At 50.8% G+C, this 133893-nt stretch overlaps 7 protein-coding genes and 1 long non-coding RNA gene across 12 annotated transcripts; 4 read left to right on the forward strand and 4 right to left on the reverse strand.

Annotated features, from left to right (window-relative positions):
• Positions 1-13664: 13664 nt before the first annotated feature.
• Positions 13665-20493, forward strand: CCDC86 (coiled-coil domain containing 86). The gene is made up of 4 exons (XM_010384962.2): positions 13665-14552; positions 17028-17157; positions 19347-19421; positions 19614-20493. Exons 1-4 carry the CDS (start codon positions 13795-13797, stop codon positions 19731-19733), a joined length of 1083 nt encoding a protein of 360 aa, XP_010383264.1. The 5' UTR covers positions 13665-13794; the 3' UTR covers positions 19734-20493.
• Positions 20350-25365, reverse strand: PTGDR2 (prostaglandin D2 receptor 2). 2 transcript variants are annotated; one of them, XM_010384964.2, is made up of 2 exons: positions 25249-25365; positions 20350-23137 (listed from the first exon to the last, which is right to left on the reverse strand). In XM_010384964.2, exon 2 carries the CDS (start codon positions 23126-23128, stop codon positions 21938-21940), a length of 1191 nt encoding a protein of 396 aa, XP_010383266.1. In that variant the 5' UTR covers positions 23129-23137; positions 25249-25365; the 3' UTR covers positions 20350-21937. The 2 variants fall into 2 exon arrangements, with proteins under 2 accessions (XP_010383266.1, XP_030773979.1); XM_030918119.1 differs by having other exon boundaries at positions 25172-25338.
• An 11853-nt stretch (positions 25366-37218) lies between these two features.
• ZP1 (zona pellucida glycoprotein 1) lies at positions 37219-46009 on the forward strand. Its single transcript, XM_010384961.2, has 12 exons — positions 37219-37414; positions 38820-38941; positions 39199-39562; positions 39997-40140; positions 40625-40812; positions 40884-40981; positions 43140-43267; positions 43353-43542; positions 43612-43753; positions 45256-45337; positions 45452-45571; positions 45837-46009. Exons 1-12 carry the CDS (start codon positions 37219-37221, stop codon positions 45983-45985), a joined length of 1923 nt encoding a protein of 640 aa, XP_010383263.1. The 3' UTR covers positions 45986-46009.
• A 10547-nt stretch (positions 46010-56556) lies between these two features.
• On the reverse strand, positions 56557-72370 carry PRPF19 (pre-mRNA processing factor 19). Its single transcript, XM_010384960.2, has 16 exons — positions 72128-72370; positions 69524-69673; positions 69297-69373; positions 68579-68720; positions 68422-68495; positions 68242-68304; positions 67342-67383; positions 67138-67212; positions 66697-66772; positions 66425-66534; positions 65011-65166; positions 64690-64759; positions 64372-64457; positions 63931-64101; positions 63674-63779; positions 56557-57078 (listed from the first exon to the last, which is right to left on the reverse strand). The coding sequence occupies exons 1-16, from the start codon at positions 72144-72146 to the stop codon at positions 56981-56983; spliced, it is 1515 nt and encodes a 504-aa protein (XP_010383262.1). The 5' UTR covers positions 72147-72370; the 3' UTR covers positions 56557-56980.
• A 6605-nt stretch (positions 72371-78975) lies between these two features.
• Positions 78976-79840, reverse strand: LOC115893512. Of its 4 annotated transcripts, none has more exons than XR_004053536.1 (2): positions 79702-79840; positions 78976-79265 (listed from the first exon to the last, which is right to left on the reverse strand). It is a non-coding gene; the product is annotated as an uncharacterized LOC115893512 (long non-coding RNA). The 4 variants fall into 4 exon arrangements; XR_004053533.1 differs by having other exon boundaries at positions 78976-79287; positions 79702-79824; XR_004053535.1 differs by lacking the exon at positions 79702-79840 and adding an exon at positions 79578-79693.
• On the forward strand, positions 79778-89542 carry TMEM109 (transmembrane protein 109). Its single transcript, XM_010384959.2, has 4 exons — positions 79778-80073; positions 85791-86035; positions 86991-87093; positions 87876-89542. Exons 2-4 carry the CDS (start codon positions 85799-85801, stop codon positions 88265-88267), a joined length of 732 nt encoding a protein of 243 aa, XP_010383261.1. The 5' UTR covers positions 79778-80073; positions 85791-85798; the 3' UTR covers positions 88268-89542.
• Positions 89543-90312: 770 nt separating this feature from the next.
• TMEM132A (transmembrane protein 132A) lies at positions 90313-103452 on the forward strand. Its single transcript, XM_010384957.2, has 11 exons — positions 90313-90784; positions 93263-93477; positions 93699-93917; positions 94884-95215; positions 96802-96951; positions 97966-98161; positions 98260-98403; positions 99843-100045; positions 100777-101053; positions 101541-101732; positions 102154-103452. Exons 1-11 carry the CDS (start codon positions 90478-90480, stop codon positions 103195-103197), a joined length of 3279 nt encoding a protein of 1092 aa, XP_010383259.2. The 5' UTR covers positions 90313-90477; the 3' UTR covers positions 103198-103452.
• SLC15A3 (solute carrier family 15 member 3) lies at positions 103377-118106 on the reverse strand. The gene is made up of 8 exons (XM_010384958.2): positions 117330-118106; positions 113049-113338; positions 110215-110362; positions 108306-108416; positions 107391-107559; positions 105749-105907; positions 104161-104316; positions 103377-103666 (listed from the first exon to the last, which is right to left on the reverse strand). The coding sequence occupies exons 1-8, from the start codon at positions 117885-117887 to the stop codon at positions 103512-103514; spliced, it is 1746 nt and encodes a 581-aa protein (XP_010383260.1). The 5' UTR covers positions 117888-118106; the 3' UTR covers positions 103377-103511.
• Positions 118107-133893: the final 15787 nt, after the last annotated feature.

The following is a 133893-nucleotide window of genomic DNA, read 5'->3' on the forward strand; positions in this document are numbered from 1 at the left end:
AGAAGGACTCAGCCCAAAGCACAAGGTCTGGGGGCTCAGGTCACCGCTGCCTGGTCTGTGAGGGACTGTGGGCAGAGAGGAAAGCCTGGATCACCAGAGAAAGCAGGGAAGGAAAAACCTAAAAGGATCACGGGGTCACACGGGCTTCTTCTGGGTTGACTAAAGGCGAGTGGCCTTGGCCCTTTCTTCTTCTCCCGACTCTAGTACCTGAACCCAGCTCAGGAAGTTCCCACGGCCACAGCAGCCACTCCCAGGATCCACCCACGCAGGCGTCACAGCCCCCAGCCTCGGCCTGCACTCGAGGCATCTGCTGCTCCTGGGAGCTGAGCTCCTCCCAGCATCTGACCTCTGGGGCTCTGTGATCTTCCCCTTCTGCTGGCTGCAGGGTTGGCCCTCCCTTTGTAACACCCAGCCCCAGAGATCACTATCCCCACCCCTCATACATGCCCCAGCATGCCGGCATGGAGAAGGGTCTGCTCTTTCTGTCTAAGAAACATTCCTCAGTGTCGCTGTTTTGCTATCAATAAAAAGTTGACATGTGGCTCAGGTCACATCCACCTGGATTTCATGACTAAAGTTGCATCGCTTGTCCGTGTGTGTGCACAGCAGGGACCCTAGGTGTCTCACGTCCATATGTGTGGATGGACAAGTGGGCAGGAGTATCCCCCTGTTCCCAAACTTAATGGATTCGTTTACTGGAAACCCTGCTGCTAAATGAGAAGCTATTAAATAAAAATATTTTCATGAATATGGCCGGGCATGGTGGCTCACCCTTGTAATCCCAGCACTTTGGGAGACCGAGGCAGGTAGGTCACTTAAAGTCAGGAATTCAAGACCAGCCTGGCTAACATGGTGAAACCTCGTCTCCACTAAAAATACACAAGTTAGTCAGGCATGGTGGCGTGGCACATGAATTGCTTGAACCTAGAAGGTAGAGGTTGCAGTGAGCCAAGATCGCGCCACTGCACTCCAGGCTGGGTGATAAAGTGAGACTCTGTCTAAAAAGAAATATATTTTCATGACTGCAAATGGGAAACGTTATGTATTCCATCCCAACCCAAGGTACCCAAGCAATTCTCAGAAAAATGTTCAATGCAGACAAGTGTATAGGTAGTAAGCAATCTGAATGTATTCAGAAGTCCCCTCTGACATGAGGTTCCACTTTCTGTGATTTCTGTTATCCGTGGTCCACCACAGCCCAAAAAATAGCTGGCCGGGCGCAGTGGCTCACTCCTGTAATTCCAGCACTTTGGGAGGCCAAAGCAGGTGGATCACCTGGGGTCAGGAGTTCAAGACCAGCCTGGCTAACATGGCGAAACACCATCTTTACTAAAAATATGAAAATTAGCCGGACGTGGTGGCACATGCCTGTAATCCCAGCTACTTGGGAGACTGAGGCATGAGAATCTCTTGAACCTGGGAGGCAGAGGCTGCAGTGAGCCGAGATCGCGCCACTTCACTCCAGCCTGGGTGACAGAGCGAGACTCTGTCTCAAAAAAAAAATGTTGAGTACAGTATATTTGGAGAGACCACATTCATATAACCTTTTTTTTTTTTTTTGAGATGGAGTGTCGCTCTGTCACCCAGGCTGGAGTGCAGTGGTGTGATCTCGGCTCACTGCAACCTCTGCTTCCCAGATTCAGGTGCTTCTCCTGAGTCAGACTCCCAAGGAGCTGGAATTACAGGCTTGTGCCACCACGCCTGGCTATTTTTTTTATTTTTAGTCGAGACGGGGTTTTGCTATGTTGGCCAGGTTGATCTCAAACTCCTGAACTCAAGTGATCCGCCCACCTCGGCCTCCCAAAGTGATATAACTTTTATTACAGTATATTTTAATTCTATTATTTTTCATCTCTTACTGAGCCTAACTTATAAATTAAACTTTACCATAGGTATGTACATGTTGGAAAGAACATAGTCTATGTATAGATGAGAAAACTGAGTCCCAGAAGATATGATGGCTAAGAGTGCCAACTCGGGGGCCAGACCGTCTGCGTTTGACAGTTGGATCTGTCTTTCCTTCCCTAGCTGTGTGATCTTAGGCAAGTTTCTTACCCTTTCTGGACCTCCACTTCCTCAAATGTAAAATGGGGCTAATGCTAATTCCCACCTCACAGGATTGTGGTGAAGACTCTCTGAGTTAATATATGTAAAGCTCTACCTTAGAATAGAGACTGCTTCTAGAAGACACTCTGAAAGTGCTGCCTTATTGAACACCTTGCCCAAGGCCTCACATTAGCAAATTGTATATCACTGATTCAGAAAGAAATAACACAACCCAGACACCTCGCCCTGGAGGAGCAAGAGGATTATCAAGCCACTGACAAACGTTCAGAGAGCAGCACTTCCTGGTTCCCACCTCTGTCACATGACAGCCTGTTGCAGAATGCATATCCCAGTAACTGGGAGACTCCAAAACGGTGACCATATGTCCCTGTGGCATAGACCTAGTTTGTACCCAATTTCTCATCTAGACAGATGTTCCTGTTTGGAGGATAAACCCTGGGAGAGTGGCTCTCTACACACAGGCAGCTCCAGAGACTTGCAACATAAGGCCACCAGGTGGCAGCGAAGCATCGAGCATTGAACTTGAGCACCTGCTCTGCGCAAAGAATTCATGAATGCCCTGGCCAGGCAGATACCAGTCTCAGATATTTGCGGGCACCTGCTGAGGCTACTGGTACCAGCAGGGTCAGCTCCACTCAAGGCTGCATTCGGAAAGATATTTATCTGCAGAATGGAACAGAATTGGTCAAGGGGGGAACAGCCAGGAATGTCATGGTTCAGAGACACTAAGCTGGTACCTTTGGGCTTCCATTGACATCCACTCCTCCAGTTGTGGTTACCCTGAGCTCTCCTCACTCCAGGTGCAAATCATGGCCTTTGGGGCATTTCGAGATTATTCCACATGAATTCTTAGTCTTATGTCACCAACAGGATTGTGTGGCCTGCCACAAGTCCTGCTTGGAGGACAGATCAGAAACACTTGGGCGCCTGGGGGCAGATTAAAAAATTGGCACCCTTCCAGATTGGTAATCAAATGTTTCATTTCAACTGAGTGAGGATAGCAAGAAGTCATTTTCACATTAATAAAAATCATAACCCCCTCTCTTCATGTTCAAAGTGGAGATGTACTACACACACCAACAGGAATTGTCAACAGGAATTTATTTTGGAATTGTCTTTCCCAATTCTTCCCTGACTCATAACTGGAAAGCATTGCTCACCCACTCTCCCTTATTTGTAAATAGCAGAAATTACTGCAGAAGCAATAACAAGTCTTACTCTAGATACATTTATTGCTTGTTTTCAGGCGTTTGTGGTTACATCGACGGTGTCTCACTTGGTTGCCCAGGCTGGTGTGCAGTGATGCAATCATAGCTCACCACAACCTCAAACTTGTAGGCTCAAGCAATCCTCCAATCTCAGCCTCCCCAGTAGCTGGGACTACAGGTGGACAACTTTTTAGGAGATATTTTTTAAGGCTTGCAGATATCTTCTTAGTAAACAGTTATTTGCAGTGCATTAATGGGTTTCAGAATTCAGGCTGCCCAGCCATGTCCACTGCTGGGGCTGCCAGCTGGCTGATCTCACAGCCAGGCTGGCCAGTGGATGCAGCAACTTGCAATGCACATTGCAGAAATACCCCCACAGAGGTAGGCTGGTGCTGGGGAGGAGTCACTTTTCTTTCTACTTAGAGGCATTGTCTATTTTGGCAAAAGGGACATCAGTTTCATTTCCACCAGCTAAGTGAGAACCTGCAGGTGGAAACCTGAGTTAACAGGCAGCAGATTTCTGATGGATCCCTGTGGTTTCAGTGTTCCTCTGATTCGTGTATCAGGAAGCTGCCCACCTGCCCAACCCATTGATTCCCTTTAACTTGCCTCCTCCAGGAAGTCTTCTTTGACATTCTCTCACCTTTGGGGGCCTCAGCTGGTGAAACCCTATCAGTTTTACCACTGGACCTAGCTTGCCTTACTGGACTATCTGTATATAGATTCCAATCTTATCTCTCCCCAGCTGGACTCAACACAGTTTGAGGACAGCCTCTACATCTTCCACTTTTTTGTGGTCCCTATGATAGCCAGCATATGCCAGGCAACAAAGGAAGGTTGACTCGAATCACTCCTTGAACAATCTCCTAAGTATGGACCTGACATGCCCCTAATACTCATCATACCTTTCCTAATGATTCTTTTGTGTTCTCTATTTCAAGAAAAAGTGGGAACGTTTAACTATGATTCTCCAGAAATTCCCACCACAATGTGAACTTGTCCTTATCCAGAAAGTAATTTCACATTATCATAACTAGAACATGGTCATGTTAGCAAAATTCTCTCCAGGAATCATTATCAAAACGTTTGCCCACTTGATGTTTGTTTTGTAACCATTCATCTGACAATTATTTATTGAGCAATTACCAAGCACAAATGATCCTCAACTTAAGATGGTTCAACTTAGGATTTTTCAACTTCATGGTGGGTTTATTGGGAGGTAACTGCATCATAAGTTGAGGAGCACCTGGACTAGTTTGGGTTTTGGGGATATAGGAACAAACAAAATGGGGGGAAAACCTATCATAGGGAACTGATATTCTAGTCAGTAGGAAATGGACTAGTAAAATATATTAACATATTGTGACTAAAGAACACGGAAGGGCTCACTGATCCAAACGGCCTCTGATGAAGCAATGGTGCCATAGTGGGCATCATCCCTACCAACCATATTTGTCCCAGAAAAGGGCGCAAAAATGACCATAAGACTTTCCCCCTTGAGAGAGATGCCTGCATGTTAGCAAATAATTTCTGTACCAGTTGCTATGTCACAAACCACCCCCAAAACTTTCTGGCGTAAAATAATCATGTTATCATGCTCATAGATTTTACAGCCCATAACTTGGACAAAGCAGAGCAGGAAGAGGTGATCTCTGCTCTATGATTTCTGGAGCCTCTGCTGGGAAGAATCCAAGTTGAGAGTGATCTGAGGAGCGGGAGCTAGAATCATCTGGAAGCATCTTCACTCATGCCTGACAGATGATGCAGGCTGTCAGCCAGGACCTCAGCTGGGCTGTAAGCTAGAGCACTTTCATGGGCCTCTCCATGTGGGATGATTGGGACTTCCTCACAACATGGTGGCTGAGTTCCAAGAGTTAGCATCCTGTCCATGAAAGCCAGGTGGAAGCTCATAACATTCTTATAAACTAGCCTCAGATGTCACATGGCATGCTGGATGTGCAGTGCCTCATGCCCATAATCTTGGCACTTTGGGAGGCTGAGGCAGAAGAATGGCTTGAGGCCAGGAGTTCAAGACCAGTTTGGGTAACATAGCAGGATCATAGCAGGACCTCTGCAAACAACAAACAGAAAACAAACAGAAAACAAACAAAAAAACAATAATAATAATTATCCAAGTGTGGCAGTGTCCGCCTGTAGTCCCAGTTACTCAGGAGGCTAAGGCAGGAGGATCACTTGAGCCCAGGATTTTGAGGCTACAGTGAGCTATGATCTAAGTAGGCTGGGCAACAGAGTAAGACTCTGTCTCTGCAAATAACATGAAGAAGTCACATGGCAACAGTCCTGCCGTACTTGGCCAGGGCAATTACAAAGATCCATGCAGGTTTGAAGTGTAGACCCCACTACTGGAGGGAAGGGGGTATCTAGGCCACATGGTAAGACACATGGATAGGAGATACTTTTGAGGCCAACTTGGGAAAACGCAATGTTCTACACAACCTGTGTCTAATTTCCGAACAAGTGGGATATCTTGATCTACCCAGAGTCATCTTGAAAGCAGAGAGCGAAAACCACTCAAGCAGAAGATAATATCTGAGTGTTGTATAATCTTTGGTTTGGAGCAGAGAATAAAACAGCAGCAGAACAACACTTCAGTTGATCAGCCCCTGCCCTGTATAGCAGGTACTCTTAATGATCTGAAATTTCTGCCTTATTTTCAAAGAATAGAAAAATTAGGCCTGGGCTAGAGAGGAGATTCATTCTTGATTTAGGTCAAGTGCCTAAAACACAGAGGCAAAGCAGTGTGGGTGAAACTGTACACACTTTGGAAGCACAGTGCTAGATTTAAACCCTCACTGTGCCACTGACCAGCTGCCCGTCCCCGGGCAATTTCTCCACCTCTGAGAAACAGTGCGGCAATATTAACTTCCTCATGGGGTTGCTGTGAGGATTAAATGGGGTCATATCTGCCAAAGCCTTCATAGCTACCCTGGAAAGAATCTCAGAGAATTAAATGGGGTAATATCTGCCAAAGCCTTCGTAGCTACTCTGGAAAGAATCTCAATCATTTAAACTGCCAATGGAACTGATCCATTTTTATGATGTTTAATTCACTGCAATAAAATGTGTTCTCATCAAGACTGCTGACCATTCTTATGTCCGGAAAGCTTACCCTAAGTGATGTACTTTTCCATCGGTAAACATGGGAGTGGGCCTTTTTGGGGAAATGATCTGCTTGTTTCTATAACTGTCCTTTGAAAGAATTCACCATGGCATCTGAGATGCAGAAGAACGAGCCTTGTTGATCCAGTGGGGTCCAGGAGTTGCTCTGTCCTTGGGGGGCTCACGTTCTGTTTGCTCCATGAGAACAGAGAAGGGAGACTGTTGACTCAGGGGAGGGCTCATCTCACCAACCTGGCATTGTATGAGCCACTGAATCAGATTTGGGGCTGGTTTTGGTCACCACTAGAGTGTCAGAGAAACTCAGTGGTAGAGAAAGCAGAGATTTTCCCTATCACATGGTCAACAGGAACCAAGGAATCAAGAAAGCAGGAACCAAGCTGATCCATGCTTCAGGGAAGGTCTTATAATTTGCTCCTGGTATGCTCCTCCTTGGTCACCAAGGCAGGGTCTCCAGGGGTTACCATTCAGATGAAGCCATCATATTGATTGGAAGGGATGACCATTACTTAGGCAGATCTCACACTGTGCAAGGGTCAGAGCTTTAGAGGAAATGAGAGAATAGGGAGAAGTGAACAGAGAGGAAGCCAAATATTAGAGGAAATGAGAGAATAGGGAGAAGTGAACAGAGAGGAAGGGAGGGGAAGTGACTCACTATGAAACTGTGATTTTTCAGTTCTTAGGAACTGACAGTCCATATGTATGGGATGTAAACATGTGTGCCTACCCATCTGTCTGCCTAAGCTCTTCTTCCACACACGGGAAGGAAGCCCGCAGCTTTCACCCACTGGCAACATAATCACAAGGTCTATAGCTCTCCCATCTAAATGCAGCTCCATGAAGCTGAGATGGCTCATAGCCAGGGAATAGGGGCCAGATTCTGAGTTGAGAAGTCCTGAGTTCAAGTCCTGTGACTTAACATTTGGGTAACACTCAGCAAGTCAGGTAACTTCTCTGAGACACCATCTCCTCACCTGTAAAATAGGGGAACTAATCCTTGCTCAGCCTTCCTCAAAGGATAATTTTCAGATTCCGGTGTTTATTATCTGTGCCTCCAACATGCCGTAAGATCCACTAAGGCAGAGACCATGATTGCCCTCTTCCCTGTTGTACCTCTTCATGACACCTGTCATGAAGTAAATATTCAAAAAAGGCTGGTGAATAAATGAACGATAGTATGATGAACTCAGCCCCTGCCCTAGACAGAAGGCAAAGAAAGAAAGCTCTTCTTGCATTGCTCATTCCTTCCCACCAGATACTGCTCCTTAAAGTGTGGTCTGTGGACCAGCAGCAGCAGCAGCACCTGAGAGCTTGTTAGAAATGCAAATTCAGTCCGGGCGTGGTAGCTCACACCTGTAATCCCAGAACTTTGGGAGGCCAAGGCGGGCGGATCACCTGAGGTCAGGAATTTGAACCCAGCTTGGCCAACATGGTGAAACCCCGTCTCTACCAAAATTACAAAAATTAGAATTAGCTGGCGTGGTGGTGCATGCCTGTAGTGCCAGCTACTTGGGAGGCTAAGGCAGAAGAATCGCTTGAACCCGGGAGGCAGAGGTTGCAGTGAGCCGAGATCATACCACTGCACTCCAGCCTGGGTGACAGAGTGAGACTCCATCACAAAAAAAAAAAAAAAAAAAAAAAAAGAAATGCAAAATCATGAATCTCAATTTGGGGGGGTTCGGAGCCCATGAATCTGTGTTTTAACACACCCCCTCCATGATGCCAACACTCACTGAAGTTTGAAAAGCATTGCTGTTGGACACACTGGGGTGAGGATGGAATGGGGTATGAGATGCCACGCCCCCTTCTTGAGTTAACTACTTTCCATCTGGTTCAGGTGTTCATTATCCAACCCACCCCATCTCTTCTTGGCCTGCCTTGGAAAGGCTGTGGAAGCTGGCAGGTGCCTGAGGAGGGATAGGAGGTCTTGTCTCCTCCTCCCCCTCCCCATGGTGACCTGGGAGTAGCAGGTCTGGCCCCTTCCTGTTTCAGCAGAACCTGCAGATACTGTGAGAGGATAAGGAGATAAGCTCTGCTCTCCTCAGCCCTGAGCAGGGGCAGATACATGAGAGCTTTGCAAAGTGGGCCTCTCCCAGGTCAGGCAGCTTCTCTGCACCCTGGCAATGTCCTGTAGGGGCAGCTGGGAGGTCTCAAGCTGGGGTCCCAAGTACCATTCCATCCTCCCCCATCCCTTGGCCCCTTCTACTGAGATCTCTTCCCACCTCCTCTCAAGGATCTGAAACTGATAGTGAGCTGTTGGAAGCGTGCAGCACAGATGAGCCTCTGAGATAAGCACACACGATAAGAACTCACACAATCACCCTGGTCCTGTTCCATGTTCTCAGTGGCACCTGATTCAAGGTACCTAGAAGCAGCTCTTCACATGTGCAAAAGAGAAAGTAGGGGTAACTACTGAAGGAGGCGAGCTGGACTCCCAGAGAGGTAAAAACAAAATGCAACAGGGACAGATGAAGAATCCTGCACTATCCAAAAAAGCCAACAGTTCATGTCCAAGATCAGAGCAAGGAGGTCCTGGGAGCAAGGGAGCCTGACAACCACGGGAACCAGACTGAGGGTTTCAATCAGATGTCCATGGGGTGGCTTGAATGCAATCTTGGCCACACTGATACAGATTATGGAGTAGGGAGGTAACAAATCCACTCAGCTGTCCATGGGGCAGTTAACCTTAGCGCCAGAAGGAGCTCTGGGCCCCACATTCTGGAAGCATTGTAGAGAACTGGTGTCTTTCCCAAAGACTTATCATGTTATGGGAGGAACAGGAGATGCTTAACCTGGATAAAAGACAATTCTGGAAAAGCTACAAGAAAACTGACTTCAAATATTTGAGAGAGCTCTGAGCGAAAGACAGAGCAGCTTGGATCCTTGGAGCACAATGAAGATTAGCGGAGGCCCAATTGCACCTCCATCCATCTGGGTCCTGCCTTCACTCCTGCCATGCTCAGCAACATCCTGGTTGCCAATGACACCCCAGACTGAGTCAGCCCCATGTCCCAGTCCTGGGCCTGGTGCAGGTGGAGGTTTAGGGCTTAGAGTCAAGAAGCCCTGAGCTCCAGACCTCACCCTGCACCCTCTTCTTGTGTCACCCTGGCCCTGAAGCACAGCCTCTCTGGGAGTGGGATTTCCTGGTCAGTAAAATGAGGACGATCACTCCAGCCCTGTAAGGTCATAATGAGGATCCATTCATTCAACAAACACATATCAAGCACCATGCTCCTGCTGAAAATCACCCTCCCGAACCGGAGGCTGGTCAGTAAAATCAAAAAAACAAAATGTGTTTGTTAAATTGGCCAGGCTGGTCTTGAACTCCCGGCATCCAGTGATCCACCTGCCTCAACCTCCCAAAGTACTAGGATTACAGATGTGAGCCACTGCACCCAGCCTCTCAGTTTCTTTATCTGTAAAATGGGAGTAATAACAACTGCACCTGCCTCACAGGATTATTGGGAGAAGCATGAAGACATGGATTTGTACTTGCAGAGTGCTTGAAACACGCATGGTAAGTGCTCAGTTAACGCTGCCATGACCGCCAGGGGCCCTTTCCCTGTCCTTCTCTCAGAGTTGGCTTCTGGAGAAACCCAGCCTGAAACACTGGGGCAAGCAGTGATTGGTCCAGGCATTGTTTCAAGCACTCTGCAAGTACACCACCACACCAGGCTCTTCTGAACATTTCAGGAGTCTCCTCTGGGCCTCTGCATACCACATATAATGACAATGACAAACTGAGCTCAGGTGGGAGTAGGGGGTTCTGGGCCAGAGTCCACCTGATGCTGACAAAGTGCCTCCAAGTGTCTGGGGACCCACCCAAAGGCCTCTTCTAAAACACATCTCCCTCTCTCTGGTGAAAACCTGAGATCACCCTCTGAAGTATCTCAGGCAAGGCTAGGTGTTGAACAGAGAGCCTTGGGGACCCAGGTTCCTGATATCTGGGAACTGTCAGACCCTCTCAACCGCAGTACCCCTTTAGCTGAGGGGAGGTCAATGACTCAGAGGAGAACACCTGATCCCTATCTTCCGTCCATCTGCCAGCGCTTGGTTTCCGTCAGTCAGCAGATCTCAGGTTACATAAATAGCTGGTATTGCTGATTCGGCACATTCTGCACGATGGTGTGTGCCAGGTGGTACCCAGCACCTCCCAGCACACAGACCAGGATCAGGGTGAGGAATAGGTGAGCAGGGCCCACATGGGGGCAGCTGCAAGGCAGCTAAGCATGCCACCTCTGGAACCACAATCCTGGCTCCTGAATGTGTCGCTGTCTGATTTGGGGCAAGCACCTTAGCCTTCCCACGCCTGTCTCCTTGCCTGGGCAACAGGCAGATTTACTGGTAAGAGTTGTGGCTCTGGAATCAGACAGTCTACGTATGGATTTTGCTTCCACCACTTACTTGTTGTGTGACCTTTACAAGTGTCTCAGCCTCTCTGTGCCTCAGTCTTTTCGTTTCTTTTTTTCTTTCTTTTTTTTTTTTTTTTTTTTTTTTGAGACAGAGTCTTGCTCTGTCGCCCAGGTTGGAGTGCAGTGGCATGATCTCGGTTCACTGCAACCTCTACCTCCCAGGTTCAAGCAATTCTCCTGCCTCAGCCTCCTGAGTAGCTGGGACTAGAGGTGCCTGCCACCACGCCCAGCTAATTTTTGTACTTTCAGTAGAGATGGGGTTTTGGCATGTTGGCCAGGCTGGTCTTGAACTCTTGGCCACCAGTGATCCGCCTGCCTCGGCCTCCCAAAGTACTGGGATTACAGATGTGAGCCACCACACCCAGCCTCTCAGTCTCTTTATCTGTAAAATGGGAGTAATAACAACTGCACCTGCCTCACAGGATTGTTGGGAGAAGTATTAAGAAATGGATTTGTACTTGCAGAGTGCTTGAAACAATGCCTGGACCAGTCATGGCTGGCACCAGTGTTTCAGGCTAGGTTTCTCCAGAAGCCAACTCTGAGAAGAGGATTAAGTACAATATTTATCTCCTCTGAAAATGACCCCAGCAAGCATCTATAAGAAAATGGGGAAATGAGACAGGGATGAAGACAAAAGAGGGTGCATGAGCAGGTTACCTTTGTGGGGAATACGAGTTCAATCCTGCTGGGGGTCTCTGGGGGCTGCAGAGAAGCCCCTCAGTATCCTACCACCCAAAGGCAAGAAAGCTGGGATGTAGAAAGCTGCAATAAAAAAAAAAGCAAAGGAGCGGCCAGACACAGTGGCTCATGCCTGTAATCCCAACACTTTGGGAGGCTGAGGCAGGAGGATCACTTGAGCCCAGGAGTTCAAGACCAGCCTGAGCAACACAGGGAGACCCCCGTCTCCGCAAAAAATAAAAATAGCCCGGCATGGTGGCATGAGCCTGTGGTGCCAGCTACTCAGGAGGCTCAGGAGGATTCCCTGGGGCCTTGGAGGTCAAGGCTGCAGTGAGCTGTGATTGTGCCACTGTACTCCAGCCTGGACAACAGAGCAAGACCCTGTCTCAAAAATAATAATTTTTAAAAGAAAGCAAAGGAGTGTAAGGGGACAGGGTCCCAACAGCGACCACCACACCAGGCTCTTCTGAAAATTTCAGGAGTCTCCTCCAGGCCTGTGCATACCATGTATAATGACAATGACAAACCGAGCTCAGGTGGGAGTAGGGGGTTCTGGGCCAGAGCCCACCTGATGCTGAGGTTGACAAAGTGCCTCCAAATGTCTAGGGGACACCCAAAGGTCTCTGAGAAACATCTCCCTCTATCTGGTGAAAACCTGAGATCACCCTCTGAGGTATTTCAGGCTAGACTAGGATATGATCCAGTCGGCACTGGAGAGTGATCCCTCCAGCTGGGGACAAGAGCTTAGGAGGCAGGGCAAGCCTAGGGGGACTGGAGCAGGGCAGAGGGGCATACAGTCTCCTCCAGCACCCTGGCAATGCCTGCCAGGCTTGGTTCTGAGTGTCGGATCATTGGGATCTCTAGGCAGGTGCAGGGCATTTAAGGAACTGAATGGAACTCACTCCTCTGACAGCTGCGGGGTGGAAGAGCTGGGCGAGGAGGTGTCCCAGCTGCTTCTCCTGTGGACAGCTGCATGGCAGGGGAGGAGTAGCAAGGCAGGCGAAGTCCCCCTGCAGGGGTCTCCTTAGCTCGGGAACATGAGGAAGTTGAGGACACTCTGACCCCTGATATCCTTGGACAATTTCCCAGGCCCTCTCGCAAGCCCCCAGCTGGAGAAACAATGGAATGGTTTCAAAAGAAACCACTGGAATGTTGGACAGGGGCCCTGGGACCTCTAATAGCCAACCCCAGGCAGTCCCAATAATTACGCAACTGGGCCACTTCCAAGATGTTCTTCCTAAGAAGCATGCTGTAAGTAAATCAAAGCCTCACTCCTAGGTCTCACAGGAAGGTCTACACAGCCCGACATTTCCCAATCCCACATCCCGAAAGTCTTTTCTAGGCCCTGGGAGGTCCAGAAGGCAACACCTGCTCACTGTGCTCACTGGTGAGGTCCCAAAGTGCTTAGTAAGCAAAGTACATTTACAGTTGAATAGCAAGGGAAGGGAGGGGAGGAGAGGCAGGTTGACACATGGGCAAAAACCACTGTCTGGGCTGAAAGGAAGATCAGAGATGATCCAACCTGTTTCTAGAACTGGGGCAGAAGAAGAGGGACGTGGGAGCGTACGCAGCTGGCTGAGGGCCCAGGTGAGCCACAGGACAAAGGTGCTGCATCTTATTGGTACCTCAGCTTCACTCATAGACGTTGAAAAGGCTGAAAAGGGAGAGCCATGGATTATATACGGAAGCACAGGACGGGAGAAGCAAGAGTGTGAACAATTAACACAGAAAAGACCGATCTTCCACCTCCACGACCCCCAGGTAGCATTCCCTCAGGCTGCTGGGAGAAGGACTCCGACAGGGTCATTTGGGATGCACGAAGCTAGTGCAAAATGACCCATACCACAAATGAGAAAACAGGCCCAAGGAGGGCAGGACCCTGCCCAATGCACCGGAGTTGGCCACAAAACTTCCATCGGGCCTTGCCTAAGGCTCCTCGGACCTTTTTTCAACTCTGTTCTCTCCCTGAAATGGGTCCTCCCACTTTCCCTTTTCTACTTGCTCGCTCTTCTTTTCCCGGGAAACTTTGCAAGAAAGGCAAAAGCGAATCCTAGAAAAAAGACTGGCTCATCAATCACTTAACGAAGCCCGCGCGAATTGCGCATGCGCTTGCCGAGCCCCATCCCACCCCCCGCCCCAGTCCCGCCTCTGCCCTCCTCACCAACACAGCCGCCTCAGCAACAGCCCTTCCTGCGCGTCACGGACGTGGCGACTCATGACGTCATAGGAAGGCGCCGGTTGTCGGCGGGGTCTGCACGTGTACAGGGGTGTGGAAACTTACCCGCTGAGGCATGGATACACCGCTAAGGCGCAGCCGACGGCTGGGAGGCCTGAGGCCCGAATCCCCCGAGAGCCTCACTTCAGTTTCGCGGGTGAGACGGGCCCTTGTGGAGTTCCAGTCGAACCCAGAAGAAACGAGGGAACCCGGGTCTCCTCCAAGTGTGCAGCAAGCTGGCCTGGGGTCCACGGAAAGACCGCCGGAGACAAGCCCAGGATCACCCCATCTGCAGCAGGGTGCAGGCTTGGAGTCCCCCCAAGTGCAGCCAGAGCCAGGCCCAGGGTCCCCCCAGCGTCAGCAAGACGTACACCTGGAGTCGCCTCAAAGACAGCCGGAGTCCCGTCCTGAATCCCCACGATGTCAGCCGAAGCCAAGTGAGGAGGCATCAAAGTGTTCTCAGGACCAGGGAGTACTGGCCTCGGAATTGGCCCAGAGTAAGGAGGAGCTGACCCCGGGAGCCCCCCAGCATCAGCTACCGCCGGGCCCAGGATCACCAGAGCCTTACCCCGGTCAGCAAGCTCCCGGTCCGGAGCCCTCTCAGCCACTACTGGAGCTGACACCCAAGGCACCTGGCTCCCCGCGGGGTCAGCATGAGCCGAGCAAGCCACCTCCAGCTGGGGAGATGGTGACAGGCGGCTTCGGGGCAAAGAAGCGAAAAGATTCTTCATCCCAGGCCCCAGCGTCCAAGAAGTTGAACAAAGAGGAGCTTCCTGTAATCCCGAAGGGGAAGCCCAAATCGGGGCGAGTTTGGAAGGACCGCTCCAAGAAAAGGTGAAGTAGGGGACAGCTTGGACAGGGGTGGCGTTCTCTATGGTGTTGGGACCCCGCCTTTGCCCTGCTGCAGCCTGGAGAATAGCCCCAGGGTTAGAGAGAGCTCACGTTAGTGAGGGTGTCAGCAAACAGGTAATTACAATCAGAATGTGGTAAAATGACCTGGGATCCCGGAGGGGTGGGGCCAGGCCCTCATAGATCAATTTCTCTGATGCTTTTCCTCTTCGGGGTCCCTATGGGCCTCTCTTGTAGCACCTCAGTTGCGTATTCGTTCAACAGACATTTACCGTTTTCTACCCTCTCTAGTGAGGGAGGCAGAAGCAAGTAAACCAGCCATTACTTGATCAAAGCAGTGAAGTCTTCATCCAACATAGTCTGTTACAGTTACTTGCCTTTAAGATGAAAAGTATTACTGAGCACTGATTATATACAGCCTTTCAAACATGGAACAGCATGTATCATCACACTTAATCTGCACATCAGCCCTGTGAAGCAGATGGTGGTATTCCTGTTTTTTGTGCGAGGAAACCGAGGCTAAATAAGTGGTAGGTACAGGATCTGAGCACAGATCTGATTCCGAAGCTTGTGTGCAAAACCCCTTTGCCCAATCCCTGTAGATCCACCTTGAATTGGATTGCAACCTTCTTAAGGGGCAGGCACGAGATCTTTCTTGTCTTTCTGGCCCAAGAGCATAGTAAATGCTCAATGCTTATTTAAGGAAGGAACGAAGTGGCTCGTCTGAAGAAGGAAGAGTTTAGGCTGCCGTGAAGGAGAGGTGTGGGGTTCAGTTCCAATTCAAGCTAATGGGAACCACAGGGAGAGTCAGGGATACATGCCTGTGAGGGGCCATGAGGAAGGTGGGTGTTTTTAGGGAAGAAGCTGACTCTGTGCCAGGCTTCATGCTAGGCCCTTTGCTTATACCTTTAAAACCCTAGGCTGTGGGTATTATCCCCCCACCCCTGATTAAACAGAAGAAACTGAGGCTTACAGAGTAATTTATTGCAAGTCTCCCATGAGAGAGACTTTGAAGCTAGAGTGACTAGCTGTTGGAGAAGTGGATGATGGCACTACCCCTCTGCCCTGTCCCAGCGGGTCACAGGAGAATGGCTGGGCCATTGATGGCCATGTGGAACTGGAGGAGGCTGGTCCAGGTGGGAAGAGGGTGATGAGCAAGTTGAGCGAGTGAAGCTTGGGTCCTGGTACTCACGCTGCAGGTGGGGAGATGGGCTTGCTAAGCTCGAGGGGGCTGGGCCCATGCACAGGTGAGGAGAAGGGAGGGGCCCGCACAAGACACAGAATCAGCAGCTGGAGCAGAGTAGGAGGCCATAGATCACTTGACCAAGAAGTCTGGAGAGAGAGTTTGTGGTCCCAGCTCCCTGCCCAACTGCAGACCCTTCCTGACTCGCTGTTGCTCACTCAGAGCACGCACTCCAGCCTCCTTAATGAGGCCGGCAGGCCCACCCTCCTCTCCCCTCCATCACTAGAGCTTCCACACCGACGTCCCCTCCATGTTTCCCCTGTGCGTGACGCTTCCTCCTTCCTCAGCGCCTTCACACGTGCTGTTCCCACTGTTTGAAAGGCTCTTCCTTTGGCCAATCCCCCACTCATGTTTCAGGGCTCAGCTCAAATGTCACCTCCTCTGAAAAGCCTCTCTGGCTTATCTAACTAGGGTTAAGTCCCCATGCTTTATGTTATCATCGTGTGCTGTCCTTCTCTTTTGTAACACCTCCATTTGCACAAGTGCTTATTTATTTCCGTGATTCTTATTGACTGCCTGTTATCCTTTAAACCAGAGGCTCCATGAGAGTGTGAGAGTGAGAGTGTGAGAGGTTGGCTTGGTAGGTTTTGCCATATTGGCCAGGCTGGTCTCCAACTCCTGGACTCATGTGATCCGCCCACCTTGGCCTCCCAAAGTGCTGGGATTACAAGCATGAGCCACCACATCCAGTCTTGGCGGGGAAGATTCTGAATCATTACCCAGAACTCTAACCACTCACACTGCTCTGAAATGGAATGGGCCGCCTCCAGAGGGGGTGAGCGCCCGACCTCCAGAGGCATTGACATCCGGGCCAAATGCGCTTGGCGGAAGCAGCAGAACTTTACAGCAGGGGGTGCGTAGCCTGGACTCTGCAGTCGCTGACAGGGTTCGAGTCCTGACTGCCACTTAGGAACAAGGTATCTTTAGTCAGCTATTTAACCTCTCCACACCTTGGCCTGCTCCTCCGTAAGTGGAGAAGATAGGAGTACCCACCTCAGAGGCATGTAGCCAAGACCTGAGAAATGGCAGCCAGCACAATCAGGGTTCCCTCCCACCCCAAGTCTCTGCAGACCTGGAGGGCCGCCTGTCGGGCCATCAAGGAGGTGGTTCTGCCTGGCCTCTGTGGAAGAAGGTCCAGAGCCTGCGGCTGAGAAGAGACAGGGCATGGGTGGCGCTCGCCCCACAGACCCTGTACGCACCCACTCTCCCCCGTTCAGATTCTCCCAGATGCTTCAGGACAAGCCCCTGCGCACATCGTGGCAGCGGAAGATGAAGGAACGGCAGGAGAGGAAGCTGGCCAAGGACTTTGCCCGTCACCTGGAGGAGGAGAAGGAGAGGCGCCGCCAGGTGAGGGGCCAGCCAGGCTGAGCTGGTGTCTGCTGGTACAACCTGAGGCGGGAGCTGAGGGAGGGTGCCTGGGGGAGGCCAGCTTGGTTAAGAAACGTTCTTGAATCTGAAGGCCCCAGGGAGGAAGGGCACCTGGCCAGAAGCAGAATTGCAGTCTGGGACCACAGGGCAGGGAGGCCCAGGGGACCATCCAGTTTAGCCTGGGCTGCTGAAAGAGCCTCAGGGACAGGGATGGAGGGGGAGGACCAGAAGCAGGCCATGGGGAGAGGCCCAGGAGGAAGCCCTGGGTGGTAGGGCAATTAGTGAGTTGGGGTCCAGGGCCTTTTGCTGGAACCTACTCAGTTGGGAAGGGCTTGCAGATTGGAAATCCATGTCCCCGGTATGGCTGCTGTCATTCTCCAAGAAGCAGCCCACACACCAGCAACACAGATGGCCCCCGCACCTTTCCTCCACTTCTGTCCCCTGTCACCCATCCCAGTGCCAGGAAGCCCCTGTAAAGGGTCACAGCCTCACCCACATCTCCCAGGAACTTTTCAGCGGGGGGTGGGGGTGGGGGGAAGAGGCCATGCTTAGCAGGCAGCATGCAGAGAAAGCGGAGTGGCATTGGTCAGCACCTGCCCCCCAGGGCAGAGACATCAGTGAGAGGTTCTTCCTCCACTCCTCTAATGACCCCAGGGGTGTAGGAGGAGTGCTGGACGGGATTCAGACAACTCATCCCTAGCCCGTGGTCCCAGCCTGGCCACTGAGGAAAGCGGTGGGCCAGTCACTCAGTCATCTGTCCCCTGCTTTAAGTCACCCCAGCTCAGCTTACAGCTGACATCCGAGGAACGGTGTGTCTGCCACTGTATGCTGAGGCCTTATCTCTTCCTGTGTGGCCCTGGCTCCCTCTTGGGCAAGACAGAGCTGCCGTCTCACTTCTCATGGTCCTCTGCAAAGGTGCTCCTGCCCAGCCCAGGCCTGCCTTGACCACAAGAGGCCAAGGCTCACTTCTCCTTCCTCCCCCAGGGCCTAGGCCACCCCTGCTACCCCAAGTCACCAAAGCCAGCAGAGACCCCTAACCATGCAGCAACCTTGGAGCTGACATCCCCACCCTGGCCTTGCCGAGGGACACAGTCAGCATGGCCAGAGAGCACTGGGCTTCCCCTCCCAAGACAGACTCCATCGAGAGTCTCAGTGTGCCCAAGGAGCTAGGGGCTGCTCCAAGCCCTGCACGTGCATTCCCTCATTGATTTCTCAAAACTATCTTACAAGGTAGATACTGTGGTCACTGTCACTTTAAAGATGGAGAAGCTGAGGCACAGACTTTGCTAAGGTCATCTGTTTAGGAAATAACGGGATCAGCCAGGTGCGGTGGCTCAAGCCTGTAATCCCAGCACTTTGGGAGGCCGAGACGGGCGGATCACGAGATCAGGAGATCGAGACCATCCTGGCTAACACGGTGAAACCCCATCTCTACTAAAAAATACAAAAAAAAAAAACTAGCCGGGCGAGGTGGCGGGCGTCTGTAGTCCCAGCTACTCGGGAGGCTGAGGCAGGAGAATGGCGTAAACCCGGGAGGTGGAGCTTGCAGTGAGCTGAGATCCATCCACTGCACTCCAGCCCAGGCAACAGAGCGAGACTCCATCTCAAAAAAAAAAAGGAAATAACAGGATCAAGATTTGAACCCAGCCCAGATAGCTCCAAAGCCTTTTCTGTACAGTGCAGCCCCTCCCCAGCCCCACACCTGCAAAAATCTCAGGGACCCAGCCCTCACCCCTGACCTGGCATTCTGCAGCAGCGGGACTCCAGGGGAAGAGGGGGAGACCGTCCAAGAGGGTGGGAATGGGGGAAGGGCCAGCACCCCTTTCTCCCTTGGCAGTTGATGAGAGTGGCCCAAGGGACCACTGTCTCTGCATGTGCGTGAATCTCTAGGTGGGCACCTCCATGTCTCAGCCCCTGTTCTCAGTTGCCTGTCCCGTACCCACCTCCCAACGTGCTGTCAGGAGCTTCCACCACAGTGGGCCCCTGGCACTAGACCGTGGCACAGGATTGCTCCCGCTGGCCCTCCATCCACACATCACCAACCTGGAGCCTGGGTTAGAGGGCCTTTCCCCTTCTGGGAATTCTGCCTGCTCGCACTCTTCTGGGGCCTGAGAGACCAGGGCCACCTCCACTCCCCGACTCAAATCCCCTTCTCCTGCATGTTCTAGGAGAAGAAACAGCGCCGGGCCGAGAACCTGAAACGCCGCCTGGAGAATGAGCAGAAGGCAGAAGTCGTCCAAGTGGTGAGTGTCTCGTTTTCCCCCCCTTGCCTTTCTGCCCCGCTTGGGGGTGCAAACCAGGGCCTCGACCCCTGCCTCATGTGTCACCACTGTCGTGCTGTGATCTCAGGCCCCTGTGGAGTGGCCTTCCTCTCCCCTGGGAATTTGGACCAAGGCTGCAGCCACACTAATGCCCTCCCCTCATACCATCCCCAGATCCGAAACCCCGCCAAGCTCAAGCGGGCAAAGAAGAAGCAGCTGCGCTCCATTGAGAAGCGGGACACCCTGGCCCTGCTGCAGAAGCAGCCGCCCCAGCGGCTGGCAGCCAAGATCTGAGCTCAGGACAGCCCGAGGCCTTCCATGGCCAACAATCATGTCAGACACAGCACCTCAGGCCGCTGCTCAGACGCCTCTGCTGGAGCCAGCACTCCAACCCCGTGGCTGCAGAACAGGGACCCCACCCCGACCGGGGCTCCTCAGCCTTTGAAGGCTTCCAGGCAGGTCTGTGTGGGACAGAAGCCCAGAGGGGACCTGGGACCTGGGACCTGGCAGAGATGGGGGCGGGAAGAGATTCAGCCCCCATCCCTCCTTCCTCTCCTTCTCCAAGTGCCTTCAAACCAAGAACAGCAATTCTTCTGGTTCCTCAGTGAGCTGGTGGCTGGCAGGTGACTCCCCCAGCGGTGTATGCCCTTTCTCAGCATGCTAGGTTCATCCCAGGCCTGGAGGCTGGCAGTTGGGAATCCAGCTTTCCCCACACCTTCCCAAAGACTGCTCTGAGCACCTCCACACCCCACTGGCTCTGTCCCCGGCAAGCTGAATCCGGCTCCTTTCCACTTTTCAACACTGAAAGATTAAAATGGGGGGGTTGCGGGGAGCAGAGTTTTCCCTCAGTACCTCCTTTCCCAAACCAGACTCTGCAGAAGCCCCAGAGAATCTGACTAAGTCATGCCTGTCCAGTCTACAGCAAAATGTTTATTGAGTGCCTGTTGCATACAGGCACAATCCTAGGCACCAGCAAATACAGACAATAGACCAAAGTCCCTGCCCTCAAGGAGCTTTCATTCTAATGGAGAGGAAACATAGTAAACAAAATGCACCACGTGTCCGATGGGGGAAGTGCTATGAGTAAAGGGAGAAGGGATGGGAGGGAGCAGGGGTGAGGTGTCAACACAGGGTGGCTGTGCAGCTAGCTGGGCACCTCACTGTTTCCTTTGCTCAACACCTGCTGTGGACCAGGCCTTCAGTGACCCTGGCTTTGGTGGCAGAAAAAACACAGGACCAAGATCTCAAGAGTTTCTCATCTGCTTCTTCCACTGACATTTCATCCACCAAGTAGAATTCACTGGCACCAGTTTTTCAGTCCCTGGGCTGCAGAGCTCAAACCCAGCAGTCTCTGACCCCAAGTCCATGGCAGATGGAGGAATGAGACGCGGTGCAGTGGAAGTGGTAGGTCAGAAATGCAAGTTACCCCTCCTACCCACAAATGGGAAATGGTAGCTGCCCAGCCCCATGCAGCCTGGAGGCGGGGGCTGCACAGATCTTGGGATTACCAGTGCCCAGAGGATACCCAGTGGTATCCCACAGAATACCACACCTGCAGGGAGGCTGGTCAGCTCAGCTAAGAAATGACATGTGCTGTAGTCTCGGAGTTGCTGTGCCCATTCAAATTCTAAAGACCGAAGACTTTTAGTCATTTCCCCTGTTGGATTTGATTAGCCCCAGGTTTCCTGAGTGCTTGACTATGCCATCCCCTGCTTCTTCTGCCTTGGAAGCACTTTGGGCAGTGCTGGGTCACAGGGTAGCATCTTAAGTCCCTCTAGTAAGTCAGAGAATGTCCTCGCTCACCAGAGTCATTGAGCATGTGATGCTTAGGGTTACAGTGCAGACCCCTGTGGTCCTTAGTCCTGAAACTGAGTAAGTCACTTAACCTCCCTGAGCCAGAATGTGCTCAGCTGTAAAGACTGGCTAATAGAAGCTGCTCCTTAAGATTGTGGGATAAAGCGTCTAGGGCAGTAAGCATTGGCTAAATGAAGAGGGCCGACTGGAACAGTGCTTCTCAAACCTTTCCTCTCTCTTCTCCAAAAATACATAGCTGGTTTAACATAAAACTCCCTCTCCCATCATCTGGTAAAACTGAGCTCCAGGGAGACGCCCGTGTGCCCTTCCGACTCCACTGCCCTAGTGTGAGAAGTCTATTATGACTTTCACTTTGTGTTACTCCAGGCCTCCTCTGTGAACCTGCCGCACTGGCTTCGCGGCCTGGGAGCTTGTTAAATGCAGACTCTCAGCACCCGCCCCGGCCTCCTGAATCAGCCTGCACTTAACAAGACCCCTAGGTTTTTCACAGGCACATAAAGTTTGAGAAGCACTGCTTTAACTCACTGTTTCTGAAAAAGATTAAAGAGTCTCCGGGGCACTTTAAAATGCAGATGCCTGGGTCCCGCCCCTCCGACTTTGATCACTGCGGCTGGAGTCCGGATATCAAGTTGAACCGCGGTGCCCTAGTGAGCGTGTGAGCGCTGCCCTACCTGGGCCGGGTTCTAACTCGAGGTGCTGCTGAGCGCCCGGTTCAGGGGTCCCCTCTGCGGGGACGCTGCGCAGCCGCCCAGCAGCCAGCCGAGGAGGCGCGCGGGGCCCCGCGGTTCCTCGGGGCGGCTGTTGAGAGCTAAGGAGGAGGCCGAGCGGGCGGTGGAGGGGCTGCGGCGGCGGCGGCGGCTGCTTCCCGCGCCACCCAGCTCGCTGTCGTCCACCAGCACGCTCTCCAGCACTGTGCGCAGCGAGCGCCGCAGCTTGCGCAGCATGTCGGGGCAGGTGAGCACGTAGAGCACCGGGTTGGCCACGCTGTTGAAGAAGGCCAGGCTGGTGACGAAGGGCAGCCCGCGCCACACAAGCGGCCGCAGCCCGGGTTTAGCGTGCGCCCGCGCCTCCAGCAGGCTGAACACGTGGTAGGGCCCCCAGCAGAGTGCGAAGGCCGTCACGACGGCCGCCACCAGGCGCACAAACCGGCCGGGCCGCCGACGTCCGCGGTGCTGCAGCCGCAGGCTCACGGCTGCGTGGCTCGAGGCGATGATCGCCAGCGGCACCAGGAAGGCCAGCAGGAACTTGCTGACTGCCAGGGCTGCCTGGCGCGAGTTGCACGTGGCGTCGCGGTCAGGCCCCGGGTTCAGGAGCAGCACGTTGTAGTAGCACATGATGCGCCCGTCCAGCCGTGAGATGGTGTCCCGGAACACGAAATAGGGCACCGTGTTGAGCACCGCTAGCGCCCAGAGCACCAGGCAGACTTTGTGCGCTGCGGCCACGGTGCGGTGATTCTGCGCCCACACCGGCCGCACCACCTGCAGGCAGCGGTCCAGGCTGATGGCGCTGAGCAGGAAGCCGCTGGCGAACATATTGAGAAAGAAGATGGAGGAATGCAGTTTGCAGAAGGTGGTGCCCAGCTCCCACGAGTGGCCCACGGCCAAGAAGTAGGTGAAGAAGGGCAGGGAAGCAGAGGCCAACAGGTCAGACAGTGCCAGGTGCAGCACCCAGGTGGTGACCACGGTCTGGCGCATGCGGCAGCCCACCACGAAGAGGATGACTCCATTCTCCACCAGGCCCAGCAGCGAGGCCAGCCCGTGCAGCAGCACGGCCGCGTGGTCGATGTAGCGGATGCTGGTGTTGCTGTGGCTCCGGAGATGGCTCATCTCCTCTAGGATGGGACAGAGCAGCTTCAGCGTGGCGTTGGCGGACATCGTGGAGTTCTGCAGTGGAGGGAAGGTGGCGCCTAGGTTGGCAGTGCAGGGGACACGGGGGAACCAAGAAAGAGGCCTGGGGTGGGACCGTCCCCAGGAGATGCCCATGTGACTCATGAATATATTGGGCGGTGGGGGCGGGGGGAGTAACATCCCAGCATTGCTGTGCCTGGGCAAGTCATTTAACCTTCCTGAGCCTTTTTCTGAATCTGAAACGTGGATGTCAGTCATAACAGCATCTAGCTCATAGAGTTATTGGGAGCATTAAATGAGTTAATACATAAAAGCATTTAGAACATGGCCTGGCACACAGCAGGTGCTGTATCAGTGTCATTGTGATGACTATGAAGCAAATGGTCTAAGATCACACAGAAATAGGAACAAGGCCAGGCCACACAGGACTCCTTTTTCCAATCCCCAGAGCACTGGCGGGTGAAGGAGTCCCCACAACTAGGGCAAGAGGGTCCTGCTGGCCTGGGGGATGGAGATGCTGCCCCTTCCCCCCCACAGCACCCCCAGACCTTGCCTCTCTAAGATCCTCCGTGCCGCTCCCCGCACTCAGTGGTGGCTGGTTAGATGTGTTGACCGTGAACAGTGGAACCAGCCCCTCCTCTGATAGTTGGAGAGGAAATAAGATAAGAGCCAGGAGAGCTGGGTAGGAGGAACTCCCACATGGGGCTCTGCAGGCCCAATGGGGCCAAAAGATCTCTCCCCTCTCAGGAGCAGCCACAGCAGCAGCCTCTGCCCTGTTCATTCACTTACTCCCTCATGCACTCATCCAAAAATAAGACGTGCATGCTCACATCCTCACTGAAAGCCTGAAAGACCACCTGATGTGAGGCTGGTCAGGATCAGTGAGGGCTGAAGACATTGCATGAGGCTCCATGCAGGAGGCAGGGGGCAAGTAGCCAGGGACAGGGACCCGGGTTGTCCTGGGCACCAGTGACACTCCAGGTACTATGGTAGGTCCTTCAATAGGTGCTGTCTTTCTGGCTCTAGAAGAATGGTGCTAGTACTCCATCCCATTTTACAGATGAGAAAACTGAGCCTCAAGTTGTTAAATAACTGGCCCAGAGCCACCCAGACAGCACACACACGTGGAGGAGCAAGTTGCATGCTCAGCCTGTGCTCTTTCCTCTTCCCCTACTCCAAGGAAGAGAGGATGGAAGAGGAAGAAGGAAAGTGGGAGAGGGGAGCAATGGGCTTTAGTACTCATCTTTCTAGGGAAAGCACTGTTGGCCAGGATGAGAAAACCCACTCCCTTCTAGAGACCACAGTCCTTTATAGGGTGGGGTCCTGGGATATCAAACTAGAATTTTGCTGGCAGATGAGCCCCTTGGAGCTGGGGATCTGCAGGTAGATGGAAGAGGAGCCTGTGCTTCCTGAGAATGGGCACTTCCTAAGCTTTCGGATGTGCAGAGCAGTTACTCTTGCAATGGACCTATGAGACCCCACTTTTCAGAAGAAGAAACGGATGAAGTTCAGAAAAGCACAGCAACTTGCCCAGCATTCCTCAGCTGCAGCGGTGGGGCTGGGTCTTCACTCCCAGCAGACAGCCAAGTGCTACCCACTGTCTGCCCTGAAACATTCCCTGCAGACCAGCTGCTGCTTATCCAAGTCCCATGGGGATGATCAGAGAGCACAGTCCTGCCATCCCTGGGAACCACCAGATCAGTCCTTCTGACTCAATAGAGACAGCCCCCAGCCTCCCAGGATTCTCAGGAGCCCAGCAGCTAAGGTCCAGCTTTGGCAGGTTAAAAAAAAGGCGGACGGAGTGCAAGCTGTGGGAGTCCAAGACCTGGGTTTGAATCCCAGCTCCTCAGCTTCCTGGCTACGTGACCTTGGGCCAGTTACTCTAAGCCTGCTGGTGTCATCTTCCCACCCAGACTGCTTGTGAATACTGACAGACAGTTGAGTGGTTTCCCCTGGTACCTGACATCTAGTTAATGCCTCAAAGAAGCTAGTCCTTCCCTCCTCTGAGCACCAAGTCCCCCTCCAATCTTTGGTAAACTCTGCCATCCTAGCTGGTAACAGCCCTCTCACCTGGTAAAACTTTGCCTTCTCCTGTGGGTCCAGAGAGGGTGCTAGGCCGCTCAGCCCCTGGGCCACTGCCTCCTTACCTGGGTACAGAGGGAGCACAGGATTCCAGCCCCAGAGGCAGTCGGCTCCTGACGGCAGCTATACGAGAGGCAGCAGGCAGAGGTGGGAGAGGGAGGCTGAGAGAGGAAATAGCTGTCAGCCCCAGTGCATGTGTGTTTAAGGGTGGGGTGTGGGGGAGGCGGGGACAGCTGGAGAGTGAGTTGTCATAGGGGAGTTCAAGTATCATCAGTCTCCATCAGTGCCGGCAGCCCCTGCTCCACCCACCCCTGCTTCATGAAGGAGACTGCAGAAGCCCAGAGGGCAATGCAGGTGCACGTGAAAAAATCAATGTGTGCAAGAGAGTGTGAGCCCCAGTGTGCCTAGGGGTGTGCTTTTGAGAGTGACCGGCGTGTAGGATAAGTGCGTGAGAAGGAGAATGTCTCATCCATCTGTCTACTGTTCCTGGGCTGCCATCTCCTGACACCAGAATCCTCAGAGAAGAAACCCCTCCAGCTCTTCTGCGTTTCCCAGGCAGTGTGGGGGCCTCTCCATTACGGACCTGAGGGCCCTAAGGCCAGGAAAGCACGGTGGGGTAGTAGAGGCAGTGGGAAGAACGCAGGCCAAGAGGTCAGTCATTTCTGTTTGCTGAGCCTGGGGTTGTCATCTGTGAGCGGAAGCAGTGACATCTGCCTTACGGTCTGTGGTAAGGGTTGAATGAGGTGGATTCCGCAAAGTTTACGGCACACAGTAAGTGCTTATAAAAATCAGCTCCCTGGCCGGGCGCAGTGGCTCACACCTGTAATCCCAGCACTTTGGGAGGCCGAGGCGGGCGGATCACGAGGTCAGGAGATCAAGACCATCCTGGCTAACACAGTGAAACCCCATCTCTACTAAAAATGCAAAAAATTAGCCCGGCGTGGCGGCGGGCGCCTGTAGTCCCAGCTACTTGGGAGGCTGAGGCAGGAGAATGGCGGGAACCCGGGAGGCGGAGCTTGCAGTGAGCCGAGATCACGCCACTGCACTCCAGACTGGGCGACTGAGCAAGACTCTGTCTCAAAAAAAAAAAAAAAAAAAAAATCAGCTTCCTTCCCCTCTGAGGGAAAAATGAATGTAGGCTCTAAGGCAAAGGTCATATCGCTTTTATTTAAAACAGGCTCAATTTTGGGAGGCCGAGGCGGGTGGATCACTTGAGGTCAGGAGTTCAAGACCAGCCTGACCAACATGGCAAATCCCCCATCTGTACTAAAAATACAAAACTCAGCCGGGCGTGGTGGCATAAACCTGTAACCCCAGCTACTTGGGAGGCTGAGGCATGAGAATCACTTAAACCCAGGAGGTGGAGGTTGCAGTGAGCTGTGATCACGCCACTGCACTCTAGCCCGGGCGACAGAGTAAAACTCCATCTCAAAAAAAATGGAAATTTAAACAACAACAACAACAACAAAAAAAAAAAAAAAAAAAAAAAAAAAACAAAAGCAAACAAAAACAGAGAAAAAAAAAAAAACAGGCTCAAAACCCTAAGATAAGAGAAGTTTACATTTCATTGTTCCCTAACTCCTTATTCTCATTTGCTGACCAAGCTTCCTGGGGTCAGGACCATCCCTTCAGCCTCAGCATCTCAGCACCTAATGGGTACTCATTAAAACATGTTAAGAACTCAATATCCCTGTATCAAGGCAAGGGCACCACCCATGGGATGGACCGCACAAGCATCTTCCACTGAGGCCTAGGCTTAACGCAGAACCTAATGCATAATACACTCTTGCTGAGAGGCTACCATCATGAGTGGAAAATGAGTCAAATGCTATGCCCTTGTGATAGGGATAATACATCTCATTGGAGCCCAGTATGGCAGATCAGTAAGAGCCTTGGTGATCCAAATCATTAGCAATAGGAAAATGTCTCCTCTCCCCCAGTCCGGGAGGTTTGACTTCCAAAGACAAATGCCTGTAGCCCTTCAGAGAAAATAGGTGGGTGATTCCATTCTGCTTGGGAAAAGGGCCCTCTTTTCCACCCACCCCCGATGCCCATCCCACTGAAACACAGACAAGGCCATGTGTGCCGTGTCTGCGCACAAAGAGTGTCAGGCTTTGGTTAAGCCCAGGGACTCTGGGGCCACTGCCAGTGTTTGGATCTGGCACACTCACTCCCCAGCTATGTGATCTTGGGCAAGTAAATTCATCAGTAAAATATGAACTTTAAATGGTGTTCCTTCTGCACAGTCCCACCCTCAAAGGACAGGGGTTGGAGCCCAGATTTCTCTTTGGACTAAGAAAAAGAATCACCTCTTCCCCACCACCCCACCCCACAGACACATCTCAGCACCAGGGCATCAGGCTTGAGATAAGACGCAGCCCTTCCTCTGGATCTCAGCCTACCCTTGCCCCCTTGTGCAGTGAACATTCTGCACAACCTCTCCTGGCAGCCCTGCTGAGGTTCTTCTTTTCTGGCTAAAAAACCCTTACTCCTCTGCCCCTTCTCAGTCCTTGTTTCCAGTCCTGTAGTCACTGTAGTGGCTCACGTCCAGACCTCTCTAAAGAAAACTTATTACTAAGTAAACAAAAAAGCTACTAAGCTTAACAAAGTTACCAAAACAAACCAAAAAAGGTATTCCAGATAAGCAGGCCCCAGAGGAATTTTCTGAAGAAGAGCCGTGTCCTGCCTTATCCCATGCGCTGTGTCCCCCAGGACTGGGAGAATGATGCAAGCTACGCTCAGGCTCAGGCCCTAGTCCCTAAAGCACAGCCTCCTCCAAGGCCTGGAACTTAACATCAGAGCCAGTAAGAGTGGAAGTCGGGTCCCTCGCTGCCTCAGCACCACCTTCTGCCGTGGAGGAGACGAATCTGAGCCTGTCGCTTCCCGCCACACGGACCTCTGCTGCGTCTCTGCTGCCCATGGGAGCTGTCCAGATTCCCAACCTAGCAGGATCCAGTGCACCAACCACCAGTCCCTGCACCCCCTTCCTCATGTCCACAGCTACCCCATCCTTTCTTTCCCCACCTCCATGCCTTGGCACGTGCTGCTGGGAGTGCTTCCTCCCCTCCACGATTCATCCTGCAGGGCCTCTTTCTGAGACCATCAATGTCGCTAGATACTCAGAGGATACTTACAGCATCAATGTTTAACAAATACAGTCAAGGGAGCAAAGGAACGGAGAAGGGGCCAACGGAGCCCTCAGGCATAGGCCCAGCCCAGATGGGCTCTCTTCTCCCTCTAGCCCTGCCTTAGGAGGAGGGTTTTTAATGTTCCCTTCTGGCCACTTTAAAGAAGTCAGTCAAACAGGAAGTGAGATGCAGGGCAGGAAGCAGGGTGAGGCCTGCCCTGGGATCCTCCGGCCGCTTGCTTGGAGGCCCTCAAGCCACCCACACCCAGTAGAGGAACAGCATGGCAGGGCCCCACATGATACCTTGAGGAGGCCCAGGTTGAGTTCCCTGGTGCCACCATCACCTACAGGACTCCTCGCATGGCCAACAAGCCCCTTGGTGATCCGGTCCCACCCAAGCCTCCCCTGGTATTGCTGCCACTCCCTAGTGGCATCCTGTCATCAGCCAGCACCCATCACTGTCCCCTCCTGTCCTGTGCACACCAGGCTGTTTCTGTGCCCTGGCTTGTGCTGTTTGTGCTGTGCTCTGGAATGCCTTTTCTTCCCTTGGACTCTCAGTGAACTCCTATTCATCCTTCAAAACCCTGGTTAGAGGTTGCCTCCTCTGGGAAGACTTTGCTGATTCTGTCAGACAGACCCACATGCTGTCCCTCCCTCCCACATCTCCACTTCACTTGACCCGTAGCCCCCTTGTCCTCCCTGGTAACTCTTGTTCACACAACTGTTCACCACCCTCATGAGCCACCTGAAGACAGAGACTTATTCCGATTTTATCTCCTCACCTCCAAAGGCAAGCAGAGGGCCTGACACATGAGAGGGGGCCCAAAAAATAGTTGCTAAACACAATGAATCTCTAAAATTGGCTTCCATGTGCAGACCCCAAAGGACCCCAGTCCCTCATGATGACCCTTTCTGGGACCTTTACTTTTTTTTTTTTTTTTTTTTTTTTTGAGACTGAGTCTCGCTCTGTTGCACAGGCTGGAGTGCAGTGGTGCTATCTTGGCTCACTGCGACCTCCGCCTCCCAGGTTGAAGCGACTCTCTTGCCTCAGCCTCCCAAGTAGCTGAGACTACAGGTATGCGCCACTGCACCCGGCTAATTTTTGTATTTTTAGTAGAGAAGGGGTTTCACCATGTTAGCCTGGCTTGTCTCGAACTCCTGACCTCAGGTAATCCGCCTGTCTCAGCCTCCCAAAGTGCTAGAATTACAGGCCTGAGCCACTGCGCCTGGCCCCATTCTGGAACCTTTCTTACCCACCGTCTGGTGCAATTCTCCATGGCTCTGTCTTCACCTGCAGTGGGTACAACCTTGGGGACTGATGGCTTTATAGTAGGAAGGAAGACAAGAAGGCAGAGCAGGCAGAGGCAGTCCTGGCCTGGGCTCAGGCCCACACATGTGCCAGGCAATCTTCGCAGAAACAACAGTGGTATATTTGTTTCCTAGGGCTGTCAGAACAAACTACCACAAACGTGGCGGTTGTAAACAACAGAGACTTATTCTCTTACAGTCTGGAAGCCAGAGTCTGTAATCAGATGTCAGCACTTCCTCCAAAAGCTCTAGAAAAGGAGCCTTTCTTGGCCCTTCCAGCTTCTGGTGTCTCCAGGCGTCCCTTGGCTTGCGGCTGCATCACTGCAATCTCTACCTCCTCTTCACCTGGCCTTCCTTCCCCCTCCCTCTTTTTGTGTGTCTCTCACAGAGTACTGGTCACTGGACTTAGGGCTCATCTGGATCATCCAGGGTGCTCTCATCTTGAGATTCTTTTTTTTTTTTTTTTTTTTTTTTGAGACGGAGTCTTGCTCTGTCGCCCAGGCTGGAGTGCAGTGGCCGGATCTCAGCTCACTGCAAGCTCCGCCCCCCGGGTTTACGCCATTCCCCTGCCTCAGCCTCCCAAGTAGCTGGGACTACAGGCGCCCGCCACCTCGCCCGGCTAGTTTTTTGTATTTTTTAGTAGAGACGGGGTTTCACCATATTAGCGAGGATGGTCTCGATCTCCTGACCTTGTGATCCGCCCGTCTCGGCCTCCCAAAGTGCTGGGATTACAGGCTTGAGCCACCACGCCCGGCCCATCTTGAGATTCTTAAATCAATTACATCTGCAAAGTCCTCTTATCCAAATAAGGCCACATTCACAGGTTCCAGGGGTTAGGTTGTGGACATGTCTTTTGGGGGCCACCATTCAACACACTGAAAGCAACAATAGCTGCTGGGTACGGTGGCTCATGCCTGCAATCCCAGCACTTTGGGAGGACGAGGCGGACAGATCACTTGAGGTCAGGAGTTCGAAACCAGCCTGGCCAACAGGCAAAACCCCGTCTCTACTAAAAATACAAAAATTAGCCATGTGTGATGGTGCATGCCTGTAATACCAGCTACTCGGGAGGCCGAGGCAGGAGAATCGCTTGAACCCAGGAGGCGGAGGTTGCAGTAAGCTGAGATCCCCCCACTGCACTCCAGTCTGGGTGACAAAGGGAGACGCCATCTCAAAAAAAAAAAAAAATGAAAACAGTAATAGCTTACACTTATAGGGCACTTACTATGTGCCAGCGTAAGGCTGAGCCTTTCTCATGGATGAGCTCATCAAATATTCATGCCAACCCTCTGAGTTAGGTACCACTGTCATTGTCACTCACCAAGGGGAAAACTGAGGCTCAGACAGCTTAAGCAGCTCTACCAAGGCTGCTAAGCTGGGGAGCAGAGGAGCTGGAGTTCAGAGCCATGTGGTCCAGCAACAGAGCCTAGCTCTTCCCAGCTGACAAGATTCTCTGAGGTCCTTTGTTCCCTCAGGGGAAGCAGGGCTGCCTGTCTTCGGTTAAATGCACTACCACTGGCCTGGGAGCATCTCTGCGGTGAGCATAATCCATACACACACACAGCTGGCGCTGCCCTTGGGTTACTCTGCAGGCCCCAGAGTGAGGCAGCCTGCTCCCTGCCGATTTCCTGGCATGTGTGGATCCCCTGAAAGGGGATCTTGTCTTTCCAGCCTAGAGAGGCTCCATCCTCCTCCAGTGCCCTCCCTGGGCTCTTTTCGCAGAGAAGACAGGGCAAGCAACTGATGCTTACATCTCATGGCGCCCCACTTAGGTAGACTGTATTCTTAGTTCCATTTTACAGATTAAGAAACTGAAGAACCATTTAAAAAAAAAATTCACAGGTCAAAAACAGAAAGAAATGAACAAACAGGTTTACGAAGAGGCCAAGTGGCCAGGCGTGGTGGCTCATGCCTGTAATCCCAGCACTTTGGGAGGCAGAGGCGGGCAGATTTCTTAAGTCCAGGAGTTTGAGACCAGCCTGGGCAATATAGCAAGACCCCATCTCTTAAAAAAAAAAAACACACACACAGAAGCCAAGTGGATAAAGCCAAGATTCCAAGTCAAGTCCCTCCATCTGACCCTCTCTCCTCATCAATAAAAATAATCGTGGTTGTAATGGCTATCGTGTTCAAACAATGATCATGTGCAGACCCTGTTCTGCCTGCTTCACATGGATTATCTCATTTAATCCTCAAAGCAACCCTACAATTTAGGTCCTGTTATAACCCCGTTTTATAGATGAAGAAAGCAAGTCACAGAGCAGGGAAGGGACTTTTCCAGGGTCTCCAGTGGTTGAGCAGAGGAGCTTGGATCCTCCCAGGCCAATGAGCCTTGGTGTCCATGAGTCTTTGCAAGAATGTACAGTCGTAGGACTCAGAGTGCGCTCTCTCTTGCTCTCTCTCTCTCTCTCTCTGGGATAGTCTGGCACCCTTTCCCCAAAGGTGTTCTGCCCTTGGCCCTGAGGAAGCCCGCCTTCTCTTTCCCTGCTCGTTTCCAGCACCTTGGGAGACGCACTCTCCCCATGGGTCCATGACCAGTAGGGAAACACTTCTCTATGTCTTATCTAATTGCATTCCCACCGTAATAATTCTCATCCTTACTCTCCAGACAGAGGAAACAAGCCGGTAAGTGACGTCCCAGGGCCCTTGTGCTCATAAACAGTGAGCACCAGGCAAAATCCAGGCCTCTCAAAGACTCCAGCTGATGCTCTCTCTGGCCCCTAAAAGCCCCCGTTAGAAAAAGTTCTCTCTTTTATGATAGAAAGCAAATAAATGCAGAAGGAAAGGTGGAGTTAGAGAACCACCAACCACTTGGCAACCACCACATAAGCTGGTGAACATTTGAAGAGGAACAGGATTAATTACATAGTCTCAAAGTATCTCCCTGTAAGATACTCATGAATTACAAAGAGAAACATTACTTTATGGTAGAGAAACCTGGCAGACACCACCTTATCCAAGTTATCAAAGTGACATCAGCAGTAACAGGACAAGCCAGCAGGGTGTGCCTCTGGATAGGATGCACTGAGAAGGAAATGACATCACTTCTGGGGTTCTCCTGCTTGTTGGAGCTGAATTGTATCCCCCCAAAATTCATATGCTAAATCCCTAACCCCCCACCCCCATTCCCCAGAATGTGACTGTGTTTGGAGATAGAGCTTTTAAAGATGTGATTTAAGATTGAGGCCCTTAAGGTAGCCCTAATCCAATCTGACTGGTGTCCTTAAAAGAAGAGGAAATTGGTTTTTGTTTTTTGGGACAGAGTTTCACTCTCTCTTCCAGGCTGGAGGGCAGTGGTACCATCTAGCACTGCAACCTTCACCTCCCAGATTCAAGCAATTCTCCCACCTCAGCCTCCTGAGGAGCTGGGATTACAGGTGTGCGCCACCACACCAGGCTAATTATTTTGTATTTTAGTCGAGATGGGGTTTCACCATGTTGGCCAGACTCGTCTCAAACTCCTGACCTCAGGTAATCTGCCTGCCTCAGTCTCCCAAAGTGCTAGGATAACAGGTATGAGCCACCGGGCCAGGCAGAAGAAGAGGAAATTTGACCATTCAAAGAGGCACCAAGGATGCACCAGCACAGGGGAAAGACCACGTGAGGACTCAGTGAGAAGACAGTCGTCTGCAGGCCAAGGAGAGAGGCCTCAGGAGCAACCAGATCTGCCACCACTTTGACCTAGAATATCCAGGCTCCAGAGTTGTGAGAAACAGACTGTTATTTAAACCACTCAGTCTGTATTTTGTTACAGCAGCCAAACTGACTAATACAAGGCCAAGATGCATCAACTAAATCTAATGTAATCAGGAGAAAACACCAGACAAACCGAAACTGAGGGCCATTCTGCAAAGTGATCGGGCTGTACTCAAAAATGTCAAGGGTGTGAAAGACAAAAGAAGATAGAAGGGCGGTCCCAGACGGGAGCAGGCCGAGAGGCACGCCGGCAAGACTCTGAGCCTGGATTGGATCCTGCAGACTTGCAAAACCACTGCACTCCTTTGCCATGAAAGTCACGGTTAGGACAGTCGGCAGATGTTGAATAATTGCCAGCCAGAGCAGGAGCACTGTCATCTCGGACAAATACTGCCACTTCAAGCTCCTGCTCCCTTTCTAGCCTCATACATTTCAAGGAAATCACTTTTCTTCTAACTACAACAGCCAGAAAGAGCAGACAGTAAAATACAGATAAGACAGCTCTGGCACAGAGAGGGGTGGAGGGAAAATCTCTTTGATAACTGCCAAACTTCATCCTCACACAGTGAGCCCCAGTCAAACAGTGGGCCTTAGTAAGCACCTTCCTTTCCCTTCAGGTGCACTGAGACAGGGAAGCAAGAAGCAGACCCGGGGGATATGCCTGCAGCTGCAGAAAGATGTATGGGAACAGGCACACGACTCTCCCTCCCAGATACGCACAGCAAAGAGACACAGAAGCAGTCCCAGCCTCTGATAAACTCTCCCACCCTGAATCCTTAAAAACTCTTAGTCCGTAAGAGAGTGGGGCTCTGACCTACCTCGGCCAGCCGCCCCTCTCAGGTGTATTCAAAATAAACCTGTCCCTGTTGCCTGTCCCTTTCATGTTTCTTTCCACTTTAATTCTTACAATAATGTCTGCAGATTAGATCGTTGTGTTTATACCAGTGTTGGTTTCCTGATTTTGATCATTTGACTATGGGGGTGATTTGGTTTTTTTAGGAAATGTATACTGAAGTAATTAGAGGTAAAGGAGACTCTGTCATTTCTGCAACCGACTCTTGAATGGTATGGAAGAAAGTGCGTGTACATGTGTGTGTGCGTGTGTGTGTGTCTGCACACATGCACAGAGAGAAAGCGGGAGCTATGGCAAATGTAAAAAGTGAACAGTGAACATCTGAGGAATCTGGAGGAGGCTATATGGAAATTCTGCAAATCTGAAATAATTTCAAAATTTAAAATTTAAAACTTCCACATTGTCCCTCAGGAAAAATCCACCCCTCTCCCTGCTCCTGCCTGGCTCCTCTCCCTCCCCTCCTAGTCCTTCCCTCGCCAGCACCCCCGGCCTGCCTGGAGTCCCTATCCTGGACCTTTATGTGACCTGTTTCCTCCCTCCTCCTCCAGCCCTGCTCTCCCCAGATCCCCATCGTACCATCCCTGTCCTCCCCGCCTCCTCCCACCTCTGCTCAGGACCCCTTTCCTCCAAAAACACTTCCATGTCGCCCACCCTCGATGCTGTGTTGAGTGTCTCTTCCCACTGTGCTCCCAGAGAGACCCCCAACCCGCCCCACCAAGCTTTCCCAGCTGAGCTCTAATCACAGTAGAAGTGAATTATTGCCAAGCATTAAATCATTACTACATCTGGTGCCCATGACTTGTCTCTGTGTGTCTTCCTGTCCACCATGCAGGCAAGGAAAGCATTATCACCCCTGTTTACAAACAGGAAACCTGAAGCTCAGAATAGATAAGGCGTCTGAGTCACAGCTAAGAAAGTGGTTGGGGCACCATTAGAACCGACTTTTTTTGTTTAAACTTTTATTTTAGGTTCAGGGTTACTTATGCAGGTTTGTTATACAGGTAAACGCATGTCAAGAGGGATTGTGGTACAGATTATTTCATTATGCAGATACTAAGCCTAGCACCCAATAGTTATTATTTCCGCCTTTCTCCCTCCTCTTACCCTCCAACCTTCAAAAGGCCCCAGTGTGCACCGTTCCCCTCTATGTGTCCATGTGTTCTCATCCTTTAGCCTTCAGTTATATGTGAGTACATGTGTAAGTGGGAATATGTGGTATTTGTTTCTGTACCTGCATTTGTTTGCTAAGGATAATGGCCTCCAGCTCCATCCATGTTCTTGCAAGGGACATGATCTCATTCTTTTTTATGGCTGCATAGTATTCCATGGTGTATGTGTACCACATTTTCTTCTTCTTTTTTTTTTCTTTTTTGAGACAGAGTCTTGCTCTGTTGCCCAGGCTGGAGCGCAATGACGCGATCTTGGCTCACTGCAACCTCTGCCTCCTGAGTTCAAACGATTCTCCTGCCTCAGCCTCCGAGTAACAGGGACTACAGGTGAGTGCCACCACTCCTGGCTAATTTTTGTATTTTTAGTAGAGACGGGGTTTCACCGTGTTAGCCAGGATGATCTCAATCTCCTGACCTTGTGATCCGCCCGCCTCAGCCTCCCAAAGTGCTGGGATTACGGGTGTGAGCCACCGCGCCCGGCATGTTCCACATTTTCTTTATTGAGTCTACCATTGATGGGCATTTGATTCCATGTCTTGGCTATTGTGAATCGTGCTGCGCTGAACATATGCACACATGTTCAGTGTCTTTATGATAGAACCATTTATATTCCTTTGGATATATATCCAGTAATGCAATTGCTGCGTCAAATGGTAGTTCTGTTTTCAGCTCTTTGAGGAATCACCACACTGCCTCCCACAATGGTTGAACCAATTTACACTCCCACCAAGAGCATATAAGCGTTCCTTTCTCTCTGCAACCTCACCAGGACCGGCCTCTTAGCTATCAAGGCTCTCCCCTTCCAGCAGCTGCTAATTATAATAGCCGCGTTTTCTAATGTTTGCTGAGCTCAAACGCTGCTAGGCCCTAGGCTAATCACTTGCAGGAATTAGTGCCGGGACGTGGGGCTGGTGACAGTCCCTCCCTCAGAGGATGGTCAGGCGGTATAAGGAGCGAACACAAGCAAGGCCTGGCACTGTAATCATAGCAGACCGCAGGCTATTCTTGTTGTTTGCAGCCACTTTTATGTCTTAGAACTGTTCTAGATATACAGAACTGAGAAGATAGTACAGAGAGTTCCCATACCGCAGGCCCAGTTTACCTCATAAATGATCTTACATGAGTATGATCCATTTATTGCAATTAATGAACAAACCAATGTGGGCACATTATTATTAACTAAAATCCACTTTCTTCGCTTTTACTTTCTTTTTCTGCTCCATGATCCCATCCAGATGACACATTACATTTAGTTGTCCTTGTTATTTTTTATTAGTCATAGTCATCGTCATACTGACCGGCTGAATCCTGAGGAGAGCCCTTGGAGGTGCTACTCGTCTGTTTACTCACCTGCAGCCCCCATTCCGCTGCCAGCTCTGAGGGCCGTGTCTTCCTGGTCTTGCTCTACTGCCCCTACAGCCCTGCCTGAGGAGCTGTGACTGCACTGACCAGGCCTGCAGCTCCCAGTGGTCCTGAGACCTCAAGGCAGGAAGGAGGCCCTGGAGAGCCTGTTGGAGCAGGGAGGGAACGTGGAAAGGCTGGGGTGGGAGGGAGACAGCAGAGGGCCTGAGGTCTGCAGGGCCGCCTCCCAGCCCTGGATCCCTTCCCACAGCCCATCTGCAGCCTCAGTTTCCTGGGAAGCTCCCTCCTCCCTTCCAAAGCCACAGCTGTGGGACAGAAAGCCAGGGTTGGGGCCACGTGCAGCTTTCTGCCTCCCCCAGCCTTTGGGGCAGGAGTTTCACCACAGTCCCTGGTGGCCAGGTGGGGGCTCCTCCAGGTGGGCCCCCTTTGCCCTTAGAGGCTCCCACTTGCCACCTCCTCCATAAAAGGCCTGGGCCCTGCTCTGGTGGTGAGGGAGTAAGGGGTGTGTCTGTGGTGTCTCATGGCAGGAGGCTCAGCCATTACCTGGGGTTACCGTGTGGCCCTACTGCTGCTGGTCGCCACCCTGGGGCTGGGTAGGCGGCTCCAGCCTGACCCTGGCCTCCCAGGCCTCCGGCACAGCTACGACTGTGGGATCAAGGGAATGCAGCTGCTGGTGTTCCCCAGGCCAGGCCAGACTCTCCGCTTCAAGGTGGTGGGTGAGTGCTGGCAGAGCCCTGGCCCCCGCCTCCCTGGCCACGGGCTGCTACCAGAAGGGAGCTGGGATCCTTCCCCTGGAGAAGGAGCAAGAACAGAGGACTCCCTCCAGCTTGGGGGTGTCCAGCCCCCCACCTCCTCACCACAGAAAAGGGCAAGGAGGAGAATCATCACCCAGGGCAGCTTTTCCCACGTTAGTGTGTGTGGGAAACACCTGGCCACCTTGTTGAGGTGCCGGTTCTGATTCAGTGCGCCTGGGGCAGGGCCAAGCCTCTGCATTTCTTTTCTCTCTCTCTCTCTTTTTTTTTTTTTTTTTTTTTGAGATAGATTCTCACTTCTTTCACTTCTCTGTCCCCCAGGCTAGAGTGCAGTGGCACGATCTCAGCTCACTGCAATCTCCACCACCCGGGTTTAAGCAATTCTCCTGCCTCAGCCTCTTAGTAGCTGGGACCACAGGTGTGTGCCACCACGCCCAGCTAATTTTTGTATTTTCAGTAGAGATGGGATTTCACAATATTGATCAGGCTGGTCTCGAACTCCTGACCTCAGGTGATCCGCCTGCCTCGGCCTCCCAAATGCTTGGGTTATAGACGTGAGCCACTGCATCAGGCCTAGGCTCTGCATCTCTCACCACACTTGGTCAATACTGAGGCTGAGGGTCCATAAACCACTTTCAGCAGCAGGACCTAGTGAGCGTGGCCTGGTGTGGGTTTGGAATTGGGGTTTGGATCTGCAGCTTCTAAACGGTGTGATCTTGGACAACTGACCTGACCCATAAGCCTCTGTTTCCTCATCTGCAAGGTGGGGAAGATGAACCTGGCCGTGCTCATGGAACAAGGGCATGGGGACATGCCCACACCCAGAGTGTGCCCAGGCTGTTCTGGGCCAACAAGCAGGGTGGACACCTAGGGGGTGTCTCCGAGTGACTGCAGCAGCGACAGTTAACCTGGGAAATGGGTTCAGATCTTTCTACAAAGCCCAGGATTCAAATCCTCATTCTGCCCCTCATTGTGTGCACCTGAGAAAGCTTATGTACCCTCCCTCCCTCAGCTGCCTCAGCCACAGGATGCAGATAACTAAGCTTAAAAGAAGTGATATGAAATAGCCCGGTGCCTGAGACCCTGTGTATCCCTTCTCCACCTCACCTTCATGCCTGCCTGCTGCCGTGTGCTATGAGCAGGGAACCCTAGCTAGAAAGATCCTAAGACCCCCCCAATCTGTTTACAGCTGTGGAAGCTGAGAGCAGAGAGGGGAGGGGGCTTGCCTGAAACCACACAACAAACCAACAGTAAAGCTAGGGCGAGTACTCAGGTCTTCTGGCTGCTGAGTGGGAGCTTCTTCCGAGACCCCAGCAGCCTCTCCCTGCACCCTTCAACATCCCTGGCCCCTCCCCTTCCCCCACTGCAGATGAATTTGGGAACCGATTTGATGTCAACAACTGCTCCATCTGCTACCACTGGGTCACCTCCAGGCCGCAGGAGCCTGCAGTCTTCTCGGCTGATTACAGAGGCTGCCACGTGCTGGAGAAGGTAGGGGTCCGTGCTCTGGTGCAGGAGCAAGCTTGTCCTAGTGTCACTTCAGGCTGAAGAGGCCCCTCATGGAACCAGAGCCCAAGATCTGTTGAGCTGGTGGGTGGCGGAAACTAAGTCCTGGAAGGTACTTTCTGGGATCCACTATGAATCCAGCTCCCTGCCTAACGGGCAGCTCAGCTCTCGTGGGCCCGTCCCCTGCCTGGGTATGCTAGGTGGCCTCACCTTGCTGCTCCCTGCTGGCCTCTCACCTGCAGGATGGGCGTTTCCACCTGAGCGTGTTCATGGAGGCTGTGCTGCCCGATGGTCGTGTGGATGTGGCACAAGACACTGCCCTGATCTGTCCCAAACCTGACCACTCCTGGACTCTGGACTCCCAGCTGGCACCATCCACCATGTTCTCTGTCTCGACTCCACAAACCCTTCCCTCCCTCCCCACCTCTGGCCACACCTCACCAGGCTCTGGCCATGCCTTTCCCAGCCCACTGGACCCAGGGCACAGCTCTGTCCACCCAACCCCTGCTTTACCATCCCCTGGACCTGGACCTGCCCTCGCCACCCTGGCTCAACCCCACTGGGGCCCCTTGGAACACTGGGATGTGAACAAACCAGATTACATAGGTACGCAGGACATCTGAGTGTACTTACCCTCTGCCTGGGGCCTTCTAGAGTACAGGGTGGCCTAACAGCCTTTTACTGGGCTCTAAGAAGCCATTTCTTTTTTTGTTTTTTTCTTTTTTTAGAAAAAGATGATTCTTTTATTCCTTTGTAGTATTTGGAAAACAACTTTAAACATGTATAGGTATACTAAAGCTAGAAGAAGTCTTGTAAAATTGTTTCCTAACTTTAGGCAGAAACTCGCTGAAACCATTGCCAGCAACATGTGGTTCTCAGAAAACGTTCTCTAGAAATGTCAGTAATATGCAGTTTTGAGGGAGGACATTTAGTGTGCTGGCTAAGAGCATAAGCTCTGGAGCAGGTTCCCAAGATTCAGTTCCAGGGCCACGATTTGCAAACTGTGTGCCTTCAGCCTCATTGCTCTGTCCCAACCCTAGGTACCCACCTGAGCCAGGAGCAGTGCCAGGTGGCCTCGGGGCACCTCGCCTGCATCGTGAGAAGAACTTCAAAGGAAGCCTGTCAGCAGGCTGGCTGCTGCTATGACAACACCAGAGAGGTTCCCTGTTACTATGGCAACACAGGTACAACCTCCTACCCCAGCACAATCCTGGTCCCCTGGATTCTGAAGCGGAAGGAGAGCTGTCTCCTCCAGCTGGTGGAAACTGCTTCCCATCCTCCTCCTGGAGAGCCCAACTCCCACAGCAGATGGCAGAGGAGACCTTTAGATGGGGCGGTCACAGGTCCCAGCTGGCCTTATAACAACTATCCCAGGAAGTATTAATAGATCTACTTTTACACACATCTGTACTTTCAGATCTAAAGCACCCTGGTTTGGATAACAGATTATATGGCGAGCCTACTTTTAGAGCGTAGTTCAACTCATTTGTCTCATGGATGAGAAAAATCAGTCCATAAAGGGTTTGCTGGGGTCAACACCAGCCTAAGTAGAGAGTAAGCATCCAGACTTCCGGGCCCACACTGAAAGCCTGGCTGCCACCCAGACATCCCCTGTCTCTGTGCTGGATGGACACCAAACCCCAAGGCCCTCATCTGCCTTTGTCCCAGCTACTCTCCAGTGCTTCAGAGATGGCTACTTCATCCTTGTGGTGTCCCAAGAAATGGCCTTGACACACAGGATCACACTGGCCAACGTCCACCTGGCCTACGCCCCCACCAGCTGCTCCCCAGCACAGCACACGGAAGCTTTCATGGTCTTCTACTTTCCTCTCACCCACTGTGGAACCACAGTGCAGGTAAGAGCCGGGACCACAGGCTGGGGCCTGGTCCCTCCGAGAAAGCCTCACCCAGCTGTCTCTTCCCACAGGTGGCTGGCGACCAGCTCATCTATGAGAACTGGCTGGTGTCTGGCATCCACGTCCGAAAGGGGCCACAGGGTTCCATCACACGTGACAGCACCTTCCAGTGAGGGCAGCCCTCCTCCTACAGGCGTGGCTCTGTGCTAGGGTGTCAGGGGGCACAGGAGAGCTCAGGACAGGCTTCGAGCCATCTGGGCTCAAACCCTGGCTCCGCTGTTACCTGGCTATGTGATCTTAGGCAAGGGGCCCACCTCTTCCCAGCCTCCCCTGATAGGCAGGGGAGATATCCCTCTGTCAGGGCAGACGTGTTAAGTGGGGGCCTTCTGTGCCTGGCCTGCAGGGTTTGGCTTAGAAGCCCATGAGCAGTCCTGAGAGGGCTGGAGTCCTAAGAGAGCCCTGTCTTGGTCTCTCTAAGAACCAAGCTCAGAGCAACTGAAAGCATCCCCTTCCAGGTCCCAGGAGGAGGCTGAGGCTACGGCTGTTGCCCCTCCTAATGTCAGGTTAAGAAGCCACAGATGAAGTTGAAGATACCTCTCTGAGGATGTGGTGGGAGAGGAACTGGGTGGGGGAGGAACCCCTCATTGTTAGGGGCCTCCTGGACCTGCTGACTCAAGAGGCAAAACCAACCCAGGTGCCCAGGATGCCAGTAGGGGTGACCCAAGGGAATCTGCCTGTGACACCTGGCTCTGAACCTGTGTGACCAAGGGCAAAGCACCTCACCTCAGCCCGTTCAGCCTGTGGGACAGAGCCAGTGCATTAGCCAATGGGTTGTAGAAATCCTGTGCTTGACGCTGCGTGGACGCCCGCGTATCTCCTTCCTCTTCCTGCCCTGCCATGAGGGTTGGGGAGCAGGGGACTGTGTCACAGTTCAAACATATTTGGCTTTAAAGCTCTAAGTACCACAGAGGTGGTAGCTCACGCCTATGATCCCAGCGCTTTGGGAGGCCTAAGTGGAAGAATTGCCAGAAGTTCAAGACTAGCCTGGGCAACACAGTGAGACCCCATTTCTTTTTTTTTTTTTTTTTTATTTTGATTTAAAAAACCCTTAAGTTCTTATTGGGCCAAATGGTGGCGGACAAGTCTGTGTCATGCCTTAGACTCTCTGATGTAAGAGCTATGGGAGTCAGCCAGAGGTCAACACAGTGACTGGGGATTCCTGAAGGGAGGCAGAAGTCAGGGGAACAGCTGTAGCCGGCAGGACTAGGCCAGAGGGCTCAGACACAAGCCCTTCTGAACAGGGGTGAGCCACTTATACCTACTTAGCATCTCCTTGGTGCCAGGCCTCTGGGGTGCTAGGGGGATGTGGACCCCTCCAGAGTGTGGAGGAGTGGCCACCATGGCCCTTAGGCTAGTGAGGAAGATGCTAGACACTGTGGCCCTTAGGCTAGTGAGGAAGATGCTAGACACTGTGGCCCTTAGGCTAGTGAGGAAGATGCTAGACACTGTGGCCCTTAGGCTAGTGAGGAAGATGCTAGACACTGTGGCCCTTAGGCTAGTGAGGAAGATGCTAGACACTGTGGCCCTTAGGCTAGTGAGGAAGATGCTAGACACTGTGGCCCTTAGGCTAGTGAGGAAGATGCTAGACACTGTGGCCCTTAGGCTAGTGAGGAAGATGCTAGACACTGTGGCCCTTAGGCTAGTGAGGAAGATGCTAGACACTGTGGCCCTTAGGCTGTGGCAGACCAGCTGCAACTACAAGGACAACGAAGACACAGGTGCATCATCTTGTGATCTCACTCAGTCTCAGCGCCCTCAAAGGGAGGCAGTCACAGCCATTTTACAAATGAGGACACTGAGGCTTAGGTTAAAAGACTTGCTTGTGGTCCCAAAGCCTGTAAATGCTAAGAAGACTCAAACCCAGGTCTGTTGGGAAGCAGAGTGCCTAGGCTAGTCTGCCAGCCTCAACTGTCAGGCTCCAGGGGCCTCGAATGGCACAGCAGGCAGTTGTGGGTATCCAGGGCAGACCCAACAAGGTGCCAGCCCCCCGAGGGCCCGTCTGCATCCTGATGTATCCTCCCACCAGGTTCAGGGCCTGGCATAACAGGCTTGAGCCATCCCAGGGAGACCAGGTGGGCAGAGGGTGGGGCTGGGTGAGCTTCCTGAGCCAGCCTTGGAAATGCTGAGTGTTGCTTAAGTAGCATCCATCTGCCCTGCTGGACAGTCCCCTGTTTGTTGCACCCACGGAGTTGGTGCCTAGTTTATCACGTAAACAGGATACTCTGATTCTGTGTCTTCTCCCCCACCCTCTTGCACGTGGACTTCAGGCTTCATGTGCGCTGCGTCTTCAACGCCAGTGACTTCCTGCCCATTCGGGCGTCCATTTTCCCACCCCCGTCGCCTGCCCCTGTGACCCAGCCCGGCCCCCTGCGACTTGAACTGCGGATCGCCAAGGGTATGCTATGCTATCCCTGCTCTCTTCTGGCCCCCACTCCCCCGATGCACAGTCCACCCTGGCTCATGAGTCACCCTCCCTGCAGACAAGACCTTCAGTGCCTACTATGGGGAGGACGACTATCCCATTGTGAGGCTGCTCCGAGAACCAGTCCATGTGGAGGTCCGGCTTCTGCAGAGGACAGACCCCAATCTGGTCCTGCTGCTGCACCAGTGCTGGGGCGCTCCCAGTGCCAACCCCTTCCAGCAGCCCCAGTGGCCCATTCTGTCAGACGGGTAAGTGTCCCCGTGCTCCCCCTACCTGCTCTGCCTCCTGTAAACAGCCTCTCTGACTTCTCTTCTCAGATGCCCTTTCGAGGGCGACAGCTACAGAACCCAAATGGTAGCCTTGGATGGGGCCACACCTTTCCAGTCTCACTACCAGAGATTCACTGTTGCCACCTTCGCCCTCCTGGACTCGGGCTCCCAGAGAGCCCTCAGAGGACCGGTAAGAAGCCCCGGCTGCTGCATGCCTGGCCCCATGTGTTAATTGGGGAGGAGCTGGTTGCCAAATCCCTCTGGCACCCCGTGGACTTATGTGGACAAAGTTCTGGGATGGGGCTTGGCTTCTACCAGGTGTCATGGAAGGCAGCGGGCTTCGGGTCAGCAAGAGGTAGCCCATAACCACGACCAGGCGGAAGGAAAGCGCTGCCTGTGCTGCAATCAGCCCTAAATCTGAACTCTGGTCATGATGTTCTAGGGTAGCCTCGCCTCACTTCTGATTCCAGAAATGATAATGTGTTCCATGTAATTCTGCTTTGAATTTTCTTTAACTTAGCAACGTCTCCAGAAGGTAAACGTAGATAAACTTAGGGTATATTTAGGTTTTCTATGTAATATACAGATGGCCCCACAGGTGACAGACACACTGTAACTCTTGTCCTGTTGAACAGCGTATCTTTCACATACCCAAATCTCTAGATTTTTCAATCACTGCCTGTTATTATGTCAGATGTAGACTGATTTCACTGGTAAGCACTGGTTAGGGTGGCTTCATTCTCATCTCTGCTGTGTGCTGCCTCCTGATCCAAGAGACGCTGACCTACCTGGATGAGGGGTGCCCGTGGGTGAGGCCTGCTGGGTCAGCTCAGCTCCTCCTGCTTCTGCTTCCATAGGGCACTGCCCCTGCCCTTGTGTATCCAGAAGCAGTGGTAATCTGCCCTCCCCTCTTCCCCCAGTCACTGGTCTTGGGGGTCACAAACGGAGGGCAAATATCCATTCTCCTGCTGCCTGGCCAAGCCCCACCTCCTTGGAATTTGCTGTCTCCCTCAGTAGGGCAGGTGGAAGGGAGAGATCCAGCCCTCCTGGGGGCTGTGCAGCCAGAGGCAGCATTGGTAGAGCAGGACTGCCAAGGACTGGGACTCTTTGAAGTGCGGTGGTCCCTGCCTGCAGGGCACTCCACTGCAGACTTGGACCTTGGGGATGGGGGAAGGTGCGGATTTCAAATCAGGAAGGAACACATTCAGCTCTGCACTCCCTCAGCATGGGCAGCAGTCATCTTCCTGGTCAAGAAGTTCAGATTTCAGGCGGGCGCGGTGGCTCACACCTGTAATCCCAGCACTTTGGGAGGCCGAGGCGGGCGGATCATGAGGTCAGGAGATCGAGACCATCCTGGCTAACACGGTGAAACCCCATCTCTACTAAAAACACAAAAAATTAGCCAGGTGTGGTGGTGGGCGCCTGTAGTCTCAGCTGCTTGGGAGACTGAGGCAGGAGAATGGTGTGAACCCGGGAGGCAGAGCTTGCGGTGAGATGAGATCGGGCCACTGCACTCCAGCCTGGGCAACAGAGCAAGACTCTGTCTCAAGAAAAAAAAAAGTTCAGATTTCTCCCTGCCTGAACAGCAGCAGTCTAGACTTGGCCCAGCTTGGGGATCCCATGTCCCTGCCTCTGTGCTTCCTGCCCGGTGGCACCGAGCCAGCCACTTTGATGTTCTTCTCTTCCCACTAGGTTTACTTGTTCTGCAGCGCCTCTGCTTGCCACACCTCAGGGCTGGAGACTTGCTCCAGTGCGTGCAGCGCTGGGACTGCAAGTGAGTCTGGAGTGCGAGTGGGATTTGTTCCTTCATACATCTTCAGGCCTGTGCCTGGCTTTTGGGCCACAGGGGCAGGAGACAAGCCCAAGATTTCATTCTTCCCCTGGGCAGGACAGCGACGATCCTCAGGTCACCGTAATGACACTGCCAGGCCCCAGGACATCGTGAGCTCTCCGGGGCCAGTGGGCTTTGAGGATTCTTATGGGCAGGAGCCCACACTTGGGCCCACAGGTATGAGGGCTTCTGGATGGGCCCCTCAGGACTTACCCACTCCCCGCCCTCAAGACTGTGCTGACAAAATGGGGATGCTCCGGCCATAGCTGAGGGCAAGAGATGGTGTCACTGCAGTCAGTAGGGAACTAAGTGAAGATAGACATAGTCCACCTCATCTGCAGAAAGGCAGCTTCAGCTCTGCCCAGTGTGATACAAAGTTCTGGGGTAGAGGGGAGGGTTGGAGGGGCCTCACCGAGTCCTGCCAATCCCTTCTCTCTGACAGACTCCAATGGGAGCTCCAGCCTGAGGCCTCTCCTTTGGATGGTCCTTTTGCTGCCAGCTGTTGCCCTGGTCCTTGGGTTTGGTGTCTTTGTGGGCCTGAGCCAGACCTGGGTCCAGAAGCTCTGGGAAAACAGTGAATGGGTTCAGTAAACAATCATTTCAAACCTACTGAAACCAGGTGTGGAGAAGTTATTTGTGACCACTAGAACAGAACTATTTCTTATGTGAGAAACGTCCTCCAAGTCAGCTCTGTCCTTCCAGAACTGTGATGTCAATTACAAATACTTCATATATGCCACACCCTGCACAGAGGCCAACGTCCCCCAAGGCTTAACTCGGGAGCCTCTCCCTCTTCAAAAGGAATGGTGGCATTTCAGGCAGAGCAAACAGGACAAAGACACTGGAGGTTAAGATGTTGGCAGTCAAAGAACAGCAACAGCTAGGACCCGGGCCCCTGGCAGGAATGAATGGCTTGTGAAGGCTTGTCACCTCCTCACAGACACAGGGGTTCTAGCAAGGGCATCCCCAAAGCACCCTGAGCAGCTGCTGTCATGGATACGGGGAACTCTAAGGCTGAGTTGAAGGGCCACTTCACAGACCCCAAGCCTGCCAGCCTACTGTAAAAGCTGCATTTCTGACCACAGCCTCCCATACCCTCCCCTGGCCTCCCAAGACTAGTCCATGTGGGAAGGGCTGGTACAGGAGGAATGGCAGCCTGCTGGCCCTGACACTGCCTGCCACGGTGGGCATGGCCACCAGACAGGTCCGTACCAGTGCTGGCTATGCCGCTGAGCCCGGTTTGCCCATACACGGCATGGGCCTTCATCTCTGACTTGGCAGCAAAGCCTTTTCCAGACATGTGGATCTTCTAGGTGGAGAAGGGGGCAGGACGCTAGGGTTTGGCCTCAAGGGGACAGGGAGAAGAATCTGGTAGGGAAGGCTGAACTTGGATTCAGACACCTCTCTGGACTTCAGGTAGAGCACGAGCTTAGAGAGCTGTTACAAGGGGAGCTAACGTGCTCAAGTCATGCCTGTGGTCTTGATACTACATGAACCCTCTACTCACTCGGCTCTGGCCTACTCAGCCTTTCCTGTCTTCAGAATACTGGTCAAGCATGTGGACCCCAGAGCTGGCTTCTTCCTAGCTGTGTGATATTCAGTAAGTTACTCAACTTCCCTGGGCCTCAGATTTCTCATCTGTAAAATGAGGTTAATGTCTATTCCAATAGAAGGATTGGATAAAATGAGTTAATAAGAATGCTTAGAATAGTACATAACAGCCAACAGTAACTGGGTGCTATTAACTACTGACTAGAATTTCATTTCCTCTTGCCCCAAGCCTATGCTTACCTAGTTTTTGTTGTCAATGTTTTGGTTTGGTTTTGTATGTACAAGTTTACAGGCCAGTATGAAGAGGGACTGGGGCAACTGCTGTCTTTTGACTCTTCTAGCTAGAGGGAGAACATGAGAGGCAGGAAGGCCCAAACATTTGTTATGGAAGCTAAGTGACTTCCCTTCTCTGGGCCTGTCTTCTCATCTATGGCTAGCAACGGCCAGTCTTGCCCTGCCCAGCTTCCTGGCGTGTACAGGGGGACATAGGATATATCCTGCAGGGTCAGTGTGGCATAGGTGAGGATTCTTAGCTTGGCTGGTTGGAGGAGCCAGGCTGACTTGGTCTTAGGGGCCTGGGTTCTGGTTCCTTCCACCATTAACTCTTCCTTCTTCCCCTCCCTCCATCATACAAGCTCATGCAACGATTTCAAACTTCCAGACGTACCAATTGGAATAACGCTGTGTAACTGAATTTGCTTTGTTTAACACAAGGGTAGACGTCTTGTATCATTTCCTATCATTTCAAATAGATGTATTTTCTAAACTGTGGTTGAGCTATGACATTTGATCTGTTGATAGAGACCAAGTGGGTTAAGGATGACAAGTGTTGCCGGGCGCGATGGCTCAAGCCTGTAATCCCAGCACTTTGGGAGGCCAAGACGGGCGGATCACGAGGTCAGGAGATCGAGACCATCCTGGCTAACACGGTGAAACCCCGTCTCTACTAAAAAATACAAAAAACTAGCCGGGCGAGGTGGCGGGCGCCTGTAGTCCCAGCTACTCGGGAGGCTGAGGCAGGAGAATGGCGTAGACCCGGGAGGCAGAGCTTGCAGTGAGCGGAGATCCGGCCACGGCACTCCAGCCTGGGTGACAGAGCGAGACTCCGTCTCAAAAAAAAAAAAAAAAAAAAAAAAAAAAAAGGATGACAAGTGTTGAACACAATTACTTAAGCATATAGTTCTTTGCATACTATTTTCTTGAAAGACAGTCTTAGAACTGCTGGGTCAAGACCACACCTCTTATGACCATGGGGCTCGGGACTGTCTGTCTCCCCGCCCAACCCCACTGTGCAGGCTTGCCACCACAGGCCAGTAACACTCTAAATCTTTGCCTATCTGAGCATCATAAGGCAAATGGCATTGGCTGTTTTGAAGGGACTCTCTTTGATTAGAAGTCAAGCATCTTTCTAGCCACTCGTGTCACATAAGTTACCCTTCATGTCTTTTATCTACTCTCCGCTATACCTCTCCTCATCTGTAAAGAACTTTCCCAAATCAAGGAGCCGGCATCCTCATTTTATAAATTTTCCATCTAATTGGCCACTGGCTTTTCTCTGCCAGGTTATCTTAGAAAGGATTATGTAACAATGAATTTTTCCCTCTCATATTTGTAGTTTTGAGTATGGCAAAGACTTTCCCCTATCCTATATAATCATCGAAGTATCCATTTGCTTTGTGATACTCCAGTAACAATGCAATTGTTTATCTCCTACTTCCAAGTGTATATAGGGACATGATTTTGGCAACTGATAAACTGTTCATAGATTTTGTCAACAATTCCATGTCAAAGGAATCTGTTTACTGAAACAAACATACAAACCATATGAACGATGAAGTTCATTGCAGCACTAGCTTTCTCTCTGGGGAAGCAATCTAAACTTTGGCTTTCCTAGATAACAAAATCTAGTCTAAATGTTGCCCAATTTAAAGCTCTCTTCCTCCCTTCTTACCGCCTTCTGATGTGAGCAGGCCCCTGCGGGGCCTTGAGAACAATTCAGCAGACCCGATGGGGACAATAACCACTGTCTCCGACCTGTGGCAGGAAGCACAGCTGCTCAGGGGCTGTCAGGTTTTGTCTCTTCCTGCCTTTTTGGGGAGGTGGGGACCGGGGCAGAGGCTGTGGCTGTATCTATATAAGACCTAAGGGAATCCCCTGCCTTTCTATTCCCCACGCCCCCACCAGCTCCCATAGATTTACATTACACATTGAGAGCAAATTACCTTCATGCTGCTTTGTTTTTAATAAAGGGAACAGAATACTTCACTGCCTGTTAGTTCAGCTGAATTCAACTCCCTGTCTGGACCCTTATGTGAGAGTATTTCATGGAAAAGTGCCACTTCTGTTCCAGCAGTAGGAACACTAGATACTCGGATCAACCTGAAGTAAACAACTAAAATACCAGATGATAAATATTTTAAAATATCCTTAGACTACTGCTGAATTAACATGGGGGAATGAGGCATGCAGATAGGCCAAAAATAAAAAGCCAAAACTCTGGGAAGTAAAATCAGCTTCTATTCTGGGAAGTACTGCAGGACCCTGGAGACCTTGGCCTTCTGCTTTGATGAGTAAAGGGGACTGCAGATCAAGCCCAGAGACTGCAAAGGCAACAAGTCCAGATGCAGGGTCTCCTCTAAAGCTGGAACTCCAGAGGGCCCAGTCCTCAGTGTAATGAAGGAGAAACAAGCCTCTGACATGAGTGGGCAGCAAGGAATCCTGCCTATTTTTATCTTGGGGCTGGATGTATTGAAAAAAAAAAATCAACCTGAGAATGCAAAGTGTAATACCCTCTACTCTGGTGTGTGCAGTCAAATCCTCAGACTGAAGGAGAGAAGAGAAAGGAGAACCCCTCAGGTTCAATCTAGGAACAAACCTCAAGGGCTGAATTTAATTTAAAGTGATCCCAGGTGGGGCGATAAAGAAAGTGATTCCCAGGCTTCAGGAAGAAGCAAACGCAGGTCCTGTCTGAAAGGTGATTTCAGCCAAAGCCTCAGAGAATTCTGACAGATCAAGTTACAAACAAGATGAGCACCTCACAAGAAGTCACAAGATACAATAAATAGCGAAAAGTCAGCGCACAAAGTGAGAAGACAGTTGCAATACATTCTTGACAAAGGATTACTATCCAAAAAGCACGTTTAAAACTGCTACGAATCAAGAAAAAGATAACACAAATGGAAAATTAGGCAAAGGACACTAACAGGCATTTCACAAGAGGAAAACTCAAATGGTCTGTAAGTGGCTGAAAAGATGTTCAACTTCAACAGTCATCACTGGCCGGGCGCGGTGGCTCAAGCCTGTAATCCCAGCACTTTGGGAGGCCGAGACGGGCGGATCACGAGGTCAGGAGATCGAGACCATCCTGGCTAACACGGTGAAACCCCGTCTCTACTAAAAAATACAAAAAAACTAGCCGGGCGAGGTGGCAGGCGCCTGTAGTCCCAGCTACTCCGGAGGCTGAGGCAGGAGAATGGCGTAAACCCGGGGGGCGGAGCTTGCAGTGAGCTGAGATCCGGCCACTGCACTCCAGCCCAGGCGACAGAGCAAGACTCCGTCTCACAAAAAAAACAAAAAACAAAAAAACAGTAATCATTAATGTGAAAAATTAAACTTCAAGATAATATTATACACCCACTAGAGTGGCAAAAATTAAAAAGCCAGAAAATACTAAGCATTGGTGAGGGTATGAAGACAGGAACATTCTACCAATGTTAATTAGAATACAAACTGGTATACCTATGTTGAAAAATTGTCATTCCCTAATACATAAGTCCTCTCCTAACCTAGAAAAATCCTTGCACCAGAATGTCCACAGAAACACTATAATAGCAAAAGAAAAATAAAAAACTAGAAACAACCCATGTCCATCATGAACACTAGAACATATAAATACATTCTGCAATATTCCTACAATCCTATTCTACAATGAATGAGAAGTAAGAGTTAACCTGTTTGTCCCTTGCAGGCTGGCCTCCCAGGAAAGGAGTGGGCCCCTTACAAGGCTCCATGGAATCTAGCCATTGCTAAGTGCCTAAGACACTGATCAGTTACAAGGTTTGGACCCCAGCCCTTTAATCATGTCAGAGGAAGGGCTGATGCTCCTCCAGCCACAAACACACTGCAGTAAATCCTGCTGCTGGCTGACCACATCAAATAACTGCAACAGCAAAACTCAGACCCTAGAGCCCTGATCAGCAAAACTCAGACCCTGATCACAGTACAAGGAGGAGCTGAGCTTCCTAATCATGCAGCTTAACAGCTCCATAGCCCAATGGCCAGGATCCCTCTCCCGGCATGCAGTCCTAGAATGAATGCACCACGCAGGACCGGCATATCTGCAGCTGCTCCTACCTTCAGTAAATGCTGTCACAGTACCCTGGTGTGAGTTCTGCTTGGCCATTTTCCTTTGTTTTCCCAATAGTGAATGAACTAGCGCTACATGTGTAAATACAGGTAATTCTCAAGGACGATGCTGAGAAGATGAAATCAAACTAGATGGAATGACTTCATTTATATAAATTTCAAAAATCAGTTCCCAAAACCCCAATGTAGTAGTCAAATTGTATAGAAAAACAAAGGAATGATTAGCACCAATTTCAGGGTAGTGGTTTTCTCTGCAGGGGCAGGGAGGGATGCATTCATTGAGGAACACACTGATGGCCCCTTATGTTTTCTTCAGCTGGCGGGTGGATACAAAGATGTTTACTATTCTTTAAACTGTACAGGTACACTTTTAGACCCTTTGGGGTGAATATTTCAGAAAACTTTTAATCTCCTGGCCTACCTTACTACAATCTGCTGGGCCTGTCTCCAACCACGGTGCTGCTCCTCCCTCCCCAGCTGCCTGTTCCCTCAAACCTGCTTTCTCACCGAGGCAGCAGTCAGTGGTCCCAGGTGTCCGAAGGGAAATTGTTTGGTGGTGTAATCAGCGCTTACTGCATCCTTTGTGCACTTGACCCTCTGAGGATCAAACCCTGCCTAGGCGTGGGGGTGGGGTTGCTAGCGCCTTTGCTCACACCAGACACCCCTACTGTTCCTCTGTCCTGTGTCCACCTAGGGAACTTCCACTTCAAAATGTGGCTGTGTCACCTCCCCAAGTCCACCTGACGTCCTAAACTGTTGCACACCCTGTCCTCTGTGCTGGCACCTCTATCAGAATTCTAGCGTCATGTCTGTATTGCTCTGTTGACTCCTGTCTCCGTGCCTGGATTATGTTCCAGCCACTCTGTGTCAACAGAGCCTTAGTTTATTAACGCAGCAGAGAAGGCAGTCAGACCATGCCTTTATACGACAGGTGTCAAGTGTCAAGGACCACCATGACCTTGGCTATGTGTGTCAATACAGTTAAATCTCAAGGGTAATGCCAGTGCAGGCAGAGCAGGGAAAATGCACAGTAGTCAACATTTACTGAGTGCCTCGTCTCTACATGAATCAGTTTACTTAATTTTTAAGAGCCCTACGAAGTCTGTCTCTTTCTTGGGTAAGTAAACACAGGGCTTGACAGAATGTTAGTTGTAACAGCCAAAATGAATGAGCCCTTTGTAGGGCTCTTAATTCTCAAGAGCCCTACGAAGAACTTATTTTTCAGATGAAGAGCCTGAGACATAAAGATCCACATCACAGAAAGGTGCACAGCTGGGATTCACACCTGGGCTGCTGGCTCCAGAGCCTGCATTTAACCATGACACTACCTCCCGGAAAGGTGTGCAGTGGGTCATCAGCTGCCCGTGTCTGTCTTCATCAGCTTGGTCTCTGAAGTCACATGGCTTAAAAACCCTAGCTGCATTATTTACTGGGTGGCCTAAACAAGGCACTTCTCTGAGCTTGTCTTCTCATCTGTAGAACGGGGACAGCACCACCTGTCTGGCAGGGTCATTCTGTGGTACTCACTGTGAAGAGCTCCATCACAGCACCAGCGTTACTGGGGAGACGGGTGTGACTACACTGCCCCCAGGTGACCTCCTTGATTAGTGCTCCAAGCTCAGGAACAATACAGATGCTTCCTCACCTTCAACAGTGGAGGCTAGGCAGGGTTTGATCCCCAAAGGCTCAAGTGCACAAAGGATGCAGTAAGCACTGATTACACCACCAATTTCCCTTCGGACACCTGGGACTACTGACTGCTGCTAGGTCCTAAACACAAAACTCACTAGCTAGACAATGTGGGCGAGTCCTTTAGAATCCACCACCCCCCAACCAAGATCTACTTCCAAAAGGTTCACCTACAGGGCAGTTGGGCCAACATCTGGTGAGCTGTGGCAGGAGGTGATAGCTCTTCATTTTGGTTGATAAAACTAACATTCTGTCAAGCCCTCTGTGTTTACTTATCAAAGAAAGAGACAGATGTTGTCTGGGCTTTGGACTGAGCCCCAAGGTTGAACCTCTCAATCTGCTACTTAGCAGCAGTGTGACATGAGCTGAAGAGATAAATGACAGCAACGGATACATGGTCCTGCCCTTAAGATTAAAATCTAGTTAAGAAAGACAAATGCGCAAACACCTTCCAGGTAACACAGCACTATGCTAAAGGCATGAACCATGGGCTCCAAGAAAACTTACTCACCTGGCAGAGCAGCAATGGGCTCCAGAGGCTTCCTGAAGGACTTGGCCTGTCTCTGGGGAGGGCAGACTCCAGGGACAGGGAACAGTAGGGTGGTAATAGTAATAGTAGCAGCAGCAAGTTTAAAAACATACATTATTTATGATGTGCAGTCCCTATTCTAAGCACTTGTCACATTCACTTCATCCTTACTCTATTCTCTAATAAGTACACTACCCCCATCTTCTGGATGAAGAAACTCCCAACAGAAAAAAAGTTAAATAATCTGTCCAAGGTCTTGCAGCTACTAAGTGCCAGAACTGGGATTCAAAGCCACACAGTCCAGTGCCAGGACTATGCTCCCACCTTCTGCTCCATTCTGCAAAGGAAGAGAGGTATGAAGTCCACATGGTATGCAGGGACCAAGAGTCTGCTGAATTGCTGGACAGCAAACGGCAAGGTGGTTTTCTTTTTTTTGAGATGGAGTCTCATTCTGTCGCTAGGCTGGAGTGTAGTGGCGCAATCTCAGCTCACTGCAACCTCCGCCTCCTGGGTTCGATTCTCCTGCCTCAGCCTCCTGAGTAGCTGGGACTACAGGCATGCACCACCACACCCAGCTACTTTTTGTATTTTTAGTAGAGACGGGGTTTCACCACGTTGGCCAGGATGGTCTCCATCTCCTGACCTCGTGATCCGCCTGCCTCGGCCTCCCAAAGTGCTGGGATTACAGGCATGAGCCACCACACCCGGCCAAGGGCAAGGTTAAGAATTAAATGAGTGGCTGGGTGTGGTGGCTCACACCTGTAATCTCAGGACTTTGGGAGGCTGAGGCTGGCAGATCACCTGAGGTCGGGAGTTCGAGACCAGCCTGTAACCCCTGGTGGTGGTGGTCCATGCCTGTAATCCGTGCTACTCGGGAGGCTGAGGCAAAAGACTTGCTTGAACCTGGGAGGCAGAGGTTGCAATGAGCCGAGATCACGCCACTGTACTCCAGCCTGGGCAACAAGAGCAAAACTCAGTCTCAAAAAAAAAGAGAATTAAATGAGCAAACGTAGGTAGTGGGCATGCAGCTCTTCTGCTGATGCGACTGCACAGATGGAAGGCCAGATGAGATGCACTGTGGAGCCTTAGGACCCAGACATTAGGCTCCCGGACGCCAGGACAGCACCAGATGTCAGTTCTAGGGCAATGGTTTGGAACTGGTGAGGGATAGATTAGTCTCTCTGAGATACATACTAGGGCTCCCCTTCTCTAGAAAAATGTACGTATGCATAGACATGCACCATGCTTCACAAAATTCTAGTGTAACTATAGCGTCCCCCCAACCCACAGATCCCCCAAGAACCTTTGTCCTTCAGTATCTCCTGCTTAGTTTTCCTGGAAAGGAAGGCAGGTCTGAAATATGCACATTACAGTTCCTTTGGCTCAGCCTCTCCTAACCAGAAACTGTTGGCCTTAGTGCTGTACCAGCCCTGAGGTCCAACTTAGCCCAGCACGTCCCCCAGTCGTGCCCTCAATCCTCTCCCACTCAAGTAACCCACTCTACCGTAACCTGCAAACCGTAGCTGTTGTTAGCCCACCTTGTACTAGGCAGTTGTCCTAACCTTTTTTTAAGTATGTCATGCCTTGGAAGAAAAGTATGATTGGTCTTTTTTTCCTCCCACCCTAAGATGGCGTCGTGCTCTGTCACCCAGGCAGTACAGTGGCAGAATCTCAGCTCACTGCAACCTCCACTTCCCAGGTTCAAGCAATTCTCCTGCCTTAGCAGGAGTAGCTGGGATTACAGGCACCTGCTACCACACTCGGCTAATTTTTGTATTCTTAGTAGAGATGGGGATTTCACCATGTTGGCCAGGCTGGTCTCAAACTCTTGACCTCATGATCTGCCCACCTTGACCTCCCGAAGTGCTGGGATTACAGGTTTGAGCCAACAGACCTGGCCCAGGTCTTTTCTTAATAATAAACACTTGTGTAAGTTAAATGGTTTATATTCAACTTGTAAAACTTAAGTGGTGTCTTTACTGTGGGGTTTTTCAAGTTTCCCTAGCTAGTAGGCATCCTGACCCTCCCAGGCAGATACGGCATGCCCAAGCTTCCCCGACAACAGAACACTGCCCCAGCAAAACATGCCCAGAGGTCTCCTGTTACGTCCACAATATGGCCTACCATACTTTGCCCCTAAAGCCCCCCACCTGGTAACACCCCATTTCTCAGCTCCCCTTCTCAGCACTATCTTTTGTCTATAATCACTGACTCCCACACTTCCTCACCTCATATCCTCTTACCCTACTCCAGGCAGGTGGCCAGCCCCAACCTTCCATCGGGATGGCCCTTGTCAGGGAACTGTCAATCACCCCAGCGTGCACACCATGGTCTCCCCCTCTTAGCCACCATGACCTCCTTCCTGTTCCTCCATACATCTGGTTCAGTCCAGCCCTAAACCTGCTCTCTGCCTGCAACACTCCTCCCCTCTTAGGTCCCTGTCATTCCAGCTTCAGCTTCATCATCACCATTTCAGAGGCCTTTCCTGACCTGCAATCTACAGCAGTCACATGACCCTACAGGAATTTCCTATAAGGCACATTCATTATTGGATCTTTGTCCCGAAACCAGTACTACCTCAGCTTTTCAATTGCCACAGTCAATAAAATAAAAAAATCTCCTTTTTGACTTATGCCAGCTGAGGACAGGCTTTCTAGCACCCACAACTAAAGAACCCTGACGGAGATGCTCAGACCTCTCCACCAGCAAGATCCAGCTAACCTTCCCTGCAGGTCTCCCTCCCTTCCAGGCTTGTGTAGGAAACCAAGTCCACAAGGCAAGTGGCAGGACTAGTGATTTGAGGCCTTGAAACTCAAAGTCAAGAACCTCAGGGACATGGCAGATTTCAACTGCAGATTTGTTTTTATCTCTGCTGTGCAATTAAAAAAAAAAAAAAAAAAAAAAAGGGTAAGAGCTGTGAAAGGAAAGGAAGATGGGCTTCCCGGAAGTCAGTGCCCCAGTGTGTGCTCCCTCCCCTTGACCTTCCCAGCCCTGGGTGCTCCTGGTGCAGACAGACACAGGGAGGTGGTTATGTTTATTGTTTTCTTTTTTTAATGAAACTAGATCACTGCTTACAAAACCCTGCACGGCCCTCCTGCCCATCCCCTTCACAGTTCCCTTGGCTCAGCCTCTCCTGTCTCACAGGAACTGCAACAAAATGGGTGTGGAACAGCCACCACTGCGTCCATTGGACGACAGGAAGGGAGAGGCCCTGGGCCTTTAGAGGGTGACAGTTCTTCCTTCCACATCCGTTCCCATGGGGCCTGGAGGTGCATGGATGAGGGTGGTCCATGCCACCATGGTTCTCAGGCCACCACTCAGACCAGAGTGAAATGATGTGAATGTCCCACCCCACAGAGCCCCCTCCCCCCACAGATTCCCCCCACCCCCCCACCCCCTAATTCTACCCCTCTACTGAGATGAGGCCCAGCTTCCATCAGAAGGGCCAGGGCCTACAGGCTGTAGAACTTGAGGCTTCTGTCCATGCCTGTTGAAGCGATGAACTTGGCGTGATGCCCGAAGGCCACCCCTGTGGTCAGGCCGCTATGCTCTGAGAAGAAAGAAAGAGGCAACTGTGAGAAGGCTTTTCCTCCTTTATCCTCCTTTAGTCTGAACACTGATCCCTAATAACATGTTCCCAAACAATCAGGCCTTCCCTAATTAGTATTTACCACACCGCAGGCTCCTGCTTGTTTTCCCCAGGCTGACCTGCACGCTACCCCCAGTGCCTCCCTCAGTGCCTATCATTTTTCACTGTAGGACGAATGAATAAAGCAATGCCAGCCCCTTCTCACCTGGGCTTTCTGGGCAACTGCAATTCAGCTAGGTTTAGCTGAAAACCTCAGAGCTCAGCTTGTTTATGCCTAGGGCTCACTCCTTGCTCGTAAGTGGAACAGTCCATCGGCATGTTCTAGCTCATGGGGTTCCAACCCCAGGGTGCTCAGGCCCCTAACACAGAGCAGGATCAGATAAGGGGCAGATGGGGCTGGGCAACATTCCTCATGGGACTCAGGAAATTCATGAACATCTGGCCAAATTCCTTCTAGATTTAGGATCACACCTGGAGTCAAAGAACTCCCCATTAAAAAGTTTACGCTGTATTTTCAGCTACCCAACTCAGCTCCAGATCAAAACACCAGGTACAGTACGGGGTGGAAACTAGTGAGTCATACTGTTAGGATGGACACCTCTGTCACACACACACACCAAGCAGGGCTCGGGAGAATACGGGGCAAGAAGAAGTATCTTGTATCCTGCTCACAACCTGCTACTGAGGACAAGAATGTCATCAACAAACACAGCAGTAGCTCCCATTCATGCAGCATCTTAAGTGAGCATCAGGCACCCTGTTAACCAGCATATTAGCATGCCACCTCCACAACACCAGCTGCCACACTCTAAAAGCTGTGCCAATATTCCCATTTTCTAGATGAAAGAGCTAAAGCTCTGAAGGGGAAAGCCACGTACCCAGGGCCACATAACTGCTACGCTAGAAACCGTTATCCATTCTCTCACCATCTCATACTTTTCTTCTCTAGCACTTTTACTTGCAATTAAATGTGTACGTGTGAAATTAATCTACATTTGCCTTTCTAACCTGACTATAAATTACATCAGTGCCCAAATCGGATCTGTCTTATTCACTGCTCTGTCCCACAACAGACTAAGACCCAATGCTGAGTAAGAACAACTGCAAATCCTGACTATGTGCCAGACACTGTTCTGACCTATGTATTCACAGACAGTTCCCAATTTACCATGGTTCGACTTGCAGTATTGTCAGCTTATGATGGATTTATCAGGATATGGCTCCATCGTATGTCAAGGAGCACCTGTATGTATTTTCATCTAAACCTCAACAACCCCACTGAGTCTGTACTGTTACCATTCCCACTTTTCTGAGGCTCCAGAGAGGTTAAGTAATGTTGGATCTCAGAAAACAATACCCCAAAGTATGGTGGTTTGGCATGCTGAGGGCTCTGAAGCAAGGTCTCTCTGACCATGTCCTGCCCTCCTGTTTCTTGGCCCTCTTTCTCTATCTGACTAAGGGCAGATCATCTGAAAGGAACATCATGAATCCCTTCCCTGGGAATCTCAACCCGGGAAAATGAACTGGTCTCACAAGAGACTAGATGCCAGTCTTTGTCACATACTATCGTGCATTATTTATCTAAGGTCTGCTCTGAGACAACTTTTATTACCTGAGAGACTCTGTAGTGCACTTCCTCCCCATGCCCCTACACAACTTGTGTCACCACCACCCCCTAGAAGCCTTAGGCCCCTACTCCCTTCTGCAGCTCAGGATGCCACCGAGTCATGTGTCACATAATGACATGTCGGCGATGGACCACACAAACAATGGTCCCATAAGATTACAGTGGAGCTGAAAAATTCCTATCACCAAGTGATGTCATAAACATCATCATGTCACCGTGCAATGCATTACTCACGTTTGTGGGGATACAGGTATAAACAAAACTATTACACTTGCAGTTGTATAAAAGTATAACAGCTGGGCGCGGTGGCTCACGCCTGTAATCCCAGCACTTTGGGAGGCCAAGGCAGGCAGATCATGAGGTCAGGAGTTTGAGACCAGCCTGGCCAACATAGAGAAACCTTGTCTCTACTACAAATACAAAAAAAAAAAAAAAAAAAAATTAGCCAGATGTGGTGGCACACGCCTGTAGTCCCAGCTACTACGGAGGCTGAGGCAGGAGAAACACTTGAACCCGGGAGGCGGAGGTTGCAGTGAGCCAAGATCGAGCCATTGCACTCCAGCCTGGGTGACAGAGCAAGACTCCATATCAAAAAAGAAAAAAAAAAAAAAAAATTATAACACAATTAGGTACAGTACAAATAACTACGTTACTGGTTTATGTATAGGCATATCTCAGGGATATTGCTGGTTCAGCTCCAGGCCACCAATAAAGCAAATATTGCAATAAGGCAAGGCACACAAATTTTTTTGGTTTCTCAGTACATATAAAAGTTATGTTGGCCAGGCATGGTGGCTCATGCCTATAATCCCAGCACTTTGGGAGGCTGAGACAGGTGGATCACTTGAGGTCAGGAGTTCAAAAACCAGCCTGGCCAACATGCGGAAACCCCGTCTCTACTAAAAATACAAAAATTAGACGGGTGTGATGGTGCACGCCTGTGCTAGAACCCAGGAGGTGGAGGTTGCAGTGAACTGAGATCGTGCCACTGCACTCCAGCCTGGGTGATAGAGTGAGACTCCACCAAAAAAAAAAATGTTATGTTTACACTATACTGCAGTCTATAAGTGTGTAATAACATTATGTCTAATAAACAATGTACATACCTTAATCAAAAATACTTTATTGCTACAACATGCTAACAACCATCAGACACTTCAGTGAGTTGTAATCTTTTTCCAAGACCCACCAGCAGGGTCTTGCCTTGATGCTCATGGCTGCTAACTGACAAGGGTGGTGTCTGCCGAAGGCTGAAGTGGCTGTGGCAGTTTCTCAAAATAAGACAACAATGAAGTTTAACACATCATTTCATTCTTCCTTTGACAAAAGATTTCTCTGTGATGGATGCTGTTTGATAGCATTTTACCCACAGCAGAACCTTCAGACTGGAACCAATCCTCTCAAATTCTGCACCTGCTTTATCAATTAAGTTTATGTAATATTCTAAATCGTTCATTACCATTTCACCAATGTTCACGGCATCTTCACCAGGAGTAGATTCCAAAAAGAAACCACTTTCTTTGGTCATCCCTAACATCTCCTCATCCATTAAAGTTTTAATATGAGACTGCAGCAATTCAGTCACAGCTGTAGACTCCATTCGGATTCTAGTTCTGTTACCATTTCCTCCACATCTGTAGTTACTCCCTCCACTGAAGTCTTCAATCCCTCAAAGTCATCCACGAGGGTTGAAGGGTTGGAATCAATTTCTTCCAAACTCGTCTTCATATTAATAGTTTAACCTCCTCCCATGAATCACAAATGCTCTTAAGGGCATGTAGAATGGTGAATCCTTTCCAGATTTTCAATTTACTTTGTCCAGATCCATCAAAGGAATCACTATCCATGGCAGCTATAGCTTTATAAAACATATTTCATATTTCAAGTCTTATTACTTAAGACTTGAAAGTCAGAATTACTCCTTGATCCATAAGCTGAAGATTGGATGTTAGCAGGCATGAAACATCTCCATCTCAGCTGTAGGGTAATGAGGTGCATTGTAATATTTTGAAAGGAATCTATTTTTCTGAACAGTACCTCTTAATGGTGGGCTTAAAAAACATTCAGTAAACCATGCTGTAAACAGATGTGTTGTCATCCAGACTTTGTTGTTCTATTTACAGAGCACGGGCAGAATAGATTTAGCCCTGCATTCTTAAGGGCCCTACAATTTTCAGAATGCTAAATGAGTTTTGGCTTCAATGTAAAATCACCAGCTAGCTGCATTAGTCCCTAACAAGGGAATCACTCCGATCTTTGCAGCTTGGAAACCAGGCATTGACTTCTCTCTAGCTGTGGAAGTTCTAGATATTACCTTCTTCCAACAGAAGGCTATTCCATCTACACTGAAAATCTGTTGAGTGTAGCCACCGTCAATGATCTTAGCTAGGTCTTCCGAAAAACTTGCTGCAGCTTCTACATCAGCATCTGCTGCTTTACCGTGCACTTTCTGTTATGGAGATGGCTTCTTTCCTTAAACCTCAGGAACCAACCTCTCTGCTAGCTTCAAACTTTTCTTTCAGCCTTCATAGAATTCAAGAGTTAGGATCTTGGTCTGGATTACGGTTTGGCTTAAGAGAATGTTGTGGCTGGTTTGATCTTCTATCCAGACCACTGAAACTTTCTCCATATCAGCAATAAGGTTGTTCTGCTTTCTTATCATTCATGTGTTCACTGGAGTAGCACTCTTAATTTCCTTCAAGAATTTCCCTTTGCTTTCATAACTTGACTAATATTTGGTGTTAAGAGGCCTAGCTTTTGGCCTATTTGGCTTTTTGCATGCCTTCTTCACTAAGCTCAATCATTTCTAGCTTTGAATTTTAAGTAAGCAACATGGGACACTTTCTTTCACTTGAACACGGAGAGACCATAATACGGTTATTAACTGGCCTAGTTTCAATATTGTTGTGTCTAGGAGAATAGGGAGGTCTGAGAGGGAGAGAGATGGGGAACGGCTGGTGGGTGGAGTGGTCAGAACACACACACCACTTCATTTATCGATTAAATTTAGTATCTTACATAGGCACATTTCATGGTGCCCCTCCAACAATTACAATAGTGACATCAAAGATCACTAATCAGAGATCACCATAACAGACACAATAAATCATGAAGTTTGAAATACTGTGAGAATTACCAAAATTTGACACCCAGACACAAAGTGAACACATGTTGTTGGAAAAACGGCACTGACAGACTGCTCGGGGCAAGGTTGCCAAAAACCTTCAATTTATAAAAAGCAAAGTATCCACAAAGTACAATAAAGCTAAGTGCAATAAGACGAGGTATGCCTATCCTATACTTTTTTTGGTATTATTTTAAGTATACTCTTTCCACTTATAAAGGAAAGTTAATTGTAAAACAGCACCAAGCAGGCCCTTTCAGGAGGTATCCTAGAAGAAGGCATTATCATCCATAGGAGATGACAGGTTTACGTGTGTTAGTGCCCCTGAAGACCTTCTGGTGGGACAAGATGTGGAGGTAGAAGACAGTGATGTTGGTGCTATGGTTAGGCTTTGTGCCCCCACCCAAATCTCATCTTGAATTGTGGTGCCCATAATCCCCACGTGTTGTGGGAGGGAGCCAGTGGGAAGTAATTGAATCATGGGGGTGGTTACCCCCATGCTGTTCTCATGACAGTGAGTTCTCACGAGATCTGATAGTTTTATGAGGGGCTTTACCCCCTTTGCTCGGCATTTGTCTCTCCTGTCACCATGTGAAGAAAGACGTGTTTGCTTTTCCTTCTGCTATGACTGTAAGTTTCCTCAGGCCTCCCTAGTCACTGGGAGTCAATAAAACCTCTTTCCCTTATAAATTACCCAGGCAGTTCTTCACAGCAGTGTGAGAACGGACTAACACAGTTGGTGATCCTGATCCTGTGTAGGTCTATGGTAATGTGTGCTTGTGTCTTAGTTTTTAACAAGAAAAGTTTAAAAAGTAAAAAATAAAAATAAAAAAATTAGAAAACAGAAAAAAGCTTCTAGAATAAGGATATAAAGAGAGACAATATTTTCATACAGCTGTACAATGTGTTTTTGTTTTAAGCTAAATGTTATTACAAAATAATCCAGTTTTTTAAGTTTATAAAGTAAAAGTCAGTTAAGGCTTATTACTGAAGAAAACGCTGTTTATGAATTTAGTAAAACCTAAATGAACTGTGTTTATAAAGTCTACAGGAGCGTACAGTAATGTCCTAGGCCTTCACACTCACTCACAACTCACTCACTGAAAGCAGCTTCCAGTCCCGCAAGCTCCATTCACAGCAAGCAATACACCAGTGTACCATTTAAAAAAATCTCTTCTACCTTATTTTTACTGAACCTTTTCTATATTTACATTTGTTTAGATACACAAATACCACTGTGTTATAACTGTATTCACTACATGTAATATGCTGTACCGGTTTGCAGCCTAGGAGCAGTAATAGACTACACCAAGGTTATAGCAACAGCCTTGGTGTGTAGCAGGCTACACCATTCAGATACGTGAGTTCACCCTACAATGGTCACACATGACGAAATCGCCTAACGAGACATTTCTCAGAACAGACCCATTATTAAGGGATATACAGACCGTATAAGCTTCAATCATCCGACCCTTCTGCAGGTCTGATATAACGTGGGCCTCCCGTGCATACGCACGTAATTCAAACGGCTTTCCTCCTGTCACTCTGTCTAATGTTCATTGATTTTAGATTCAGTTATCAAACCTTCAGAGGGAGGAGTTTTCTCTCCCTTCAGTAACCTGCCCAATGCCACAGGGCATGGAAGTGGCACAGCGAGTACTAGCATCCACTGCCACGCAGTCTGACTCAGTCTGCTTCCTTAGCCATAAAGCTCTGTCTCAGGTGGTAACCAAATTCCTAACCCAGTGAGGCTTCCCTCCGGGCCTGGGCACTAGAGACCCCAGGAGCCCAGGACCAGCCTCTACCTGTAAAGTGAAGAATCTCCGTCCATTGTTTGCAGATGTAGATCTGGACATCCGTGCCCCCAAGGGCTAGGTAGGTACCACTCTGGTCGAAGATCAGTGACTTTACCTGCCAGAAACAGAAAGAGAGAAGGTCACACAAGGGGAACAGAAACTGTGGGGCAATTGCGGATAAGCAGAAGCAATTAGATTAATTCAATAAATAATCGACAAACAAGGAGACGCAATGGAAAGCTGGGTGGGGTGGGGGAAGGGCATACCTCGAAGTTGTTATCCAGCTGCAATGTCTTAAAGTTCTTAAGCTTGCGCAGATCCCATAGCTTGACAGAGGAGTCATCAGCCGCTGTAGCCAGGTAGTAACCATTCTCAGAGAAGGCGATGCTAGTGATGGGGCCCGAGTGGCCAGGGAAGTTGGCCACATTAGTACGTTCCTACAGTGGCGGTGGGTAGTAAAATACGTCACCCACAGATCATGAGAGGAAGAAAATGGAGCTCACCAAACCCCTACCTGAGATGTCCCTCACTGTCCTTCCAGGAAGGACAGCCAGTGGGACCCCCCAGACCACACCATCATATCACACAGGCATAGCCAGTGATGGCACCTTCAGTGCCAGGTGCCACAAGGACCTAATCAGCGCCACATTGTCACAAACACTCCTTCTGGCCCCCCGGGCCTCAGATGGAGGCCTACCGTATCCTACCTTCAAGTCCCAGATCTTGATCTGAGAGTCCATGGTTCCTGTGCCAAAGATGAGTCCATCAGGGTGGAACTGTGCACAGGTGAGAGCTGTGGAGGAGGAAGACGGACCTGTGGTCAGAGCCCACCAGGGAGAGACTAAGAGCAGCAAAGTTAGGTTCCTTGTTCTTCACGGTCCTCAGTGCACCCAGCACAAAGCCTGCACTAGGTAGGTGCTGATGGCAAATGTATCTTTAGAACAAATAAGCAAACAACTAAATAAAATGTAAAAGTAAATAATAAATAGCAAACAAAAAGGCTGAGTGCCTACGAGGCAACTTACAGCAGCCGGAGGTCTCATCTGTAACCTTGGTGAGCACACGCCCTGTCTGGATGTCAGAGAAAGCCCAGTACTGGGGGGCGGAGGGGGGGGGGGTAAAAAAAGAGAGAGAGAGAGACAATGGAGTCAGTGAGAAAGTGGGTCCCAGGCTTTGGTGGCCTTTCAAGTAGACAGAGCCCCTGGTTTGGTAAACCCTGGCAAACCTAGCATCTCCCAGCAGAGAGGAAACATTCTCCTTTGAGGTTCTGGGGAACCAGCTGGGGTGGGAAGATGTTCAAGCTTGGGGACCAGCAGGCCTCTCCAGGGCACTGGCTGGGACCGCACCTGATCATCGGAGGAGCTCAGGAGATAGTCACCAGTGGCGTGGAGGCTGAGGCCTGTCACAGCACTCTCATGGGCCCGAACCACCTGTACACAAGAGGCATTGGGGACCGACCAAATCCTGATAGTGGCATCGGGAGAAGCAGAAAACACCAGGTCCTACAAGGAAAACAAAGACAGAGTATCAGAGAAGAGACACAGATCAAAACAATGTTATAAAAGGGGCAGGGGATGCGCACAACTACCAATAATTGCTTCACTTTTCAGCCCTGCCCTCCCTGGAACCACCTACCCACCCAATGGTGCCCACGACAGCCAATGGTAAACGCTATTAAAGTCGTAACTCATACAGCATCAGGGCTTGTGGAGGCGTCCTCGCCATCTAGTGGTAAAAAGGCTAACTGCAACAGAGAGCAATTTTCCCATTTCCAGGACCAAAGGACGAATGTAGCTAGTACAACTGAGGGACTGCAGTTTTCATTCTATTTCATTGAAATTTAAGTAGCCACATGTAGCTAATTGCTACTCTACTGTATGGCACAGGTCTGGGCAGTACTGGGACTGGAAGGGGCTGCATGGCTGTATTTCAGTGCATCCCACATTTATGGATTTCCAGGGTAAGTTAGTTTTCCAAAAGATTTGGGGCAGGGAGAGAATTTCATGTCACTCACCAATTTTTTGTTTAGTTAGGATATTAAAAGCCACAAGGCAAAAATAACTACCATCTTTTTTATCAATACAATTTCATGAGACCTAACTATTAATACCCCATAAGCAAGAAAACAGTGCTCTCGATATGAGTATTTTAGTCATGAAAAATTCACAATGTCATTCTTACATTTCTCATTTCCCTAAGGTCCAAGGGAAAGCTCGACTGGGAAGCACTAAACCAACCACTGTCCTACAGCCCCAAACCCAAACTGTCTTAGGCTTGAAATTCGAATCCCATAATATCATTAATCCAGTCCCATGAGTTACCTTTACCCTGTAAACCAAAGGTTCTGTTTACAACCCACACACTTTCAATAGTCAATATGACTTTTACCCATCTTGGAGGGTCACGGGAAAGCAAATATATCTGTCTTCCTCATACCTGTGAGGTGAGATTGAGTTGAGCTTTGTTTTCTGTAGTTTATATGCCGAACACTATAAGATTTTTTCTTTTCCTAATATAAAACATTTCAATGAATATGCTTGTCAAACTACACATTTCCTTTCTCTCCCTGGCTGGAAGGTGGTCTTTAGAAGGTCCTATGCAGAGTGAAGGGCAGTCTCCACAACTCCAAAGTGAAGCCCTTCCAAGTGTCCACTCAGGAGTCAGCGCTCTTTCTCAGCCCCACTTCACAGAGACAGTAGGGTGGTAAGGGACAAACAACAGCCAAGGAAAGAAGAACCAAGGGTGGCAAGAACCCCTTACCTGGGAAGGGTGAAACACCACGCTGGTGACCTTCTTGGTATGGCCTTTGAGGGTAGCCAGAATTTGTTCCGAACTTTTGTCAAACACAACGACATTTTTATCTGCCCCACCTGGAGAAGACCCAAAGAGACGATACAATGAGTCAGGCCCACCCAGGCCCTTTTGCTGAAGGAAATGCTTTTGTCCCCATGCCCACGAAGAGGACAAGGAGCATGCAAATTCCCCGCTGCCCCTCCCCACCTTGGCCTGCTGGGCTAGGCCCAGACTCTCACCAGTGAGGATCTTGTTGGTGTCAGACGGGCAGAGGTCCAGGGCCAGGATCCCAGGAATGCTGGCACTATGCAACCCCTTTGCAGAAAGACACACCAAATCCTGTCACAGCCAAATCACAGCAGGCCACAAAGCCACAGGTCTCCCCTACTGCCATCCCCAGTCACTCATGTTCTCAGGGGAGCAAGAGTTACTTCTACTCCTTATCCATACCTCTTGGCTATCTGCCTGGTGCGGTAACTCCCTCACTGCATCACTGGGAAACCCATAGCTGGGCAGGAAGAGGAGCCCTGACAGCTCAGCAGCCCAGGCAAGAAACGGCGCCAGGAACACCGCCAGGAGCCCGGGACAGCTCTGTACTCAGCACTCCCCATGCTGGCCCGCCCACCCCAGAAACAAAACAGGAGGGCTGTCTCCAAGACAGTGAAGACCCAGACACTCACCACGTGGGACGCCACCTGCCGGTATTTGCTGAGCTCTTCTGGCTTCACCAGCTCCTCAGGCACAGTCTTCCCTCTCTGAGAAAACAAAAAAGCCCCCAAAGTAGAGCAGCAATGAATCCAAGATTAGCCAGCTCCCTTTCTCCTAAGGGGTCAACTGCCTCCCACCAGGCCAGCTCTTTCTCCTGGCTTCAAAAGAGAACTCACCTTCTTGCGCTCCGTGGTTAGCACAGTGGCTTTGTCTTGAAGCTGGGGAAGAATAGGCTCAATGTGAGACAAATTATCTTGCAAGGAGAAAAGCACATCGGATGCTGGTCACATGTGTGCTTTCACAAGCAACACCCAGAACTTGCTATCTGCCAATTCCTACATTACAGGCTTAAAGGCATTCTCTCTTCTTACTTTCATCCCAGCTTTATAAGGGGGGTGTTGATGACCTTATTTTACAGCTGAGGACACTGAGCCTCAGAGAAGTGAAGTCAATTGCCCAAGGTCGCAGAGGTGATAAATCGCAGAGCAGGAATAGAGGCCAGGACTGCAGAGCTCCCATAGGTCTACACGCCACTATGCCAAGGGCTCAGACACATGCTGACAATTTGAACTGCTCAGAAAGACACTAAAAAGCCCTGCAAATGAGACTCGAACTGGACTTGCAACCAGGAGCCCAGCTCTGCCTCTCAGATGTGTCTTTCATCTGTAAAGTAAGGATTATCATTCCTGTCCTATTGCCCTCCAGAAAAAAAGCAAGAAGACATATAAAAGTAGTTTACTATCTGCAAATAATCCCAAAAACAGCAAGAGCTAAAAGGTGCACTTATCAGTAATTAAATCGTTTAGATTCCCACATCAAGCCTATAAAGTGGATATTATTATACTCTCAGTTTAGAAGCTACAGAAATGAGACTCGGAAATTGGCTAAGGAAGCCAAGGTCATATAGCTTACAAGTAGTGGTATCAAAATACAAACCCAGGCAATCTGGTCCCAGAATCCATGCTCTGCACCACTCAACCCCCAAAAGCATAGCGATTTTAGTCACGATGGACTCCAGACAGATGGTGAAAAGTAAGGGCCCATCAGCACTCCCACCAGGTGAGAGCAGGACTTACCTTCTGAATAATCTCTGGGGTCATTCCCACCAGCTCACCCAAATCCATTGGCTCGCCTGCACCCTGAAGAGAAGAAAGGTGAGGGTGAGGGGCACAGAGCACCAAAGACACCTGCATAAGGACAGCTCTGTGGGCCACTGCACACAAATGGGCTGCTGGTAAGGGAAGGGGGACACTTACTACAACACTTGGTTGGGAACTTGGCACAGCCTGGGGCACAATGAGACCAGCCTGTGGTTTCAGGGTAGCCAGAGCTGAGAGAAAAGACGATGTTAGAAATGGGATATTATAAAGCAGAACCAGCCCAGGGTGGGGGATGGCAGGGGACAGGCTGCACCTTCTCGGGCAGCAGTGACTTCCTTGGTGAGACGGGCAATGACACGGCAGGCAGCATCGTGCTGGTACAGAGCGTGCGACAACTCTTGGCGGGTTGTCTGCAGCTGCTGGCGCAGAGTGAAGCTGTGCAGCATGACTGCATCCTGGGAGAGGCAAATATTACTGTGAGCTTAAGTGGGGGGCGCAGGGAGCACCCAGTGGAGTCAGCTCTTGGGGAGGGGATCCTGCTTCCTATCCCACAGCCTAGACCAGTATCAGTGACCCAAACAATATCCGAGCACCATGAATGTGCCAGCAGACACTCTTGAGCTCCTACCCCAAGCCGAACACTGGGCACACAGACAGGAGTGGGAGTCAGCTCTTTCCCATCCCCACCTTCCCTAATTTACTGGCAAATTCCAGCTGTCATGCCGTCACCTCTCTAAAAGAGGATAACAACACTGCTGCTGCTGCTATTTATTGATTGCCCTCTTTGTGTCAGGCACTGTGCCAGACAGTCCTGCAGGATGTATTCAATCATTCAATTCATAATTCTAGAGCACCTACTACGTACCAGGCACTGCTCTCAGTGCTGGGGATACAACAAAGAATAAAACAAATCCCTGATGTCACAAAGTTTACCCTCTAAATAATGCTCCATCCTTCCCACCCCCAAGTCCTAACTCAGCGATGCACTCTCTTCAAGTGGGGAAGATGCTGATTCTCTTGCAGGAACTCACCCACTCATCCTGCAAGGCTTTCAGAATGGCCGGGATGCTGGTGGCTGAGGGAGGCTTGGGCCGGATTGGGTGAGCAACTGCCAAAAGGGAAAGCAGGTATGAAGAGCATAACCCAGGGACCTCCCCTGCCGTCACATCTTTTCCTTTTAGCCATAAACAGCCCACCACCTCCCATCCTCTCAGGCTCTGAGCTAAGATGGCCCTAGACTAAGGCAGCCAATAGGCACCTTTGATGTCGATGAGCTGCTCCTCGGAGAGAGGCTGGTTGTTGATGGGGTCGGTACCATTCTCTGCAATGTACTTCTCAATGAGCCGCCGCTCATAAACATGATTAGAGACAGGGGACACACATGGGTGCTCCGGCACTTCATTAGAGACTGTAGAGAAAAGGCCGGCAGTGAGCTTGGAGTGAAGGCAATCTTGAGCCTAGAGGATTCCTCATCTGCTATTAGCCCCAACAAGACTAGGCATCCTCACAATCAACTAGCAGAAAGCAAGACATCTGACCCTAAGCCAGTTCTGTACTGGCCCCAGAATGCTTTCCAGCTGTGGAACTAGCTTTTCCTTTAGTCTCCTGACAATCAGATAGTCAACGAATAATTATTAACAACCACTATGTGCCAAGTACCTAGAGAACAGCAGTCCATTATCACCACCTCATATCTGAACAATGATTGTGTATTCTATGAATACAGTTTACTCCATGACATGGAGACACACATGAAGCCATTCAAATCCCTCCCTTCCATCTTAGTCTATAGCTCCAGAGGGATTATCAAAGAAATTATAAAGTCTGAGAATATAGGAATAACAAACTCAGTTTCTCCTATCCTCTCACAAAACAAAATACTTCTGTGACCTCAGATGTGACCATCCGCGTGTCCTCCAATTCAATTCTGACACCAGGTACCTGGAGATAGTAGTGTCAGATCACACAGGTTGAGGTCTCAGTCCCACCAGACTCCCCCGCCCCTTCAGATGCCAGTCGCAAGCTCCAGGTTGTTTGACCTGTTCTTCTGATCTACCAGCTGTAAATCAGGGTTCCCATGACCCCCTTTTTGGGTTCAATTAATTTGCAACAGTGACTCACAGAATTGTGGGAAACACTTATGTTGACCAATTTATTATAAAGGATATTACAAAGGGTATAGATGAAGAGGTGCATAGGATGAGGTATGGGAGAAGGAGTACAGAGCTTCCCATGCCCTCCCTGGGCACCCCACCCTCCAGGAACGCCCACATGTTCTGCTATACAGAAGCTCTTTGAATCCCGCCCTTTTGTATTTTTATGAAAACTTCATTACAAAGGCATAATTCAATAAATCACTGGTCACTAGTGACAACTTCAGCTCCTCTCGTTCCCCAGGTAAGTGGGGGGTAGGACTGAAAATCCCAACCTTCTAATACCCTTTAGTCTTTCTAGGTGACCAGTCCCCATCCTGAAGCTATTGAGGTCTGCCAGCTACCAGTCAACTGATTAGCATACAGACACTTATCACCTGGAACATTCCAAGGAGCAAAGTGGCAATCATTACAATAAAAATATTTACATGGCACATGTCTATGTGCCAAGCACAATTCTAGGCATACAGTACAGTAATTCATCTTCACAACAACCCGCAATAGAGGTATCATTTACACTCTTGCCTGCGTAGACCGTGCGCCCCTTGAGGATAAGGATTACAGCTGGTCTCTCACTTCCAGTACAATGCAGATGCCCCCGGGGCACTCGGTAAACATCTAACGAATGAGTGAACCCTGCCAGGAAACATGGTGCTGGGGAACGTAAAAGAGAGCTTTCCCAAGACTGGAAGGAAACAATGAATGTGAAGGTACTTTGCGAGCTGTAATTTCTTCAATGTGAGGGATTCCTTTTCCATCATTTCCCTTCCTTCTTCCCCCTCTCTGGGTCAATGCACAGGTTCTGAGAAGAGAAGGAGGTGAATAGCAAAAGGGAGGGGAAACGAGTAATCTGATGAAACAACGAAAAGGGAAAGGAAAACGTCTGTACGTCATGATAAAATATCAAAGGGAAAGATAGTGGAAGGTATGGAAAAGCATGGATTCAGGGTCCAAACTCCGTGTCACCTAACTACGTCATCCAGCTCTGCCACTGACTAGCTACGCATCCTTAGATAAGCCCCGCTCTTCCTGAGCCCTGCATCCTCATTTGCAACACCAGGATCTTTTCTCCTTTAGGGAATTCTTGTGAGCATAAAATGAGATCATAGACTTGGGAGCGCGTTGTAAACCAATAAGGGATTTATAAATGTGCGCTGTTTTTAATTAGTCATACACTGTAAGGCTGGGAGCCATATACCTAGCTGCCAGCCTTGCCTACCTCTAACTCATCATGTGACCTTTGCAAATTGCAAAACCTGCGACTATCCGAGCGAGGCCTCGCAAAATATCCAGTGCAATGTTCTCAATTTTGCAGATGGGGAAACCAAGGCACACAGCCTTAAGCCAATTCACAAAGCCAATAGGAGGCGGACCCTGGACAAGACTTCGGATTTCCTCACTCTTATATCAAGGCTGTTTCCCCTGCACCAGCTCCCTCTGTTCAGGCCTGTTTTCCACTCGGGAGAATGAGGCGACCTGCCTCAGTAATGCCTGCGACAATAAACCTCTGGCACTATGTAAACTGCAGAGCACTGCGCAAATGCACCCCGCTCCGAGGGGAGGGCTCCGGGGCTGACAGGCCGCCGCTCAGCCTCTGGAGCGCCTCATTCCCGCCGCCACCCCGGCCCCGGCGCCGCAGTGGCCCGCACACGCTCCCGCGCCGCTCTCCGGCCTCCTGCGACCCGCGCTCGGCCGCAGCCAACACTCACTGGAGCAGATTAGGGACATGGCGCCGTCGCCGCGCTCCGAGGCGCCACACGCCGGACTCTGGGACTAGCTTCTGAGCCTCCGCGAGCCACTTCCGGTCCCCCGCTGCTGCCGGGACTGCTCCGCTGCGAGCTGGGAGCCGCCAGTCGAGCGATGCTCGCGTAGCGCTTCACGTGGGAATGCGGACAGCCGCGCGCCACTGCCTCCAGCACCTAACGGAAATAGACCTTTCCCAGAATGCAGCCGGACAGGAAAGGGCCCGCCACGAACACTCGGTTATTTCCGGATTGACTCGGCTCGTTCCGTAAAGCGCCCGGGGATTGGCGGGGGCGTCGGGAGAGAGGAGACTCGAAACTACATTTCCCATGACGCAGTGGGAACTTAAAACCAAAGCAATTGGACAGCACTTGTTTTGACAACTGTGCGGCACTGTGTCACGGGACCCTGGTCTTTGAAACCTTGGTGTGCGCGACAATTTCCCAATGAGTTTGTTAAAATGCAGATTCCTCGGGTCTGCGTAGACAGAGTGTGCCCCACGCTATTCTAAGTCAGGTGTTTCTCGGGCCACCCTTTAAGAGACACTGCTGGATGGCCTGGTGAAAAATACAGAGGCAGATGGGCAGAGGAACTAAGAAAACAGCTAAGACAGCGTTTTGGTCCTGACTACTACCGTTTCGCTCTGTGATTTGGGGCAATTCACATTGGCTTCCCTGCCCTTTCATCTTTGTCAAAGGCAAAATCACAACAAATTTAGTTTAAAGGTTTTTTTTTGTTTGTTTTTTGTTTTTGTTTTTAAGAGACGGACTCTGGCAATGTTGCCCAGGCTGGAACGCAGTGGCTATTCACAGGTGCAATCGTAGCAATCATTGCTATCACAGGTGCATCCTGGAACTCCTGGGCTCAAGTAATCCTTCTGCCTCAGCCTCCAGAGTAGCTGGGACTTAGGGTGCAATTCTATAAAATTGGGCAGCGCCTCACACTATAAAATATAATGATTGTTCCAATGAGCTGAACAGGGGAGCTTGGTTTTATAGACAGAAAAGGACTGAGGAAAACAGAAACAGAACAAAAAGGGGATTGGTCATTTGGTAATCTCAAAATTACTTTTCTTGTAAAGGTTAAAGTGGAGGGTACTTCTTTATCATGCCATGTAAAACTTGCCTTTTTGGGAATTTAGCTCTCCCCGCCAACACACACGCGCGCACACACACACACACACACACACACACTCTCTCTCTCTCTCAGAAGGTCATAAAGATCTTAGTTTCAGCTCATTGGTGTGGAACTTCAGCAGGACTAACTCTTTTTAGCTTGATCTGTTAGGCCTAGCGCAAGAGCTCAGGCCAAACCAATGGCCTCCTATAAATTTATTTTGTATTTTCTATTTCTCTTCCAGCTCAGATAGTGTATGATTCTTTGTGGATATCTGTAAGATAAGATACTCTGAGGAATCATGCAAAAGACTTGTGGTGTGGACTATAAGGTATCAAGACAAACGGGCAGGATGAACAGGATGTGTGAGTGAGAGGGACTTTGACAGGCGGGCAGTATTCAGAGGAGAAGGAGAATGAAAGGCATTCCAGAAGGAGAAACAATGTAAGCAAAAGCTTGGAGAGAAAAATAAAAGTTACAGGTACAAAAGGTAGTATGGCATAGTGGCCAAGAGCATGGAATCTGAAGTCAGACTGTGTGCTCAAATCCTAGCACCACCCAGGTGATTGACTGTATGAACTTCTCTATGCCTTAGTTTCCTCATCTGTAAAACAGAGGGAGTGATGACAGGGGTAGAACTAACTCACTGAACTCTTATGAGGAGTTAATATGCAAAAGGGCATTTCATCTCTCTCATGCACCAACGAAGTAGCTTGCCAGTTGTTCCTTGCTTCCAGCCTGGCCTCCTCCTCCTAATCTACTTTCCACAGAGCAGCCAGTGATCCGCTTTGAACGAAATATCGATTCATGTTATTCCCCAGGCATTTCATTCATCCAACAAATGTTGATTGGGTACTTCCTGTGTGCCAAGCCCTATTCTAAAAACTGGAGATAGAAAAAGTCAACAAGAAAGACACAGTTTCTGCTCTTTTGGAGCTTACACTGTACTGGGGGTGGTGGGAGCACAGAGACAAGCAACACTTAAGAAGAAAATTCCAGAGTAGTAGTGCTATGAATGCAACAAATCAGAGCAAGGTAGACAGAGGTGCTGGGGATTGGAGGAACGGCTACTTTAGACAGGGCACTTAGAGAGTGCATCTCTGAGGAGCTGATTTTTTTTGCTGAGAACTGAATGAGGGTATGGAGCAAAAAAGTTTCTCCTCTGCCCTCTAAAGATATGCTGAAATTAACTGACAAACGACAGAATAACAGGAGAAACGACATACAAGTGTGTTAGTGTGCAAGTGTGCACAGGAGTCATACAAAATATGAGGCTCAAGGAACAGGTGGCTGATGCTTACTTAAATGGCACCCGGGAAAGAGGGAGATGGGGGAAATGTAGGCAATTTTGAGGGCTAGCAAATAATTTTTAGGGGAAATGAATGAGCCCCAAGAACAGACAATGCTTTGGGACAAAGTTCTTATGAGCTCTGGAGGAGGTGGCAACAAATTGTGGGAAGGTGAGGGGCAGAACTCCATTGTGAACAAAGGTTGTCTTATGCACATAAAGTCTCCCCTCAGAAGAATAGATTAAAAGTCTCTCTAGGTGTAGTGGTGAGTTGATGACTTTTAGTTTTTATTCTTCTCCAGTGGTTAATCTTTCCTGGTTATTTGATGAGTTTCCTGTAAAGGGGGATTTGAGACAATTGCATTTCTTTTGAAAGAAATTTTCTGAGATAAGGGAACTTCTAGAGAGAGCTTCTACCTGCACTTATGGTGGGGGTCAGTGGGCAAGAGAAGGTTAGAAAGTCCTTGGTTCTAAGGCAGCTTCTAAGACCTTCCCATTTCTTTTCATTCAAAAGTGCTCAACATGCTGTAACCTCAGGACCAATCCAAACTGGGCCTACTCTTTTGATAATAGAATGTCATGTTTTCTTGTAGGTATGACAGAGCTGAAACTCCAAGTCATGTCAGCAGGACATGCACAATAGAAAATGCTTTGACATCTAACAACACCCAGAACCAATGATTCCTCCCTGTAGTACCGAGAAGACCTAGACATGACCAGAACCTAAATGCTAGAACTCTTTCAGGAGCGAAGGGTCTGTTGACCAGAAAGATCCAGGGCGAAAATCCACCTCAACATACCTGTGTAATCAAATTTGAAGCCCTCCAATCAGACCCTGTCAAGCAAAAATTCCTAATTCTTTTCCTTGCCCTCTGTACTAGTCTGTTTTCACACTGCTGATAAAGACATACCTGAGACTGGGCAATTTACAAAAGAAAGAAGTTTAATTGAACTTACAGTTCCACGTGGCTGGGGAAGCCTCACAATCATGGCAGAAGGCAAGGAGGAGCAAATCACGTCTTACACGGATGGCAGCAGGCAAAAACAAAAAGCTTGTACAGGGAAACTCCTGTTTCCCAAAACCACCAGATCTCATGAGACTCATTCACTAATACAAGAACAGCACAAGAAAGACCTGCCCCTATGATTCAATTACCTCCCACTGGGTCCCTCCCTTAACATGTAGGAATTCAAGATGAGATTTGGGTTGGGATGCAGCCAAACCACATCACCCTCTGACCCCTTAAAACTTGGCCCAGTTAGGGAAAATTAGGGAGACAGATTTGAGCCATGCCTCCAGTCTCCTTGCTGGGTGGCCTTGCAATAAAGCCTTTCTGTACTCAAAAGCTGGTACCATAGTATTGGCTTCTATGTGCATCAGGCAGTAAGCCTATTTGCTCAGAAACAATACTAAAGCACCATACTTTGGGGTATCATTCTCTGAGCCCCAACCAGGGGTCATTCCTGAGGCCATGAATGAGGGAGAGAGTTTCTGGATGAGGAAACTTGACCCCAAGTCTTGTACCATCTGGCCCATGCTGACCATCATGGTCTCACTTTATCTTCTCTCCCACCACATTGGCCTTTCAATTCCTCAAACATACCCGCTCTGGCTGGTTTCAGAACTTCTGCCCGGACCACTTTCCTCTCCCCGCTCCCTCTTCCCCTTCCTGTCTCAAACCCTCAAATGTAAACTCTTCCCCCTCCTGTCTCAAACCCTCCAAGGTAAACTTCAGTCTCACCTTAAATGTCACTTCCTCTGGAGCCCTTTTCATGGTCCCTGGTTTAAATTTAGCCCACACAGCAAACTGTAATTGTCCTCCAAACCACTTCAAAGAACTGTAATCATTTAATTATCTATTTATAAGTATCTGATGTCTGGTTCTCCACTAGACTGTAAACTTCATGATGGTAGGAACCATAATTGTTCTCGTTACTTTTGCTCTCAGAGTGTAAGAGTGCCACATTGTGCCTGGCACGTAGCAGGAACTTTGATTGTTGTTTGAAAGACAGGTTGCCTGACAGGCCACGCATCTCAAGTACTGTACTTGGATATGTGGTAGGAAATAAAATGGATCCATTTAGGAGAGGCCTTGAACCCAAGGTGGTTAAACTTGGGTGATGATTGGTCTGGCAGCACAATAGCATGTGTTTGCATTTGAACTATGGAGTGATAACCATACTTTTAGAGGTTTCCTCTGGAAGACACTTACTGGATGGGTTGGAGTGGGACAGACTAGAAGGAGGGAGACTCAGTAATTAATTGTTGAACCAGTCTTTATTGAGTACCCATAGTGTGTCAGCCAGGCATGATACTAGGTGTTGGCAATATCACAATGAGCAAAACCAGAGGTGCCCCTCTACTGCGGAGTTTATGGCTATGACACAGGATGCAGAAAAAAGGAAGTCGCTTCAAGGCTTTTCCGTTTCATAAGCCAGTCCACAGGGAATAGAAAAAATTCAGGGCACTTGATTTCGGAGAAACAGGGAGACTTAAGGGAAAAGAGATACATGCATTGGTGCTGGTGGGTCCCTGAGGAAGGAACTCTATGCCTTCTTCCCCCAGACCAACGCTGCTGTTGCTGCCTGGGGAGCATGGGGACACATTGGCCAAAGACCCAGAAGAAGCTCGATTTCCCAGGTATCTTCAGTGGCAATCTGTGTGGACAAGTGACAGAAGATTAGGCAGGGAGAATTTGCCAGCTTAAATGACTGACAGTGATAATTAGATGAATTTTCTTTTTTTCTTTTTCTTTTCTTTTTTCTTTCTTTCTTTCTTTTTTTTTTTTTTTTACATGGAGTCTCACTCACTTTGTCACCTAGGCTGGAGAGCAGTGGTGTGATCTTGGCTCACTGCAACCTCTGCCTTCTGGATTCATGTGATTCTCCTGCCTCAGCCTCCTGAGTAGTTGGGATTACAGCACACACCACCACACCCGGCTAGTTTTGTTTAGTATTTTTAGAGACAGAGGGTTTCATTGTTCTGGCCAGGCTGGACGTGAACTCCTTCACCTCAAGTGATCTGTCAGCCTCAGCCTCCCAAAGTGCTGGGATTACAGGCGTGAACCACTGCCCCCGGCCAGGATTAGATAAATGTTCTCTCCCAATTTTGGCCCTATGTTCATTTTCCAAAAGGTGTATACAACCTGAAAATCAAGGATGGGAAGAACCCTGAACTGTCTGAGATTGTTTCTGCTACCCACATGGAAAACAGGGTTGAAAAGAAATTAATTTGTCATAGAAAAAAAAAGTTTAAATTTCTTTCCCAGGAAAGTCTGTGACCTGAGATTTGTAATCCTGCACGTCAGAAAGGATCTAACAAGCAAATGTAAAATTGAAACTGTTAGAAACGCTGGAAGGTGAGGTTCAGGATGCTACCAGAGCCTGTTCTGGAAGAAGGACTCTTAGCTGAGGGGCAGGAAGTGACAAGAGCTCAGATGAAGATGGATGTGTCTGAGGAACATTTGATGGAAAGAAACAACTGGGTGAGGTGACAGATTGGGAGCCTACACAGTGTGTATTCTGGGAGGAAGGCAGAATTGGAAGGCTGAATGATTGGGGGTGGGAGGGAAGAGTTACGTTTTAGAGGGCTGAGTTTGAGAAACAAGTTTTAACATCAAAAGGAAGCTCTCCTATGACAGCTCTTGATGGTTATAAAAACATTCAGTCAGCAACGTGGATTTTTTTTGTTTTTTTTTAATGTTCATGATTGTTGCTTCCTTGAAACTTCACACCTACTGTGAAGTGCTATTTTTAGGTCCTTTATAGTTCTTGAATGTCAAGCAGTGAAGGCCCAGAGAAATGAAGCTGTGTGCTCAGGATCACACGACAGGCAAGGGATCACCTCATCCGGAAGCCCTATTCATTCCCCTTCACGGTGCTGCTGAAGCAGGATATTGCCCTGACCCTTTCACAGGACTCACAACAGGGGTGCCCCGTTTACTCAGCCCGCTGCTCTCAACTTCTCGTGGGAGGGAGTACGCAAGTGAAGGAGGCGGGAACTGGAGTGCACAAGCGCTGGAACAAGCCAGCCGGTTTTCGGCACCGGTAGGATCACACTCCACTCACTCAAGATTCACTGCGTTCCACCCCTCATGGGAGGGAGCATGCAGGTGAGTGGGTGCAGGAGCCAGAGTGTGTGCTTTCGGGCACCGGCAGGAACGAATTCCGTTCAGGCCCCGTGGCAGCGTCCAGGCAGGGTGCCTGAGGCTCCCGAAGCCCCCAGAGGGCATGTTACAGTGCTCTTTAGGCTCTGCCGTCCGTGGACGGCTTAAGTGTTAACAGCTCAGTGGGCCCGCGGTTGCCCTCCACCAGCGAGGGCAAAGGGCCAGCGTGACAGCCTTTGTATCCGCACTGGTGGCTCCCGAGCTCTTGTCCAGCATCCAAGAAAAATAAAGTTGCACGAACAAATTAAAGGACAAATGCCTGGGATTTTATTGCTGATGAAAGTGGATTTCAGAGAGAAGGGGAGCTGAAAAGAGGGGGGTGGGACAGGCGGGTATGTAGTCTTCCCTTGAAGTCCAGCTGTCTCCGGCCAGATTCGTCTCCGAAGTTATGCCTCGGACTGTCCCTCTGAAGACAAGCTGCTTCTCTCTGACATCCAGCCATGGTCGTCCTCTCATCCAGCTGCTTCTCCTCTCTGCCAGATGAGTCTGGGGTCTTTCCAGGCACAGGATGAGGCAGGGCAGAGACATGGGTGGCTTAGGAAAAGAGAACATTCAACTGGGAAAACATGAATAGAAGTTCTCACTTTGGGCCACAATTTCAGGCTTTTTGGCTTGCGAGTGGGGTTTCACTAGGGACCCGCCCTTTTCTACCTAGCATTTATCTGCCCCCTGTCCCTATCACTGCCTTTGTGGCAGAAAAAGGAGAGTGGGAGTTGGTTTCTCTCCTTCTCTAAAATTCTGAACTAGCATTTGGGAGCCATCTACAGTATTCAGGTACGAATTTTCTCTCTGGGGGAGCGCATGCGTTTTCCTAGCGCAGTGTGCCTTTAATTGCTCCTTTAATACCTTTCTCTTTCGTGCCTTTTTAGCGCGAAGCTTCTAGGAAGACCAGGTGCTCTTTAGCGGCCAGGTTAGAACGACATTGCCCACAATGCCCCAGGAAACATTTGTAGCTCGAGAACTACATTACCCAAAATGCCGAGCGGTGGCAAGAGGGGCATTAGCTTCCACTCCGATTTTAAAGATCCAGTTTACCCACTCTGCAGCCCAGATATGGTCATTTATTTCCCCTTTCCAGCCAGAGACTTCCGTTCTCTGCTGGAACTCCGATCCCATTCTTCTCTCGGTGGGAACGCTTGGGGGGAAAAAAGAAACGCAATAGATAATGCGGGGCGCATGCGCTCCCGGCGTGGGTTTCCATTGTGAGGAAGGCCGGCTAGTTTCCGGGCTCATCCCGCCTTGCGCATGCGGAGAAGGTAAACCAACGCCCGGAGTTGAGGCGCGGGTTTGGTGGCGCCTTTCAGCGAAGTCGCACGTGAAGGATAGCAGTGGCTTGAGAAAGGTGAGTGCGGGCCGAGGCCGGAATTCGGGGCAGCGCACGGGAAGGGGAGACAGCAGCCGCTGCAGGCGGCACCAGGCAGAGCGGCGAGGCCTGGAGAGTCCGAGTCGGGAGGGGTCCACGCGCCCAGCGGGCGAAACAAACAGGGGACCCGGATCCTCGTTGCTATGCAACCGGGGGCGTCGTTTCCAGGCAACCCGGGAGGCGCATGTTTCCGGGGAGAAGAGGGTTGCAGCAAGGTACCGAGGTTCGGCGGAGGTGGAGCGGCTCCCGGGCATGGGGACCAGGCTAGCGCCAAGCCCGACCCCCGAGTCCCGACCCACGGCCCAGCCTCCTGCAGCCTCGGCTCGAGCCCCTCGGGGGGCCCCCAACTCATGGGTCGCGCCATGTCCCTTGCCAGCGACGCCACCCCTCAGCGCTTGGCAGGGGACGCGCCGTTCGAAATAGCACATGCCACTGACACCCTGTCTCCGGGAGGCTGGGCCCTGGGGAGGGCGCGGAGCGGCCGGGAAGCTGCCCCTTTGCTGTCGCCCTGCCCCCAAACAGTTGCTGGGCAGCAGCTGTCAGGGGTTTAGTGGGAGCTGCCCCCAACCTGCCAGGGCGCTGACTTCATTCTCTGCAGTGGCGGCTTCGCCCTGTTTAGGACCTTCCTTTAGACTCAGCTGTGCTTCTCGTGTGGCTGCTGTATATTTGGATTTACTGTTAAAATAACCTCCCTCCTCACCTCTCCATGGCTTTCTCTTTCTACCCTCACGGTTTTTTGGCGGGTTGCTAATATTCATTTAACAAGCATTTATTAGTCATCTTTCCTACTAGGCGCTCGGGATTCCAAGATGTCAAGTCTAACCGGGAGGCGCTTGGTGTAATGGGGAAGGCAGGTTGATAAACTGCTAAATTATGCTACAATATATAGTCAGTGGTAATGTGTGTGCTGCAACATTTCTATAGATGTTTAGTTTACAAAGCGCTTGCTGCAGAAATATCTTAACTCTTTACAGCAACTCTTCACCCGGCTTCACTCACTTTTACGTTTGAGGAGACTGCAACTCAGGCAGGTTAAGTAACAGGTGTAAAGGTAGTGACTTCTAGTCTGTGGCACACTTGAGCCTGGGACAGAAGTCTGGGGTCCTTTGTACACTGCTGCACTTTTGAAGCTTTGCTTAGACTTTTCCCTGAGCTGCTGGCTATGCATCAGAAATTCCTAGGGAGCTTTGCAAAACAAAGGGCTGAGTCCCTCTCTGGAAGAGTCTGAGTGAGTAGCCCTGGGTGGGGCAGACATCCTTGTTTAATAGGCTGCACAGGCAGTTCTGATGGGCAACCAAAGTTGAGAACCGCAGCTCCTTAGGGGCAGCTATGAGCAACAGCGGGATAGTCAGAGCCGGTAGAGGGCACTTTTTGCCGCCCCTCCTGCCACCTGGTGATTCATAGCATGAAATGAAACTAACAAAAGAAAAGAGAAGAGGAGGAAGGAGCCTTGATTGGGAGGAGGGGCGTGAAATGCCCCATCCTACCCTTGTAGCAAACCACAGCTAAACATAAGCAGTGGCGCCCCCTCACTAACACAGTAAGTAAAGCTGTTTCCCCAGCCCGGCTGGGCTCTCCAGACCCACCTGAGCCATACTGCAGCTGCCGAACAGAAGTGGCAGGTTTTGTCCCCCACCTTTTGCTGTCCTCTCATACCTCTTGGTACAAAACCATGGCCTATAAGCCCAGAAGGCAGATGATCTGGTATGTGTTCCCTCGGAGGAGTCTGGATGTCCTTCACTGTGAGCTTGTTGATGAACTTCAGCTCCGTAAGCGCAGGGGCTATGTCCCATCAAGGCAGCATGTGGCTGTGGGAGAAGCAAAAAGCCAAGATGGAGATCCTGGGTACTGGAGTCAGGTCCCAGCTCTGCTGTGTGATCTTGGATAAGTCACTCAACCTCTCTAAGCCATACTTTTCTGAATAAAATGAAGAGGGTAATAATATCTTAAAAGATTATTGTTAGAGTTAAGTGAAGTGATGAAAAAAACAAGCACTTTGTGAATGATAAAGCACCACACAAAAATTATAACATGTATACATATAGATATGTATAAACTTTGTATTATTATGAGTTGCTATTGAGTGCCTATTATTTGTCTGACGCCAGGCCTTGCAGAAGGTGAAGAAGTTTTAAGACATGTTTCCTCCTCACAGAGGCTGAGACTGTTTCCACGCCTTTAGTAAAACTATTTGATTAGGCCAAAGTGAGGAGGCCTAATAGCAGTGATCCATACTGCCTGAGATTCACCTGGAAAAAAATGAGGGGTCCTGTTAAAGAAAACAATTTGAAAAAGCAGACCAGCCAGCCAATCTCTGCACTCATTATCTCCAAAGGGTACACTACACAATCCTATTAGATTTGGTTTCTGGTGCACTTCACAACATCAGCTGGCATGACAATGCCAGCCTCACTGTAGAGGGCTTATTTCAAGGTCTTCTAGCTCCCCTTGACTGGGGCAGACGGCCACTGGAAAGTTGGGGCTGGCACAGAACAAGACAGGCTGCTGTGGGAGGAGCTGCTCATGGCACCCTGACCTCCTAGGGCTGAGGAAACGACATTTGATCCCTCCTGGTGGAGGTCCTTGGATAAAGGATCCAACCCAAGATAGCAACCCTGCTCTTTAAGTCCCCAACATGGTTATGACCTAGATAACTCAGGAACTGACCTGTGCTTTCCTCATCTCTGACCACTGGCAGGCAGGAACCATCTGGTTCTTGATTTGTGCCAAAGAGAGTAGAAGGCTTTCCCAGCTTGAGGGCCTTCTACATGAATTGCATGTTTTTCAGCCCTGCTTGACCCTCCAGGCTTCAGGAAGGGCTTAGAGCAGCTGTTTCTGGACCAAAAAGTACCCTAAATGTAGTATTTTTGGAACCCTTTCCTAGACTCCTCCTTCCCACTAAGCAAGACTGGGACATCCTTCTCTTCTCTCTCGTCCATCCTCATGGCTCTGGATTTATGGTCAACTCACTGAGTGCCTGCGTAACTGCAAAAACTTCAAAAACCTGACTGCTCCTACCTCAGGGGCATGGCTTAGCTTCTGAATATCAGGTCTGAATCATGAAAACTCCTGGAGCTACAGGTTCATTTCTGAGCCTGGAGGAGAACAGGGAATTTGCTGGCACTGTCTGACATTTCTCAAGCACAGTGGCAAATAGAAGTTGAACTTGCATACTTTTTTCTTGGCTGATCTTTACCTGCTTCAATGAGTTGGCACTTGTTGGATCTTAACTTGTCTGTGGCATTGTGTTACAAGACCAGAGCACAAAGCACAAAATTGTTAGGCAATTTTCACCAGTAATTCACTGAGATGATTGGTAGATGTCATGTTTATTTTAACTCATGAATAATCTGTTGTGTGACTTTTTCTTTTTTAAGAGTCTTGCTGTCTCGGCCAGGATAGGGTACAGTGGCATGATCACAGCTCACTGCAGCCATGACCTCTTGGGCTGAAGTGATCCTCCCCACTCAGCCTCCCAAATAGCTGGGAGTACAGGCATGCACCACCACACCTGACTAATGAATTTATTTATATTTTTGTAGAGACAGGGTCTCCCTATGTTTCCCAGGCTGCTCCCAAACTCCTGGGCTCAAGCAATCCTCCTACTTTGGCCTCCCAAAGTGTTGGGATTACAGAAGTGAGCCACCGTGCCTAGCCTGTATGACTTTCGAAATCACTTCTGAGACTTAGTTGGAGACAATACAGCAGACTTGTGTGTGAGGAGTCCAATGTCAGAAGTACCTGGATTCAAATGCTGCTTTCCCCACTTACTACTTAACCTACCTCAATTACTTCATCAGTAAAATGGGGGATAATAGCAACACCCAGCTGATGGGCTGTTGTGACAGTTAAGTGAGCGAGGTGGTGCATGGCAAGACCTAGCTGAATGTTAGCTTTTGATTAATAGTATCTTTCTTTAAAGGTTGTTTATTATACCCTTGCCCACTGTCCTCGTCCCTTGTCTGCTTGCTATAAGAGAATACCACTGACGGCGTAGTTTATAATGAACAGAAATTCATTAGGGTCACAGTTCCAGAGGCTGGGAAGTCTAAGGGCATGGCGCTGGCATCTGGCAAGGGTCATCCTATGGCAGAAGGCAGAACCCAGCACATGAGACAGAGAGGAAATCAGACCAAAGTCATCCTTTTTATCAGGAGCTCCATTTCTGGGATAACTAATCCACTCCCAAGAAAACGGCATTAATCCATTCATGAGGGCTGAACCCTCATAACCTCATCATCTCTTAAAGGTCCTACCTTTTAATACCATCATCATGACAGTTAAATTTCTTTTTTTTTTTCATGTTGGAATTCATTTATTTGGAAAGGAAATTCAATTGATATTTAATCGAATTCATAAAATCACAGAAAATGTTTAGACATGAAAAGTGAATCTAGTACAATCTACTTATTTTACAAAATGGAATTTTTTTTCCAAACTATGGAGAGTCTGATATAATTTTTTTTATTATACTTTAAGTTCTAGGGTACATGTGTACAACGTGCAGGTTTGTTACATATGTATACATGTGCCATGTTGGTGTGCTGTACCCATTAACTCGTCATTTACATTAGGTTTGTCTCCTAATGCTATCCCTCACCCCTAAATTTCTTTTTTTTTTTTTTTTTGGTGGGGAAGGGGTCACACTATTTTACTGAGGGGAATGGGGTGTCAAAAAAGTACTGAGGACCATGAGATCCAACATCCTTGGCTGGGCCGGGAGCTCCCAGGCTCTGCAGGTGGTGCAAGGACAGTTAAATCTCAACATGAGTTTTGCTGTTCAAACCACAGCACCTCCATTGGGGGTGGGGAGGTGAGATCACTCTGTATCAGTGGTTCTCAACTTCATACAGGGGAACTGCCTAGGGAGCTCTTGCAGGTCTAAGGCTAGGCCACACCCAGACAATGATATCAGAGCCTCTGGGCTTGGGACACAGACATCAGTACTTGTGAAGCTTCCAGGTGATTCCAGTGAGCAGCCATGGTTGAGACCCACGATATAACTTGACTCCTAATGAAGATGGGTGGAAGCAGAAGCTTGGGTTCAAATCCTGGCCTTTCCGTGTAGCCCCGTGACCATGGGAAAATGTTTAACTTCTGAGTCGCAGTTTCTTTCACCTGTACCTGTAGGGGTGAGGAGGATAAAAGCCACCTCACATGATGGTCCTGCAGAGAACTTGACATATGTGCAGTTATTCTTGTTTGAGCACATAAACTGAGCACTTTATACCATTATATGGCAGTAATCCTACTTGTGTGCTATTTTTAAGTTGTTTTTTATACCAGCTTTATCTTAAGTAGATTATAAGCTCCTTGGGACAGAGCCTTTATAGAGTCTTATAATTCTTTTATGCCTATAGCACCTAAGATACAGGGACAGGCCCTCAGATTTTTAGAACTGGCACAAACCTTAGACAGATCTTCTCACCCACTCTAAAGTGTTGAATAATACTTGCTGGTTAATTAACATGCAAGTGGTAAAGAATGTGAAAGAGGAACCTGTGAGTCAGATGGTTGTACCCAGCTCCAGTTGGAAGTCCCAGTCTTTCCTCTCCCAGATAACAGCACTTTGTTTCCAGGGTTAGCTTGGTGCTTGCTGGAGGTAGGGGTGGAGAAGGATGTTGGGATAATGAGAGCTGGGAGGGTGAGTGTGTCTACCATGGCACTCAGCTCACGCTTTGCTTCTCTCCTGGCAGACCCAGTCATGGCAGCCTCCAGCATCAGTTCACCATGGGGAAAGCATCTGTTCAAAGCCATCCTGATGGTCCTAGTGGCCCTCATCCTCCTCCACTCAGCATTGGCCCAGTCCCATCAAGACTCTGCACCACCAGGCCAGCAGGAGAGAGAGGCCCCAGTTGATCTCTTGACCCAGATAGGTCGATCTGTGCGGGGGACACTGGATGCCTGGATTGGCCCAGAGACCATGCACCTGGTGTCAGAGGTAAGGAAGGTAGTCCCTGTGTGACTACACACATTAAGGAAAAATGAAAGAAAGAGAGGTTGGCAATGGCCAACTCATCTTAGTTCCACATCTTCTCTGGTGCAGAGAGCCCCAAATTCCACAAAAAGAAGCCACACAGCACTTGTCTTTGAATTCCTCATTATTTGATTCCTGTCCTAGGGCCTTTTAGCTCCAGCCCTATCTTTTCCTGGCTCCTGCCCTTTCCTTGCCAGAAAGGCTGGGAAATGAGCCATCTTTATAAACCCATGTTACTGGGTGACTGTAGAGTCTCACTTTGGTCTAAATCTGACCTAGAATCTCGAAATGGCAAAATACCAAGCCCTGAATCCATTCCTTCACCTGTAGAAGTGGGTTGGGCTTATTGGGAGCCTAAGGCAGGGTTATCGTTTTTACCTAGTGGCATCCCAAGCGTGGTATCACATCATTTTGATGGGCTGGACTGAGGGGCTAAGACAATCATTTTGTAAATCCATGATAGAGTCTAGCTGGTAGACTCCTTTCTCAATGAAACATCCTATCCCTTTACAGATGTTCTCCACACACCTTCATGACTCCCTGGAAGGCTAGCAGGGCTCCACTTTTATAGGGTGACTACTAAAAGTATTTAATTGTCTCCGTCATTCACACACAAGTACACCTCCTACCCCCTCCAGAGTATCCCAGCAAAGCATAAATTATGTCCCAGATGCCCTGGTTTCCGGTTCAGGAAGGAGAGACGGCCTGTTGGCCATCCCTGTACACTAGAAGGTGGGTGTGGAAGGGACCCCTTAGCCAGTCCCAAGGGGCGCCTACCCTCTGACCCAGGCCTGTCACCACTGGGTGAGAAACAGGTCTGGGACATTCCTGCAGTCCTTGCCTGGACAGTGGTGATCAGGCTTGAAGGCGAGGACCGTTGTTATTTATGAACTCATCTCACTCCCTGCTTTTTCCGCAGTCTTCGTCCCAAGTGTTGTGGGCCATCTCATCAGCCATCTCTGTGGCCTTCTTTGCTCTGTCTGGGATCTCCGCACAGCTGCTAAATGCCTTGGGGCTGGCTGGTGAGTGTTGGAGCACTGGGTAGTCAGCCAGAGCTTTGCCTGTACTTTCCTACTTGGGGGAGTTCATCTTTGTCAGGGTCTAGCCTTTTCCCCAAGCTGCTTAACCCTTCCCAGGATCCTGCAGAGACACGGCCAAAGAGCAAGCCAAGAACTACCATGGCCAGGTGTGGTGGCTCCCGCCTATAATCCCAGCACTTTGGGAGGTCAAGGCAGGAGGGTCACTTGAGGCCAGAAGTTTGAGACCAGCCTGGGCAATATAATGAGACCTTGTCTCTATAAAAGATTAGCCAAGCATGGTGGCGTGTGTCTGTGGTACCAGCTACTTGGGAGCTGAGGTGGGAGGATCGCTGAACCGAGGAGGTGGAGGTTGCAGTGAGCCGGAATCACGCCACTGCACTCCAGCCTGGGCAGCAGAGCAAAACCCTGTCCCACCTGGACCCCCTAAAAAATAGTTTCCACCCCCATGTGCCAGTTGTTCACTTCCTATCAGGCATCGTGCTGAGCTGTAGTATCTCATTTAATTGCCAGCCACAGTACAGGGAGGCAGTAGAATTGTTCCCATTTAGTAAATGATACTGCAGCTCAACAGAAGCAAGTAATCTACTCCAGGCCTCACAGCCAGCAAGAAACAGAGCTGAGATTCCAACCCATATCACTCTGAGTCTACGAGAACACCTCATTCCTTTGCAATGTGGCTAGCACCTCTCACCCTTTTAGCTCTTGCCCCGCTCTCCCCTCACCACTTCTCCAGGTTGGCTGACTCTGACTCTTTTGGCTTCCAGGTGATTACCTCGCCCAGGGCCTGAAGCTCAGCCCTGGCCAAGTCCAGACCTTCCTGCTATGGGGAGCAGGGGCCCTGGTCGCCTACTGGCTGCTGTCCCTGCTCCTCGGCTTGGTCTTGGCCTTGCTGGGGCGGATCCTGTGGGGCCTGAAGCTTGTCATCTTCCTGGCCGGCTTTGTGGCCCTGGTGAGGTCGGTGCCTGACCCTTCCACTAGGGCCCTGCTACTCCTGGCCTTGCTGATCCTCTACGCCCTGCTGAGCCGGCTCACTGGCTCCAGAGCCTCTGGGGCCCAACTCGAGGCCAAGGTGCGAGGGCTGGAGCGCCAGGTGGAGGAGCTGCGCTGGCGCCAGAGGCGAGCAGCCAAGGGGGCCCGCAGTGTGGAGGAGGAGTGAGCAGGATGCCCCACGCACCGCCAGTGTCATACCAAAGAGCTGAGCTGCTTCGGGGCAACACAGCCCTCCTGCCAGCCCCCTGCCCTTTTCTTGCCCTGTCTCAGCCTTCAGAACCTTGATCCCTGCCCCAGCCCCACCAGCCAAGAGAAACAGAGAAAGGCCATTCCCTCTGCCAGTCCTTGCGGCCCTGTCTTCTGAGATTCTCTGTCTGGAGTTGCTCTCTTAACCCTTGCTCTGCTCCCAGCCTGCCTCACCAGGGAAGGTTGGAGGGGCCTCCCTCTGGCTTCTGCATCTGCACCAGCAAACATCACTGCCATTGGTCTCTCATGACTTAACTGGCTTCCCTGTGCTGCTGCCTTGGCTTCCTCCTAATGCTCTTGCTCCTCTGTCCTGAAGTTGCTCCTTGGCCACATCTCCAGCTCCCTTCTTGTTTTTCTCATCCTCCTACCCTGTACTCCCAGCAAACCATGGGCCTTTAAGGCATGCTTCTGTCCTCTTCATTGCCCAGCAGTGGGGAGGGGCAAGGGGTAATGGGACCTGAGGATAAAGGGTGGGGAAACAGGGTCCCCTGAGGCCTGTGGGGGCTGGAGGAGAGGAGGATGTATCTTGTATCTGTTTCAAGTGCCTTAATCCGAGCCAGCAGGGCCCTCTGCTTGCCCGCTGCCATACTGTATGTAGGAAAGTGCTCTGTGTCTGCTTTGTGTCAAGAGAAGAGCAGTCACTATCAGAATCTTGATTCCCCATCAGCCAAATCAAGATGGCTGCTGCTTTGTAGGCATGTGCTTGCAAGTGGGACCTTGCTGGGCATTATATGCCCTATGGGGGTTTCAGAGACCCTGAAGGAGGAAGGAGGACCCGCCTCCTTGTTTGCACAACTGCATGCACTTCTGTCCCCATCGCTCCACTCCCTGAAACCAAGAAGGAGTTGCTGACCAGCGTCCACCCCGGCAGCCCGGGAGGAACACAGGCAGCTCCTTTCCCTTCGCGTGGTCTGCGAAGAGCAGGGTGAGCTGCCAGCTGCCCCTCTCCACCAGGGTGCCCCATCTTGGTGGTTAGGGGCCACTTTTCCTTTGAGGCTCTGGTGGAGGTGGGTGTCCTTCTCTGCCAGGCCTGGCACATGATGTGAAGAAAAAATGCCCAGTTCTTACTGTTCAGGTTTGATGTGGAATCACAGCTGCAGTGATATATATATTTTTTTTATCAGCGCTTGGTTGGTTTTAAATAAAATGCACGCTATTTTATTATCTTGTTCTGAATAAAATGTATTTACTCCAAGTCTGGATTGCTTCGATGTCTCCTCTACTGCTAAACCCATTTCTGTAGTGCAGCTCCGCCTCCCGACTTCTCCCTGTGGGGACAGTGTGAAGCTGGCAGAGGGGAGAGCTGAAAAGGCAGGCTGGTACCAGGTACCCTTCCCTCCAAGGGCACGAGGAATGAGGAAGGCGTGCCTCCATTCCAAACGTAGGAACGACCAGCACTGCTGGAAATGTGTGTGCTTGCTGGGCAGAGGGGGCACCCCTTCCCTGCGGTGTGCTGAGGTGGAGAAGACTTGCCTGCCCTCCCCTTCACCACCTACCTGAGGACTTTCCTGTGCCAAGGTTTCCAGTTGGCCCACAGGCTGGACCAATTTTGTGGAGGGCCTCAGACATGTTTTTCTTTGTAAGCTGCCCAGGGCATGAGAGTGTGCAGTTAGGGCTACTACTCTGGGCCTCTCCCCAAACTGCCTGGTAGGCAACGCTGGGTCAGGACCCTTGAGGCCGGCCTTCCCTCGGGAGTGCTGAGCAACCCTCATCCCTCCTAGGCTCTGCAGGGTGCTCCCCAGGTGGAGCTGGTCAAGAGACTAGAGCTGCCCGCACCTAGAGCCCTTCCTCCACGGCGGTGGCCTAGGGCTGTGTCAGGGCAGGCTCAGGTGGTTGGCATCGGGCCCCGTTTTACTCCCTCACTCTTGCTGTCCCTGCAGCTCCCATCCCATATGTCCCTGAATTCAGGTGTCAGATGCCTTCACAGGTGAGCTGCTTGTGGGGGTGGGTGAGGTAGAGGAAGTGGCTTTTTCTTCCCTGGTCAGAAGCTTCCGAGTGGGAGAAACACAGAGGCGGCCGTCCTCTGTTGCTTCCTGGGACGTGGCCCTCTTCCCGACCTCGGTCGCCGGAGCGCGCAGGGGTTGGGAATCCGCAGGGCACTAGGACCCGGCGGGGCGGAGGGGGCAGCCCATGTGCTGCGATTCGCTCCCTCCCACCCCACTGCTCCCGCTCCATTGTCTGGGAACTGCAGCCGCGGGGCGGGCGGGCGGCGGCGGCGGCGGCGGCGGCCGGGACCCAGCGGGCCAGGTGTGGCCGGCGCGAAGCGGGTGCGGGAGATGCCAGGTGGGACCAGGTCCACCTGAGCCGCCCGCCTGGTCCCCGCCTTCTGTGGGAAGGATGTGCGCGCTGATGGCCAGACGCGCGGCAGCGGCCCCCCGGGGGCCCTACGGCCCCTTGCTCTGCCTCCTGGTGGCCCTCGCCGTGGACGTCGTGAGAGGTCAGCGGGAGGGGAGGGCCGGGCCGGGGCGAGTGGGAGCGAGTGATGCCCGGGAGCCACGAACCTTCGGGTTCTCGGACTGAACCCTGAGCGGGGTCGCCCCGCAGCGCCCTGAAGGTCGGAGAGGTCTTGCCCTCGGGAACCTTTCCCCAGCCGCTCGTCCCTAAGGTTTCCTTCACCTTGCACGACCCGGCAACTCCTTCCTGACCCGCAGCGACCCGGGGCAGCCTGGCGCAGGGGCTTCCCCGTCCCGCACCTTCTGCGAGGGGCCCCTCAGCCCGGGCATCAAACCCAGCTGCCCCGGTCCCGGGCGCGCTAACGTCATCCCCACTCCCTCATCTGTGGTCTGTAGCGCTGCACCCTCCTAGCCTCCTTCCGCCAACACCAACCCACGCCCCTCGGGAGTGGAAAGCAGCCCCTTTGCCTGGGACCTGCAAGATACGCAAGCGCTCCCTCCGCCTTCCTCCAGAGGCTCCCTGACTTTGGCGTCTCCAGGGATGGCCGCATCCTTGCCTTCCAGAGCCCTTGGGAGGATTCCTGTCACTGGGGGAAAGGGCAGCAACTTCCCTGTTCTTCGGGGTGGGGGTCGGACTCCCTTGACCTGAGCTAGCTGGGCTGTGGCTGCAAGGCAAAGGATGCCACAGAAGACAGGGGGACAGTGAAACATTCTCTGCCCTCCTCCCCACCGAGCAGAGCCGAGCTCTGGGTGATGGGAGTTCGTGGGAGTCAGGCTAAGAGCATCTTGTAATTATGGAGGCAATGGAGTAGGAGGCAAACCTGAAGCCAGTGGCTGCCCCTAGAGAGCAGTAGTCACCTGTTACGCTTGGGGCAGGGGGCAGGGGGCAGGGAGAGCCTCTCAGTCATATTATGCTCCTTGGTGGGGAGGGCCAGGAAGGAGGTTGAAACCAATTCCCCCACCCCCACCCACAGCCCAGCTGTGGGGCTGAGAGGGAGCTAGCTGTGGGGTTGCTTTCAGCCACCTGCTCCCCAGCCCGAGGGACCCGGTGGGAGTCCTACTAGAGAGAGGAGGAAAACCTTGTCAAATCCATTACGCAGCAGCAGCAATAATGCCTCCCCCCTCCAGACAGCACTCCACAGTTTACACAGCCCTGTCCTGTCCACAGTGTCACCTAATGCTTCTCCCCTTTTACAAGTGAGGAAACAGGCTTCAAAATGTTAATGCCTGACCCAAGTTTCATCAGTTTAAGTTCAGGTCTCCAGGCTCCCAGGAAATCCTCTCTAGGGAGAGCTTCCTAGTTTGGGGGAATTCCAGGATGAGCACAACAAGGTCCCTGGTTGATGGGAAGATTACTAATTCAGAGGAGGCACCCAGGGTTGCAAAAGACAGGAGACTGGTGGGAAGGCGAGTAACCAAGGAGGGTTTCCTTCAGAAGGATGCGGTATTCATTCATGGCTCTGAATGAGGAGGGAGGTGCCACCAGGCAGAGCAGAGGAGAGGAGGTGCGCTCCAGGGCATGAAGCCTGCAGGGTGCACCGTGGCAGTGAAGAGTGGAGAGAGAGGTGGCAGGTGGAGAGGCCGGATGATCTAGTGGTTAATGCCTGGGATGAACTCCTAGCTCCTTCACTCTCTAGCTGTGGAACCACAGGCAAGTTCCTTAACCTCTCTGCCTCATTTTCTACATCCACAAAATGGGATTCATCATAATAGAACCTAGTTCACAGAATTATTCCAAAGACTCAAATAGTTCATACACATGTAGTATTTAAATTCTCACCTTCATATAGCATTCAGAAAATGCTAATTATTATTAGTGCTCATAGTTAGGACAAACCAATATGGCCTTAGTGATCCTTTGTCCTTCTGATGATTGACTATTTTGACAGTCGCCCCAGGCTCATGGTCTCCACCCCACCCCCAGGGCAAGCAAGTGCCTTCACAGATCTCTTCAGCACGTTCCGCACCTGCCCATCCCACACTTGCACTCGATACCAGTCAGTTCAGGGATGAAGGGAGCAAGCTTGGAAAGATGCTTCAGGTTGCCATGGCAATGATGGGGGAGGACGGGTGGATGCCCAGCAAAGCCTGGCCAAGGATTCAGGGCAGAGAAAGCTCACTTCATTACTATCTTTTACCACACTGGCCCAGTCTGGGGACAGTTGTACCCCGGAAGTGCCTTGGTATCAGAGGCAAGTAGACAGAGGGCAGAAGCTGGAGAAAAGCAGACATTGAGAAGGCTGTTGGAGAGAAGAAAGCCAAGGTCTGTGCAAAGTAGAAGGAATGGTTGGGAAGTGTCCAGTCCTGGACTCAGATTCGAATCCTGGTTTTGCTACATACTACCTGCGTGAGGCTCTTTAAGCCTCAGTGACGTCATCTGTGAAATGGTGGTGAGAGGGGAAGGGACATTTACAGCCGTTTTCTCCCTCCCCTGCCCACAATTACTGTGCCCAGCATGGCACTCAGGTCAGCCCCTGCCAGCGCTGAAGCTGTTGCCATCTCTCCCTCTTATCCCTCTTCAGTGGACTGTGGCCAGGCTCCCCTAGACCCTGTCTACCTGCCAGCAGCCCTGGAGCTCCTAGACGCCCCTGAGCACTTCCGTGTGCAGCAGGTGGGCCACTACCCACCTGCCAACTCCTCTCTGAGCTCCCGATCTGAGACTTTTCTGCTCCTGCAGCCCTGGCCCAGGGCCCAGCCACTTCTCCGGGCCTCCTACCCGCCTTTTGCCACTCAGCAGGTAAGGAGGGGGCACCAGGGACTCTCAGGCTAACAGGACTCAGGGCCTGAGGTCTGCTGGGTATGGCTTGGGAGCCTTCCCCAGCCCCTGCTGTGCTCCTCATATTCCAGAGGGGGAAACTGAAGCCCACAAAAGTTCTCTTCTGCCAAGCTGGGATCCCATCTTTCTAGATCTTCCCCCGCAACCTCCTCTTTTGTTAAGACCTCTCATTCTCCCTCCAGGTGGTCCCTCCTCGAGTCACTGAGCCCCACCAACGGCCAGTCCCATGGGACGTGCGGGCCGTGTCAGTGGAAGCGGCCGTGACTCCAGCGGAGCCCCATGCCCGGGTTCTCTTCCACCTCAAAGGGCAGGATTGGCCACCAGGGTCTGGCAGCCTGCCCTGTGCCCGGCTCCATGCCACACACCCTGCAGGCACTGCTCACCAAGCCTGCCGCTTCCAGGTGAGTAGACAGGCCCCACCTAGGCTGGTCCTGCTGCAGCTGCATCAGCCAGGTGGTGGGCCCACCGCAGAGAGGAAGTCCCCACCCCTGGGAAGCGTGGGGGTTGTGGACCACCCGACTCCTTTTCTAGCTTTTTTTTTTCTAGCTAGCCCCCACTAGCTTTCAGTGCTGTGAAAAGGTTATTTAGGGCCCCAGAGGGAGTTCAGTCCTTGGTGTGACTTTGAGCAAGTAACTTAATCTCTCTGAGATTCAGTTTCCTCATCTGAAGAATGGGGTGATAACAATTCCTACCTCATCTGGAGTTGGAGGAAGGAATAAGTGAGGTGAATGTAAGGATAGCTTATGGCAGAGTAATCACTCAGCCAGTATGTTTGCGTTATTAGTATTACTTGTATAATTGCTGTTTCCACTAGTTTGGAGTCTAGCACAGGACTACATGGGAGAGGCGTCTCTTGGGCTTTAGGATTCTGAGAAGAAGACTAGATTCTAGGCAGGACAGTCCTGGGCTTGGTTAGGGTGAGGCACCGGGATTGGCTTTCTTTGTAATGAGTCCTTTCCCAAGGTAATGAGCTCTTGCTTCAGTGCTCCAGAGAGGGATATTTGCCCCAATCATGTTCACCTACATGCTCTCCCTCCTTGCCACCCTCGCCGTAGGTCCCTAACCTTTGGACAGAGCCCTCATAGGAAGGCCCTCATTCTTTGTGTCCTTTTCTGTCCTAAGTTCACGCAAAGGTCTTTCCCAAGGTCTGAAGAGTGGTCTGCGGACATGCTCTGAAACCTAGACCTGGTTTGAAGCCCCAGCCATGTCGCCGGTTTGCTGGGTCACCCAGGCTATGTCTCCGGCCCATGCTGGGCCTCCCTTTCATGAGCCCCTCCAGCTCTGCGTTGCCTGCCATGGGTGCTGAGAATCCTGTTGCTCGCCCTGCGCCCACCCACATGCCAATTACTGCTGTCGTGTCTTCACAGCCATCCCTGGGCGCCTGCGTGGTGGAGTTGGAGCTTCCCTCGCACTGGTTCTCCCAGGCCTCCACCACACGGGCCGAGCTGGCCTACACGCTTGAGCCTGCGGCCGAGGGCCCTGGGGGCTGTGGCTCCGGTGAGGAGAACGACCCGGGGGAGCAGGCCCTCCCAGTGGGGGGTGTGGAGCTGCGCCCAGCAGACCCCCCGCAGTACCAGGAGGTACCTCTGGACGAGTCTGTGACTCTGCGGGTGCCTGACGTGCCAGTACGGCCTGGCCAGCTCTTTAGTGCTACCCTCCTGCTTCGGCACAACTTCACAGCCAGCCTCCTGACCCTGCGGTGAGCACCAGGCCGTGGGGATGGGTGAGGGTGGGAACCTCTGTGGGAAGACTAGGGACAGGTACCTGCTCCTCTTGGGGTCCTTGCTGGAATCCTTGACCTCTGCAAAACATGAGGTCATGTTTTTTACCCGGAAGGAGTTTGCTCCACCAAACTCCTTCCAGGTAAAAAGCCATGATTGTGCTGGTAGGAGCCCACCATGGGCACAGCCCTGGAATTAGAGTCAGAAGTAGGAAGCCGCCTCTCTCCCTGGCACCTCCCTGAGATTCCTTTATCCAGTGGGGCTAACAATGGTCCAGCTCCAGGCCAGCTGCAAGGCTCCAGGGAGGGGAACCCGTAAAGGGCTTAGAGACTGGAAAATGCAGTACCTAAGCGTGGGCTCTTGCTCCAGTGCTCTGGAGACGGATATTTGCCCCAATCACATTCACCTACATGCTCTCCCTCCTTGCCACCCTCGCCGTAGGTCCCTAGGCTTTGGACAGAGCCTGCTCTTCCCCATAGGAAGGCCCTCATTCTTTGTGTCCTTTTCTGTAATAAGTTCCCCCAAAGCAGCCCCCACCTACCTACCCAGTTCACCGGGCAAGGGCTTGCAGAGTATGACTTGCTTTTGGAGTCTAGCGCAGGAATTCATGGGTGAGATATCTCTTAGGCTTTAGGATTCTGAGAAGCCTGAGTTCTAGGCAGGATAGTCCTGGGCTTGGTTACGGTGAGGCACTGGGACTGGTTCACTTTGTAATGAGACCTTTCCTGAGGGTTGAAGAGTGTCTGCAGACATGCTTTGAAACCTAGACCTCGTTTCAAGCCCTGCCTGGGTTTGTGCGTGGCCCGTCTCTGTGTCTCCCCATCTCCTACACCCTCCTATTCTCACTCTTATTAAGCAGATCTTTCCTAGACACTTGCGGCCTGCCAAGCCCTGTGTCTTCACTCTGCAGATCCAAACACGAGCAAGGGCCAGTCCCTATCTGGCAGAAAGGGGCCCCCAGTGGTAGGGAAGGGAGCTGGATGGGCATGAATTGGATTAGAAGGCGTGTGGGTGTGTAAGCACTGAGGGAGGTTCAAAGTGCTGTGGGAGCTTGGGTCACTGGGTGCAGTAAGGGGGAAATTCATCCCACCACTGGAAAAGCTTTCTAAAGGAGATGGTCTGTGAGTTGTTGGTGGCTTAAAGCATCAGCAGGTAAAGTAAGAAAGGGCAGAGCAGACTGAAGGCACAGACTGGGCAAAGACTTGGAGCCACGAATGGGTGCTATGTGTGGGGGGAAGAACTTGTGTGTAGTTGAAGCAGAGAGTGCATGGAGAGATGTCACAGCCAAAGGTAAGGCTGAACCAGACCCTGGAAGGCCCCCGAATGCCAGGCTAAGGTTTAACCTTATGGGAAGTGGGGAGGCGTAAGTGGTCTTTGGGTGGGGGAGAGCTGGAAGGTGTGAGCTGCACTGAGGCGGGGTCCTTCTGGGTTGGAGGATGGTGAAGAGGAGATTCAGACTGGAGCCGGGGAGGTCAGAGGGCTTCGGCCCCTTGTCTTTCCCCTTCAATCCAGCCCACACTTCAGCATCCACCTTGCCAAACTGAGCCTATACCCTCTTCCCCAGGATCAAGGTGAAGAAGGGGCTGCATGTGACAGCCGCCCGCCCAGCCCAGCCCACACTGTGGACTGCCAAGCTGGACCGCTTCAAGGGTTCCAAGCACCACACCACCCTCATCACCTGCCACCGTGCTGGGCTCACAGAGCCAGACTCCAGGTGGGTAGTTTCCCTCCACCCAGGGGGCAAGGGAGGGAGGGCTGGTTATAGAGTGCAGGTGGGCAGACTTGGGAGCTGCCATGCTGCCTCTAGATCCCCAGGTGAGCAGACACAAGGACAGACTTTTTCAAGGAGGCAGCACAAAGCAGGCATCATTCATTCATTCATTCGGCCACTATCTTCCCAGCCCCAGCCATGTGCCAGGCATAGCAAGTGTCTGTGAGTGTTATTCTAAGTGATGCCAACCAATCCTGTCCCCCAGGTATAGCCCTCATAGCCACTACTCCATCCCTCTGCTGCTACCAAATGGTTCTTTCTCTGGGCCATTCACATTTCCCCAAAAAGCCCAGCTGCAGTTCTGCAGTTGTGAACTCTTCTTATTCATGCCCTGAGCCTGGGTCAGGGCCATGGACTCGGTAGCCCCAGTTTGAATTCTGGTTCTGATGCTTTTGGGGTGGGCAAAACCTGGGGCAAGCCAGTGAACATTCCCCTAACCAAGCCTCAGTTTCTTCACTTGTAAAATAGGAATAATAATGCATCCCTTAGCATTTTTGAAAATAAAGTACTGCATATCAAGCACCCAGGATGGTTCCCAGCACATAGATGTTTGTTTGATCGGAGGAAGCTTATCATTCAGAGGGTCAAGTGTTTGGTCCTGGGACCTGGAAGTGAATCTCCCGCATACCACCTCAGTGGCTGTGGAAAGCAGAAATCTGGGGGAAGCGGGCCCAGGCAGACAGGGGAGCAAGCCACCTTGCCGGATGGAAGGTGGTTAAGTGGCTTCAAGGATCTTAGAGAGGCCAAGAGTGGGTCAGAGTTTGGGCTGGAGCGAGGATGCTTGGGTTTAGATCTCAGCCCTGCTACTTTTTGCTGTGTGGTCTTATGTGAGCTATATAACCTCTGTGCCTCAGTTTTCTCCTGTGTAAAATTGGGATAATCATGAATGTAGTAACAGCTGAGATCATACCTGGCAGCTAGCAAGCACTTGGCTTCTCTCTCTCTTTTGGCCGGCAGTCCCCTTGAACTGTTTGAGTTCCTGTGGGTGGACTTCATGGTGGAGAATAGCACTGGTGGGGGCGTAGCGGTCACTCGCCCCGTCACGTGGCAGCTGGAGTACCCCGGCCAGGCCCCTGAAGCAGAGAAGGACAAAATGGTGTGGGAAATCCTGGTGTCAGAGCGAGACATCAGAGCCCTTATCCCACTGGCCAAGGTAAGGAGACCTCCATCTCTGCCGGGGAAGGCTGGAGGCCAAGTCCCAGGAGCCCATGCGCTGAGGGACCTGGGGCTGAGCCCCTCCTCCACCCCCAGGCTGAGGAGCTGGTGAATACAGCACCACTGACTGGAGTACCCCAGCATGTCCCCGTGCGCCTTGTCACTGTGGACGGCGGGGGGGCCTTGGTGGAGGTGACAGAGCATGTCGGCTGCGAGTCGGCCAACACGCAGGTCCTGCAGGTGAGTGGCAGGTACCCAGCTCATGTGAGTCTGCATTTGTATGGGCACAGTTACACACGCACCCCTTTCCTCCTTCCTCATGTGGGTCCCCAAGAGAACAGCTTCTTCTTGAGACCAGAAACCTCATGGGAGGAACCACAGCTTCAATTTCTTTTGTTCCAGCCACCTCTCTCCCAAATCAAGTGGGAGCCAAGTAACCCTGACAGTCCCCAATCTTAGACACTTTCACGCTCATTATTGCATGGGCAGGTGAGCTGGCCTGAGAGTTGAGAGCACGTACTTTGTGATCAGAAAGTTTTAGTTTGAAACACATCCTTGTTGTCAACCAGCTGTGTGATCATGGACTGATCTCTTAACCTCTCTGAGCCTTGTTCCCTAAACTTGAAAATGGGAACATATCTTTGGTTGTTGTAAGAATTAAAAGCACCTTAAGACAGTATTCGACAGATAGCAGGAGCTGAAACAATGGCGCCTACTGCTGTTATAATATGATGTAATAATTATACAATGGTAAAAATTATTATTATTATTACTGGTGATTGTGAAGCAAAAAAAAAGGGGGGTGAGTAGAGCAACTTTCTTATCTTGAAATTCTAAGAGGGGAAGCATGGAGCCTGCATGTATGCAAATCGCAGCCACCTGAAGGGAGAAGGTGCCTTTCCCCACTTGTGGCTCCCTTTGCTCAAATGTGTGTGGTTCCTGCTGGAGGGCCTTGGTGGGGAGATCTGCTTTGCCCCACCTCTGCCTACCTGGCTGTAGCTGGCTGCCAGGTGGCTCCAAGAGCAATGTCAAAGGCCAGCATGAATAAGGAGCCAAAGTTTTGGGTTCACACCCCTGCTCTGCCAGGAGGAAGACTGGTATGCAATGGCCAGTTCCCCTGACTGAGCCCCAGGGAAACTCAAGGAATGGCCCCTACAGTAAAATCTTAAAGAACAGGGGCTTAACCAACAGTCCTGCTGCAACATGCATTCCCATGAGACACAGAGCCGAACTCAGTGGGAGCCCATCCTATGGCCCGAGGTCAGGGCTGCGGTCTTCTGGCCCATGCCTTTTTTTTTGGTTTTGTTTTGTTTTTAATCTATTTATCTATTTATTTATTTGAGACAGAGTCTCACTCTGTCCCCAGACTGGAGTGCAATGATACAGTCCCGCTTATTGCAGTCTCAGCTTCCCAGGCTCAAGGGATCCTCCCACCTCAGCCTCCCCAGTAGCTAGGACTATAGGCACGTGCCACCACCCCTGGCTGATGTATTGTATTTTTTGTAGAGAGGGGTTTTTGCCATGTTGCCCAGGCTGGCCTCAAACTCATGGACTCAAGCAATCCACCCACCTCGGCCTCTCAGAGTGCTGGGACTACAGGCATGAGCCACCCACCGGGCCCAAACTCACACCTATCTTTAGTGGCTTAGCCCGCCCGCCTGCCCTCTACCCTTCCACAGGTGTCTGAGGCCTGTGATGCCGTGTTCGTGGCTGGCAAGGAGAGCCGGGGCGCCCGGGGGGTGCGGGTGGACTTCTGGTGGCGCCGGCTCCGGGCCTCACTGCGGCTGACAGTGTGGGCCCCGCTGCTACCACTGCGCATCGAGCTCACCGACACCACCCTGGAGCAGGTCCGCGGCTGGAGGGTACCTAGCCCTGCCGAAGGGTGAGTGGAGGCCTGAGAAAGCTGGCAGGCCTTGGCGAGTCACACTGGGACGGAGAGGCGCAGGGGACACAGCCATGGGCCCAAGTTGGGGTATGGAAAACTGCCGCGTTGCTTGCAGTTCTTTCTGCCCACCTCCACCCTGGACCGCCCATCCAATGACAGCTTTCTGTGAAATTGCTGACCTCCGCATCCCTCTCCTTCCCTGCCTCATTTTTCCCCTAGCACCCTCCACTTCCTAATCTACCTCAGTACTGGTTAATGTTGCCTGTCCATCCTTTCCACGCTCCTCCCCCGAGAATGTCAGCCCCTTGAAGCCGGGGTCTGTCTATGCTGGTCACTGCTGTACCCTCAGAGCCTAAGATGACACAGAGCTTAGGAAACGAACACCCTTGGAGGGGGCTCCCCAAAACCCAGGGCGAAGTGGCCCACGCCTCTGGAATCTAGCTTCCAGGCCCTTCAGAGAGTGAGCGTCCCCAGGGTCCCCGTAAGAGAGCATCTCCCCTGGGGTCCACTTGGGAGCAAGAGCGGTGATCGAGGCACAGCACCGGTCCGGAGTGGGCTGGGGGTCGAAGGGCTTGACCCCAAGAGGGGCGGATGTCTGCCTTTGGGAAACAGGAGCCGCTGGCGATTAGGAGCCGCCGGGGAGGAGCTGGGGATCTTCAGCAGCTGGGCTCTGGGCAGGCTGGGGCCGGGCAGCGCTGACAGCCAGTTCCGGCCTCCCTGCCCTGCAGGCCTGTGGAACCCGCCGCAGAGGCGGCAGATGAGACCGAGCGGCGCGCCCGTGGCTGCCACCTGCAGTACCAGCGCGCCGGTGTGCGGTTCCTCGCCCCCTTCGCTGCCCACCCGCTGGACGGCGGCCGCCGCCTCACGCACCTGCTTGGCTCCAACTGGCTGCTGGACGTGTCCCACCTTGTGGCGCCACATGCCCGCGTGCTGGACCCGCGTGTGGCCTCGCTGGAGGGCGGCCGCGTCCTGGTGGGCCGGGAGCCCGGTGTCACCTCCATTGAGGTAAGCAGCCCGGGACCAGGAGAGCAGACCCCCTGAGAAGGGTGGAGGGGCCCCCAAAATGCTTGCAGGTGGGAGTGAAGAGTGTGCCAGGAGCCCAGAGTGTGTGGGCGAGTTGTGAGGTCTAGGTCTGAGAGCAGTGGGATTGGGGATGGGTTCAGAATGGGGTGGCTGCATAAGGGGGGAAGCCCTCTAGCTATGAAGGGCTGAGGTGTGGGTAATGTGGGGACCACGTCTTGAGGGAAAAGGGAACTGTCCCCTAGGTGTGGGATTGGGGTCCACGTATGCACTGGGGTGCAAAGAGTAGAGGGAGAGTAGCCAGTGAGGCTGCTGGGAGCTCCTTTTTCCCTCTGGGTGGGGGCTGTCCATGGCAAAGACCCCCCCACCTCCGGAGAGCAGCCTATAAGGGTGCTGGGAGCACCCGGTTCCCTCTGGGTGGGGGCTGTCTGTATAGAAGGCTCCCCCACCTCCAGCTCCTTCCCACCCTCAGGTGCGTTCCCCGCTGTCTGACTCCATCCTGGGGGAGCAGGCCCTGGCTGTGACGGACGACAAGGTCTCAGTGCTGGAGCTGAGGGTGCAGCCAGTGATAGGCATCTCGCTGACCTTGAGCCGGGGCACTGCCCACCCCGGGGAGGTCACAGCCACGTGCTGGGCACAGTCAGCCCTTCCCGCCCCAAAGCAGGTGACAGTTGGGGGGTCAGGGGGATGAGGTCAACATCTCCAGATGGGGGCTCATGGTAGAGGGGGATGGGAGGAAGGGGAACCTGGCACCTTGACCCCTTAGGGTTTTCAGAGTGAGGACTGACTCTGTGAGGTAGTGAGCTCTCTGCAGCTGGAGGTGATCAAGCAGTGGCTGGAGTATGGCAGTGGGAGGTTGGTTAGATGGCTCTAACTGAGGACCCTCCCAATAACTCAGACCCTAGGACTGAGTGGCAGACAGGTGATTGACACGCATCCCCTCTCTCCCTGTGTTTTGTCTATCTGCCTGTGTCTCTGTTTTCTCTCTGGTCTCTCTTCCATGTGGCCTGTCTCTGTGGGAGTGGTTTCTCTGTGCATGCGTGCGTGCCCTCGCGTGTCTCTGCCTGTGTCTGTGTGCCCCACAGGAGGTGGCCCTCTCCCTATGGCTGTCCTTCTCTGATCACACTGTGGCCCCGGCTGAGCTCTATGACCGCCGTGACCTGGGACTGTCCGTCTCAGCCGAGGAGCCTGGGGCCATCCTGCCAGCTGAGGAGCAGGGCGCCCAGCTCGGGGTGGTGGTGAGTGGGGCAGGTGCCGAGGGGTTGCCGCTGCATGTGGCTCTACACCCGCCCGAGCCCTGCCGCCGGGGCCGCCACCGTGTGCCTCTGGCCTCTGGCACCGCCTGGCTGGGGCTGCCCCCTGCCTCCACTCCAGCCCCTGCCCTTCCATCCAGCCCTGCTTGGAGCCCACCAGCCACAGAAGCCACCATGGGTGGTGAACGGCAGGCGGCAGGCAGTGTCGGGGACAATATAGGTGTGAGGGGTAAGTTTGAGCGGGCAGAGGAGGAGGCCAGGAAGGAGGACACCAAAGCCAGGGAGGAGGAGGAGGAAGAGGAGGAGGAGATGGTCCCTGCCCCTCAGCGTGTCACCGACCTAGAGCTGGGCATGTACGCCCTGCTGGGAATCTTCTGCGTGGCCATCTTCGTCTTCTTGGTCAATGGTGTGGTCTTCGTCCTGCGCTATCAGCGCAAAGAGCCTCCCGACAGTGCCACTGACCCCACCTCCCCCCAGCCCCACAACTGGGTCTGGCTGGGCACTGACCAGGAGGAACTGAGCCGCCAGCTGGACCGGCAGTCCCCTGGCCTGCCCAAGGGGGAGGGGGGCTGCCCCTGTGAGAGTGGGGGAGGAGGGGAGGCCCCTACCCTGGCCCCTGGCCCTCCTGGGGGCACCACCGGCTCCTCAAGCACCCTGGCCCGAAAGGAGGCTGGGGGGCGGCGGAAGCGAGTAGAGTTTGTGACATTTGCGCCAGCCCCTCCAGCCCAGCCACCTGAGGAGCCTGCAGGGGCCCCTGCTGTGCAGTCCATCCTTGTGGCAGGCGAGGAGGACATCCGCTGGGTGTGTGAGGACATGGGGCTGAAGGACCCTGAGGCGCTTCGCAACTACATGGAGAGGATCCGGGGCAGCTCCTGACCCTCCACAGCCACCTGGTCAGCCACCAGCTGGGGCAACAACGGTGGAGGTCCCACCGAGCCTCTCGCCTGCCCCCCCCACCGCTCGTCTGGTGCTTGTTGATCCAAGTCCCCTGCCTGGTCCCCCGCAAGGACTCCCACCCAGGCCCCCTCTGCCCTGCCCCTTGTCATGGACCATGGTCGTGAGGAAGGGCTCATGCCCGTTATTTATGGGAACCATTTCATTCTAACAGAATAAACCGAGAAGGAAACCAGAGCTGGGACTGCTGCTGTCTGTCTGGTGGAGTGAAGCAAGGGGGCTGGAATGGGCTGTGTTCAGCCCCTGTCCCTGCTGAAACAGCTGTGGGAGGCTGGGCCCTGGGACACCCTCTCATAGCGTCCAGCGATCCAGACAAATAGGAGAGCCGTGACAGCCTGAATGCCAGCCAGCAGGAAGAAGTAGAGGTCCATCCGGCAATTGTTGATGTTCCCTGGGGAAAGGAGAGGTTAGATTTGGGTCAGGACAGGGATCCTCTGACTCGCGCCCTGTGCCTGCCGTGTCCCAGCCCTGGGGCTGGCAGCTGAGGCCATGTGGGCAGTGGTGGGATCTGAAGACACTGGACAGATACCCGCTTATGTCTGGCTTCCTGAAGGTCTCCAGGGGTATCTACAATTCCTCTTCCGCTATTCAGAAGGGGGTATGAAATACAAACACCATGAGAAAGGTAACCTTTCAGCCAGAAATGGCAGAGTTCCAGAAGCAGTAAGGAGCCTTGGAGGTCCACTCAGTTCAACAGTTGGGGAAACAAAGGCCCAGGGAGGGAGGCCATGCTGCGGTTGACTGGCCAAGCCCAGACTAGAACCCCATTCTCCAAGTCTAGCCCTCCTCTTGCTTCTGCCCAGAGTCAAAGCACTTAGCAGTTGCCACCTCCTTTCCAAGCCTCCCTCCACCCATGTCCCACTCCTGGGGAGGCCCCATACTCACCGAAGTCCTCAGGGCAGTGCAGCCAGCCCCCAGGCAAGGACAGCAGTGCCACGAGGCTGGAGCCCAACAGTGAGCCCACCCCCGACAGGCAGAAGAAGATGCCCATGATGGCACCTTGCATGGAGCGCGGGGCCTCTGAGTAGGCAAACTCCAGGCCTGCGGAGAGGGAGCAGAGAGGATCTCAGGGGCTGGTGCAGGTGCAGAGAACAGGCTCAGGCCCCTGCCTGCTGCCCCCGACCCTGCCCCCACCAAGCCACCCTCCAGGCTTCCCTTGGATGCCTGTCCCCTCAATGGCAATGACAGCACCTATGCATCAATGCCGCCTTTCCCTCTGCCCTGCTTACCTGCCTCCTGGCTGAACACCTGCACTGGGGTGCTCCATGCGCTGCCCCAGTAGCTCTGTCTCCCCTCCTCCCCTTCCTGCTAGGTCGCTCATTTCAGTGACAGCACCATCTTTACTTCCTCTCTCTCCCCACCATCTCTGCCCACCTTCAATGTCATCGTCGAATCATTTTGATACAACCTCTGAAATCTATTCTAAATGTATGTCCTTCTCTCTGTTTCCTCTTCTCTGGGTCCAACCCCAGTCCTGGTCACTTTCTGCAAATGCCTCTTAAACTCCCCTGACTCTTGTCCTCCTCACACAGCCAGGAGCATCTGTGTAAAGCATCTCGGATGGGGTCCTTTCCGGCCAAAACCCCCTGGAGGGTTGCCTTCAGGGGAAATCCCAAAGTGCAGGCTCAGCCCACAAATTCGACACCTCCACTGCACTTCCCTTGCCTCTCCAGTCCTATCCCCCACACTTCCCAAAGGCTTGAGTCTTTGCTTATGCTGTTCCCTCTGCCTGTAAGACCCCTCCTCCTACCCACTCACCTGCCTGCCCCCCCTCCATGCTTAAGGGCTCCCACCACACTCTGCCCTGACTTCCACAGCACTCCACTGGCTCACTGTTTGCCTGACTCTCTCCCCATCTGCGTGAGCTCCCAGGGTCAGTTTTTTCTTTATATCTGACCCAGCCTAGCCCTGGGCCCACAGCTGAGGAAGCCCTTGCTTTTTTGCTGCCTGAAGGGCCTGCCCCAGCCTTGTAGCTCTAGCTCCCAGCCCAGGGAAGGAGGTTGGGAGGGTGGGGAGCGAAGGACATGGAAATCCATTATTATGACCCAGAGTACAGTGTGCTATGATAGAGAGATGAACACAGGGCGGGAAGGGAGGGCCCCTTCCTCCCAAGGACCTTGGTATTTAGGCTCAGAATTGAAGGGGAAATCGGAGTTCACCTTCAATCTCAGGTAGAGGGAACAGCAACTTCAAAGACACAGAGGGTGGAGAACCTGGCACCAGGGGAATACGTGGAGAGCTGGCGTGGGAAGTGCCTTGCTTGCCTCCAAATCCCCAGTGCCTATCACAGTGGCTGACTTGAACCAGGTGCCAATAATAGATCCCCGTTGAGTGAAAGAGCGCTGGTCAGAAAACACTGCCTTCCTCCATGCAGATGGGCCCTGGAGGCTGCAGCCCTGGGGCCCCTGACTTTGAGGTGCCACCGGGCAGAGCCCATCACTGGTGTAGGAGCAGGGGAGGGGATCCAGGGTACCTGGGATGCTGGCAAAAATCTCGCTGATCCCAATGAGCAGGTACTGAGGGATCTGCCACCAGATGGACAGTGGTGCCGCGTTGTACAGGACCTCCCCAATCTGCTGGGACACGGTTTGGTTGTGGTGGATGTAGTGTAAGCGCTCCATCTCCAGGACTCCTGGTGGAGGAGTAGAGGGGGATTATAGTCAGGCCTACCCCAGGCAGCTTAGCCCACAGCAGAGCTTGTACATGGCGGGGGTGGGGTGCTCATGAAGTAGCCAAAGATTAAGCAGCAGGCCAGGAAAAGAATCCTGGACTCGGGGTGGAGGAGGAGGCCAAGATGCGACCAGCTCTTCCCTTTTGGAGTTGGCTGCTAGAAGCTCCGAGCCGAGTTTTGCACTCATTAATAACTCTCATTAATGGAGAACCTGTTATGTGCTAGGCATTTACTATGCATCCTTGCTGGTGAAAAAAGTGAAACAGGTTAAGCAACCAGCCCACAGTCACACAGCTGATAAGTAGTCAGGGCTGGATTTGAGCGCTGGTATGTCTGGTTTCAAAGCTGGCCTACTTTCCACAATATCACATGACTTCTCTACTGCAGCGTCAAATACTGCTGTAGTGTTTCTAACCTGGCTTTCAAATTTAATTATGTTATCTCCTTCTCCTGCGTTGCTTGGGAGATAGCTGTGCTCTAGTGGAATGAACATTGGACATGGAGTTGGGGGACCTGGTTTCCCAGCCTGGCTAGCTGTGTGACCTTGGGCAAATCACTTAACCTCTCTAGACTCAGTTCCCTTATGCAAGAAGCAGGAATAACATTCCCAGGATTATTGTGAGGATAAAATAGGACAAACTGCTTTAAGGATATAGCTGGAATAAAATCTAGTTGGGTTTTCACACTTTCAACACAATACCATTTATGGAGGTTTCATTTCTCCAGCTCACACTTGTGATCCAGGCACACTACTGAGTGCTTTACAGACTTCATCTCCTTTAATCCTCACAACAACCCCCATCAGACTGAGTTCCACAAGGGCAGAGCCCTGCTCAGGGCCCGAATGATACCTGTCCCCGTTTTAGAGACTTGGTCTCTAAAACAGGTGAGTTTAGAGACTCACCTGTTCCCCCTCAGAGACTCTAAGGAACTTCAGGGTTATAAAGTTACTAAGTAAAAAGGGTTCAGGTTTGTGCAACAGTGTGAAAGACTTCTTTAGCTGCCCCCTCACACCCCCACCCTCAACCCCCACGTTGTAACAAATGGCTCCAGATCCTTTTAAAACGAAGAAGGAAGAGAAATTTTTTTTTAAGTCTTCTTTTGCCGCTAAGTGGAAAATTCATTCAACACATTTATGGAGGGCCCACATGCATGTCATAGCAGTGAATAAAAAAGAATAACAATCCCTGCCTTCAAGGAACTTATAATTCACTGGGGAAAATATTTGTTCCTCTCTTGGCCTGAGGTTCCTCTTCTGCCAAAATGAGGGGCAGCTGGACTAGATAGGAGGGTCTCTTTCAGCTTGTACCTCTGGGAAGCCAACACTGACGCCCACTGGGAGAGGCTGAACTTGGCCCAGGCTACCACTTCAGCATCAGCCCATGGCGGACCAGACTTCCCCAAGCCCAAAGTTCAGCCCCCTGCCCCACACCCCTCTGCACACCTGCCACAATGACGGAGGTAAAACCAAAGAACATCCCCAGAGCCATCTTCTGCAGAGCAGACGGAAGCAGCTTGCACCGCAGCAGTAAAGGGTCGATCAAGCGGTCCTTCAGAGGGACCAGAATCAGCACCACCACGACGTTGGCCAGGAGGAGCCAGGCTTCCGGGATCTGGGCAGGAGGAAGTCAAGAGAGGCAGGCTAGCAGAGTGGAAGGAGCCTGGCTGCAGTCAGGAGACCTGGACTCTAGACTGGCCCTGAGTGACCCAGGGGTCCAGCTCCTTCCCCTCTCTGGAACTCACATTCCTCAGCTGTGTAGCCAGGGAGTGGGATTATATAGAGATGGCAGATAGGTTCCTCTTGTATTCTAACTTTTATCAGTTGGTAGTGGCTGATTATGGAACACTTACGGGCTCAGCATAAAAAAGTCATGATTGACTAGTGATGTCTGCCATAGGCAAGGAAATGGAGTACAATGGCAAATTTCTCATTTATCTGCCAGCTCTACAGATCATTCATTTCTTGAGTCTCTGAAATGCCAAGGAACTGGTTTAGAAAGCTCTGGGAAAGGCAGAGATCTAGGTATCTAAGGGTCCCAGAGAAACGGGGGACAAGGAAGAGTTGAAAAGGGACCTGAGTGTGCTTAATCTGAGGCTGCAGACTCGGCAGCGAGGCCTGCTTCAGAGTGGCAGCATGGTGGTGTGCAGCCGGCCTGAATTCCTTCAAGCAGGTGAGCATCTTGGCAGGATCCCTGCACTGTGACACAAGTTCTCCCACCCTCCAGGTGCTTTTCCTGTATCCCGAGGTTGCCTTGCAGCCAGGAAAGGGGAGTGTGAAGGCAGTTTCATTTCCTCCTCTTCTCAGAGGAAGCTGCTACCTGGCCTGAACTGGGTGCTGAACACATGCTTTATTTCTCACCTTATAGCTGCTGCCCTGGGCTCTCAGGGCCATGGAGATGTTGGATGGGTTGGCTGGGAAAATGTTTGGGATGTGGAGGTGAAGACCCTGCAGGACATAGGTGGACTGCATCTGCCAAGAGAGACGGGGATGAGCCTGGAACAGAACTGGCTGTGCCCCCTCCCAGCTCCCAGGTGGTATTCCTCAGCCAGAGCACAGGGCAGCTGGGCAGCTGTCCCTTCCCCCAGTCTCAGGGAGATAGTCACCTTCCCACCCTCTTTTCTCCTACATAGCTGGGCTGAGCAGGGAGCTTCCTGCGCTCTGCTCTCAGGCCTGTAGGCGGGCCTTATCCCAGAGCCCAGGCACAGCTGGTCTGACTCGTATTCGTGTCCCCAGGGCCCAGCACAGGGTAAGCATGGATAAATGTTTGTTGAAATGGCTGCCCCCACAGGGAGTTCTCATCTCACACTGAAATCAAGCTGAGTCCCACAGGTTGACACAAGCACTGCATAGACATGGACTTGCCGGAATGGCTCTGGACACAGCTGTAGGAGCAGGGCCCAGGGGCCACGTCCTATACCAGGCATTGCCCCTTTAGTTGCTACATAATGGAGTAGGATCCAGGAGACTCCCACCGGAAGCACCAGGGCAGGGGAGGGCATGTGGGCTGCTCAGGGCAGTAGCCATTTACCAACTGGTATGGAAAGAAGTCAGTATCTGATTGGTATGACTGAGAATCAGCCATGGACACCCTCCCACCACATGCCACTGTCTCATCATAGACATACTCTGTGTGCCCCTAAGTAGCAGGCTGGGAGCTCCAACAAATGTTCCTGTGAATGGGATATGAAAGGCAATGATCTTATAGCCTGGGGGCTAGCATTAAGCTGCTAGCCACCCTCCTAACAATCATACACACACACACACAATCACTGACCTCCCCACTGGGAGTAATACGGTGAGTGGGAGGCAATAGTTCTCAACTCTGAGTATCAGTATCATCTGAAAAGTTTCTTTTTTTTTTTGAGATGGAGTCTCGCTCTGTCGCCGAGACTGGAGTACAGTGGCCGGATCTTGGCTCACTGCAAGCTCCGCCTCCCGGGTTTATGCCATTCTCCTGCCTCAGCCTCCCGAGTAGCTGGGACTACAGGCGCCCGCCACCACGCCCAGCTAGTTTTTTTGTATTTTTTAGTAGAGACGGGGTTTCACTGTGTTAGCCAGGATGGTCTCGATCTCCTGACCTCGTGATCTGCCTGTCTTGGCCTCCCAAAGTGCTGGGATTACAGGCTTGAGCCACTGCACCCGGCCTGAAAAGTTTTTTAAACTAGAGACTTCCCCAGCAATTCTGATTCAATAGCCTAGGGTTGGACTTGGAATCTGTTTTTAAAACCCAGCATATTTTTAAAAGCTCTGCCTGTGATTCTGAAGCACAGCCAGGTTGGGGAACCACTGTTGCAAAGTACCCACTTTTGTGAGCTTGCCCCTGACCTGCCTGACGTGGGGTCTTGGGCAGCTGACACACCCTCCCTAGGCCTCAGCTACCAAGTCGGACAATCTGAATGCGGCAGAGCTGGAAAAGCCTCTCGTTTAAGCCACCCGTTGTACATGTGAGGAAACAGGCCCAGAGAGATGAGGTGACTTATTCAAGGACCTAGCCTGGCACAAAGCCATCCCAGTAATTCAATTCCCGCAGGTGGTATCTCAGGAGGAAGCCGTCTCCAGAGTTCCTCTTGCCACACCACCCGAAGGAGTTGGATTGCTGAGATGGCTTTGTGCCAGGCCCCATGCTAGCTGGTACGGGGCAGCACCTCACTTTATTCCCAGACTTTCCTGCTTTCCACATGCCCTGGGCCTCTATGATGAGAACTGAAGCCATTCAGGTGGTGAGTGGGCAGTCAGGCCCCCAGAGAAAAAGGGTAGGGGTGCTCACCTGGAAGTAGACCATCCAGTAGGGCACCAGGGTCACCATGACGGGCAAGATCTTCACCAGCACCTGGAAGTTGGCGATGTCCTCTTGTGGGGAAGCCCCAGGCTGGGGAGACCTCTGGTCAGGCAGCAGGCAGGCACCTTGATGGTCTCTGTGGGACCCCAGGGGCAGCAGATAAAACAGCAGTCAAGGCTTGGCTTGGTGGCTCATGCCTGTAATCCCAGCACTTTGGGAGGCTAAGGTGGGTGGATGACCTGAGGTCAGGAGTTCAAGACCAGTCTGGCCAACATGGTGAAACCCTGTCTCTACTAAAAATACAAAAAGTAGCCAGGCTGTTTTGGTGTGCACCTGTAGTCCCAGCTACTTGGGAGGCTGAGACAGGAGAATTTCTTGAACCTGGGAGATGGACGTTGCAGTGAGCCAAGATTGTGCCACTGCGCTCCAGCCTGGGCAACAGAGCCAGACTCCCTCTCAAAAAACAAGCAAGCAAACAAACAAACACAGCAGCCATAAACTTCCCCACCACCTCGGCCACTGTTTTCACTCCCACCATCACCCCCTAATTTAATCCTCCTCTCAGTATCAGCATGTCTCTGAAATCAGTACCCTCATCTCCTCCACCCCACCTTCACCATCATCACCACCATTGCCAAAGCCAGCATCCTTACTATCATCACCTTTAGTAAGGTGGCTGCTGTCAGCAGAATCATCCTCTCCACAGAGTTTCCATTCCCATCACCATCACTCTTTTTCAGTGTTGGCACCACCACTGCCAATATTATTCTATCCTTTCTTTTGTTGCAAAGGTGCCTAACCAAGACTCATTCCACTCTAGAGCTGTGGCCCCTCCGGGTCCTGAGGGAAGTAAGACCAGAGACTGTGGAAAACAGTCTGAAGGGATTTTTTGGCTTGTAGCACCAATTTGCCACAGGAACCAGGGGAGTCCCAGTCTAAGCCTGACTGAGAGAGAGAGACGCTATTACAGATTTGATACATCAACATTCCCCCCACTTGCTGTCCCAAGTCCATCCTCCTCAACAGTCAACATGACAACCCTCTCATTCCACGACAAGGCATAGAGAGTGGAGAGGTGGGGGTAGAGGAAACATCAGTAGGTGACAGGATTGATCAATCACTGCTGCAACCTTTACCCTTTGCCCTTTGTCCTGAGAGCTTTCTGACCTCTTTTTGTCCAAGAGCCTTGCATCGTTCTTTGAGATTCCAAAAGGGACAATACTAGTGTGGTCATCTCCAAAGACAGTCACTGTCAACTCCACCCTTCCCAGCGTGTGCTGCCATTTTGCCACCAACAGGTAGAGTTTACTTTTCCTGCCATTGTTTCCCTGCTGGCCCTCTGATGGCTTTGACCTGTTAGAATAAAGCAGAAGTGGTGGTCTGGGGCTTCAACGCCTCTTAAGGGCATTAAGAAGACCCATAACTTCTGCTTTCTTCCCTCTTCTGCATTCTTGGAATGCTCCCTCCTCTTGCAACCCTCACAAGATGCTGTGAGAAGTTCAAGCCACAAGGTAAGACCACATGAAGGGGAAATCTAGGTGCTCTGGTCCACATAGTCCCAGCTGAGTTCCCAGCCAACAGCCCACATTGACTGCCAGCCATGTAAGTGAGCAGACGCAGATGTTCCAGCCCTTTCCAGATTCCAAATGACTACAACCCCAGTGCCATCATGAGAAACAGAACTGCCCTACTGAGCCCAATCACTCAGAACTGGGAGAGGAGATAACGAGGTCATTTAAATCAGTAAGATCCGGTGTGGTTTGTTAGGCAGTGATAGATAATGAAAACCACCACACTTCTTGGCTCCCGACAACTTACAAACCTCTAGCAATATGCCAGATTGGGGAAAGCATGTTCTTCACCTTTTTCATCTAGATCCTATTGACAGGAGCTGTAACTGGTTGCAAGGTCTGGAGACAGATTTGCTTAGTGTAAGTAGACAGTTAATTTAGGAAGGCGAGGAGCAAAAGGAAGCCATGGGACCTAAGGTCATTCAGAAACTTCCTCCCTTGGATGTCAGCTAATGGGGAGGGAGAGAGTTTGGTCGATTTCCTAAGACGCTGTAATGGTTAATAATAGGGTAATGTGGAATTATTCACATTATATCCCAACAGCCTTCACTGGAACCACCATCCCTCATCCCCTCCTTTAATGCCATTGTCATTTCCATTGCCAATGTTTGTGTCTTCAGTGTAGATACCAACGCCATCATCCTTATCCTTACTACCATCTTCACTGTCGAGACCCCGATCATCCTCACACTTCCTTTTTTTTCTTTTTTCTTTCTTTCTTTTTTTTTTTTTTTTTTTCTGTTCTGTCACCCAGGCTGGAGTGCAGTGGCACCATCATGGCTCACTCCAGCCTCAACCTCCTGGACTCGATTGATCCTTCTATGTCAGCCTCCCGAGTAGCTGAGACCACAGACAGGCACATGCCACCACACCCCACTCATTTTTGTATTTTTTTTGTAGAGATGAGTTTTCACCATGTTGCCCAGGCTGGCCTCAAATCCCAGGCTCAAGAGAGCCGCCAGCTTCAGCCTCCCAAAGTGCTTAGAGAGATAGCCACTGCCCCCCAGCCCCATCCTCACACATTCTATACGTAGATGGCCACCAATAATACCACCACCACCAGCACCACCACTACCTTGACCTCCGTCCTCAGTCACAGTGGGCAGCTCTGGCCCACTGGAGAGCAGATCATCATAAAAAGCTATCACTGTAGCTGAACCAGAATATCTGCAATCCAGACCATCCCTCCCCAGAAGCAGTCTAGCGCTTCTCCAAGCTTGGAGGCTCCTGGCACCCAGAGCCCCTCCTTACCTGGCCAAGTGTCGTTGCCACAGCTGGGGGCAGCAGTTTTGGAGAGCAAGCTTAAGCATAGAGGACACTTGGCTGCCCATGGGGGGCTTGGTGATGAAGACGGGGGTGGCAAAGAGGAAGATGAAAAATGCCAGGCCCACACAGCCCACAGGGATGCTGTAGCCCAGCAGGAAACTGATGTTCTGCTGAATAAAAGCCACCACCAGCAGCGACAGCACAGCACCCAGGTTGATGCTCCAGTAAAACCAGTTGAAGAAGCGGCGGGTGGCATCGCGGCCGAGATCCATCACCTGCCATTCAGGAAGGGTTGAGAGTGAGGGCCAAAGGGGTTCGGGGCACTCTCTGTACCCTAACCCTCCCTCCTACAGAGATACTTCTTGGGGTCAGTGGGTGGTGGGCGTTCCGACACTTTCCTAGTCTCTGATCACTAAACAGACACTCAGTAAATATTTGCTGAATGAATGAATGAATCCTCTTGGGAGTCACTTGCTAAAGATCAGGACATTTGGCCCAGCTGCTTTTGCATACCCATGACACACATTGCTTTTTTATTGTTGCAGAGGAACACATACAACAGATGTCTCGGATGCCACTTGTTCATTTCTGGTTGATTTATCCCTTTGTCTTTGACTGAGCAACCTACACTATTCATTACTTCTATAATCAGAAAAAAGCCAATAAAGATCTCAGTTTTGTTGCACATTATTAAAAATGTTGTATGCATATTACTGGAAGAACAGAAGTCTGAGTGAGAATTTCCTCTGCAATTCAGAGGCAAGCAGAGAAACCTATTGTGACCCATCCTTTCACCCAATTTTTGTTCCTCTGATATGTGGCAGAGGTGGTCCCAGGCACAGCCCCAAGAGTGAGTTCTGGCCTGGTGAAAAAAGCATTTTTTTTTCAGGCCTCCCAGCAAGGGTAGATGGGCTGAAAATCTGTACCCACGATTTGGATCAATCAGCAACAGCCAGGCCCCAGGCCCCTTCTGGTCTGTTGGCTCCAGTCAGCTGCACTGGCTGCTCCCACATCTCCCAGACCCAGGTCCCAGATTCTGACTCAGCAGGTCTGGGACAGAACCTGGGTATCTGCATTTTTAAAAAAAGCAGTGAAGAGTAGGGGCCATTTCAATGGAGAGAATACATGCTTCTCTACATTGCTAAACCAGTCACCCTTTCGATACCCCTGCAAATCTCAGGATCCATTACTGCCTTTCACCTAGAGATTTATATTTCCACTAGCTGGGGCGATTTTGTCAAACTTTACTTTCTATAGTTGCACTGAGGAAAATATAAGTATTTATTTTTCCTTTTTCAAAAGTAAAATTATAGTCCACACGGATGCACTTAAAACCACATTCCATTGGAGATTCTGGGGGTCCTCTTGGCAATGGGGAGGGAGGGGCATGCCAGCTCCCTGATCATTCTCGCTCTAGACTTTCTTTTTTTTTTTTTTTTTTTGAGACGGAGTCTCACTCTGTCGCCCCGGCTGGAGTGCAGTGGCCGGATCTCAGCTCACTGCAAGCTCCGCCTCCCGGGTTCCCGCCATTCTCCCGCCTCAGCCTCCAAGTAGCTGGGACTACAGGCGCCCGCCACCGCGCCCGGCTAGTTTTTTGTATTTTTAGTAGAGACGGGGTTTCACCGTGTTAGCCAGGAGGGTCTCGATCTCCTGACCTTGTGATCTACCCGCCTCGGCCTCCCAAAGTGCTGGGATTACAGGCTTGAGCCACCGCGCCCGGCCTAGACTTTCAAGTAGAATATTGAATAGGTCCCATTAGAAGCAGCCATTCCATTTATTAATTGGAAGTAAATGAATGTGACTATTGTAACTCTAAGAGGGAAGACCAGGCAGCCCATTCAGGATATAAATGAGTTCTTTTAGAATGAGCAGACACTTTGTCGAGAGTGATGGATGGCCCTTTCTGAAATCAGCAAGTGTGTGAAACACGCAGCTCCTGGGGTATAGCTATTGCCAGATGGTGCCAGTCCCACCCACCCCCACATCCCCCATCTGACTGCCCCCCTGAATTCTGCAGCAGCTTCCTGCCTGTTGTGAAGTACCCACTCTTGTTAACCCATACACTGTCTACAGTGCAGCCAGAGCCATTTTTGAAGACCTCAAATCCAGTGATGTGCATTCCTGCCTCAAACCATTTCGGTGTTTCTGCACTGTCCTAGGGATCAGGTCCCGACTTCATGAGGCAGCCTTGCAGCCTGCCCTTGCTCCACCCAAAGTTCATGCCCAGCCAAGGGGAGAATGTACAGGAGCTTCTAGCACTGTTGGTGCCACAGGAGGCTCTGCTCAGTGGCCTGGTCTCCAGAAGAGCAATTCTGCCACAGGAGGTACTGGATGGGTGAGGCTCTCTGGAGGTCAACAGGGTCAAGGACACAGGTTAAGGGTACTGGGTTGGGGGTGCTAGTGGGATATCAACGAAATAACATGATTAAAGGAAGATGAGAGATTCCCATTGACAAATATTGGGGGTCTCTAAGTCTGAAGGAATGTCAACAACAAGTAAGAAATGGCCAGGGTTGACCAGTCACAGTGGCTCACGCCTGTAATCTCAGCACTTTGAGAGGCTGAGGCAGGTGGATCACCTGAGGTCAGGAGTCAAGACCAGCCTGGCCAACATGGCAAAACCACATCTCTACTAAAAAAATACAAAAATTAGCCAGTGTGGTGGTGGGCATCTATAATCCCAGCTACTTGGGAGACTGAGGCAGGGAGAATTGCTTGAACCCGGGAGGCGGAGGTTGCAGAGAGCTGAGATCACACCACTGCACTCCAGCCCGGGCAACAGAGCAAGACTCCATCTCAAAAAACAAACAAACAAACAAAAAAAAAAAAAAAATAGAAAGAAAAAGAAATGGCCAGGGTTGTCCTGGGGGCACGAAGTCATCATCAACGGATCCTAAACAAGCTGGACAAGTGACTCCTTGCCAACGACACTGGAAACTGCTTAGGTGCTGAATTGTGGGTGCCAACTGGATGAAATGATCCTTTTGAAAAATGTCCCCTTTATGAGTATAATATATGCAATCAAAGAACATTTGAAAAACTGAGACAATTAAGAAGAAAGTGCAATTAGTCCAGTGGCCTGATCATATTACTGTGACAATGTTTCTCTCGTTTCCTTTCATTGACACCTCGTCTTTCCACATGGCTGCAGTCCTATCTGTATGCAGTCCTGCATCTGGCTTTTGCTCATATACACCATATGTAGTTATTTTAATAATATTACATTTTAGTCTAAAGTATTGTCTAATATCACACTGGGAACAGCTATCAAAACACAGCCGTGTTGTTGGGCATTTACTCATTCATTTAGCAAATAATTATTAAATTTCTTCTACGTGCCATGCTCTGTCCACAGGGGAATGGAGATAGGCTCAGAGGTTGAGCTAAGGGAGAAGACCAGGCAGCCCATTCGGGATATAAATGAGTTCTTGCCCATGTGCCTTCAGCTAGTGAAGGGCAGAGCTGGGATCTGAGCAAGTCGGCCTGACAACCTCCAGCACTGCTGGTAGGAAGAGGCTGGCTCCATCCTGCCCTGCCTGCACATCCCCATAATACACAGAGGAGGCTCATGGTGGGACCTGGAGTCCAGCTGCCCTTGCTCGGCTGCTTGACCCTCCATGTCACCTTGGACGAGTTGATTAATGCCATGAAACTTCTCAGTGTCTTTCTCTGTAAAATGGGCATAATAATTCCTACCTCCTGGGTGGTGAAGAGTATTAAATCAGTTAAACAGTGAAAGTGCTTAGCATAGGGCCTACAAGTAGCTCAAAGAAGACCAACCCTTCCGGCGTGGTGGCTCACGCCTGTAATCCCAGTGCTTTGGGAGGCGGAGGCAGGTGGATCATCTGAGGTCAGGAGTTCGAGACCAACATGGTGAAACTCCAGCTCCATTTAAAAAAAAAAAAAATTAGCTGGGCATGGTAGCAGGCCCCTGTAATCCCAGCTACTTTGGAGGCTAAGGCGGGAGAATCGCTTGAACCCGGGAGGCTGAGGTTGCAGTGAGCTGAGATCGCGCCACTGCACTGCAGCCTGGGCAACAGAGTGAAACTCCGTCTCAAAAAATAAAACCAACCAACAAACAAAAATAACCATGGTTATTCCCACTGCGGTTGCCATCGGTTCTGCAAGGGCTAGCACCCCTCTTCTTTCAAATCAGGAAACTAGGCGCAGGCAGGGGACGTGGTTTGTCCCAGGTCACGCTGGGGGTCAGCCCTCCTTCCCTCCACACCCGCCGGAATCGGCCGGGGCAGGCCTCCTGCCACTCACCTGGTCGGCACCGAAGGAGGTGAGGTTGCTCCGGACGGAGCTGGCGGCCAGGGCGAGGAGCAGCAGCCCCGCGTAGAGGACGGGCGCGCAGTAGGGGCTGGGCGAGGCTCGCGGGCAGTCGGGCGAGGGGCAGGCAGGTCCCAGCGGCGACTCGGGCATCTCTCCGCAGAAGGAGCTGCGGCCGTCGGGGAAGGCGGTGGCGGGCAGCAGGCCCGAGGCGGCCAGGTAGAGCAGCAGGCTGAGCGCGACCGCGCGGTAGCGGCCCAGGTACACGTCGGCCAGCCAGCCGCCCACGGGCGCCAACAGGTAGGAGGCGCCCAGGAATACCAGCGCGGCGCGCGACGCCTGCTCGCCCGCCCAGTTGAAGTTGGTGCTGTTTAGGTAGAGCACGAGGTTGGCAGTGATGCCGAAGAAGGCGGCGCGCTCCAGCATCTCCACTAGCAGCACCGCCGCGCCCGCCGCCCGCCGCCACCGTCGAGGGCCCTGCACGCCGCGAGGCAGCAGCGGCCGGCGCTCCCCGGGCACGCGGGGCTGCTCCCGGGCGCGCGGCGCGGGCATCCTGGCTCCGGGCTGGGCCCCCCTCGGCTCTCCTCTCCCCGCCTCAGAGCCCTGCACTCCTGCCCGCGGGCCTCGGCCGTCTCCCCCACCCAACTGGCTGGCCCTCCTTTCTCACCGCTTTGGCCCACCCTTCCCTCCTGTCCCCTCTCCCTTTCTTGCCCTACCCTTCCTGTTCCTCCGCTCACTACCCGGACTCTACCACCTCCTCCCTAATTTTCAACTCCCCTCTCCCTTCCCCTACCCCTAAGCCTTCCTCCCCGTGCCTCCCCTGCAGCTGTTTCTCCCTAACTCTCCCCTCTCCTCCCTCCACCTTGACCCTTCCTCCCCCTCCTCTTGTTCACACTGTGACCCTCCCTGCTCCACTTCGCTGCCCCTCCGCCTCCCTTTTCCCCTCCCCGTTTGTCGCCCCTTCCTGTTGTCCCCTCTCCTTATGACTCCGGCCTGCCCTGGGGTGGGTTGGGGGCTCCTTCTGCCCCAGTTACCCTGCTGCCCCTGCTGTCTTCTCCACCTCCTCCCTGTTCCCTTCACCCCCACTGCCTCCCCTCCCCTCCCAGTCCCTGCAGCTCTCCCCCCAGGCTCAGCTTGAGAAACTCTGGGCTCCCCTCGCTTCCCCTTTCACTCGCCCTATCCGCAGTCGCCTGCCTGCATCACATGGCGCAACTGGGTGTTTAGGAGAAGTGAAAGCCTGGGTCACAGGGCTCCTGCCCTGTCAGCTTTCTAAAAACCTCCCTCCTCCTCTACTTCTGCCTGCTGCCCCAAACCCCCTCTGCTGGCCTCCCTAGAGCCAGGAGGAATTTTTTCTTTCAGTTTCATTTCTCGCCAGGATCCCACTTTTGCTTTATCCTCTTCCAATCAAACTCCAAGGCGCCACGGGTAGAAAGAAGTGGAAAGGCTGCCTGCATCATTTGGTCACACTCATTCACTTCACAGATGCAGAGACTGAGACCCAGTGGGGCTAGGGCAGGAAGGTGGAGAAAGACTGGTTCCTGGTGACTGAACTAGGGGTGAAGCCCTGCCCGCGCTCCTGAGTGGCGGGGAAATTCACACTGCAATTCGGATTGCACAGAGGCTGCTGTAAGGAAGGAAGTGGGGCACTTTCCACAAGCCTGCGGGCCATAGAGGACCACAAGTGAGTCGGGATTGAGAGGGACACTGACCTCAGACTAAATCAGAGTCAGCCTCAGCACTCCTAAGAACCAGCCCCACCCTGACCTAGGAGCCCAGGGGGATCTGGCCTCTGCGCTCCTCTGACCTCATCTTAGCCCCATGTTCACTCAAGTCCAGCCAGCTGGCCTCCCAGCTTCCCCTCCCATGCTAAGCTCCTCACTGCCTCAGGACCTTTGTCTTTGCTGGCCCCTCTGCCATAACTGCTCCCCTCCAGATCCTTGCATGGCTGGCTGTTTCTCTTTATTGAGGTTTCAGCAGATATGTCTCCTTTGTAGGGACCTTCCCTGATTTTCCCATCTAAGTAGTTGCCTACTGGATTCTCAGCATCCTCCATCACATTGTCTTGTTTTAATGTCTTCAGAGCACATACTGCTTGTTCAGTTGCCACCAGTAGAATAGGCCCTCCATCAGATCACAGACCTTTTCCAGCTTTTCACTGTTTTATTCTCAATGGCTGCCCACCCAGTACTCGGCAAATAGTAGGTGCTCAATAAGTATTGGCTGAATCAATGAATGGAAAGAGTGTCCCAAGGCAAAATTCATAAGAATAATATCAGGAAGGCTAAAAGCTAAATAAACTGAGTCCCACAAAAGCTATAGATACGAGCAAAAAAAAAAAAAAAAAAAAAAAGGCGCTATAGATACCAGCAAAAAAGTGAGGTTTTTGTTGTTGTTGTTTGTTTTGAGACGAAGTCTTGCTCTGTTGCCCAGGCTGCAGTGCAGTGGCACAATCTTGGCTCACTGCAACCCCTGCTTCCCGAGTTCAAGCGATTCTCCTGCCTCAGCCTCCTGAGTAGCTGGGATTATAAGTGCGTGCCGTCATGCCCGGCTAATTTTTGTATTTTCAGTAGAGATGGGATTTCACCACATTGGTCAGGCTGGTCTCGAATCCCTGACCTCATGATCCACCCGCTTTGGCCTCCCAAAGTCCTGGGATTACAGGCGTGAGCCACTGTAAGTTTTTAACATGTTAGAGAAGCCAGGCCGAGAGGATGGTGAGAAAACAGAGCTCTCCACCCCAGGTCTTCCTTCAGTCACTGTGGTCAGGACCACGTGCTCTCGTGAGGTGGGCAGAGCCTGGAGGTGAGAAGAGGAGGCTTCGGTGGAGCTGCACCACTCCTTGACTTGGAGGAAGCTTAGGTCACCAGCTGTGACGGTATGGTGACGAAGTTCGGATCACGTCAGATCCAGTTCCTTCCTCTCTTGGCAAGATCACTAGGCTGGCAGATGAGCTCAGACTCAGCCCAGAGAGCTGAGTCTTACCCAGAGAGCTAAGAGAGTGCTGGCCTGCTGTCAGTGATGTTCAGCGGGTGGTAGATGAAGGGAAAGCCTTCTAAAAGCAGTGTGGCCTGCAGAGAAAAACCCAGGAGAGGAAAGCAGCAAAGAAAAGAGAAGTACAGCATCTTTTTTTTTTTTTTCTGAGACAATCACACTCTGTCGGCCAGCCTGAAGTGCAGTGGCATGATCTCAGCTCACTACAACCTCTGCCTCCCAGGCCCAAGCAGTTCTCCTGCCTCAGCCTCCTGAATAGCTGGAATTACAGGCATGTGCCACCACACCCACCTAATTTTTGTATTTTTTAGTAGATATGGGGTTTCACCATGTTGGCCATGCTGGTCTTGAATGCCTGACCTCAGATAATCTGCCCGCTTCGACCTCCCAAAGTGCTGGGATTACAGGGTGAGCTACTGCACCCTGCCCAGCGTCTTTCTTACTGTCCAGCCTCCATCTCCAAGGTACAAGGGGGCCAGGGCCTGGGCCAGTTCACTGGAGAAAGTCCCAGGGACATGTTTAGCTGGGGAGAAGGTAGGGGTGACTTGCCTCTTGCAGATAGGGGAAGTAATGTTCCAAAAGTAGACATGACTGTCATCCAGGGCACGAGTCACAACACTGATGACCAGTGGGAGGGAGCTGGAGAGCAGAATCTTAGAATTGAGGAGCCCCAGAGCTGGTGGGCCATGGCCGTGACCCACAGACCTATGTAGTTTGGCTCTGAGAGTGTTTAGTCATGTAATGTTGAGTTTTTATTGTAGCCCTTGTTCTTGTTATTGTTTCTCTCTCTCTCTCTTTTTTTTTTTTTTTGAAATAGAGTCTCACTCTGTCACCCAGACTGGAGGCTAGAATGCAGTGGGGTGAGCTCGGCTCACTGCAACCTCCGCATCCTGGGTCCAGGTGATTCTCGTGCCTCAGACTCCCGAGTAGCTGGGACTACAGGTGCCAGCCACCATGCCCAGCTAATTTTTGTATTTTTAGTAGAGACGGGGTTTCACCGTGGTGGCCAGGCTGGTCTCAAACTCCTGACCTCAAGTGATCCACCTACCTCGGCCTCCCAGAGTGCTGGGATTACAGTCATGAGCCACCGTGCCCGGCCATATTGTTTTTTAATTTAAAAACATTTTTGAAGTTTTAGTTATCTCCTTAAAAATTCAGAAGTATTGGCCAGGCGCGGTGGCTCATGCCTGTAATCCCAGCACTTTGGGAGGCTGAGGCGGGTGGATCGCCTGAGGTCAGGAATTTGAGACCAGCCTGACCAACATGGAGAAACCCTATCTCTTCTAAAAATACCAAATTAGCCGAGCATGGTGGCGCATGCCTGCAATCCCGGCTACTCGGGAGGCTGAGCAGGAGAATCGCTTGAACCCAGGAAGCGGAGGTTGCAGTGAGCTGAGATTGCGCCATTGCACTCCAGCCTGGGCGACAAGAGCAAAATTCTATCTCAAAAAAAAAAAAAAAAAAAAAAAAAAAAAAAAATCAGAAGTACATGCCCGCCAAGAGCCAAGGGCAGCAACGCTGTCTGGTGTGGTGGCATGCTGAAGTGTCCCTGCAGATGCCTTGGTTGGAGGCTGGTGAAAATGAGCCTTTTTACCTGTGCATCTAACACAGCTATTGCTGAGTGTGAGAAGCACAGGTGCTGCGTCGTCAGTGAGCGTTCTTAGATCACAATGAGGATGTCAGGTGAAGTGGCTTCTCGAGTCTCCTAGATTCTCCTGATGGCACTCTGCCAGGGCAGGGTGAGAGACGTTGGATTTTAGGAAGTTCAAAAGTAGGACTTGACTAACCTCTGAGGCCCCCAGCTCTACCTTTTAAAACCCAGCACAATTACTTCATGTGGTTGAAAAAAATGAAGCAATGAAACTTTGATCCAACTTTCACTTTCCAGGTACAGTGTCTTAGTAATGCCCTGGCACCATCCTGCTACGCTGCCCACAGGTTTTATAGTCACAGGTGAGCATCAAATACACACAGCCTCATCAAGACTCTGCAAGGAGGACTGAGAGGTGGCCCCTGCATTTGAGGCAAGGTTATCCCCCAGATCTAGCCAAGGTCTGCCTCACACCTGCAGAACAATTTGGATTTCTCTTATACCTGGCCAGCATACTCTCTACACCTATAAGGTGATCCTGGGCTTGACAATAGGTGGAAATTTAAAAATTGAGCCACCTGGATAAAAGCATAACAGCCACAGAATGAGGAGAGGTAAAACAGAGGGAAGGACAGTGACAGTCTGGGAATTTTTGGACTGCTATGCAGGCATTCATCCACAGCAGCTTCTTGTGCTGCAGTGGCCAATCCCAACATCCTGCTCACACCAGGGTGGTCAGTCCCAGCATGCCCCGGTGTGTAGCAGGTGCACCAGGAATTGCAGGTAACCTACCACTGAATTGTCCACACATCATTCCCATTTCTGATGGAGACACGTGGCTGCCCATGGAATATCATTTACTTGTGGTGCAGCAGGACAAGGTTGAGAACTGCTGTTTGGCTCCATGCCCATGACTACCAGGACAGCTAGGTGCCTTGAAAGGAGTTGGACAAAGCAGACACCTTTCCAAGCCTATAGGGCCAGAATGAATCAGCAGGACATTCCCAGGGCTACAGCTGAGGATGAGACATAGACTGTGGACTGGCCTGTGGAAGGCCATGGCCCCCAGTGGGGAGGATGACAGTAGAGGATGCATCCTCATATTGTCTTCCCTGTCCCTTAGCGTCCAGGAGGAGTGAGGCCATCCACAGACTGAGATCTGGAGGGGGAGGTAACATTTTGCCGAAGATAGCTTTTTCTTCTTATATCATTTTATTAAGTGTTCATTCTCACCAACCTTTTAGAAAACTGACTGTGGTCATGCCTGCCCCCTGTTGCAGATATCCCCAAGGGTCCTGCCCCTAAGTTCCACCGATGTTGCTTGGCAACTGTCTTTTGTGTCCACCCTTCTCTCTCTCATCCCCACAATACTGCCGCTGTTTGGGCAGCCAGCATTGCCTTCCTGGACCACTGCAGAAAGACCTTTCAGTTCACGTTCAGCACTGAAGCTAGAGTGCTTGAAACCCTGCAAGGGTACCCTCCTGGTTCTGGATTTTCCGGGACAAAGTCTCAACGTCTTTGTCCAACTTTGCAAGCCCTTCAGGATTAACCTCTTCCAGACCAACTCCCAAGTTCATCTCTGACCGCTCTCTCTCCATGTCTCCTTCTCCCACCTTGCCTTCAGCCACGGTTGGCTTCCAGCTGCCTTTCCTCTGGAACTTGGCACAAGTTGCTCCTCCAGCCTAGAACTTTCCATGACTCATGAATACTGATCCCTCAGGACTTGACCCAGATGTCACCTCTTCTGAGTAGTCTCCCCTGATTTCTCAAGGCTGGGATCCTGTGTTAGTCTGTTCTTGCATGGCTATAAAGAAATACCTGAGGCTGAGTAATTATAAAGAAAAAAGGTGCTGGGCGTGGTGGCTCATGCCTGTGATATCAGCATTTTGGGAAGCCAAAGCGGGTAGATCACAAGGTCAGGAGTTCACAGCCAGCCTGGCCAACATAGTGAAACTCCATCTCTACTAAAAATACAAAAACTAGCTGGGTGTGGTGGAGGGCACCTGTAATCCCACCTACTCAGGAGGCTGAGGCAGGAGAATTGCTTGAACCTGAGAGATGGAGGTAAGAGTGAGCCAAGATTGTGCTACTGTGCTCCAGCCTGGGAGACAGAGCAAGACTCTGTTTCAAGAAGAAGAAGAAGAAGAAGAAGAAAAGAAGAAGAAGAAGAAGAAGAAGAAGAAGAAGAAGAAGAAGAAGAAGAAGAAGAAGAAGAAGAAGAAGAAGAAGAAGAAGAAGAAGAAGAAGAAGAGGAGGAGGAAGAGGAGGAAAAAGAGTGTAATTGGCTTATGGTTCTGCAGGCTGCACAAGAAGCATAGTGCCAGCATCTGCTTTTGGTGAGGCCTCAGAAAGCTTGCAATCATGATGGAAGGCAAAGGAGGGGAGCCAGCATGTCACATGGCAAGAAACAGAGCAAGAGAGATAAGGGGGAGGCCCTGGAGTCTTTCAAACAACCAGATCTCCCATAAACTAACAGGGCAAGAACTCCCTATTACCATAAGGGATGGGGATGGTGATAAGCCATTCATAAGGATCTGCCACAGTGGTCCAGTCACCTCCTGTCAGACCTGCCTCCAAAACTGGGGATTACATTTCAGCATGAGATTAGGAGGGACAAACATCCAGACTGTCTCAGTTCTCCCTCATCATCCCTCGTGGCGACTCATGTCACATGGGCCTGCTTACTCGCCTGTTTCTCCCATTGGACTAGTGACTTTTTGAGGACAGGCTCTTGTTTTCTTCCTCTCTGTTTCCTGGCACCATGCCTGGTACATAGAGGTCACATGCTCTCCAAGGGAATACTCTGGAGTTAGGTCACCAGAGGAAGGACCCTGGCTTGACCTCTTAAGAGCTGTGTGATCTTCAGCAATTACTTAACTTCTTCAGTTTCTTTATCTGAGAAATGGAGGAGAAAAATTATACTTAACTTAGAGGGGTTTTGTTGAGTATCAAAAAGAGATAACCCAGCATGGTGGCTGGCATAGAGTAAAGGCTCAAGAAATGTCTGTACCTGCCAGGCGTGGTGGCTCATGCCTATAACCCCAGAGCTTTGGGAGACCAGGGTGGGAGGATCGCTTGAGCCCAGGAGATTGAGATCAGCCTGGGCAACATGGCAAAACTCCATCTCAGGCCTGGCATGGTGGCTCATGCCTACAATCCCAGTATTTTGGGAGGCCAGGGAGGGTGGATCACCTGAGGTCAGGAGTTCGAGATCAGTCTGACCAATATGGTGAAACCCCGTCTCTACTAAATACAAAAATTAGCTGGGAGTGGTGACGTGCGCCTGTAATCCCAGCTACTCGGGAGGCTGAGACAGGAGAATCGCTTGAACTCAGGAGGCGGAGGTTGCAGTGAGCTGAGACGCGCCGCTGCACTCCAGCCTGGGCGACAGAACAAGACTCCATCTCAAAAAATAAGATAAAATAAAAAATCCATCTCTACAAAAAATTTAAAAATTAGCCAGGCAGAAGGCTGAGGTAGGGGGATCGCTTGAGCCCAGGTGGTCAAGGCTGCATTGAGCCATGATTGTGCCATTGCATTTCAGCCTGGGTGACAAAGCAAGACCCTGGAGGCAGACAGAGAGAGAGAGAGAGAAAAGAAATAACTGCACCATTATTAACTAATAAATAAATTGAGAATGCTCACGATATGCTGAGTGCTGTTCAAGGTGCTGAGGACACAAGTGAATGAAACAGGCAAAAATCTCTGCCCTTGTGGTTATGGGAAAGAGAAAACAAGCAAATAAGTATAGGATAGAATAGATTTAATGTCACATATAATAAAGGTGATCATGAAAAAGAATTAGAGACAGGGATGACAGCAGTTGCTTTTCGGATAGAATATACTATAATGCTAATTTACTCTAAGTCAGGATTTCTCAGCATTGACACCATTGGCACTCTGGACTAGATACTTCTTTGCTGTGGTGAGCTGTCCTGTGAACCGCAGGGTATTCAACAGTGTTCCTGGCCTCTATTCACAGATGCTTGCTGCATTCCATCCCCCATAGTTGTGACAACCAAAAAATGTCTTAGACATTACCAAACATCCCCTGGGGGCAAAATTATTCCTGTCTGAAAGTTGCTGCTACAAATAAATGTCTGCTGAATGTGTATGTCCCCACAAAAGTGTATGTCCACATCCTAATCCCTGAAACCTGTGAATATTACTTCATAGGGTGAAATATTTGCTTAAAGATCTAGAAGAAGGGCGCTTATTCTTGATTATTGGGATGGACCCTAACAGCTGTCAGAAATGCCCTATGAAGTGACACAAGAGGTTTGGGAAAAAATTAAAATATCAAGTGCCAGAACAAGAGAAAGGCAGAGTGAGATTGGACAGACCCTCACAGAAGAGAGGCCTCAAGCCAAGAGATGCCAAGGAACTCCCAGTGCCACCAGGAGGTAAAAGAGGCCAGGAACAGATTCTCCCCTAGCGACTCTTGAGGGAAGGCAGTCCTGTTAGCACCTTCGTTTCAGACTTCCAGCCTCCAGAACTGTGAGAGAAGACATTTCTGATGTTTTAAACCACCGTGTTTGTCGTAATTTGTTACAGCAGCCTAGAAAACGAATACAGAAGGGATGCATCATCAGTGCAGGTGGTTTCACCATCAAGAGCTGTAATCCAAGATTCCCACTGGGTGTGGGGGCACCAAGGGGAAACTTCCCTTTTGCCCTCTGAAGGTTCACTGAAAAATCTCGGAGAAGAGGCAGATAAATAGGAGAAAAGGCATACAGATGTATTTAATGTGTATACACGGGAGCCTACAGAGTGAAGCCCCAAAGAGACAAGGGAACTTGTCCACTTCGATGCTTAGGTTCAACAAAGGATGGACAGCCGTGTAGGTACAGAATTGAACAAAAAGGGTATGATCTAATACTCTACTGACTGAGCTATCCAGGTTCCCTAAGGGTGTGATCTAATGCTAACGGACTGAGTGGGGAAACCCAGCAAGGCCTGTCTGTCTAGATTCTTCTTGGCCTCTCTGTGCTGCATTCCTTCCTTCTGGGTGTAGGACGGGGCTCTCTCTGCAATGGCAGTCTTACGACCTACATACAATCAAACAAGGCCTGTCTGGCTAGATTCTTCTAGGTATCCTGGGTTCTAGATTCTTCTTGGTATCCTGGGTTCTAGATTCTTCTTGGCCTCTCTGTGCTGCATTCCTTCCTTCTGGGTGTAGGACGGGGCTGTCTCTGGTCTTACGACCTACATACAGTCAAACAAAGTCAAACCAAGATAATTTCTTTATGGCCAGGTTTTATACAGAAAGGTGGAGGGAAACTTAGAGTAATATAATTAGGCTTTATGGATGACTTTGGGGGAAAAGGGTTCTGTTTCTATGATCTGCCTTGGGGAAGAGGGATTCTAGTTTCTATGGCGAATCTTGGGGGAGAGTGGGACTGAGAGACAGGAGGGCAGAAGGTTAGAGAAAAGCAGTTGCTTCTGAGGCTACTGTGGAGGACTTTATTTGGGGTATCGTTTTCTAAGCCCCAACAGGGAATTTAGGAAAGAGCCATTGACATGGAAGTATTCTATGTGCAGATCACATGAAGCTAGAAGCATTAGTCCATTTGGACAATGGATTCTGGACCACTGACAGGGGAGCTCTGTATGAATGAAGTGGACAGATCCGAATTATCAGGTCCCCCTCTTGGGAACCTAAGACCCAACTGGAAAGGGACAGAACGATGTGGCTTAGCAGCATCAAGACAAAAAAATAGCCTTTTTCAACAACAGTAAGTTCAGGAAGAGTCAACCTTTAGGCCACCCTAGGCTACAGCATGATAGTGGTTGTCAAGGTAATGTGACTATAGGTGACTTTTTTCTTTTCCTAATTTTCCAGAGTTCCTCTAATGTAGTTCAGAGGCTTTGATTGTTATATAAAGGGTAAATTTGGTATCAAGGACCTCACTCTGCTAGACCGCAGGCTGATTAGTTCCTTCCTAGACTGTTCAGTGGACACCACACTTCAATGGAAACTGATTAGACACCTTGGAATCCTATACATAAGGGGGAACAGACAGCTGGGCTGCCCCTTGAAGAGCGCACACATGTCTCAGGTAATGCTTAGGAGAGGAACTAAGTTGGATGTTCAAGATGCTAAGTTTCAGCTCTGAGCATCATGGTTCTTCTCGCCCTTCTCACACTGAGATTTGTGAACCCCTAAGGATCCCTGACACCCTTTCAGTGGTCCATGAGTTCAAACTTATTTGCATATAAGCTTAAAGATACAATTTGCCTTTTTCACTGACACAATTTGCCTGGAGCAAAAGCAATGATGAGTAAAACCACTTGTGCCTTCACATGAATCAAAGCTGTGGTGCCAGGCTGGGCTCCATGCCTGTAATGGCAACACTTTGGGAGGCTGTGGCAGGCGGATCACTTGAGGCCAGGAGTTCGAGATCAGTCTGGCCAACATGGCTAAACCCTAAAAATACAAAAATTAGCCAGGCATGGTGGCACGTGCCTGTAGTCCCAGCTTCTCAGAAGGCTGAGGCAGGAGAATCATTAAAACCTGGGAGGTGGAGGTTTCAGTGAGCCAAGATCATGCCACTGCACTCCAGACTGGGCTACAGAGTGACACCTTGCCAAAAAAAAAAAAAAAAAAAAGCAGTAGTAGCTGTTGGATTTTTTCATCCTCATGCATCCAGAGGATGCATTCTTTTACTTAAGAATGTTCTCAATGAAGCAGTTAAAATTATTAATATTATTAAAGCACAATCTTTATTCTATGTGACAAATGAGAAGTAAGCAAAAAACACTTCTGCTGAATACTACAGTATGAAGGTTGCTCTGGGAAAAAAAAGCACTTGTGCTATTTTTGGATTTGCCAGTTGAACTAGATTTTTTCCCCCCTGGAACACCATTTTTACTTGAAACTATGAATATTCAGACTTAAAAGTTTGACTGACAATTGTTTGAAAATGAACACAGTGAGCCTGTCACTTGAAAGACAGCGACAGTATTTGTTGCCAATGATGAAATCAGAGCTTTTAAGTAAAAATTCAAATGTTAGAAAACTCGTATCATGATCTTGACATCTTCCCAATACTCAACGTTTTCTGATGGGATCAGAGATGATATCGACGAATGTGATTTCCGATACTGTGTAAGGAAATAGTTCAACATGTTATTACAAAATCATGCCTGGATAAGAGATCCATTCAAAGTAGAAGATAGAACTATGCACTTTAAAAATGGACTGTCGAACAGTATATTCTACAATGACTGAGGCATGTTATTACAAAATCATACATGGATAAGAAATCCATTCAAAGAACAGGATAGAACAATAGACTTTAAAAATATATGAAAGGTCATTGATATGATTTCAGATTTCATATTGGAGCTAACCTTTAGAAACTATCACTTGTGAACTTTTCTTATAGTATCAGAGAAGAATATCTACAATTATTTTTAAAAGCTTATTAAAATGCTCCTCCTTCGGGGTCTCACCATGTTGGCCAGACTGGTCTTGAACTCCTGGCCTCAAGTGATCCCCCCGCCTCGGTCTCCCGAAGTGTTGGGATTACAGGCATGAGCTACCACACCTGGCCTAGCTCTCACTTATAAGTGAGAACATGCAGTATTTGGTTTTCTGTTCCCGTGTTAGTTTGCTAAGGATAATGGCCTCCAGGTGCAGCCATGTCCCTGCATAGGACATATTTTTTACTAAGTCATCAGTGTTTTTTCAAAGAAGCTAAGAGGTCTTAACTCACTCTAAATGATTACTGGAATAAAATGTAAACAAAATCTCTAATTTGCTCATTTTTTTTCTGCGATGCCTATTTGCCTTTCCTTATTCCTTAGCTATAATGTGAGGTTTTAGTAATGTTCACAAGTTAGTGTTTTTCAAGATAGCAAATTATCAGACTATGTCTGCATTACCATTTCTGTTATCTGGCTAGATTGCCTTTATCTAGGCGTGTTGCCTTTATCAGGAGGCTCAATATGCCAGTGTTGACTAAATTTAGCAGTAATAAATCACGCTTATGTTTAGTCTTTGAAAAAAATAAAAATAAAAAAAATGCTCCTCCTTTTATCTACTCCATATTGTGAGATCAGATTTTTTCCCATATACTTCAACCTAAATAACATATCTCCACAAATTAAATGAAGAAACAGATATGAAAATCCAGGTGGTTTCCACAAAGCTGGATGTTCAAGACATTTTCAAAAATATAAAATAATCATATCCCAATAATTTTTTTTTTTTTTTTTTGAGATGAAGTCTCGTTCTGTCATGCAGGCTAGAATGGTTGACATCTGGCTCCATCTTGGCTGACTACAACCTCCACAGCCTGGGTTCAAGCCTTTCTCCTGCCTCAGCCTCCCAAGTAGGTGGGATTACAGGCACCCACCACCACACCTGGCTAATTTTTGTATTTTTAGTAGGGACGGGGTTTCACCATGTTGGTCAGGCTGGTCTTGAACTCCTGACCTTAGGTGATGTGTTCTCCTTGACCTTCCAAAGTGCTGGGATTACAAGAGTGAGCCACCATGCCCGGCCCCCAATACTTTTGTGGGGCTTGAGATATACAGTAATTTTTCACAGAAAGTGTTATTTATATTGACATGTAATGAGTTTGTTGTTTATATTTTAAAATGTATTAAATTGTATTAAATAAATATTTTAAATATCTTAGTTTTTTGTTTAAACATTTTTTATTTTTAATTTTTGTGGGTACATAGTAGGCATGTGTATGTATATATATATGTTTATGGAGTACATTAGTATTTTTTTTTTATAGACAGTCTCACTGTCACCCAGGCTGGAGTGCAGTGGCACTATCTCAGCTCACTGCAACCTCTGCCTCCCAGGTTCAAGTGATTCTTCTGCCTTAGCCTCCCAAGTAGCTGGAATTATAGGTGTGCACTACCACTCCTGGCTAATTTTTTTGTGTTTTTAGTAGAGATGGTCATATTGGTCAGGCTTGTCTCGAGCCCTTGAGCTCAGGCAATCCACCCGCCTCGGCCTCCCAAAGTGCTGGGATTACGGGCATGAGCCACCGCGCCTGGCCTACATGAGATATTTTGATACAGGTATATAATATGTAATAATCACATCAGGGTAAATGGGGTGTCCATCACCTCAAGCATTTATCCTTTCTTTGTGTTAGAAACAATCCAATTATGTGCTTTTAGTTATTTTTAAATGTACAATAGATTATTGTAGACTGTAGTTATCCTGTTGTGCTATGAAATACTAGATCTTATTCATTCTATATATTTTTGTACCCATTAACCATCCCCAGTCCCCTGTCCCCACTGCCCTTCCCAGTCTCTGGTACCCCTGATTGTACTCTCCAACTTCCGGAGTTCTCAGTTTTAATTTTTAATACGATAAATATCAGTCGATATGACCCACATGAACAAAAGTTCTTTGGGGTCTTCTATAATTTTTAAGAATATAAAGGGGACTTCCAATCAAAAAATTAGAGAACTGCTGCCCTCTGTATGCTAAAAGGTGATAAATAAGCTCCAAAAATATTTTGGTGGCTGCCCCATTGGGAGAGATTTTAAGGGCCCCAAGGTCTGGGGCATGTTGGGACATTATCTCTAGGGTAAAGAACAAACTTTCATAACTCGCATCCCCCATCAGTAAAAACAAGGCACAGCACAGGGTAGGTCCTTCTGGATTTTAAAGCATCCTGGGGAATTCTGTCAGACCATTTATCATGTCACTTGGGGGGCTCCTAGTGCCGAGGGGACCCCAGCACAAGAGAAGGCTCTGTGGCAGGTCCAGGCAATGGTGCAAGCTGCTGTGCCGCCCTAGTACAATCGTGTTTAGTCATATCTGAGATACCACATGGATAAGGGTGCCATATGGAGTCTCTGGAAGGCTCCAAAAATGAGAATTTTGCAGCACAAACCTCTAGGGTGTCGAACCAAAGCCATGGCTCCTGCAGCAGAAAAATGCTTGTCACTTGAAAATCATATCCCAGGGTGCTACTGGGCCCTGAGAGAGGCTTGTGCCTGATGATGAGTCACCAACAACTAGGGGACCACAAGGTCCCATCACAAGCTGGGTATTGCCATACACACCAGGCTATAGGATCTGGGGAGGGGCAGCGGCTGTACAATAGCTTCAAACCCAAACAGAACCAGAAGGTACAAGTAAGCGACACGGACAGATGGCACCTGCCTGTTTTACATCCGTATTTCTCTCTCTCTCTCTTTCCTTTTTTTTTCCAAGACAGAGTCTCGCTCTTGCAGTGCCGCGATCTCAGCTCACTGCAACCTCCGCCTCCCGGGTTCAAGCAATTCTCTGCCTCAGCCTCCCAAGTAGCTGGGATTACAGGTGCCCACCACCATGTCTGGATACTTTTTTTTTTTGTATTTTTAGTAGAGACGGGGTTTCACCATCTTGCCCAGGTTGGTCTCGAACTCCCGACCTTGTGATCCACCCGCCTTGGCCTCCCAAAGTGCTGAGATGACAGGTGTAAGCCCCCACGCCCGGTCCCATATTTCTCTTTTAACTCACATCTATGGCCTTGAGAAAGCTCCTTCTGATAGAATTGGAAAACTTCAGACCTGGTTCACAAATGGGGTGGCACAATAGGTTGTTACTAACCAGAAATGGACAGAAGCTATACTATAGTCTCACTCAGAGGTGGCTCTGAAGGACAACGGTAAAGGGAAATACTGGCAGTGGGCAGAGATGGGATAGTAACTTTGTTCATTCACTGTACATGGAAATGAGTGGAGATATGGATATACATGGACTCCTGGGCAGAGGCCTGGAAGGAACAAGACTGGAAAATCAGAAGCAAGGATATCTGGGGTAGAAGCATGTGGACGGACAAGATGTATGTTAACGCCTAGTAGAGAAGCTCTACCACAGGGAGGCCTACGACTCTTAAGAGGACGTTAGCCAGTTTCTCTCCATTTGCCACATCAGCGCTGGTGCAATGGGTGGTGGGAACGGAGACCACGTATGGGCAGACAGTTACGAGAACCATTTCAGAAGTCTAAGATGGAGTACTAGTTGTCCATAGTGTGGCCAACTCAACGAGATATCCTTTTATTGACTTTCCTTCTTTTCCTATTTCCCTTCTCTTTGTTCCTCAACCTGTTCCCTTGGATCACATTCACAAATAACCTGTCGCAAACAAGCCCTTGTTCTAGGCTCCATTTGAGGGGGAAGAGGCTAAGCTAAGCTAAACTCATTTACAATAGTAACCTCTGTTCAGCACTCCTAGCCTCTCTTAAATGGCTGTTTCTTTTTATCCATATAATCTATTTATTGTGTCTATTGTTTATTATGTTTCTCTCCCACTAAAATGTAAGCTCTATAAAAACAGGGATATTTGCCTGTTTTGGTCCGCATAGTGTCCCCGGCACCTAGAACACATGATAAAGTTGTGTTGAATGAGTGACTAAGTGATTAGAGTTAATGTATGTACATTTAGATGCTAAATATTTGGAACATGGTAGAAAATTCTGGGCCTCAGGAAACACAAGGTTTGACTGAAGCTGGTTTGGAAACTGTGGTCAGGACTGAGAAATTTCAGGATTCAAGAGACTAAGGAGTGGGTTTGGCTTGGCCCAGGAGCAGGGCTGGTCCAGAATTTAGAGTCTGATAGAACCAGAGCCTTTCCTGCCCATGGTGCCATGTTTCAGCCAAAGTCTTTATGTTTGTACCACAATCCACCCCTGTGGTTAAGAGCCCAGAGTCTTCATCCAAACAGACCTGAGTTCGGAGCCTAGTCCTGTTACTTCTTAGTTGTGGGATCTTGAGCAAACTACCTCTCTAACTTCAGTGTCATTATCTGCAAGGCTGTGCTAAGGACACACTGTACTTGGCTGAGTTGTAGTGAGAACTGAGGGTTAAGATTCCATGTAAAGTGTCTGGCACAATAGGAAGTGCTCACTAAGAACCCATCAGCTTTAAACTTTCCCCCGTGCCACATGGTGGGGGTGGCGGCCTTTCAGTTCTAGTTCTTCTCTTCCTTCTGGTGGGAGAGTCGGGCTTCC

Source organism: Rhinopithecus roxellana, chromosome 15 (genome assembly GCF_007565055.1).
Source record: "Rhinopithecus roxellana isolate Shanxi Qingling chromosome 15, ASM756505v1, whole genome shotgun sequence".
Lineage (NCBI taxonomy): Eukaryota > Metazoa > Chordata > Mammalia > Primates > Cercopithecidae > Rhinopithecus > Rhinopithecus roxellana.

Excerpts from the sequence above, each read along its gene's own strand:
- TMEM109 (XM_010384959.2), top strand. The coding sequence starts at position 85,799 with ATGGCAGCCTCCAGCATCAGTTCACCATGGGGAAAGCATCTGTTCAAA. Across the intron at positions 86,036-86,990 it reads CCATGCACCTGGTGTCAGAG|TCTTCGTCCCAAGTGTTGTG; the intron begins GTAAGGAAGGTA and ends CTTTTTCCGCAG. Across the intron at positions 87,094-87,875 it reads AAATGCCTTGGGGCTGGCTG|GTGATTACCTCGCCCAGGGC; the intron begins GTGAGTGTTGGA and ends TTTGGCTTCCAG.
- PRPF19 (XM_010384960.2), bottom strand. Across the intron at positions 69,374-69,523 it reads GCAGCTCATCGACATCAAAG|TTGCTCACCCAATCCGGCCC; the intron begins GTGCCTATTGGC and ends CCCTTTTGGCAG. Across the intron at positions 66,773-67,137 it reads GGCAGGTGGCGTCCCACGTG|GGGTTGCATAGTGCCAGCAT; the intron begins GTGAGTGTCTGG and ends CTTTCTGCAAAG.
- SLC15A3 (XM_010384958.2), bottom strand. The coding sequence starts at position 117,887 with ATGCCCGCGCCGCGCGCCCGGGAGCAGCCCCGCGTGCCCGGGGAGCGC. Across the intron at positions 108,417-110,214 it reads ACTGGATGGTCTACTTCCAG|ATGCAGTCCACCTATGTCCT; the intron begins GTGAGCACCCCT and ends CTCTCTTGGCAG. Across the intron at positions 104,317-105,748 it reads GATTTTTGCCAGCATCCCAG|GCCTGGAGTTTGCCTACTCA; the intron begins GTACCCTGGATC and ends CCCTCTCCGCAG.
- ZP1 (XM_010384961.2), top strand. The coding sequence starts at position 37,219 with ATGGCAGGAGGCTCAGCCATTACCTGGGGTTACCGTGTGGCCCTACTG. Across the intron at positions 39,563-39,996 it reads GAACAAACCAGATTACATAG|GTACCCACCTGAGCCAGGAG; the intron begins GTACGCAGGACA and ends TCCCAACCCTAG. Across the intron at positions 45,572-45,836 it reads GCCCACACTTGGGCCCACAG|ACTCCAATGGGAGCTCCAGC; the intron begins GTATGAGGGCTT and ends TCTCTCTGACAG.
- PTGDR2 (XM_010384964.2), bottom strand. The coding sequence starts at position 23,128 with ATGTCCGCCAACGCCACGCTGAAGCTGCTCTGTCCCATCCTAGAGGAG.
- TMEM132A (XM_010384957.2), top strand. The coding sequence starts at position 90,478 with ATGTGCTGCGATTCGCTCCCTCCCACCCCACTGCTCCCGCTCCATTGT. Across the intron at positions 90,785-93,262 it reads CGCCGTGGACGTCGTGAGAG|TGGACTGTGGCCAGGCTCCC; the intron begins GTCAGCGGGAGG and ends ATCCCTCTTCAG. Across the intron at positions 101,054-101,540 it reads CCGGTGTCACCTCCATTGAG|GTGCGTTCCCCGCTGTCTGA; the intron begins GTAAGCAGCCCG and ends TCCCACCCTCAG.
- CCDC86 (XM_010384962.2), top strand. The coding sequence starts at position 13,795 with ATGGATACACCGCTAAGGCGCAGCCGACGGCTGGGAGGCCTGAGGCCC. Across the intron at positions 14,553-17,027 it reads AAGGACCGCTCCAAGAAAAG|ATTCTCCCAGATGCTTCAGG; the intron begins GTGAAGTAGGGG and ends TCCCCCGTTCAG. Across the intron at positions 17,158-19,346 it reads AGAAGGAGAGGCGCCGCCAG|GAGAAGAAACAGCGCCGGGC; the intron begins GTGAGGGGCCAG and ends TGCATGTTCTAG.